General features: G+C 40.5%; 5 protein-coding genes and 1 long non-coding RNA gene across 7 annotated transcripts; 5 read left to right on the top strand and 1 right to left on the bottom strand.

Annotated features, from left to right (window-relative positions):
- The first annotated feature begins 12773 nt into the window (after positions 1-12773).
- Positions 12774-56879, top strand: cntn3a.2 (contactin 3a, tandem duplicate 2). Of its 2 annotated transcripts, none has more exons than XM_082517748.1 (23): positions 12774-13156; positions 15940-16079; positions 16843-16978; positions 22965-23140; positions 24928-25023; positions 25185-25388; positions 26237-26339; positions 27016-27200; positions 28069-28205; positions 29221-29350; positions 29820-29970; positions 30256-30383; positions 31657-31826; positions 33164-33281; positions 37587-37745; positions 42662-42811; positions 42915-42985; positions 43624-43858; positions 44339-44448; positions 45883-46069; positions 48983-49095; positions 50622-50790; positions 51647-56879. In XM_082517748.1, exons 2-23 carry the CDS (start codon positions 16025-16027, stop codon positions 51742-51744), a joined length of 3081 nt encoding a protein of 1026 aa, XP_082373874.1. In that variant the 5' UTR covers positions 12774-13156; positions 15940-16024; the 3' UTR covers positions 51745-56879. The 2 variants fall into 2 exon arrangements, with proteins under 2 accessions (XP_082373874.1, XP_082373873.1); XM_082517747.1 differs by having other exon boundaries at positions 12774-13363.
- A 1959-nt stretch (positions 56880-58838) lies between these two features.
- exosc10 (exosome component 10) lies at positions 58839-70996 on the top strand. Its single transcript, XM_082518235.1, has 25 exons — positions 58839-59061; positions 59616-59752; positions 62133-62256; positions 62344-62448; positions 62637-62796; positions 63106-63214; positions 63308-63383; positions 63473-63583; positions 63710-63853; positions 65126-65316; positions 65427-65583; positions 65765-65913; positions 66080-66130; positions 66276-66387; positions 66536-66583; positions 66661-66736; positions 66836-66936; positions 67024-67116; positions 67209-67277; positions 67504-67609; positions 67696-67769; positions 70160-70340; positions 70463-70527; positions 70615-70691; positions 70784-70996. The coding sequence occupies exons 1-25, from the start codon at positions 58936-58938 to the stop codon at positions 70812-70814; spliced, it is 2673 nt and encodes an 890-aa protein (XP_082374361.1). The 5' UTR covers positions 58839-58935; the 3' UTR covers positions 70815-70996.
- A 9626-nt stretch (positions 70997-80622) lies between these two features.
- Positions 80623-83645, top strand: srm (spermidine synthase). The gene is made up of 8 exons (XM_082518243.1): positions 80623-80844; positions 81160-81280; positions 81357-81449; positions 81537-81690; positions 81811-81894; positions 82114-82259; positions 82422-82544; positions 82649-83645. Exons 1-8 carry the CDS (start codon positions 80714-80716, stop codon positions 82664-82666), a joined length of 870 nt encoding a protein of 289 aa, XP_082374369.1. The 5' UTR covers positions 80623-80713; the 3' UTR covers positions 82667-83645.
- Positions 83646-85591: 1946 nt separating this feature from the next.
- sst6.1 (somatostatin family member 6.1) lies at positions 85592-87283 on the top strand. The gene is made up of 2 exons (XM_082517533.1): positions 85592-86316; positions 86693-87283. Exons 1-2 carry the CDS (start codon positions 86212-86214, stop codon positions 86918-86920), a joined length of 333 nt encoding a protein of 110 aa, XP_082373659.1. The 5' UTR covers positions 85592-86211; the 3' UTR covers positions 86921-87283.
- Positions 87284-88762: 1479 nt separating this feature from the next.
- On the bottom strand, positions 88763-99365 carry LOC309698003. The gene is made up of 3 exons (XR_014273983.1): positions 99213-99365; positions 98590-98642; positions 88763-88836 (listed from the first exon to the last, which is right to left on the bottom strand). It is a non-coding gene; the product is annotated as an uncharacterized lncRNA (long non-coding RNA).
- A 9223-nt stretch (positions 99366-108588) lies between these two features.
- On the top strand, positions 108589-112084 carry masp2 (MBL associated serine protease 2; the record flags this gene model as incomplete). Its single annotated transcript, XM_082519815.1, has 6 exons — positions 108589-108615; positions 108686-108908; positions 109001-109178; positions 110164-110295; positions 111478-111674; positions 111905-112084. The coding sequence occupies exons 1-6, from the start codon at positions 108608-108610 to the stop codon at positions 112082-112084; spliced, it is 918 nt and encodes a 305-aa protein (XP_082375941.1). The 5' UTR covers positions 108589-108607.
- Positions 112085-113867: the final 1783 nt, after the last annotated feature.

Genomic DNA, 113867 nt, shown 5'->3' with positions numbered 1-113867 from the left:
TGGCTGCTTCCAGCAGGATGTCACAAAGTGCAGATCGTATCAAACCTGTTTCTTGAACATGACTGAGTTCACTGTACTCAAACGGTCTCCACAGATTTGAGTCCAACAGAACACCGTGGGGATGTGGTGAAACAGGAGATTCACATCACTGATGTGCAAGCCCACAAATCTGCTTCAACTGTGTGATGCCATGGACCCAAATCTCTGAGGAATGTTTCCAGCAGCTTGCTGAATCTATGACACAAAGAATTACGGCAGTTCTTAAGGCAAAACCAGGTCCCTGTTGGTACTAGCAAGGTGCACATGGTGAGTGTATGTTGCATTATACAACACATGGCATAGTATATGCTTATGTCAAGGCTGGGCTGGTGTGAAGGTATCAAAAGCTGACTGTCACATCACACAGTTCATGTCATCTTTTTTTTTTAGTTTTGAGGAAGCAAAGACTTTCTTGGATATTTGTATAAAAGATGAGCACCCAGTGCCAGATTTAATAATCTGATTGATTTGTTGATTGCCAAGCATGTTGCGTGACTGTGCACACAGAAGGTTTTGAAGACACCTGGAACATTTAACCAAACCTAAACAGACAATAAATCAGTTTGTTCATTGTGCTCATTTTGCCATGCACATGCTAAAAAAACCCCACTATACAATAAAAGTGTTACTATATGCAATCTGCATAGTGTTGATGCATCATTATTGCCTCTCTCACATCTGTTAACTCTTACTCAGAATCAGGTTTAAGAAGTTTTATATTTGCAGGTACCTCACTGTGTCCTTGTGACAAAACCAAAGTTTACACTTCTAATGGAAACACGAATAAGCATGTTATAATTTTAAAACATTGATCTCAATCTAGTGCCCTTCATGAAGTAAAAATAGAGAATAAAAAAGACAAAACAGCACCCCGATCAATAAGAAGAGAAAAAAATGGAGCTCTTCACTTTCAAGTTTGTGCCACTCTCTGTTCCCATAAGGACTAAGCTCAATCGTAGAGCTATAGAGAAGTAGCTTACATTCCAATTACCACTCAAACCAGCAGTGAACACTGAGTCCTGAACCTTGACATCAGCCCCAATTGAGAGAGGCACCAGAACACTGCCAGGACATCACACATTTTCACCCATTATGGGGCCATTGTGCTGCACTGACCTGCAATCTTGACCTCGAGTTGTGTTTCTCTCCATCTCAAAACACTTCACTGCAAATAAACGAGGGCTGTTGATACCTCTCCACATCTGAGTCCGTATAGACCCAAGTACTAATAATAACATTATTTCCAATGTATATTAAAAAAAAAAACAAAAAACAACGCTTCACCCAAGTTGAATGCTGCTTATTCAAAGTGATAAATCTGATCATTTTGCATTCTTTTAAAGGATGTTCACAATGGTAGTTCACACTGTACTCTGTCTTAAGGTTTTGACTTACAGTGGAAACACACGGAATATATTCGACAGATAAAGGAGTGTAGAAAATGTAGTTGCCATGGAAATCTACTTATATTTGATTGGCGGCCTTTCCTGCGGTGTAACAATGCCCCCTAGTGATACCTTAGATGGCTCTGCACACCAGGGAAGCAGAGGCACAATCCGAAGTCGTCTTATCCAGTAAGTTCGGAAAGCTTTGAAATCGTTTAACCAGACCTCTTTGTGCATGCGTGTTTCTGTGTGTCTGTGTGCGGGATACAAGCATTACTCCTTGATGCCATCTGCGGCGACGGGCAGGGAGACGCAAACTGGTTAATTAAGCTGAAATCTGAATGATATCTAAATGAGATTTAACGCTCTTTCACAGGCTCGCTGCACCTCACTGGGTGGACTTTATGTTAGTAGAAAACCATGTTTTCCAGAAGCTGCAAAAGCCCTTCCGTTCCCGCTGTTTTAGCCTTTGATAGCTGGGAAATTCTGGGTTTCGTTCTGTTTCCACTGGTCTGCTATGGAAATATTTTATGTATTAACACCAGAGGGAGCTCCTGAGTTCTTTTTTCTTTGCCACACTGCTCTGTGTGTAGTCACAGCACAGACATCCAGGTGTTAAAGCAGCTCTCCAAACTACTCTTCTTATCATTAATTACTAATAAGGAAGATATTTTGCTGCTCATCCATCTATTTAAAGAGGTGAACTCAAAGATAAGGAATTTAGAGATATATAAAATATATACAATGTTATCAAAAAGCAAAAAATAAACAAATAATAAAATAAAAAAAAGATGTTGGTGCAGTAAAATCACAGACACTACAGCTGCAAACACACTGGCTAGTCCTTTGGGCAGGCTGTCATACAGACTGGGAATAATAACAGTGTTTCAGTGGTTATTCAAACCAAAGCGGTATTGTTGCATACATTATAAACTCTTCAGGTTATTAATTTCTTTGTGTTGCAGATCACGCTGACCTGCAGATGTCAGGGATTTTTCTGATATACTATAATGCAGAAGCCGAGGGGTTCCAACGTGTCAGGTGACTGAGAAAAGAGAGCCACAGTGGAAGACAAAGGTGTCGGAAAAAAGAGAGATGTGTCTCATACCTACAAAGAATGCCTGCGCTGTGTGGGTATTTTAATGACTGCTCCTTTTGTATACTACACTGTGAGCATCATGCACAGAAAAAAAGAAAGAAATTGAGATAACAACCATGCAGTGGGAGCTACATGGAGACGGACCGGGAATAAATGTTGACTGATAAGTGCAGTCAGAGGCAGCTGCCTTCATTTATTGACTCAATACCCAGGAGTGTGAATGTGTGCGAGAGTGCTGTAATATCAGTGTTGCTGTGCAATACGAGAACTTACATCATCACCACTTAACAATATTACAGGCAGTTCATAAGATTATTGGTCCCCAGGGGAAAAATTAAATTTGATACGTTTATCAATATGAACTAATACAACAGAACGGCATTTATACGTTGTTTTCATATATATTTATAACTAGCGTGTTGTCAGTGCACCAGAGTTTAATCCTAATACTCGTTCAGCACAGACCTTACACTTATTATCCAGCATGTTAGCATCATCGTACCCTTTATGTTAATTAAGACGCTTGAATAATTCATGGGTTTGACACCAAGATGTCAAGCTAGACAAAAGCATCAGGAAACAGATGTGTTCACCCTTAACCGGCTAATGGCTGTCCATAAAAATTGGAGAGCCAAGCAGAAATGCCATTCACAGTGGCTGTAATGATCAAACTTTGCAAGTTTTTTTTAACCTATTTCTGGCTCATTTGTCTCCAATGTGCAACTTAACACTTGAGAATTGCATCGTAGTCACTTGTTACCAGCTGTTTGAGGTTAATTGTAACTCCTCATTTTCTCGAGCATGCTGAAGAGACTGTTTCGAGCGCCACATGTTGTGTGTCGATGTTGGTGTTTAATTGCGACCAAAGTACATCTCTGAAAAATTTGGTTTTATGCTCAAGCTGTTAATGCTCCCAGCTTCTTAAATGTGCTAAATGCAGGGGATCATCGTGTCGCTGGGAAGTACCGAGTGAAAACACGCGCTGAGAAGAGACTATTGAAATCCATGAAGCTGCCTGCTGCATGGATCTTTACATATCTGAATCTCAGTCACCCGGGGTAGATCTTTTCATTGAACACTTGAGAGCAATGTGTGAAGGCAAACAGCGGGAGCGTATGGGTGTGTGTTAGGTGAACACTCGTGATGTGTGTTTCTGTGTCGGAGATCTCTCCAAAGAGGAAATGGATGGTATAGATACCTCGCTTCCCACTGTTTGCTCCATTATATAGCGGGGTTCACATACATATAAGCCCGTAATGCTCTCAAAATGAAAGCAAACACAACTCCAAACTGCCTTGTTTTCTCATGAAGGAGGCAAACATTTCATTTAAGGAGGCACGCTACGGGACCAAGGCAGCACATGCTCGGTTAAGCAAGTTGGATGAAGCTGGAGACAAAAATCTTGTAACATTACATTGCCTGCAAATAGGTCTTGCTTCATTTTCATAGCACTGAGCCTTCTTCTCTGTGGATCCAAAAATAAACAATTTGCTTGTAAGTTTTATGTAAGTACAAAACAATAAATATTAATGCATCAATTTGCTCTTTTCATTGACCTCGTTGCATGAGCGAAGTAAATATTGACTCTCTACATAAATGTAAACATGCACACAACCAAAGAACGTGTAATTGTGCGCAATTTTTTTTCTTTGTGAGAGGAAACCTGACAGCATCATGTGAGGAAGCCTTACTTTACTGATTGCAGATATCAGGCAGCACAAAGTGAACACTGAAAACATCATCTTCATAGGTATTAACACATACACGCATGCGAACACACCCATATAAGATGAGTCAATGGAAAGCTGGTGAAATGAGAGCTAAAATATTTATAGGTCATGAATATTCAGCTGAGACTGCTTGCGTATAATGCCTTCACAACAGAATACATTTTAAAATATTTATGGCTGCCTAAATAAATGGGACTGCCGTACAACCTAAGCGCTGAGGATGTATACATGAGTATATACATGCGGTTTATGAGACTTGTCAATCGCTATGGATACAAAGAGTTTCATTGTCTTAAAAAAATTTGTTAGATCTGTATATCCCATTCTTAATGTCACATAAAGTCGGAAAGTAGAACAGACTGCCTCTCTGAAAATTCCTAACACGTGGCGAGTTGTCCCATTTAACAATTTTCTCTTCTCACCCGTTACCACACTTAACACCTCCCTTCTCGTCCCCTCCCCTCTCTCAACTGAAACGAAAGCATTAAGGCAATTTTGACACGGCTATCACTTCATGTGTTGCCATTGGCAGAGTTTATATCTAAATCAGCTGCACTGGAAATGCCTGTTCAGACTAGCATGAGGACGTGGGCAGTGATGTCTCCTGCCACCTGCTCTTTTCCCAGTGTTGCTGCACAGCAGTGAGAGGCTACAGGCGTTAAGTCTAACTCCGTCTGCACCACGAGTTTAGGATTTAGGGACCTCTTACCAGGATCGTAAAGATACCAAGAGATGACGATAATGATGTCAGCGCAGTTTAATCTTGTCAAAACTTCAAGGTTGGCATAGAGATAGAGATACTGACTATCAATAAACTACTGTAAGATACTGTGCTGGCTTCATCTCTGGCACTGGGAAAGGAGTGTAGGCTATTAACTGTGCAAGCTATCAACTGCAAGGTGTCAGTTGTTACAGACCACAAACACTGCGAAAGGGCCCTTGAGTAAGGCACTAAACCCCAAATTACTGCAGGGGTAATGTACTGCTTAAGAGACTTTTCGGCGTCTTTGTGCCTCTTTAAGCTGCCTTATGCTGATTGAAAACTTACTATAAAAACTGAGATTATCAGAACACTGTTACACTACACCAGGCAACACTCTTGCTTGGTTGGTATTCAGCTTAAAAATGACTCACTTGTGTGAAGCTGGCTTTTTTTTTTGTTTTGTTTTGTTTTAGCAGTTGTCACTGCTAAAATTTCTGGGGCATCATTCGAGCCGTGAAATTATATAATACACCAAATGGAACGTCACAATAAACATATTGAACGCTATAGTAAGGTGCACCAGCAGTCACAAGTACACCCTCAGCAACAACCGACTGAAAACACTTAACAGGACAGTTGCTTAATGACACTACAAACCGTATCCTCTGAATGACCATTGAGCTGAAACAACACCTCCCATGGTCTCTGGCACATCTAATCATTATGAATTTTCCCAAATTTGTCTTTACTCTGCCTTTGGTGTGTAAAAGGAAAATAAATGTCATCTAGAGCTGCAACTAAACAGCAGTGGTATCGATATTGAATATAGTTATACTTCATACACTTACCTTGACATCTTTAACGAGGCAGTGTTATGTACAATAGTAGCAATTTATGGTACAAAACAGTATCTCTTCTAAGTGGTGCAAAATGTCTGTCTATGTGATTATCCCTTTTCTATAAGCCGTATTTCTTCTTGCTGTTTACCATAAGATATTAAATTTATTTCTGCTGCCTTGTAATAAATGAATTGCCTTCATATGCATTTCCATAGATAAACAGATGCATTGCCTTTTTTTCTCGGTACACCCCGTGTCAGACCTCACAAGCTGGTTTCTAATTGCAGGTGTCTTCTGTAGGCAAGTGAATTTCTTATTGAATAAAAGGCGGATTTATCTCAAAGTGGATCTTTCCCTTCTTGATCCTCCACAGCCGTGGAACTGCTGTATGCAATAAAAGGTATGCTGGCCAATTAGTCTTCTATGTAAGGCTCTTGAAAGGAGCCTAGCTAGCTAATGAACTAAAGCTACCAGAAATGCTAAAAAAAAGAAAGAAAAAAAATCTTGTGTTAGTTGATAGCAGAGAGAGAAAGAGCGAGCCCTCCCTCCCACAAAGTGGCTGTGTGATATACGTTTAAGTGATGTGAAGAAAACACCCAAGTTGCTTTAGATTGACTGCTGTAAAGGCGAGAGATGTTTTTTGTGTCTGGATGTATTACCACACAGAACAAATGGATGAAAAAAAAAGAAAACAGGAGAGGATTTATGTTTTTTGTGAAAAATGATTACATAAAAAAGGTGAAGATGATATAGGTTTACATATTTGCAGCAATAGCTGTTAAATTTTTCATGAAATAATAAAGTATGCTATAGTGTTGCCTCCACTCCCGACAAATGACAAATTGTCAAATTAAATTGCCTTCCTTTCTACCTCTATGTGTGTGTGTGTGTGTGTGTGTCCCATTCATGCAAGAGCCTTTACTTCCCAATCTTTGAATGCATGCATTTTCCCCCTCACTGCCTTAAGAGATTCTGTCAGGTGTGCAGTCAGGATTTGAGCAATGTTCTATGATCAAGAAACATCATAATTAACATCTTAAATCCCATTTCAAGTGTGTGCGTGCATGCGCCGGTGTGTGTGTGTGCATTTGAGATTTCCTGCTCTACTTTGTGGGAAATTGCTGTGTTTCGCTGTCTGTTAACCAACCTGCAGAGTGAGCAAATTAAGCAGTGATGTTTTTCCTCCGCAAAAACTGGGTTAAACATGGGGGTCGCTGCATTGTGCGATAAGCGCACATCTTGCAACCGTTTGCTCTTTTCTTTATGCTCTCGCGCAAAATTAGACAAGACAGGAGTTATAAGAGAGAATTTACTGAGTCTCCTGAATGGTTGAGAAATAAGACCTAATGACTTTTTGCAGCTTAACATACGCATTCAAGGCACAATCCTCATTGCCATCATACGCACACACACACACGCACGCATACAGACAGAGAAGAAAGTAATACCTTTAGGGGTTTGCTATTAAGATGGTTAATCCACGAGCCTCCAGAGGAGCAGGATAAAATATTCCTCAAGGAAGCTTTTCACAACAAGCTCCTAGGATCAAGTGCATGAATAAATTACAGGCCTAATTAAAGGAAATGTCAAATGGCTGCTGTATGGAACATTATTAACGATGTTCTGGACATGTTAAAGAAACCTGGGCCTGGAATGAGGATGATCAATGTAAGTTTAATGGGGTTCCTATTAGACTGAGGGTTCTACGAGACTTAAATAATATAGTTAGACTTCACTGAAGTTCAGCGAAGATATTGACCCATGTGTTTGTGTTTTGGAGGAAGATTGGTAACGTCCAAAAGGGTAACCTGATTACAGTAGTATAAGGAAGAGGGCGTTCAGTGTTTTTGTCTGAGAGAAAGACACAGACAGATAGAAAAGAAGAGACTGACAGAGGCAGGGAAGTTGTTTATCTGTAAGAGCGGGAGAATGTGACTAGAAAGAGAAGCCGAGAGAGCTGGAACTGGAAGAGAAAGCAGTTTTCCTGCAGTCTTTGTCATGGGAAATGCATCCTTTCACAATGAACCAAAGCTGTCAGCGGATGCTTATCAAGAACACTCAAACATCAGCCTTCTGCAACTCAGTACCTACAACAGGCCTTTTCAGTCGGTGAAACAAACTTGAATCATAGTCTAATAAGTTTTCTTTCTGCAGCTCGAAATTTCTTTCAGACGACTTTAGAATCAGTGCAGTTTAAACTTTCATTTTATCCATAGATTTGGATAAAGCAAAGAGAAAAAATAATGAGTGGAAAAAGTAAAACCTACTAAGGAGCAGTGAGCAATAAATCCTGTTTTAGAGGTTGGCCAGTTTTAAAACTAGTAGCAAAGGCTGCTGGGAGTTAACCAGTGCCTGAGTGCAATTATATGTTAAAACCTACAGACTGTTTAAATCAGCAGAGCTGCAATTGAATTTTGTATTCTCTACCACGAACTATGAATTATCTCTGTTTTTCTGTGTTCTGTTATATTAAATTTATATATGCAGGTCAGAGTTTAACTCTCTGTGGGTCGGTACTTGTGAGAGTTGGGCAGTGAGAGCACAGGTTTTTCCTGGTGCTAGAATTCAGTGAGAAAGACAATAAACCGCTAAGTCACAATGACAGTATTAAGTAAATTAAGTAAAATAAACATGAGTAAATTTTTTTTGTCCCATGTGACCATAATGTCTTTTATTCGTGGGTGAAAGGATCGGTTGAGTTTTTCCTCCTGTGTGTCTGAGGAATAGACTATATTTAAAGGATAGACATAGCCTTGGGCGCTGTTGAAAGATAAATAAATAAGTCAATGCAGTCCATGAACAAGTGCCAGCAGGGGATGACTCCTATGATTGCAAAATCAAGTGTGATCGTATAGAGGTCTATGAGGCCATTTATTCTACTTTTTAGTTGATTTTAATGCCTCATTTAACATCTTACTAAGAAGCTTATAGTCTGAGTTGATACGTTCAAGTACTCTTCAATACAGCATGATGTTCATCCTGGAAATTATGTTCATATTTACAGTATGAACAGGGTTGGTTTTCTTTGGTAGGGTGACCATATTTTGATTTCCAGAAAAGAGGACACTTGCCCCAGTCATGAAGAACTTTAATAATACTGTTTGCTTAAAGAAAATTTTAACATATTTAAACGCTGCCTTCTCTGTGCGGTTAACGAATGGTGAAATACAAAATGTCATAAAGGCTTTTACAAGTTAACATGTGCAAAAAATAACTTATAACCCTCTGGAATTAAATAATGATACAGAAATAATGCCTCATCTGTATTAAAAAAAATTACCAGTACTGGGATGGTACGAGGGAAATTTCTTTTGTAGTTCATCTGAAAAGATGTACTTGCGCTTTGGCATCTTTTAAACATCATCAGGCGCGTTGCTTCATGCTGTCTGTCCCATCTGTGAGCACAGAACCACTCACAAAGCAGCAACTACGGGATAACGCCTTCGACGCTTATTCCCTTCCGATGCTGACGGTGGATCAAGGAGACCAGCGCACAGGCTGCAGGCCCGGATGTATTGTCTAAATCGGCTGTCTCTCACCCTTTACCCACCCCTGTTGCTTGTCATGTGTTTCTTTGGTGTATTAAGAGTTTTTTCATGTGCTATGTGCAGAGGTGTTTTTTTTCTCCTTATCTTTCCTCATGTGGTGCATTTTCCATTGTTATACCTCTCTGACCTGTCTTCCCCATGTGATGTTTTGTGTAATGTATGTATGGTCGGAGGGTAAGATGGCGCCGCCATTGCGTGCAATAGATCGGCAGCCTTATGAAATTTCCCCTTGTGGGACTAATAAAGGTATATCAAATCAAATCAAATAACGTCACACATATAGGTCCTCTTTAGGCCTATAGGAAAACCCAGACATTTCCATCAATCTTGAAAATCCCCCTGGACACACGGACAGAATGTTTTTAGACATACTTTGAAACACATTTAGTTGTCGACCTTCTCCTCCGGAGAAAAGAGGACGGTTAGTCACCCTATCTTTGCGTCATACTCAGCATGTCTCTTCCTCCAAACACAGTGGTTCAAGTTGATGCCAAAGAGCATTTTTTTGTTTCATCTGACACTGAGCACTGTCTCTGAGGCCTTCTCTGAATCATTTAGATGTTCACTGGGAAACCTAAAAGAGATCTGTACGTGTGCCATCTTGAGCAGGGGGACTTTGTGGATGTTGTACGATTACTGCCCACTACAGCATAGTGTGCTACCAGTGCTGTTGTTAGTGACTTTGGTAGTTTTGAACAAATCCACAACCTTTCTCATGATCATCATCATTACCCCATTGGGCAAGATGCTGTATAGAGCTCCAGACCGAAGGTCAAGGTCAATTTATGTTTCTTCCACCAACAGTTAGCAGGTTCTCACCAAGCTTCTTGCTGCTAATCTTTTAGCCCATTCCACCATTGTGCAAGTCTACAGTCTTGTCCCTGACGTCCTTTGACAGCTCTTAGGTGGTGAATATTAAAATGGAAATTGATTACATGGAGAGGTGTGTAGTTTAGTCAATATCTATAATTGATTGATTGATTGATTGGAATCTCTGTGCCACATGGGCACACAGCCAATCTGCCAGAGCCAGAATTCTGGCTGGGTTGCAGTGAACCAAAAGCTTATTTCATTCAATGAGATGCAAATCAATTTATAACTTTTGTCGTGTGTTTTTTCTCTATTTTTGGTTGATATTATGTCTCCCTGCATTAAAATAAAACTACCATAAATAGAGAGTTCATTTCTTGAGCAAACTTTAAAAAGTCAGCAGGGGATCAAATAATTACTTTGGCCAACTTTGCAGCTTTTAGTTTATGGAGTCTGTCTTCCATCCAGACCTTCAGAGTGTAGTGGAAGTTGCATGTCTGAGGGTGTGGAAGATTCGCTGTCTCTATATTTTATCTATGCTGTCCATACTGTATCTCCACAAAAGCTCAGGTGAACTATCATATTGTTTTTAATAGCTTTTAACCACGGGTTAGGGCTCCATTACATTTCCATGACAACCAGGTGCTTTTTCTGTACCGTGATTGGTACTGTGGGAAAAAGAGAGGTTCAGTTGTACCCACACCACTCCAATCTCATCCCATCAGAAACTAGTTTGAGGGATGTCACTCGGCCTCCATGCATGCCCCAACTGCACACAAAGGAGAAGCCACATCGACATATTTTGGAGTAATTTGAACACCCCACTCTGCCATGTTTTCAGCCACTTACAGCTCATTACATTGGTTTTCTGGTACATGTATACTTGAGTCCTAATGGCTCTCACCAACCCCACATATTATGACAGGTAGCCACTCCTATCTCAAAAGCTTGCACAAGTCCACCCACCTTTATGCCGCCTGTTTAGCGTAAAATGGAGGCTTGTTGAAATAAACAAGTAAATGATAAAGAAAGTTAAAAACAAGGCAGAGCAGAACTAATTTTCTTTTTCTTCTTTAACACTTTGTGACCCCTGGTGGTAGAAAATCTGTTCTTCCTTAAAGAAAATAAATATCAAGAACAAAGAAAAACAAATAAGTCATAAATAGAAGTAATAAATAGCATAAGTTTGGTCCTATTAGGGTCTTTGAACATTTGAAGTTTGCTGAAAATAGGACAAGTAAAGTCAATTATTAGGCAGGCTAATAGCACAAATTTTCTTGAAAGACATTTAATTCACTGTCTTCTCCCTGCAGACCTTGATTTGGAAGTGAAATCGCTCCTCCTCAGAGAAAGAAAGGAAACAGACCCGAGGAAAGGCAACTGACGAGTAATTCCTATTAGACAAACACGCAATGTTACAGAGCAAAAGAGCAAAATTGCAGATTATCCCCTGATGTTTGACAAAGTAATTATTCTCTTTAACAGAGGGTCTCTGGGGTATTATATACTGTTTCTATATTTAGATGCATTAAGCTTTTCTTTTTATATTAACCTATAAAAATCAAATGACAGAGAGAGCACAGGTGGAACTAATAACATTACCAAGTGCTATTGCAATAAATCACTCCAACATGATGCAAAGTAACTACACAAATAAAATCAACCATTTTTTTTATAACTGCACCTGTGCGCTACCTATTACAACATGTCAAAATATCTGTTCTGAGACAAAGGTGGACATATATTTTCACTACTGGTGTGAGAACAAAAATTCTGTTTTGGACATTGTTAAGCGAATAGTTCGGCACGGTTTTCAAAAACTCTTTCAGAAAAGATGTGAATACTGGATGAATGAGTAGAGAGAGCCAGCAGCTTTTAAGCTCGTTTAACACAAAAACAGAAGTGACATGTTTAAAGCTCAGTAATTAACACTTTGTCGTCTCCTTTGTTTAATCTGCACAAAAACGGCAGTGTAAAAAAACACAAGTTGCTGCTCCTGCCTCGTTTCAATCTCATTGTGGTTTAGGAGGTTTGGTGCACTGTGTTACCCCGAACCAGAGGCTCTCTGCCTCCTCACTGTAGCTTCATTGTTAATGGATAGATATGTTTCAGAACCTTCTTATCTATCTATCTATCTATCTATCTATCTATCTATCTATCTATCTATCTATCTATCTATCTATCTATCTATCATTTTTGGCTTTTTGTATTTGTACACTTTTACACATTTTTTCCTTATTTATTTGTCTAATATGTCTCTAATTCACTCTTTCTTGCAGACCCCTGTGCTTCTGTAACATGTGAATTTCTCCCATTGGAATTAATAACGTCTGTTTTGTGTCTTTATCTATCATTCTCAAATTAAGGTTTTCCTATGCAGCGGTATAAATTAAAGAAGTCTGGCCCAAAATAAAATAAACTTCCTGATACTTGTACAAAGCTACTTGTCATTTTAACTGTTTATCCAAGTTTTGTGTTTGTTTTCTGATTAATGTTTTCTGTCATTTCTAAACACTACACAAACAGGCACTGTGGGAGAATTAGCTTAATTTAAACTAATGTCTGTAGGCCGCACGTGTGCCAGGAGGACTGTACCAAATGAAGACGCAGGGGGGCGCAGTTCCCCGCCAGGTGCGCCTTCTTCCCTGCCTCCCTCCCCGCACCACCTTCCCATCCCATCGCTGCACGTTCTGGCTGCTTTATCGACCTTCTCCCCGCCGTGCAGCCCACTCCTCCTTCCTTCGCGGGGAGAGCGGGACTCTGACGCGCACAATAAATCATCCTCGCGAGGTTCCTTTTTCAAGCCCCATTTCATACTTACTCGCACTGGAGCGCAGACACGGGCGAGAGTCAAGCCTCGTAACTGTGGATGTAGCAAATGTGATTCAGCACAGCAAACAACGTGGGTGTTGTGCGTGCGAGCGCGCGCGCGCGCGTGTGTGCTTTTTCTTTTTTTCTTTTCTTTTCTTTTTTTGGTGGGGAGTGGAGGAAACGGAGGAGGAGGTGGGTGAGAGGGGCGATATGAAACGCGTGTGTTTATGTCTCCTTCGTTACCCGTTATCTGTGACTGACCACCGGCTCAGTTTCACCTGTACGAACGACCTTGCAATTGCGACCGAAATTCTTCTAACGAGGTTTCCATGGAGGAGCAGTTTATCCGTGAGGGCTGAATTTGGTTCCTATTGGTGTCAAGATATTTCGGGATAACAGGTAAGACTGTGTAATTTATATAAATAGCGACGGGCATGCTGTTGCCACCACGTCGGCCTGTTTTTATGCTGTTCCCGACAGCACCGTCCGCTCCTAATGCCTTTTATTTGAGAATAATTGTTTGTTTTAGACTCGAGCAACGTGACGTGACCTCCCAACTGCGGCCAATTCCTGCACACTGAGCAGGCTGATTTTTTTTTTTTTTTTTTTTAAAGAGGCAATCTAGAAAGAGGAGACTTCTTTTTCTTTTTTTTTTATTAAGGAGTTGGCTCCAACATGCCTGCCTTTCTTTGTCAAAGTGATGTAAGGGGTGCAGTTAGTCACAGCCTGGCATTTCAGCCCCCTAACTGCTCCTGTGGTACTTACCTGGTGTGGTGCCACACTGCAGCTCACCCCGTGAAATAGAGCTAACCTACAGGCCAAAGACCAGTACATTTTTTAAGGGCTGAATGGGGCTTGGGTGGACTTGCATGCACTAAAACATAGAAGAAAGAAAAGTAAGAAACGTGTAATTACGGTTCTTTTGGCTGTATTTTAAGTAAAAAAAAAACAAACAGAAAAACTTCAGAAGTAGCAGTAATTATGGGCTTTATCCTTTATGCGATCCACTGAGTGCAAAGGTGTACACACACACACACACACACACACACACACACACACACACACACACACACACACACACACACAGTTTCTACCTTGCAGCGTTCACAAGGTAATTGCATACTTTAATGCCACAATGTCAGCTGAACAATCTGTGATGAATGCAGCTCAGGCCTTCAAACTAAGTACACTCCTACTCTTTCCAGCTGGGCTGTTTGTTCAGTCAGCATGTTACTTGGATGCAGGCAGAGTGTGATGTAGGTGGTAGATATGTGTTTATACATTTATTCTTTTTTTAAGTGTCAGTTAAGCCAGTGGTGTATTGGTTCCAGAAAGTACCCTTCTTGATTGAGACCGATCCCCCCCAAAGCTTTCTCACCACCTTCTGTCACCATCCTGTTAGCACCATTATTGCAAGCAGTGTGAATGTGTGCTTATGTGTGTGTGTGTGTGTGTGTGTGTGTCTGTGTGAGTGGGTGGGTCAGCTTGCATCTGTGTGTGGACAGCTCTATACAGCATGTGTTACGCTGGTGTAATTCTCTAATCCTCCAATTTGCATTTTTAAACGATTTATTGGATGTGTAGGGGGAAAAAAGGAACACATGTAACTCAGAGCCATCCCTGTAAAACCCCGCTGCAAATGCAAACCATGCAACATGCGAAGTTGACTGTACTGTAATACCCTCCATACCTTTTACACACACCAATTTTCAGTCTTGAGATGCCAGCACTTTACACTGTGGGCCTATTACTGAGGTAAGGCATGCAGGAGTCTTCTAGAGAGGAGGCATACCAATCCAATTTAGCAGACTTTGGGAAGGGGGGGGGGGGGGAGAAAACATGAAAGGTAGGAAATAAAATCTTGGCTGAGACCCCAACGTGTCTGATTTGACATGCAGGCAGCTAACAAACAATTAGACCCTCCATAAGTAGCACTCTGAACCAGACTCGCCTTGGGATTAGACCACAAATGAGCAGCACGTCACAGCTTATGTCTTCTAAATGGAAAGTGAGGGTATGTGTGTGTGTGTGTGTGTGTGTGTGTGTGTGTGTGTGTGTGTGTGTGTGTGTGTAAGCTGGCTGGCTGTTACATGTGTTTCGTACATGGTGAGAAAGCAACTTTAGTGTGTAGGTGTGTGTGGGCTGTGTGACATTTAGCAGATTGATGTTATTATCTGCCCCTGCCCTTAATACGGCCGCAACACCTCTTGAAGAAACTTGTATTTTCAGACCCGACTTATTCATATACGCTTCCCTTTTATGCGTGCGCAGAGTAATGTACACAAATCTTCCCATACGCTGCGCACTCGTAATATGTGTATGTGTGTGTGTATGAGACCGTTCCCTTATTTGCTGTGTTATTGCCTGCTCTTCATTGTGTGCATATTTGACATTTTGTAATTGCATCATTACGCGCTCAGTCCCCTCCTGCAAGAAGCGCGCGCATCGCAATTTGCAACACATGCTACAAGCAGTCAGACTCTTGCCCTTGATTACGGACCTGGGTGGAATGGCTTCCTCATCAGGCTGTCTTGATTCACCCCAGCATGTGGGAAGACACATGCTGCTGTGGGTGAATCTAATTGATTGGATGGCACCCAATTCCCAGGTCCAAGTCTCCTCAGGCAGCCAGAGAGTGAATCTGTCCAAGTGAAGGATGAGCCTAGGCGTTGGTTGCTCCCCTAATAGATTGGCATGGACTTCCTCCCATATGCCTCTGGTATCACCCTCAGACATCTCCGGGTTCAAGTTGGCCACACTACAGGGCGCAAAGTGACATTGCCTGGATCATTGCTGATTAGAGATGTGAGGGCTATCCGGCACCAAACTGTTCCTCCAGTTTTACAGTGATTATGTTTCCGCTGACAGAAAAATTCTGACACTTCCCCTGTCTTAGCTTGATAGGTGATTAAAAGATGTTACGCTGTCAGTGGTGGAGTTTTTGGTATTTTACAAGGAGATTCTCGTTTCAACAGGTCAAGCTCCTCTCTCTCTCGGAGAACACAAGTGCCATTTCAAAGCTTATTGGATGAAAGTCTCATTTACCCCTGGCTGCCAAATATGACGTTGCCATGGAAACAGCTTCTACTGTTATCAATCATCGACTGTTTGACAGGTAAACTACCTTTTTTTTTTTTTTTACGAGTGATGGATTTTTGGGGGGGTTTCTGGTGCGTGCGCACGTGTGTGTGTGTGTGTGTGTGTGTGTGTGTGTGTGTGTGTGTGTGTGCGTGTGTGTCTTCACGTTTGGACATTTACAGCTGTGGAATGAGACAAAAATAGTGTCAGAGAGGATGATGGCTCAGGTTTATAGGAGCACTCTGCAGTATTGGCTTCCACTCACAATCCAGACACAATACTCTCAATCTTCGTCATCACTTTCACCTGATGATGAGGCGTTTTACTTTTCTTTTCCTTTTTCACTTAGACAAAAACACTTAAGTAACATAAAAAGAGAGTAAAGATTTCCCCTTCTGCTGGGAATGATTTTCTTTGAATAATAATCATGTAATGTTTGTATTTACCAAGCATAGACAAAAAGTTTGCTAGTAAATGATTAAAAAAGTTTTCTTGTGAATTTGTTAAACTAGAGGTGTGTATTTTATTTTTTTTAATGCTGGAGCAGTGACACTTTTAAAATGACAGAAATGGCTTCCTGCTACCGGGGAACGCTGTGAGAAGTTCATTTTTTAAAAATCTATTTGTTTGCAAGAACACTTTGCAACACCCGCAAAGATATGAGACTCGCTTCCCTGTTTTAAAAGCCTCTTTATGACACTTTTCCATCTAAGAAAAATCAGGTAATAATGGAGTCCCGACTCCATTACAGTGATTTCTATTCTGTCTTCATGCTCACGCTGGAACTGTGTCTCTGTCAGATTGCCTGGACAGTGGATCATTCCATGGTCCGAGATGGAGAATGGAGCCGGGTGATTTGTTCATTCCCATTGACTCCATAGAAGAGGAAGCTACTCTGACTTGTGACGCAAAGGGAACACCATCTCCTCAGTACAGGTAGGAGCACATTCACGTTTAGGTTTTTATTCTTCAGGTTTTCAAAAATGTTAGTTTGGGGTTATTAAAATGGGTGAAAGACTGATTTAGAAATCATTATTTGCAAGATTTCGTTGGGTTTAACGTAGCAGTCATTTATAAGAAGTCGAGCTCAGCAGAATCCCAGCAGCTCAGCTGATCTCAACGTTCGCCAACATCAGCTGACAGCCTTGCCGATGCTCTTCCATACATTTAACTGGCAAATCTCACTTAGGACACACTATTAAAGCTGCTTTAGCCAGCCCACGTTTGCCTCATTCCCCAATGTTTGCACCTGCAAGGCGCTTTGCAACCCACCTGCACCCCATCACTTCGTCTTGTGCTGTACCTGACTTATTAAATGTCCCATCTATAGTCACTGATGCATGACTCTGTGTTGGGTCCCGCTTGTGCTCACTTCCAGATTAGTACATTCATTCACTCATGGGAGTGAGATGCCAGAACACAGCTTTCAAATATAAACTGATGGAAATAAAGATCCAGCGTCCTAACTGAACTGCAGTTCAGTTAGCACATTATCAACGCCGTATTGCTCTTTTGTTTAAAATAACACAGGCGGACTCGTTCTCCACCTCATAAGCAGTTACTTGCACTTTCTCCACTCTTTCGCGTTCATCACCGACGGTATTTTCTCAACTGTCAACGTCAAAAGAGGAGCTTGTTTAAAGTAAATGATTAGTTGAGCAAACATAAAAGCTGCATTGAGACATGATCGCAATCTAAATGGAAAAAGAAGATGAGGGAAAGGAAGAAGTGATGTACTCATCTGGATATTCTCAGTGACTTTTTACCCCAGAAAAGAAAAGTAATACAGATGCAGACACCTTTTTATACTCCTGGCTGCTCCCAGCTTGCCATTCTTGCAAAGCCAATTTAGATTATAGTTTTCATGTGGAAAAGCAAGCCGCTTTCCTTTCTATTAATTTTCTTCAAATTAGACTGAAATGCACATAGACACTCTGTGCAGCAGTGTCATTATGGCTTTACTAATTCATATTGACTAACACACCACCAATCTGCCTCTTGTCTTACCAGATAGTATCTTAGTGACACATGTGTAGCATCTTAATGATCGTCTCCTCTTATAAAACACAATGAGGCCGATGCAGGTTGCTAGACACCGGTTGGCACCAACAGACATTGATTACAAGTGTCTTTGGCGTTCGACGTTGGAATTACTGCAGCACAGCCGGCGCAGATGAAATGAATGACAGTGGTGTGGAGTATGTACATTCATTATTTCAGGCTCTTCACATTCCCCATCTAAGACCAGGTATTTCCATGTACTGATTAAAGGTGAGATGAGCATGTTTAACGGGGTGTCTTGTCACGCTGGCTGTGCTAGGCTCTGTATGCCCTCAGCACCTCTCTGGCTCCTCTCTTGAAGTGTAAATGGGCTCACACTGCTCTCTCCCATCCCCCTTCTTCTCTTTTCCCCCTTTTCCCTTTCCTCTGCCACTCCTGTCACTCACAGAGATATGAGACTTTCATACTATGCGCACAGCACTGATTTAAAAACTCGTGGGAGAAAATCAGATCTTCTATAGAAAAGCATCGTTGCTGCTGCAGGCTATAAAAGTTACACTGTGTGAGTGTCTTAAACGTAAACAGAAGGTGACTTGTCTACCCTTTACTTGACCTGAGGTTTGAAGTCTGTGGCTCTAGACCGGTAGATCATCCAGAATACTCGGATTTCTCTGTGGTCAGACAACATGTGTTCACAAAATGAGTTTCAAGCGGAGTAATTCAGTTTTCCAGTTGCCATTCAATCACCTGCCCTATGTTCGTGGCACCACTGAACAGCAGAGGCACTTCAGAGCAGGTCAAAAAGAGGTGAAAACGGTGGCTAAGGGATTAAGAGCTGAATGCAAGAGTGGACATGGACACCTACACAAACATGCAGGCATGTACTAGTCATTCCAGCCCTTTAGGTGTTCATCGTAAGCCACAAGAGTAATAGGGTTAACCTCATTGCATACAGTGACCAAGCTGCATGTGTATTGATCGGCCACAACATTAAAACCACCTGCCTGATCTTGTGTAGGTCTGCCTCGTGGCGTCAAAGCAACACGGTCCCCTCAGAGCATGGACGTGGGATTTCTGGGGAAGTCCTGGCATCAGGACATTTGTAGTCGAGTCTTTCTTCGCCTTTCCGTCTCCAGCGACTTCATCATCTTGTTTATGTCTGTCTTTTCGCACAAATGTTTCTGTTATGCTTCCCTTTCTTGGCAAAGGAGATATTTTGCTTTATTTTTCAAAGTTATTTGAGTTATTTCTGAAACCAGTGGGCAGTTTTGCCTGCCACTTCAAGTTTCTGCCCTTTTTATTGCTTTGTTTCTGCAGCACAGACGGTTCATGAAGAGTCATATTTCATTAATTTAAAAAACAAAGGTGTTATCGAGCGCTTGCTTTTTTTTTGCTCAAGTTGGTGGGAAAGCTGTCAATCAGGCTGTGGTGTCAAATAAACAACCACTCTCTCCTTTCCAGGATGTCCACATACACATATACCATAGATGTGAGAGCAAATTGATCTGCCAGTCTGCATTCTGTGTAAGCAATCTATGTGCAGCGCTGTGGAAAGATTTCAGGCAGAGAGGCATTGGTTAAGTCACAAACTCCTTGTGCAGCATGATAAACGTGCACTGATCAGCCATTAAAACCTCCTCTATTGTTTAGATGCATCAAAACAGCACTGACCTTTTTGGGCATGGATTCAGGACCTCTGAGTCTAGCTCATTGGTAGCAGATCCTCGAGGTCCGCTGGGTTAAGAGCTCTTATTGGATTGGGCATCCCACAGATGCTTGAACAGATTGGGATATGAGCCCTCAACTTTTCGAAATATTACCTGACGGAGGTGCATGTGAGAATGCAAATGTCCCACGCAGTGGGTTCTGGTTTGCACAGATTGTGAGAACAGCACAGATAATACCCTGGTGAATGCACAGCTAGCGAGCCCTATGTGCTGCTTTGTGGACGCTCTGCACAGGAAGATCTCTACTGTAAACCAAACTGAATATTTCCAGCATCGAGAACATGGCTGGCACGAGCGATCTCCATGTGTACTGCATGTGAGAGAAGACGGCATCTTCCCAAGTACTGCCAACTTTTTCCAGAGTTAATGTGTGAAAACGATTTTTGTAATACTCCCAAAATGTTCCCACCACCTTTTTTTTTAAATGCAGTGGAGCGCATTGCTCTACTGAGGCTGGAGGAAGCCACTGCAATTGTCATGAGTCTGCAACCATGTAAAGCATTAAAGTAAAATCCACATGAATTCAGTGGTGCATTTTAATGACCAGTGTTATTCCAATGTTGATATTGTTGCACCTGATCGCTAATTATTCTTTAAGAATGTTTTCTTTTTCTTCTCTCTTTTACTGGGAAGCGAAACATATATGCTTTTGAAAAGTCATCCATTGTGTTTCCCACATGTCTGTTGCCACTTGTTGCCACTTAAGTAAAGCAAGAAAGGAAGTGTTTTGCTAAGTGAAAGAAAGGGTTATGTTTTTTTCTTAAACACAAACAATGGAACATTCTTGAAAAGTGCTCTGTCCTTGAACCCATCAATGCTCAGCTTTTGAATAGCATTTAAAAGGAGATAGAGTTTTTGCGGTGGCGGGGAATGAAAATGAATAATGAGACTTGCTTGAATCAATGAATTAACCTTAAGTTTTTAAGAGTTCTTTTAGGTGCTTCATTTATTTGATAGCACCGTCGTAACCTGCTTCACAGAGCTTCTTCTTTTTTTAATTCTTCCTCCTGCTAAGTGTTGGAAAGATATAATAAAGGGTGAAAAGGAGTTTAAAAGGCCTCCTTTGATACATTGAGCCATTGTTACCTCTTGCCAGGTGGTAATGTTTAGTCCTGATGGGGAGTCAAAGGTGGAATAATATCACATTATGTAAATCTAATGTGACAGAGACGAGGTGATTATGGTTAGACTGATGATCATTGTCCAGAATGGCTTCTAAAACCTTTGTCCTCCGCTCCCCTTAAATAGCGAAGGACAGCTTTGTGTATGATACCCCTAGATTAAACTTTAATGATCCCTGTGGGGAAAATGGGATAACTGCAGCAGCAAGTAGTAGCAGAGCTAAATAAAGAAAAATGGAAAAAATACAACACCGTAAAGAAATTTGCACTTCAAGGTTTATACAGACACAAAGGACATCTGTTAGGTGAGTAAATTAATGATATATAGACATGGCAGCATGATTACGGTACTGTTAGACTGCAGGTACAAAAAAATATGATTCGCTCAAGCAGCATACAGTCTCGAAAAACAAAGTACACTCTCTTTTAATCCTAAGGTGGTAAATTTCAGCAGATAATAAACTCATTGGGTCCTTATCAGCTTCGAAAGTTACTTAAATACAACCTCAGATGTAGAACAATATATGATATATTGTTTATTTATTTTAACAAAAATAAGCTAAAATGCAGAAACATTTTGGTTTCTGCAAAATGTTTCTGCATTTTGGTAATAACTATAACCACAATAACATGAATGAATAGTTTTTTGCGTGACTTTATCAGTCTCTCACATTGTTGTGGAGGAATTTTGATTCACTCTTCTTTACAGCATTGATTCAGTTCATCAAAGTTTGTAGACTGTTGTTTATGCACAGCTCTCTTAAGGTCCCACCACAGGGTTTCAGTCAGCTTGAAGTCTGGAAGAGTTCATTGTCGACTCACTGACAGCTGGTTTGAGGTGTTTGTGCTGATATTCGGCGTTTGGTTTTCTCCAAATGTGGCACAGTGCAATGTGGCCAAACAACGGTCTTGCCTGTCCACAGGACATTGTTTCAGAAGTCTTCTGGTTTCTGCAGATGCAGCTTTGCAAACTTTAGCTGAGCAGCCGTGTTATTTTTAGAGAGAAGAGGGTTTTCTCCTGGCAGCTCTTCCAACCAAGCCATACTTGCCTTTTTCTAATTGAGTTGTCATGAACTTTAAATTTTAATGCTAACTCAGATGTTGCTTTGAGGTTTTTGCAGGTCACCTGTCTGACCTTGGGTGAATTTGCTGGCATTCCCACTCCTGGGAAGACTAGCAGCTGTCTTGAGTTTTTTCCACTTGTGAATAATCATTCTTACTGTAGAATGATGGACTTAAAATTGTGGGGGAATGTCCTTTAGACCCTTCCTAGTTTAATGGTCAGCAGCTTCTCCCAGATCACTGCTGATGTCTTTCCTCCTTGGCATTTTGCTAACACACACCTGAACTTTACAGACCAACAGACTGCCAAAAATCTTTCTTTTATAGAGGTGCTTACACTTGCTGATCATCACTTAATCAAGTGGACTGGATTAGCAGCACTTGGCTGTTTCTCATCCTCTTAATTCCTGGGGAATCAGTAAGGGTGTACTTAGTTTTTTCATGCTTCTGCATTTTGCTGGGGTGGGGATTTGTTTGTTTTTTTCAATATATAATGGCATGGCATAATATGTCGTCATCTGTTTGTCTGAGCCTGTAGTAACCTTGTATCAACTTTGAATCAATTAATTTTCATTGTGTCCTGATGCACGAGCCTTAGAATTTAAAGAGGGTGTACTTTCTTTTCAAATGACTGCAAGCATAGTTTATCAAGTTGATGCACAGAACTGTCCATAATTTGCTGGCAGTCACACATGTATCAACTCCATTGTCCTTAACCCTGAACACAACACAGTTGTGTTTGCAGATTTGTTTGTTTTTAAGGAAGTTTAATCACAGCCGAAAAGAATCGTTGGCCAAAGTCCTAACCACAAGAGTTCATTTCAACTAGCAACCTTTTAAAATCCTCGGCACCATCGCAAATCACACCACATAAAGTGTATTATTCTTATTCCAAGTGAGTTACCACAGTGAATTGTGTTTTCCACTCACCTCCTGTCAGACCACCTTGGTTGGAAGGAAGAAGGGGACTGCGTGTTTTGCCAGGGACTGATGGTGTCTTTGCCCTCACAGATGGTCACTGAATGGGACTCTCATAAATCTGGGTCTGGATCGTCGGCGGCGTCTGTCTGGGGGCAACCTCATTATAAGCAGCCTGGACCGATACCAGGATGTAGGGATGTACCAGTGTATGGCCTACAACACAGTAGGAGCTATCCTCAGCAGAAGAGCAAGTCTTCAGTTTGCCTGTAAGTTACAGTCAGAGTTTTAACTACAAAAAACCACGGGTGTGTAAATGCTCTTAACTACAAATAATGCAGACGTACACTAAAATGGAAGCGCTTTATTTGCAGTATTTATCAGCACGCAGCAAGTTCAGTGGGGAGCCGCATTAAATGTTAACGTAACATGGGAAGAATCTGAGTGCGATGACGCTTCCTTACTTATGGTCATGCAGACTAAGAGTTGCTATTTCACTTTGTGTTGTTTGCTTCAATCAGAAGTCATTCCAGTTTCGTTGGATGCACTCTGGGGTAAAGTAGTCTACCAAATTGCACAAGTAGTGTTTGAAGAATAACTTAATAAGGACTGGAAAAAAAAAAAAAAGAACAGAACACAGCATACCTGCACTTTTATGAAAAAGGAAGAACAAAGCAAATGAATATAAGCTGCAGTGCAAACTATACTACAATGCATTGCTACAAAAATAATAATTTAGGCAGTAAAAAAAATGTACTTTCACATCACGTTCCTGCTGGTGAAGCAGGTAAACAACTCAAATGAATAACCAAATGAATACTTATTACTTCTATACTATTCATTAAGGCTTCCTTTCATGCAGATCGCAACAAAGCGCCTTTTCACACCTTCACTCGGTGGTGGTATCTTGCCGTGCAGATGTTTTGGGTCTTTTTTGACAAGCTTTTAAGATATGGGATGGTCAGAAAAAATGGAATAATGACATTTTAATAACTTAACAACAATGACTTGAGAATAATGACCGGATAATGGATAATCTAATCATTTTATTAACCTTCAAAGGAGTCTCCAATGAAAAACTATAGTTCTTTTTCTTTTTCAGATTCTCTTAGCAATATTTGGATGCAACATGAAAGAATAATAACAAGAAAAAAATATTACTAGGTACATATACCTTAAGGTGTAGCTCAATAAAAAAAGTTTTCAGTCGTTTCAACTTTTTTCTTATAGTGTTATGAGCTCTTGCAGCATATCTCGTCATGGTATATTAATGTCTTGGTCCCCCTCAGGCAGTTTTGGGCAGCTATTTTGAAACCACTATAAAATGAATAGAGCGAGATCCAAAAGTTTATTCTTACAATGGACAAACTCTACCTTGTAAAGCACTGATTTAAGAAAAAACTGTAAAGGTTGAAGTATGAAGTTTATAAAGCCTCAAATTGTAATTCTGCTTGGCACATGCAAAGTTGCACAGCCTTACAGACTTCATCACGACTCAATTCAGAATGGAGATGTAGCGAATGGCTCTCGCTCCTCCCACCAGAGCCTTGAACATATGCCAGGCTAATTTACACGATTCATACAGAGGCTATGAACCGTCATGAACCTCTTCTGTGCACGAGCCGCAGTTCAGCAACACGATTGGCTCGTGTGTTTACCTGTTCGGCCATCTCTGCTGCTGCGGGATAGATTTCTATTTGAGATTCTGTGCTAAGTCAAGTCTTGTGATTTCAGCGCTTACACAAACATGTACATAAATTAAGTTAGTGGCGGGTTTTCACATCCAAGTTCCTTTTTTTCACAAAATGGCATATCGCTCATATCTCATTCAGGCCCTGGGTTCAGCAGTCTGTCTAAACTCTTCTGTTTCAGAGCCTCACTTGTCTCAGTTGCTTTTGTTCTCCCTCAGGCCTTGCAGAAGTGCAATTTTCATTACAGCTTTCTTATGGGTTTGTGTCAGTGTCTTGCAGAAAGCTTTTACTCAGCCTCTTTTCCACTCCCCTGATATGTGACATCCTACAGTAAGCTTCCTTTTCATTTTTCCCCTCCCTGTCAGACTTAGATCATTTCAAAGTTCACACCAGAAGCGCAGTGTCCGTCCGAGAGGGACAAGGAGTGGTGTTGCTTTGTGGATCGCCCACTTCCTCAGGAGGTAAACTCTGCTGTTGTTTTGAGTCCTGCTGAAGTGTGATTAAAACATAATCTTGCTGCCACTGATTAGCCCCTTTTCTAATCACAGTTAATTCTCTTAATCACATTTAATATCAGAGAGCATCCAGGATCGTCTCATGCGCTTCCTTGTTTGCCTTCCAGACCTTACTTATGCATGGATCTTCAATGAGTACCCGTACTTCGTTCAGCAAGACAATCGGCGCTTCGTCTCCCAGCAGACGGGAAACCTTTACATTGCCAAGGTGGAGCCCTCTGATGTGGGCAACTACACGTGTGTAGTGATGAACAGCATCACAAAGGGCAAGGTTCAGAGCTCCCCCACGTCTCTGATCCTCAGGACAGATGGTAAGACACAGCTTGTGCCTTTGACGTGACAAGTATTGCCTTTCAGCCTCGCATTATGGGCCTTTCATTTTAAGGTGGCTTTAATCATTACCCCAGCGAGAGTGCTCTTTATCTCGTTGTACCTCACTGAAGTTGAGTCACAGAGGGCTAATGCCTGTAAGTAAATAGTTGCTCCTCAATGTAGGCCAGCAAACAAAGCACCCAAATCTCTTCTTTGCTGACTTAGCTTCTCTTATAATTCGCAGTCCCTTTAAAAGCTTTCTCTTTGCTTTCACATGAATTCTCGGGCCTGTTCTCAGCGGCGTGTTGTTCTGTTCTCTGTTATGCTTTCATAGAACGAGTGAATAAAGATTGCCTTGGGAATGAATTAAACATAAGTCATACGTCAGTGGACCATTACATTGAGTGTTCTGGTGGTTCAGCCAGTTTCTACTCAGTGTACTGTACATGTAACTGCATAAATTTAAATCCCCTTGCATCACTTTCTGGTCGCGATCTTGAGTGCCTTTCCTGAATGCTGATATTAACAATGAAACACAACAGAGGTTAGGAACTGCCTACTCAAGCTTTGAAATAGCAGATTAAAAAAAAATCTCTAGATGAAAAATAATGCTCGGTGTATTTAAATTATTCCTCGCTGGGTTTTGGCTACACTCTGGTGACTGTACTCTTAAGCGATGCACGATTTTGAGTTTAGTTTACCCATGAGAGAGCGTTTGCTCATGTGCATTTCATTTTTTCCTCTGTTAGCTTTCCAGTGCTATTGTTTGGTCCATAATGCCAGCCGTAATGCTTGTAACTCATGCATAATGGAATACTGAGCAAGTTCTTGTGCTTGGTCCTCATAGGAGTGATGGGTGAATACGAGCCGAAAATAGAAGTTAATTTCCCAGACAATGTACCCGCCGCGAAAGGATCAACAGTTACGCTGGAATGTTTCGCCCTTGGGAAGTAAGCTGGATTTCCTCAAGCATGTTTTTAATCTTTCACTGTCTTTTCTTTCCATACAAGGAACATCTGGATTTCTAAGCAATTATGGTTCTTAGAGCGTGGCATCAAGCCACGATTGGTCTGAAAGCAACTTGTCGTTGGAATGGGTTAAGTCCAGACCAGGGATGTCAAACTCATTTTATATCCTGGGGGCACATACAGCCCACAGGAAATCTGTCAACATGACTCTTTGGGCTTAAATTGTAAGAAATAGTTGTGTAAAATTATCATAAATTATAAAACAAAGGTTTTGTCAAGAGAATGTCTTTTTTTTCTACTCACCCATTGTAAATAAAGACATTTCTGTAGTAGATAAGATCATTTAATTGTTTATCTGTTACTTCATTACTTGTTTTAGTATGAATGACAGTGGGGGAGGTCTTCATCAGTGGGAAAAGCTGTAAAATGTATAAAAATAAAGTTAAAGGTCCCCAAAAGTTATTTTCCAAAACCACTCAGTGAGCCAGATTGGAGTCTTTGCTGAGCCAATCTGTTTTGACACCCGTGGTCTTGACCATTTATCAGCAAAACGAAAAAAATAAGTACTGCAGTCCATCTGACGCTTTATTGCTACAGATTGTTACAGACACCTGCACCTGATTCCCCGCTGAGCTCTTCCTTCGCATGTGTCTCACAGCCCCGTCCCAGAAATCACCTGGAGGAGGGCCAACGGCGTTCCCTTCCCCAGCAAAGTCAAAATGAAGTACTCGAACGCCGTGCTGGAGATTCCCAGCTTTCAGCAGGACGACACGGGCGGTTACGAGTGCGTGGCCGAGAACAAGATGGGGAAGAACACAGTCACCGGTCGGCTGGCTTTTTATGGTACTGCGACTTTTGTTTGAGTTTTGAGACGACGCCACAGACAATTGAGTTAGACAAAATGGGTAAACAATCAATATCTCTGCTTCTTTCAGCAACGTCGACAATTGTCACGTCGTTAGACTTTGTAAATGGCAACAATTGTAATGTGATCGTTTAAAAGCTATAAGTAATTTTATAATAGCAAGAGCTCATTGTTATACACGCTACTTTAATGCACACACAAATCTCTGCCTTCTTCCTGCATTTTAAGCGTTTCACTGCAGCTATTACATTTTGGGTTCTTGGCTTGCTTCAGCCGCTGTGTTTTCCTGTGAATCTGTGAAAGAGGGAAAAATGACACTTGTGAAATTGGAAGTGACAGTATGTACAGTGCCACCGAAGTGAGCTGTGCTTATTATGAGCATTGCACTCATGAAACCCATGAAATTTCCTGAAAGCTGTAAATATATGAGAGACTTAGGGGGGGTTGTGTGCTGGATGGGAAACAAGCAGGACCTGACATTTATTATACGCAGAATTAAGGTGACAGTTTGGGGGGGTGAGTGCTGGTATCGGGTGCTGTTCGCCGGTCATGAGAGCTTCTTCCTTTGTGGTTCGGGGTTTTAATGTTAATCTTTGGGTTGCCTCGGGCTGCTGACACATTTAAGAGATGTAACTGATAGACTGAATTCAATTTTCTCTCCTCTAGCCTCTTAAAGGAAAACCCATTGACGACCCCCCCCCCCCTTAATTTGGGCTGCCAATCTGCACACGCTTTCCTTTGAACTTATTTAGATGCAGCTTATTTAATACGATAATGCTCCTTCCTCGAAATCTGCCCTCTGGTTCTTGTCAGATAATTCACTTGAGGATAATTCTGTGTCCTCAGCAAAGCCTCAGTGGGTCCAGACAATGAAAGACACGGCTCTAGCCATTGAGGAGAGACTTTACTGGGAGTGTCGAGCCAACGGCAGGCCCAAACCCTCCTACACGTGGCTGAAGAACGGCCAACAGCTCCTCTCAGAGGTAAATTACCGGCTGTCGTCTGCCACCTACAAGTGTTTCATTTTAAAGACTTAATCTTCAGCTTCAGCTCTTCCTTTCATTTCCGAGAGCCTGGCATAAAACACACTGCTGTTTTCCCGAGTGTAATTCAGAGTGCGATGAGAGGAGAGGGTAAACATCTTACTAAGGTGTGCCAGTGATGAGACATGGATGTAACTGTCTCGTATTCTGCTTTACCTTGGCAGATTACAGAGTCTTAGAAAGTGGATGTGCACGGCTCCCGAGAGATTGCTCTATTTTATCTGAATGGAGTCAGTGCTTGTTTTTCATTATTCATGGTGCATGTTTAAGCTCCTTCATATTGAGGGACAATGGGTTTAATCTTCTGTGAAATATACTGTATATAGCACTACACCTAACTCTAGACCACCAGAGAAATACATGTGGTCTTGCATATTTTGAGATTTTTAAATTTGGCTGACCTCGATATGCCTCTGACACTTAATTTCTTACCTCTTACATGCATTATACTGTAGCAATAACCATCCTGATATTGTTCAAAACTAATGTTTAAATATCCTTATTTTATTTGAGGTTTATTGTTTTTACTGTTGTACGATTCAGAATATGATTTTCACCATGAAAGTTGCATTTTTATCTAATTTGTTTCATATTTATAGTACAGAATATAGCTAATGATTAAAAAAAACACTAGTAGGTGCTGTACTGTATATGGTTAATACTGAGAAAATAAATTAAAAAGTGCAGATATAATACAAAAAGCTCAAATATTGCATAGACTGGACCAAAAGTGCACAGGATAGGGAAAAAAAAATGAATGTTCCATACTTAGAAAACAAAATTGTGCTTTGTGCTCATAGCGATAAATTATTTTGCAACAGCATCCTGATTTGATCCGCGTCCATTGACAGCACCTCTAAACAAATCCAGCACTTGCCAGAGCGCGCCGCAGAAAGCAGAAGCTACCTGTAAGTGTAAGGAGAATAATTGCTTTCTTTCAACCTTTTCTTCACAGGACAGGATCCATGTGGAGGACGGAGTCCTGTCAGTGTCTGCGCTGACCCTGTCTGACGCTGGCATGTACCAGTGTGTGGCCGAGAATAAACACGGTGTCATATATCTTGCTGCTGAACTAATGGTTTTAGGTAGGATGGCATTTATCTCTCTTCTAAATCCTCAAATCTTTGTTGCCAAAAGGATCTTAAAGGTCATCTTTCTGTCATTCTTAAAGGTTGTCTGGATTAGCAGATAATGGGGTCAATGTGGATGTTTTTGTGGGGTCAGACACATTTAGATATATATTTTTTTCCCCTTTACTTTGATGTGGGGATGAAGATGGTGTAATAGATGCCAAACTCATAGCTGAATAGTAAACATGAACTTTTACTGCAAAACCAATTAAAAGTTATAACAATATTTTCTGCTTCTTCTTTTATTAATACATAAAACTGGCTAAAAAACACCGTTACAGCGTCGATTTTTATGCCGGTTTGATTCGTCAGTTTTAAAAAACGATGTGTTTCAATTACTGTAAGATTTGAAAACTGGTGCTTGAAATGCTCAGTGAGATTTGCTGCAGTCTTGCACTAACGCCAGTTTGCTGTTTCCCACCAGCTTCTCCTCCAGACTTCACAGGGAACCTCCTCAGAGCTTTGCTCAAAGCCAAGACAGGAACTACAGTGACTTTAGAATGTAAACCCCAGGCCTATCCCATCGCTAGCATTTTATGGAAGAAAGGCAACCTGCCAATCCACACAAATGACAGGTAGTAACAGGGTTAACGTTATTCTGAAAAAGTCAATGTACACAGTTTTATAGGCTTGTTTTTTTCCGTATATAAGCCAGTTATCTATCCCAGCTACACTCCTCTTTAGCCATCTTTGGTCTAATCAATATTCACCACACACACACACATGCTGCCTAACTGGAAGATGTCCATTATGTAGAATGCTGAAAAATCCAGAAGTCGGTGTTTATCTGATGGTAAAATGAGTCTTTGTTCTTGGCAGTCGGATTGTAAACTGCTCTCACTGTTTGTGTACTCCTATAGGATCACACTGTCCCCAGATGGAACGCTGAGGCTTGCCAACGTGAGCAAGTCTGATGCAGGCAGCTATACGTGCTTTGCTAGGAATAGATTTGGCATGTCAAGTACAACTGGAAGGCTCCTTGTTACCGGTAAGCTCTCCTGTTAAATAGCAGATTGTTTGTGCGCTCCACTTAGTAAGCAGAATTTTATGCACACTATGGCTTAACACACGAGAGCTAGCGTACTGCAAGGACCCGAGTCAATAACTTGTAGTTAAATTTAAAAAAAGTAATAAATAAACTTTGAGGTTTTGTGCTGAGGTGTGTGTCTATACTTTGTAAGGTCTCTAGTCTTGCGATTAAGTAGACTAAATATTTCAGATAATCATTTGATTGTTTTGTTTTTATTTGAAGGGATGTAATAAAAACAAAAAAACTTTACGCGTGCATTATTGAGTCGTTTTGTCCGGACGCATTTTGCAGCGGCTGCAGTAATGCGCTTGGAAGGCGTTTGACGAAACACTCGATCATTGTTTTCCTCAAAGCAGTTGAGGCAACCAATTTAGTGCAATAAATGAAAGTGCCCTGAGTGGAAGCGGTGAGCACATTAGTGAGGTGGTGTTACAGATGCTGTTATTGTTGAGCGTGTTGTTGTTTTTTTCATTGGAGTTGAATGTTCTGTGAGTTTGTTATTGGTTTTTATTAATGTGCTGAATGATATTGTCTGCCGCTGTAACTGCCAAGGCCAGTTATTTTTTTTGAAATTACCAGAGTATTTTTTCACAGCCGTAAAGCATTCGGAGGCACAGAGCCATGACCCACACATTGATTATTAGTAGCTTGAGAACTGAGGGGACGCTTTTTTTATCCCTTGACAGCTTCTCCAAGGTAAGATATGAGAGTACAAATCCACTTGCTTTGTGTTGTATCTTCTTGATTTGATTCCTGCCGTTCATTATCTTGACTATTTGAAGCACAGGAGGCCAAATGATTGCTATAGCAGACTTTAAAGCAGCGCTCTTCATTTTTTATTTTTTTTCGTTGTTGTACTGGTTGTGCAGAGCAGCTCATTACATGAAGTTTTATCTGATCCATGGTGTATTGTAATTGCTATCAGGATTTCTGAAGATTATGTGAGCCATTTTAGTGGTGGCAAGGCTGCATGTTATCACACATTATTTGACTGAGTTTTTCATGAGACCTTCCTTTATATACACAGACTGCTCTGCCTGTGACTCACTGTATTGCGGAGCATGATTTTTGTGTCTCGGGAAGTGTTGTGTCACTACTCTGCTCCTATTTCCTGAAAATCAACAAAAGGGCTGCTCATCTGCTGGAAGTGAAAAGTCTCATGTCTCACATAAGATTGCCACCCTCCCCTTTAGAAATGGCTGGCTCTCACGTTTTTATTTTTCCTGGGTAGATCCAACCAGAATCATCCAGGGGCCAGTGGACACAGAGATCATTGTGGGCGAGAGCATTGTGTTACCCTGCCAGGTCACCAGCGATCCCGTCCTTGATGTTTCTTTCTCCTGGGCCTTCAATGGACAGCTCATCGCCAAGGGAGACGGTCACTTTGAATTTGTGGGTGGGGTGAGTGACCCACAGCCGTAGTTTTTTTGTTTTTGTTTTTTCTTATGTGCGAATGGGCACTTGGCACCTCTCCCCATCTTGCTTCACTTCATCCCTGCCATTAGTTTAAAGGGACAGCTTGTGGTTTGACACCCTGGTATTTCTTGGAGAGATAGAGCATGGCAAGTTTTGCTGCACTTGCTGTTATACCATCCTTTTTCTTTTGCTATTTTAAATTTCTCTCTGGTGGCAAAGAAGGCTGGGGAAAAGTCTTTGGCATGAAGCGTTATTAGATCATTTAAGACCTCTTAGCTTCTAATTGTATTCTTGTGAATGGAAACATGGCAGCCGTCGTGTCAAAATACACTTCCTACATAGCGCTAGTTGCTCAGCCATTGTGACAGGTTGTCTTCTATTTGAGCACACTTCTCTTACTCTTGCTCAGTCTTCTGAAGTCATCTATTTTTTAATACGTTGGCTGGTCTCTTCAAATTCTGCTTTGACATGGCCTGCTGCACAGCCTCTTCATAACGGGAAGGAATACGTATTATTAGAGGTGCCTTGTAAAGGAATCAAAGCATGGCAGAGACCCAAACGACAAAACACTTTGAGAACATCCTCGCACCCTTTGAGATTAACCATTCTTCTTGGGTGTGTGTGTGTATGCGTTTGACTGACAATGTTCTTATCTGAAAAGAGACTCCTTCCCCAGAAATGCTCATATGTCCCCAGTCCAAAGAGATTATCAACTTAACTTTGCTGCTTCAGGGAATTTAATTTCCATAATTAAACCACATTGGCTGTGCTGCCACGTTTTCCTGCCAAAGCCAAGAGAACGATTTCACCACTAATTTACCATTTTCTGCTTACGGGTGTCCTCTTAGATGAGAGCCTTTTCTTTTCTTTTTTTTGTTTTCTTCTCCAAATGAGCAAAAGCTGCCTGCTGTACTCAGTAGTAAAAGCTTATTTATGTAGTTGCTTGCAACAGGTCTTGAAGGTCACAGCACTGACCTCTGCAAAAGGCGGGTAAAGCAGTCGAGACCTTGTCAGACACAAAAACTCAATTTACTCTCTGTTGTTTTTGTGAATTTTGGCCTTTTTCTTTTCCATTCGAGCTCATGTTGAACAGCTGTTTGTGACCTGATACTGTATATACACAGAATTTCTCCCAGAAACACTGTGCAGCCACTTTTCCTCAGCAATTTCCAAGCTAAGTACTGTAACTAAAGGATATGCAAACGGTTTTTAGAGCTGCTATTTACTGTGTCTTTATATATGCTTTGCTACCTTTTTTAATAAGCTGTCACGAGGTCCATTATCTTTCATGCTACATAAAGCTCTCTTTCCTCCTTCGATAGAGAACAGCAGGAGATCTTATGATCAGGAACATTCAGCTTTACCATGCTGGCAAATACATCTGTGTGGTGGACACGGACGTGGAGAGTCTATCAGCCGTGGCTGTATTGATTGTGAAAGGTAAGAAAAGCTCGTCTCTGCTCTGCAGTTACCAATTAAAATAGGGCTTACAGCCAGGGATGTTTAATGGGTAAAAAAAAAAGGGAGAGAGAGAAATTAAAAAAAGTAGACTCAACGTAAAGTGGATGATGGATGCAGCCTCAGTAAAAAGAAGTCAGTAGTCTTTAAGTGTTACTGAGCAGAGCAGTGTTAAAGAGATTTCAGAGAGATTACATCGCTATGCTTTGCTGAGAATTAAAATAAAAAATCTTTTGAGGCGTGCAGTTTTCGATAGGGTTTTTAAACTCAAATAGGTTTGTTTTAGATTGAGATTGCAGTGCAACCAAAGTGTCCATATTCTCATCAGAATCACCCTGGATATCATCAGAGTGTTTATTTCTACTACAAGGCGCTTCATTACATCAAACAGAGGAAGGCGCTTTCCTTTTCTCTGGCGCTCAGAGATGTTTTTGGAAGAAAACTTCACAAAACTGTGAAATTCTAAGAGTACGAGCCATACATTTTTTAGGATGTGTTCCTTTTTCTCCCTCTCCCTGTCTTTTAATGACCAGTTTTCAATATTGTTGCAGTGTACTTGACAGCAGAATGCTTACATGCCTGTCTGCGCTCACTCATGCAGTATGTATAGCTCCTGAGAGACATTATTGTCGAGAGCTACATTTGGCAGAACAAAATAACTTTTGTTATTTATTTCAGGGAGGGGTGTGTTTGTGTTGCTCGTGGAATTGGAGGAGGGATGTTTCGGGGTGGAATCAATACACCAAATAGCCCAGCAAATTGACACCACCCAAATATGCTAAATGTCAGATGAGGTGAGGGATGATTTTAGTGTCAGGATTTGAAAAGGTTGAATCCATAGCTTTATCTTGCAAGGATAACAAGTTGCTATTTGTTAATACACCTCCTGTGTATTTAAGTCCTCTGTTTTCAGTGTGTGATTGTCAGGTCGTCTGTTGTCCACGCCATGTTTCCAATGCCATGCCATGCTTCCAAGTTTCTTGTCTAGGTTTTTCTTATTGTTTGTTTAGATTCCCCAGTTTAGGTTTGTGTTAATTTTGCTTCAGTTTGCCTTGCCCTTTGTTTGTACCTTTTCTACCAGCCATATTAAACGGCTCGCCTTTTGTTAACATTTCAAGTTCTGTTCCCTGTTCCTTGGAGTCTGCGTTTTGGGTCCTTTTCTCAATTCATACAGTCTGCCCTCGCCAGATTGTGACACTGTTTGCAGAAAGGTTACCTCCTATCAGGCAACCTGTGCAATCACTTTGCAATCAAAATGTGTAGTGAGTGTGCAACATTGCTCTGTGCAACCATTTAGTCACCGGAAGCTGAAATCAGTCCCAGAATGTGAAGAAAATTCAAAACAAACAGCTGGCGGCTGCTTTTGTTAATTTTTAGATGTAAGCATGACTAACTCAAGATTTTAGTGCATGAAATTAGCCCTTTTGTATATAGTATTCACAGAATATTCAGATTTATGTAATAAAATATTGATATTTAGTGTCCCTGTATCGATAGAGTATCATAATACATGTCTATGCTAGTACTTGAGATTTTTTCTAGTCTTTGTTTTTTGGGGGGAAATATAGGATAACATGCCTTTCTGGATGTCCTGCAGTTTAGGTGTTTGTCTTCAAACTGTTGTAGCTTGTAGCTACGTGTTATTAAATGAAAAGAGGTCATTTGGAAGGAAAGGAAATGTAGCTCACAGGTGTAAGTATTTACAGTTTGATCAAATCTAATAAGAACTTTAGAGCGGAGGCTCAGATGAAAGTAGAAGATAGTGACAGGACTAAACCCTGATGATGGTGGAGCAGAGTAATCAGATGAGTTCAGTTAAGATACCCTGGACAACTTGTGGAAATGGAAGAAGCATTTGTGATAGACAGGCTGCTGACAGGCAGAGTGAGAACAGTGTCTCCGGGCTAATTGGGCAAAAGTAGTGAGTTGAAATTGAGAAAGAGCTGAGTTTGACAGCGTGGGAAAATGAAAGTGACAAAAAAAATAGTAGTAATAGTCCAAATCAGTAAGGAGGAGCAGAGGCTCCCTTATTGATCTTATAAAAAAGATTATTTCGCATTACATTTGAAATGTAGCACAGTTCTTTTTTTTTTTTTAATCATTCAAAGAGGCAATTAAAGAATAAGAACCTCATTATTTAAATAAAATTCACAACTAAATGCACTGTCTGCCACCTCTCATCTTCCCAGAGAAATTGTCCTTGTCTGTCCCTGATTTTAATTGAACTAATTTGTCTAAAGACACTGTCCCATGTTGTGAGCAATATTTAAAGCAAAGACTGAATCTGCTGTTTGGTTTCGTTTTTATGTTTTTTTAAAGAGTTTTTTCTTCCAATTTAAATTCACTCCCCTTTCTTTTGCGAAGGGTGCCGAAATGTTAGAGATAAATAGCTCAAAACCTTGACAAATAAGATCAAACCATTCTGCGTGGCTGTATAATTTAAGAGGAAGGTGAGGAAACATGAAAGCACAGCCAGCTTCCCCCAGTGGCTGCATTTGCATGTTCTTAAAAAAAAAAAGAAAAATCTATTTTAATGTTAAGACAAACAACAGCAAGACGTCTCCTTTCACCGGGATTCTGCAGCAGCACGTTTACGATCGTGGTAACAGTGATCGTTGGCGTTACTGGCATCAAACATATTGTTACAATCATGTATATTAGTCAGCTCGATAATTTTGCAGGGTGTTATTTACAATGGGGTTTCGCTCCTTTCCTCTCACAGCGCTGAAGGTCAATGATAATCGCTCCTGACACAAAGACTCTTGAGTGATCATCTGGGTTCTTGTTTTTCACAATGGGTGTGGAAAAAAAACCCGTTTTAGATGCCTCACAAACACTCCACTGGGTGGTGATGGTGGCTCTGGAGAAGGTCACAATATAAGGATAATATCACAGTCATTAGCATTCGAACCACTTGGGGAACACTTGTGCTTGTTTGACAGCTGCACCACCACCATCATCATCATTATCCCGAGAGATAGTTTTTAGGGAAATACAACTCATGACAGTCAATGTAACACTTCAGAACGATGTGTTTTCACACTGGTATTTCGACCCGCTTATGATATGCTCTTGTTTAGTTCTGGCACGTGTTGCAGCACATTTTGAGAATTTGGGAAATATTTGGTTGAGATCGGAATAATATCGCCAGTGTCAGTAAATACAGCCGGTTATTAATTTTCCCTCAGACAAGTTCACAATGAAAGCTCAGATAGTCTGTCCATATTAATAACAGATTATTTGAACACCCTCGAGACACTGACAGGAGCCTCTTGCCTCAGCCAATGAAATGTAATTAAGAGGATAAGGAATTGATCTTTGATTGTGTGTCCTATTAATATGTATTAATGAGGCCAGTGTATTAAAGTTGCTTTTTTTTCATCAATAGCCACTAATGAGTTTTACAGAGATCAATATCTCTAAAGCCACGGTTTTAAGGCCAAATGTATGAGGGCAGTAACGTCCAAGGCTTCAGTAAACAAAAGGATGTCGCTCAGCAGTTACTTGCTCAGCTTAATCCAATATATCCTTGCATGCATACATAGACATATACATACATGCTGCAGGAGATATGAAAACAAAAGGATTTGTGCTTCCAGACAATTGATTGTTTACTAAAATAATCATGCTACACTTTAATAATTAGTATATTTTGCTTCAGATTAGAAACCACTTCAGAGCTGGTGGGGAGTGCGAGAAGAGCAAGGGGCGTTATTATTCTGCGGTCTATCTCACAGCTCTCTAGTGGTCTATTATTTCTGATGAGCTGACACCTTCATTAGAATAGGAACCCGCAGATGAAACTAAAGTAAAACATCACACCGCTTAATTGGTGGGATAATAAAAATAAATGATAAAACTCTGTTTCCTTGGGGCTGTGAGGCCCCTTTTTCATCTTTTACCTTTTAATTTGACTCCCTGCATCCACTTAGGTCTGCTGTTTCATCGATCAATTACCGGGAGGATTACGGGGAAAGGGAAGGATTACAAGTTGGGTGAATATTGGAGAATAAATCTTGAATTAACTTTTAATACTTTGTGAAGGGCATTACATCTTCTCAGCTGAAAGCTTTTTTCAGAATGTTCTCTCGCTGATGTTGATTGAAAGATATGAAGGCTATATAGCGATATCATTTTGGCCGACGCATGTGTGTGTGTGCTTTTCCTTTATATGCCACTAAATGTCATGTTTTCCTTGCAAAACGTGCAAGTATACTATTCTGTAGCGTCGTCTGTGCCTCTGCATGTGCGAATACCTCACAATATCTGTTCTTGTGATTGAGCCAGGCCCTCCCAGCCCTCCAGACTCAGTGACGGTGGAGGAGGTGACAGACAGTACAGCCCAGCTGGCGTGGAGCCCCGGCAGAGACAACGGCAGCCCCATCACCAATTACCTCATTCAAACCCGAACTCCCTTCACTGTGGGCTGGCAGAGGGTTAACACAGGTGACGCAGTACTTGACGATAAATTTTCATCTTATAGCACATGAGATATTATTCAGATAATTCACAGATGTCCACAGGGAAATGCTGTTATTTCTCTTCCCCAGTTGGCAGGTGGGTCAGTGTATGGGGTCAGCTAGAAAAAAGGGTAGAGATTCATGTTCTTACTCAAGACAGTGAAAGGTCCTTCTTGCTGCTGTACTGTGCAAAAGTGTTGAGCGATCACTGATTCTTTCATATGTTGTTGAGAAAATTGGAAACATAAAATATAAGTGTCATATTTCGGCTGTGTGCAGGCAGGAGAAGGACCCAAACGCAAAACTCACCACACAGGAATTAAACCCAAAAAGCTGCTTTATTGCAGAATGGCACAAAAACTATAACAAAACTAAACAGGGCCATGGATGACAAAAATACAGCCATGAGGAAGACTACAACACTGACAAAGACACAGGGCTTAAATATACTGAGGGATAACGAGGGAATGAGACACAGAAGGAGAGCACAGCTGGGAGTAATCAGGCTGGACGAGACAAGGGAAGCAAAACTAGAAACACTGACATGAGACACGGACCTTCAAAGTAAAACAGGAAACACACTGACTGAACTCTAGACATGTAAACTTGACAGCAACTGGGGAGACAGAACATAGGAACCTGAAACATGGTACAGAAAGGCACAGTAGACACAACATGGAACACAGGGAAGCCATATTACAAAACCTAAGAAATAAACTATGATAACCATAACTGAAACCTGGGGAAATAACAAACACAGTACAACAAAGGACTCAAAACATAAACCATAATATAAAAACACAAGAACTCAAAAAGCTGGGTCAGAACAACCCAGAACCGTGACAATAAAACAGTTTGTACAACTCTAATGAGCTTAAAAGTTGATATCTGGTATGATCGCCTCTCATAGGCAAACCTTCTTGTCATTTCTTTAAGTAGTCTCCAGGAATAGCTCTTCCGGCTTCTTGAAGGACATTCAAAGCTCTTCTTTGCATGTTAGATACCTTTAGACGATCCCACACTTGCTTCACTGTTGGGGTTCTGAGGAGACCAGTCCATAAATGATATTGTTTCATTGTGTGTTTTTCAATCCAGGTATGATTTTTCCTGCAATGGCAACTGCAAAAAGCCAATCAGCTTTCCAAGTGGTATTACATGGTGACTCAAAATTTTACTTTTCTCTGTTCATAATTCAATTAATTTTTGACAAGATCGCCAACCCCACTGGCTAAAATAAAGCCCCAAACCGTGACAGAGCCTCTGCTGTGTTTTGCAGATGGCTATACACTTATACACTCACTGTTGACCTCCTTCTTACCCATCGATGACAATTTGAACCTAAAATGTCAAATTTGGACCTGCAGAGTCTCAATAATACCTGTAGGGACGCCTCCAGATTTTTTTCATAGGAGTGGCCATATGGGAGCCATTAAAAATATTGGGGTGGCACACCAAAAACAAAATTTCCAGTTTTATTATGCTGTTGTCAAATATAGAGAAAGGAAGAATTATATACCTGGTTAGTTTCCTGCTGTTAAAGTTGATATCACTGAAAATAGGTACATAAGAAACCCATATATGATTTTGAAGTCCATAATAATCTGTTTTAACTGATTGATTGATTTACTGACTAGAAGTCCCAACCACTGCTTTAATGATTCTCAACAGAGCTGAGCAGATGCAGATTAAGATTCACACTCCAAGAATGGAGTTAAGTTTAGGAGCAAACTTGTTCAGGAAAGACAAATAAGTATTAGATCACGTAAGAGTGTGAACTGTTGTTGATGTACCAGTGATCTGTGCAGGGATTGGCACCAGCTTTGCTGCAACCTGATATCATCATCATCATCATAGTTTATTTATATAGCACTTTAAAAACACACAAGGCTGACCAAAGTGCTGAACAGTAGAAATATAAGAGATACAATAAGAATAATATCTCAATGAATCAAATACCTGCAAATATTATTTTAAACAATTACTATTATACTATTACTATCACACAGTCACTTAGGTCACTAGTTCTTTCTCTAGAAATAAGACTTTCAAACACCACACAGAGACCTTCATGTGTTTGAAAACCAACTATTTACTGGTACAAAACAAAATCATCTGGACTAATCAGATGGATCAGCTGAGGGCAGGATGCATCTCTCAGGTCTATCAGCTGGTGGATTTTTTTTCCTATTTCTTAAGGGCATGATTTTCAGATACTGTTCGTCTGCTGTAGATAGTTTCTTAGGCCTGTCACTTCTTCTGTCTTCCACCTGTCCTTTTAAGGACACTGCACACCACGTTGAGATATGTCAAGTTTTCAGCTAATAGCACTTTGGGAATCACCTTGTTGCTGCAAAAAATATGATTTGATGCCTGTCAAACTGTTATCTTTGGCATTTTTTGGAGATTCAACTAAAGAAATGAGAACAACTTATGTGTTCTTATGACAGTTTGTTGGTAACAAACTATCTAACGAAAAAAAATTTCCAATTTGTCTGTAGAACACTGGTTCATCCCCTGATTTAGGTGGCTTTTTATGCTAGTGATAAGTGTCTTAACAAACAAAAAAACATATATATGGTCAGGTGCAAGGTCTGAACTAAAAAAGAGTGAAAAATCTGTCAGTGTCCAGTGGAGAACTTTGAAATCCTGGGGAACTGTTGTTCAAGGCCACTTTAAAAATGACAAGAAAATCTGGCTACTTAGGAAATATATAAAGAGATGAGGCTTGTTTTGGTGGCTCCATATTTTTTTTCATTATTACTTTTTCATTTTAGCCACTTTGATGACCTTCTGTGTACTCATGTCAACACCAGCGTCCTTTTCATCTTTTCAAGTCAAGTCTGTTTTTGTCACAGCTTGGTCCTGAAGCATCTACACAAGCCTAATTTCTACTCCCATCCACAGCCATGAATGGATGAAAACATCATTTGCATATAAAATTGCCATTTCCACCAGAAGTTATTGGACATAGCAAAGAAACAAAACAGCAAACAAGCAATTTCACTGAATGTGAAACTGAGACACTCATCTGAGAAGTGGAGAAAAGGGAATGTGTTTTATTTGGTACCCTCAGCTTTGGAAATACAAACAGAATCAAACCCACTGAATGGGAAAAAAGAACTGAAGCTATCAACTCTGCTAGGGTAAAAGGACCCTAGCAGAAAATAAACAAAGAAAGAAAAGGACCAGAGGCAAGAGGAGTTTGGAGAAAGACAGACAGTCATTACGCACAGCTGCAGCTTTTTCCTAAGGTTTTCAAAATGTAACACTCAAAAAATGTTCTTCACCCTCAGTAGACATGAAGCAATAATTTTGATTAAAATGCAACTGAGATGCACAAAACGAAAGGTTTATTCATTCAAGTAATTAATCATTAAGGTATAAACTCAATGCATTGCAATCAAGTAAATTTCATTAATCCATTAAATGAAACATTTTACATTGTACTTATGTGGGAAAACTTAAACATAGGTGCACATGCTGTCATTTTTTATTCGTCTCTTATAAATGTGAGTTTATATGAAAAAGGCAAATACCAGGCTTTTTCTGCATTCTTAATGATCTGGGTCCAGGTGTCTAGAAAAGGTTGAATGCATATACTGCAGTTGTTTTTATTAGTTTACTTAAAAAGGGTAAGGCTTATAATAATAAACAGTATAAATAATAACAGTTATAATAACAATAAATCAGCTGGGGTGAGCATAAAGGCAGATTTTTACCAGTCATGGCAGATGGCCGGCCCTTCCTGCGCCTGGGTCGGCTGGAGGTTTCTTCCTGTTAAAAGGCAGTTCTTCCTTCCCACTGTCAACTAGTGCTTGCTCATAGGGGATCGTCGCATGTGTGAGGCTTTTTTTGAGACAATTGAGTTTAACTTAAAAGTATATTGTACAGATTTTATATAGAAAAGTTTGACCTAAATGAGAAAGTAGGAGTTGCTTCACGGTAAAATTCCTGTAATCAAATTTTTACCAATCCTGCAACTGTTTGTAACAAAAAAGGGGCATGATGAATTGACAAAGTCAAATGCTGATCACAGAACTTTCTGAGCACTACAGAGCTTGTTCTGGTTTTCTGGACTGCACCTGTTTTGCTTCCCTGTTATTGGTTTTATCCAATCTCATTATGGCTAAAACAGTCCTGTAATTTAAGTAAAAACGGTGTAAAGGCTGCATTTCACAAAAAAACAACTGCTTGGTTAATTCGGTGGGGGAAAAAAATCACATCTAAAAAGCTTAGATGTTTCCCTCCGGAATTAGCTGAGAGCAAAGCAAAGCTGAAAGGAGAGAAAACACTGGAGATCAACACAACTGAGAAATCACTTATGATATCTAACATTGGCCTGTATGTGCTGGAGGTGTACATTGGCAGCTGTTTGCTGAGAAGCTGCGTCAGGCTGGCGACCTGTCCAGAATGTACCCCGCCTCTCGCCCTAGCGTAGCTCAGATAGGCTCCAGACCCCTGACAAGGATAAGACGAAGAGAATGAATGGATAGATGGACATTTGAGAACACCACAACGAGTCAGCTTTTTCACTGTAGCTGTTTGTGCTGTACCGAAGTAGCGAACAAATGTCATTGCACGTTTCAAGCCAATGGCTGTAGGTTTTTTATTGGCATTTCATTGGATCCCTCAGTGTTACTATCAAGGAAGACGCCGCTGTGCACAGCAGGGCTGACAGTTAAACCATTTACTGTCCTTTGTCCGAAATCCGCTATCCTCCAGCCACCTTCTACAGTCATGACTCAAAACCAGCTTGCATTCAACACTTTATTGACCAGGCTACGCTGCTTAAACAGTGTATGTGTGCATAATTGTTCTCTTGCTTTAGTTGTAGCTGTTCACTTGTATACATGTAGGCTCTTGCAAAGACCTTCCGTCTGCAATGTTTTCTTTTATTCTTAGTCCCGGAGATAATCGATGGGAACACACTGACAGCCACCGTGGTGGACCTCAATGCCTGGGTTGAATATGACTTTCGGGTACTGGCAAAAAACAGCGTTGGTGTCGGAGAACCCAGCCCAGTGTCCGTGAAGACCAGGACAGAGGATGCAGGTACTGCGTATTGATTTCCCTTTTTGTGCTATAACTTGCCTTTATGCGGCTTTATATATATGTGTTTTTATACTGAAATGTGATCATGGTCTGTGTTTTGTAGTTCCAGATGCAGTGCCAGGTGATGTGGGTGGAGGTGGTGGAAGCAGATATGAACTGGTTATCACGTGGGAGGTAAATCATCAGTCTTATGCTCTAGTCTGTTATTCAAAGTGCCCGGAGTCAGTGTCGTTTTCATCTTAAACGAGGTTCTAAATATTCCTCGCTAAACCAAAGCACCTGCTCTGTTTTGCTTGTGGGTGTCATAAATTTGGGGTCAATGGGAGTCTGTCGTTGCTGTAATTTCTCAAATTGCTTGCATGTAAGGCAGCAGCAGCGTATACAACAGAGAAGTAAATCTGACAGATATTCTCATTTGTGAGTCTCGGATCTGTGATGAATTACTGTTCAGACTAATCTACAATGCTCAAATATAGCAGTAAGGAGTCGAATGGAAGAATAACAGTGCTGGCATTGTACAAGTCATTACTTTCTGTGTTATCTCATCATTGGAGATTTCCCATTTCATTATATACAGAATAACTTTTCATTTTAAAAGCTGCACGGATGCTCGGTAATGAGCGCAGGTTTTTAAAATGGCATTTTTACTGCTCCTTTTATTTCATCAGGTGGGTTGCAAAAGCAATTTGTGGGTCATGCACTTTTTTTGACATTATGAGAGACGGTGGTGACTGCGTGAGCCCGGCGGTGGTGTGAACGTGAGTGGTTTGTATATGTTTTAATATCACTATAGTTTTGTGTTTCACTCTCAGCCTGTTCCCGAAGAACTACAGAATGGTGAGAGCTTTGGTTACATCATCGCTTTCCGCGCCTTCGGAGAAGCTAGCTGGACTCACGTGGCCACCTCCGCCCCTGGCGCGTCGCGCTACGTGTACCGCAACGACAGCATCGCGCCCTTCTCTCCGTTTCACGTTAAGGTTGGCACTTACAACAGCAAAGGACAGGGTCCCTTCAGCCCCGTGGTCACCATCTACTCTGCGGAGACAGGTAAAAGGGTGGATGTGAGTGGAATCTGAGCAAAGCCCCCAAAGTAGATTTTTTTGTTTTTTTATCGGATTGGATTAAAACTGCTCGGTAGATAAAAACACACGCAGAAAAATAAATCTGCAGAAATATCTTTATATGGACGAGGTACAAAATCATGGGAACACATTTATGTACGAACCAGCAGATTGCCTTCAAATATCACCGCTGTATTAAAATGCTGCGCCACAGTAAAAACTGGTTGGCATTTAGATCTGTGCTACCTCTCAGTATGCTGAAGGGTGTGGGGTGGGGGGGGGTGTCTCTGTGTGTAGTGTAGTGTTAGTCAATTTACCAGCAGCACCTGTGTGTGATGATTCATCTGAGTAGAGATCAAAAGAATGCGCACAGTTATAAATGTAAAAATTGAAGAGATTTGTTCTGCTCGTTTCTGTGCTTTTGGAAGACGGCGGCACAGCTCAGTCTCCCGTTGTCTGTTTTCAGAGCCAAGTGAGAAGCCAGCGGGAGTTAGGGCCAGAAGTGTCTCAGCCTCTGAGATTGAGGTGAATTGGCAGGCTCTCTCCTTCATCCCTGAAAGGGTTCTGGGCTATGAGGTACATTTTACTCTTTTAAATGGAAATAGAAATCACACACCCATTCTCACAAGCAACACGATTCAAATGCTCACCATCAACCCCTGTTGTACCTCAAAACCATCACTTCCAAACTCTGCGTCGCCATGGAAATGGCTGTTTCACTTGGCCGACTGTTATTGCCAAAATTATACAGCTCTTTGTGGCAACACAACAGGAAAACATGTCAGAGCGTTTTCAAGAGAACAAAAGAAAATTGCCTGGCCACATGCCTTTTCATGTTGCTGTCATTCATGGGATATCATGATAGCAATATTGGGCCTTGTGTCACGGCACTGGGAAATGCTACACTGGAAATGCATGGAGCACAGCACAGCAGCAACACGGGTCTAGATGTGATGTGTTTTTACTTTCCTCTGAGTAAAACATTAAACTGTTACACTTCAAACCAGGAACTGCTGATTTCATCCCTTCTTACCTTTAAAAACTAGGACACCCTGATTGCCTCGTCCACATACCTCTGATGGAATAATCAGGATGATCAAAGGGCTTTAATGAAAGATGTTGTTATTCTTTTGCTCAATAAAGTCAAAGTTGTTTCCATAACTCCATCTGCGAAAGTAGATTTCTTTTTTTACTCTTTTTTTTTTTTTTTTTGTTGCTGTTTATATCTGAGCTGCTTCTATGATATTAGACACTGAATAATGATGACGGAAAAGTGAATGACTGCTTAAAAAGGATTTCATTTGGGATCATTTATTTCCAGGCTAATGGTTTGGATAATAACAAAAATCTCTTACGTTTATTTTAAATACATTTTGCTGGCACTCGATCTGTAGCATAACTGTTTAAAAGCCATTTTTAATCAGGCAGCTTTCCATTAAAGAAAAAAATATTGCCACATTACAAAGCCATGAGGTATTGTTGAAACAATTAGATAGTCAAGCAACAATCAAAAGAATTGATTGGCAATTTAATATCAATGAATAGTTTCAGTCATTAAGTACAGAGGCTTTATAGTTCCCTGCTCCACACTTGGGAGTATTTGCTGCTTTTCTCTTTCTAGTGTTTGTTGGAAAAACACTTTTACACTGAATATTTTTATTATTTTTTGGCAATTAATATATGTTAATTAATCAGCGAGGAGACTAATCATTCATCTATGTTCGAATGTATGTACATTTTAAACCATTTCTAGGAGCTGTAAGGATTTGTAATGTGAGATATCAAATATCCAGCTGGAAAGGTAAAAGAAAACCGTGATCTTTCTTCAGAGAATACAATCAAAGCCTTTTATTTAAAATTCCACAGTTCTTTCAAGACATCAAATGTAGCGTATTTGCAAGCATCCTTTTATGCCACATGGGCTAGAAAGCACATAAAGAATAGATGTACACATTTTGCTCCAATCCAAAGCCTTCTATCCCGAATGACGTGCTCTCTTTCTGAAAATAGGTGGCTTACTGGGAAGATGACACTAAACCAGAGACCATGGGGAAAGTTAGAGTGCCTTGGAACCAAACCTCGGCCACAGTGAGTGGCTTGGCAGGAAATACACAGTATTTCCTAACAGTCAGCGCCTTCAATACAGCAGGCACTAGCCCATTCCTCCCTGCAATCAATGTCACCACAAAAAAGCCACGTAAGTTGCAGCACACAATACTGCTGCTCAAGGGTTTGATTTTTGTGACTACACTGCTTAGAATTCAGAGGTGGAAACAGTTAGTGGTTTAATTGAAGTCTATTCTTAGCTTTTCCAATAATGCTGGGGAAATCTAGCATGTGTTGAAACGTGTCTGCATCCAAGTCCAGTAATGCAGTGCAGCGTTACAAAAACAGAATGCATGTAAAGGATAACTATGCAAATATAATAGGCTAAATCTGAGAGATTGTATTGTTGTGAAAAAATATGGTCTTTTTCACAGGAACACATGCCAAAAAAGTTAGATCAAAAAAATATAAAAGGAAAGTCCCAGAGAGGATGTAAAGATAGGGAGGGTTTTATCACTCTGTGTAAAATTGTAAAGCCTTTGGGGATTTTATCATCGACAGGACAAAATATTAAAAGATTAAGAGAACCCAGAGAAATCTTTGTGTGCAGGGGAAGAGGGCTGAAAACCAGTTTGGATAGCACCATGCTCTGCAGGCCCTCGGGTATCACTGCATTCAAAATAGACATGGTTCTTCACTGCATGCAAAAAATGCATGTCCACGTACATAGCGTGAGTAGCTTGTACTTCTCTATGAGCACTTAAATTCATCATGTAAATATTCCAGATTTAGCCACATAGACTAATTTTAATATGTGGTGCCTCCCAGGTTGATGGCATATTTTATCACATAGCAAATAATCGAGGCGCAGAGCTGTCGAGCAGTTGATTTCTATTTAATGCAAAAAATATAAAAAATATATCTTTCTTAGGACTGCCGCTTCCCTTTATTCCCAAATGCTTGCAAAGTCTTCTTAAAAGGAGATGAAGTAGCAAACGTTTCCCTGTTGCGAACCTTTAAAAACACATTAAGTTCATAATGATCGCATATTATTCAAAAACATTAAGTCATCTCATTTACCACATTTGACATAGTAGTTTCAATTTAAAGCGGAGTATGAAGATTTGTTGAGCAGTGGTTAGAGACGTGCTGGAACACAGACTAGCAACAGTTCATGTAACAAACACAGAGTCTTCATCTCAATGCCGACAATTTCAAGTCAGCAGCAGGAGGCAGATTAGCGTGCTTAACCCGAATAAAGCTGTTTTATACACCATTAGTTTGCTTTGTACAAGAGCTGAAGCAGGTCTGATTTAATGCCCTGTGAGCAAAAGTTGCCTCCAAAAACCCCCCGAAGGAATAGCCAACATGGTTTTGTTAGCCTTTAGCTTAGTCATCAGCCTGACCCGCTTATATCTTTTCTGCTTCCAAGCACACTGCTTCCACTTGACTCTGTGCAACCGGACCTTGATCTGTCAGTCCCCTGACGAGGGCCTTGTGTCCTCAGTAGTCACAATCTGCAGGGCTTTGCCTTTATTATCCTTGGCAACTTGCATTTCCCAGGAGGTGTTACCCTCTCACTGAATTTACTAACTGCCAAAATGGGCAATGTAGTCGGGGAGTGGGGATTAAACAGATGCCACCTGCCATTTAACAGATCAGTGTAGCATCAAAATGATTTTGAAGCTGCAAAGCAAATCACCTTAAAGTGAACGGGTTCCATTCTGCTTTTATCCACACTTTATTTGTACTTCCAAACTGGGCAAAGATTAGTGTCATATAATAATAGTATTTAATTCAATCTTTTTAAAGTTGTGTTATCCTTTAAGTGAAATAAAATCTTTCTTGTTCAATCTCACCAAGTTGGGGTGCTGTGTAAAATGCAAATAAAAGCAGAATGCAATGGTTAGCTAATTCCAATAAACTCATATTTAGTACAAAGCAGAACATAGAAGTCATTTCAAAAGTTTAAACTGAAAAAATATTAGCTCATTTTGAAGCAGAAATAAGTCTCAAAAAAGTTGTAACAGGGCCATGTTTACTACTGTGTAGCATCCAGTCTTCTTTTAACAGCAGTCCATAAATTTTTTGGGAGCTGAGGAGAGAAGCTGCTGGACTGATGTTGTCCTATTCTTGTCTGATATAAGATTCGTGGTGCTCAACACTTCTGGGTCTTGTTTGTCGCATATTTCATTTCCGGTTGTACTAGATGGGCACTAAACACAGCTCCATACCATCACTGATCATGCTTCTCCTTTTTAATCTGGGGACGTAGTGTCCGTGTTTTGCAGAAAGATTTTTGGGTTTCAATTTGTCTCACCACAGAACAGTTTTCCAGGGAAGATGCTTCTGGATCGTGTTCACATACAGCTTCTTTGCACGATAAAGCTTTAACCTGCACAGCAAACTGTGCTCACAGACAATTTCTGGAAGTGTTCCTGAGCCCATGCTGTGATTTCCATGACTAAATCATGCCTGATTTTAGTGCAGCGTTGCCTGAGGGCACGAAGATCACGTGCATGCAGCGTTGATTTTTGTCCTTATCCTTTGCGCACAGAGATTTCTTCAGATTCCCCGAATCTTTCATGACATCATGTACTGCAGATGATGAGATTTTCAAAGTCCTAACAATTTGACAAACATCATTCTGAAATTGTTCCACAATTTGCAGACACACTTTTTTCCCAGATCAATGAACCTCTGTCCATCTTTACTTTAGAGGAGCTCTGCCTCTTTAAAATGCTCCTTTTATACCCGGTCATGTCACTGACCTGTTGCTCATAAACCTGTTTAGTAGTTTCTTTTTAATATCACTTACTTTCCCAACTTTGATGTGATGTGTTGTTGCCATCAAATTCAAAATGAGCTATTATATTTTATGAAATATTAAAATGTCTCAGTTTAATTATCTGTTATGTTTGCCTTGTTTTATTGTGAATACACTATTGGTTTTTATTTATATTTTACACAGTGTCCCAAATTTTTGAAATTGGGATTATACACCAATGTGACACTAATGTTTCTGCAGTGATATAAAATTGTTAATAATTTTTATATCACGCAGCACCTTCCCAGCCGCCAATGAATGTGGGATGGAACCTAATGGGCTCTCAGCTGTCTGTTTACTGGGAACCTGTGGTGGCAATGGAATCAGAATCAGAAGTTTTGGGCTATCAAGTGAGTTTTACTTTCTCAGTTGCTTTCACGGGAACTTGGTACTAGGGCTGGGCCATATTATACCGTTCACGGTAATACCGGTATAATGTTAGGCAACGATAGGAAAATGAAATATCGGGATAGAATATGAGTAAAACGCGCATGCGCAGTGCCTTTGTTTTCATACGCACATGGCCGATTGTTGAGTGAAACAGATGAACCAGAATTGGTTTGTAAAAATGGTGCAACTTCAGTGATGTGGAACTGGTTTGGTGTTTGTCCGTCAGATACACAACAAAGCACATTTTTTTGCAGAACATGCAAGCGGCCGTCGTTATTGTTGTATTTGTTGGACTAAGATGCTCTTAAATCTGGGAGTAATCTGGGTCCTAAACTCAGTACACTTCAGGTCAAACAAACACTGCAGCATCACTGAGAGTTAACTGTCTAAATTCTTTCATCTTTAATAAAACGATCAGCATTGCTGCTTTACCAGGTGTAACAATTCAGTTTAACTTCCAGGCATCCATGAAAACAAAATTTATTACATTTAACGGAGTTAGAAGTTAGCAGGAAGCTAGCGGAAGTTAGCTCGCTAGTTTCGCTAGTTACCTAAGCATGATATAGCATGTTCTGACTGAGAGATTTCTGAAAAAATTCAAACGTACAGCTCTGCTATCACTTCCAACATAAATGAAGGCAGGAAACTAAACAGCAGTGATGTTTGTAGGGTTACTGAAGTTGGGCTAGCTGGTATATAATGATGTGCTACGTGATCGCTAGCGACACAGCTATGTTAGCATAACATAAACAGTGAAGCTGGAGGATGAACACTAAGGTTCCTCATGGTTAGAGACAAATGCAATCGCATGGCAGGATGCTGTAAACGGACCAAACGTCAGTCAGGAGAACAACTGAGATAATCCATCCACAATACAAGGCTAGTCATTAATATACTGCAACAACATGGGAATAGAGCAGCTGCCAGAGAATTCAACATCAATGAATCAATGGTACAGAAGTGGAGGAAGCAAGAAGAATGAGTTTAATAAAGTTTGATTTATCTAACTGCTTTGTTTAGCTCAATGTGCCTTATGGTCCAAAAAATACGTACTGCACACTACAGTTTAATGTTGCAAAGCACCTCTTTTTAACTTCAGTGGATATTATATATGGTTATGCTCAGGATATGTCAGCCCATTTCTACTGGAAATGCCTTTTGGTTAAACTTTCAGCAAGGAATTTGCATTTGCACTGTTACATTTTTATAAAGCTTTAATGTACATAAAAACCAGCTTCTTGTTTAAGTGAAAATTAATGGAAGGTTGTCTTTTTGCGCTAGTAATGTTGTGGAGTATTTTGTCTCGCATCAATTATATCGTCAGTTATATCGTTATCGCAAATTTTCAAATGTATATCGTGATAAATATTTTTGGCCATATCGCCCTGCTCTACTTGGTACACTAGGTAACCACGAAGCTTATGCATTTGAAGTTGTTATGGTGTTAGAAAACATATTTGCAACCTTGTTTGTGTTCCCCTTTCAGCTGTCATACCATAGGCAGCGACACAAAGAGGTAATCACACTCACAACGGTCAATGCAACAGCAGAGCTGACCCTCCCTGAGGACGATGAGGAGTACATCATCTTTGTGCAGACACTGAGTGAAGGAGGATTAGGGCCGGCATCAGATCCCATACGAATCCACCAGCTAAGTAAGCTCGGTGTTCATGTTTTGTGAAGTTGCAGTGGTTAAATGGTCAAAAACGGAAGGCTGGAAGAATAATTTGAGTTTTCCCCGTGCCCTTCCCTTTAAAATATGCTGCTCTCATACTCCAGAGGAACATAGACAAATGCCAAAATTTGACATATGAATTCACTGGGACCTTTTTCTTTCTTTTTTGCCCATTTTTGTAAATAAAGTCACTTAACACTGTAAATCTGACAGGGACATTTTGTCCTCCCCTGACCCACCCTTAGTCAAGGCCCCATCCCACCTCCCCTGCGCTCTTCTGCGCTTATAGTTTGCTGAAATATGCAACACAATCCATCTCTGTCACAGACTCGCTTTGGCTAGATGCTATTGGTGTCCTGTGGGACTCCAGCGGGGGCTATTCCCCTGCCCTAAATGCTACTTTGCATTGTTGAACTTTTGTGTCGTATCCCTGAAAACAGAAAGAGGTAGAATTCAACATGGGTTTTTTTGTTAAATGGGCTCATCATTCCCGGAGGAGCAGGAAACGCGCTGTCTGGCAGAGTCATTTTTATCAAGTATATTATGTAGTGAGAAAGCAGCGATTGAAGCAAACTGCATCAGTGTTCTGGGTCCTTTACACTCACTTCCTCTAATACATTTTTTACCCATGCACTTAAAAGCCAGCACACAAATGAGTTTGCACCACATTTTAAGTAACCCCATGAAACGTCAGCATGCATATTTTATGTTTTGACAACCTAAGCGTGTTATTCTCAGCAGCTGACAGAGCAGAGAATTGAAACTTTGGGTTAGAAATGTGTGTTTCAGACGGATGTCAGCCACGGTGCTTTTACCTTGTTTTTCTTGTTTCCCAGGTATGAGCGCCCATGGCTCCAGAGCCTGGAGTGTGGAGATCTCCCCCCTCTCCCTGTTCCTCACCATCGCAATATCCTCATTCAGGTCATCGTTGTGACACAAACAGACTCTGCTCTGTTTTTCAGCATTCACTATTGGCTCTTGTTTTGTTTTGTTTTCTTTAATTTGTGAAAGTGGTCAAGGTTTTTTCTTTTCTTGCATTTTTTTAAGGTACCGCATATTTTTCTCCCAGTGTTATTTTGCAAGTATGCAGCAGCACAAGAGAAGAGTGTGCTGTCAGACACTTAATTAACAGTAAACGCTTGCTTTTTTTTTCTTACATAAGTCTGTTTTGACATTTTTGCGGGTTGGGAACAATGCTCCATTTCTACTCTTTTTTGACTCTAGAATGATACAGATGCCTTACTTCCATTCATGTGCCAAAGTAGTTGCAGCCTTCTCGTTGTTATTGCTAAGATAGCTACATGCTTTCCTCAACATTTTATTCCTCACTTTTCTTATCACGAAGGTCTCAGTGAACCTTGCAGAAAGCCCTGCAGAGAAGTTTATGATTGTTTGTTTGTTTCCTTGTATTTCTGAGTTTTCAGTTCTCCTCTCCAAAATCAGAAAGTAGAGACATGTTCATTCACCTGTGCCCGTGCCTTGGAGATTCTTGTATCGGCGTCACTTATAGACACTGGTTAGTGGTACTTAGCGTTTCAGAACATACTGCAGCCATCTCCATCTTTACGTGATCCTTTAAAAGTCGGTTGTGTCCCAGATGAAACTCATAAAACACCTCATAGTGCCGTTGTCCTCCATTTACCTTTTATCTTTTGATTGTGCGGAGCTGAATGTACCATGAAAGCTCCTAAAAATTTTAATGCCTCACGCTAGTTATAGTTATAGCCTGCCGAATGATGGATTTGACTTTGCTCTGCGTTCACAAATTTTACATTTGCTTGTATACAGTAGTACCGGCAGAGGTGTGTAACTGCCAATGTAATTCCGTTTTTTTGCAGCACCAGTGCTTCAGCGAACTTAAACAGCAGTCATTGAAGTCATTTATCAAAGGAAAATGACAAATGTTCACCGGCTTCAGCTTCTCAGATGTGAGACTTTGTTGTTTAAGATGTAAAACACAGCAAGGTGTACCTTTTATTATATTTCCCTCCACAGTATTCAACTTTGAATGGGATTGCAATGATCTGCCAACAAACCACTATATGAAATCAAAATTAGAGGGTGATCTAGTTACTTTTGTATCGATTTTCTAATCTCACTTTCCTGTTTTCACATTAATTTTTGAAATATGCAGTATTTCCTTTATCTCGCTAGGCTAAAGGTTTTGCCTGGACCCTGTACTACAAAGTGAGTTCAGCATACTCCGGGTATTTCTCCAGTATCAGAATTCAGCTACCCTTACGCTTGGTAAGCTGGTCATCAACTTGATAAGTCAACCCAGGGTTTGACCGGCACGTTCTCGCAAAATGTTCTGCACATTTGACCAATCACAGAGAAAAGAAGATAAAACTATGCAATGGGATAAAATGAAGAGGTTAAAAATGAAACAGTCTGAAACCAACACAGCTGCTGCAGCGTGAGGAAAAGCGCTGTACAGTCGTTTAGTATTAAACGCGCTGTATGAAAGCGTGAGCGTTTAGCCTGTTTGAAGCCAGGAGTGAAAAAATGCCCACTGTGTAACTTTACTGAATTATCGATATCACAGCTCTATCGTTAAAACACAGGAGAATCTGATGGATTATAATCGAATATTCCCTTTAATTAATGTTTAAAAGACAGTTTTAGGTTTTATTCTTTCTGCTGCAGGGCTGGTGGTGTTTAACGGTCTGAGAGTTAAGAATAAATATAAAAAATAGTCAAGTAGCTCCTCTGTTTTAGGATTTTAGGATTACATATTAATGCTTTCAGAACAATAAAATTGTTGTTCAATTTATTCCTGATGCTGATCAGGGAAATTCAAAGATTTCCCTTTAGACCCTCCTGCTATCCACAGATGTGAGGGATGTTTCAGGAATCATGATGCTGTTTTTGGAGAATTGATCAATCAGTAGGAGGTGACTTCATACCTGTTGGTTGCTAAAATGGAACAAAAGCTTCTTTAGCTTCACAGCATGAGTTACTGTGACGATAAAAAGCGAACCACCTTCATAGTAAAGAAAACTCAGGGTTAACCTGAAGTTACCTGGATAGAAATCCCCTGCTTTGTAGTACAGGCCGCTGGTTACTGACCTTTGATAGCACGGAGCAAAGCAAAATGTCATTGAGTCTAATGTCACATTCAAATTGATATTTCCACGGTTGGTTAAAAGAGAAGACTGATACCACTCTCATGTTAGCACATTGACAATGGGACCAGTGCGTAAGCATAGCTTAGCAAACCGTCAGCTTGACTTTGTCCAGTATTCACAGCCAGCACCTCTAAAGCTTACTTATTTGTTTACTTCATCAGATGGGGCACGTCAGATAGTCGAAACAAACAAATTTCTCTATCTGACTAAACTGACAATATCAACAATCTCTTCACACCCACTTCACACTGATTTGCCAGCCGTGTGGAGGTGAGAAAGTAAGCTGGGTTTGAACTTCTCTGTCGCATTTTTTATTTGTTAAACACCTGGTTTTTACTCTGAAATATTACCAGTACTTTCAGTTAAAGACTCAAAGTCTCTCTTGGACAATTATTGCATTTTACACCTCACTGCGGTGTCAAAGACAAATTCTTATGCTTCCGACATGGTTGAATTTGCTCTTTCCTAACAGAGCCTGGCACTGGTTCTGTTGTGAATGCACGCACAAGGGTGGTATAGCATCTCTATGATAGAGTTATATAGGTAAGGCAATACAGTTTAAAGAAATGACACAAATAATCTGAACTAAGGAGTCTCTTTGCTTGTTTGGAAGATTTCAGCTGTATTTCTCTCCTCATGTCGACTGAAAGCTCCATAGGTGAAGCTTATTTTGTCAAACCAGTTTAATGCTGATGAGCTAATTTAAAATAAAGCAGCTGCCTGGTTACCAGACACGAAGACACACCTAGTGGCCAATCACAATCCAGAACTCTCATGTCTTTAATGTATGGCATGAAAAAGAAAATCCAATATGTTTGAGCTTTGAAACAAACAAAATGAGCAATCTTTGGATGTTGCCTCTAGCTCTGAGTAAGAGGGATATACATTGTTCACAGTTTTCTGAGTGATTAATGGGAAATACAACTGACTGATTAATCAATAGCGAAAATAATCATCAGTTGCAGCCCCAGTCTACATCCATCTGGGACCACACAGCCAGTGCCAGTCAGCGTATATTCACAGCCATTGCCGTCGGGACGAGAGGTTTAAAGCGCTGCCAATTGTGCCAGTCTGATAATTGAAATCTAGCCACCAGCTTAGACATTATTTGGCTAAATGTGTGGTCAGCTGTGTTTTTAATACTCTGTGAATTTGTTCTTTGTTGTCAGTCGTATTGGTTGTTTGTTTTTTTTTATGTGGTCCGTGTTGTCATTGTTTATTTATGTATTTCAGCGAAACCCCGCAGCTCAGGTATTCAGACCTGCTTCACTTCATCTTTCAATAGCTCTGAGATGGCAGAAGCGGATAGATCTGAAATGTGTCAGCGCAGGACACAGGGGTCTATTTAACAGTCTGACTTGATGAACGGAAAGCCTGATGTGTGCCAAGATTTAGCAGACATTAAAACATCTTAATAAATTAGAGCAGCCCTGCGGGGTTTCTGTGGGGAAAGGGCATAGGAGTAATGGTACTAATGACACTCACAGAAGGCGAATATATCAGGATTTAGGGAAGACTAAATCAGGACAATCTCATCAAGATGACACGATGAAAGGTGCGTGCGTAAATGTGTACGAGCATGATTGTGCACGGTTATTACCTTAGTCTGCCACATCATGGACAAGTGCTTTCAGACAACCATTTATCTATTTGGAGGGAGGAGGGGGGTTAAACTCATTTCTTGTGCTATGGTTCAAAGCTTTGTGCGACTGAAGCATTGCGGACATTGAACGAGAGCAAAACAAGGTCAATGTGGGAGGTAGAGATTTTTAAAAAGTGAGTTTGACTCAGGGAGGAGTTGAAATGTCTGTCCACTTAACGCAGATTCCTGGAGCGAAGGACTAAGTAAGATTTAAAAACCAGAAAGGGACCCAAATCCAAGGTCACATCAGGTGCATGTGGCAGGTAAAGCTCACATTAAATGTAAAGGTTTACTTCCCCGATGAGTGTTGAAGCTGTCTTTGAATCGTGTTTCGTTGTTTTTGTGGCTCTACGTGTGGTTAATCTGTATACATTCTTTCATCGCAGAATGACATTGTTAGACTAACAGATGTTTACACAGGAAATGCATTATTCTGGCTAATTTATTGATTATATGAACTGGAAAAAAAAGAACTTGTGTCTTTGGGTACATAGAAGCATTGCCAACCTCTGTTTTGTAACGTATCAGTACTGTGGAGATGTTTTGAGTTTGACTTTGATCTTCTTCTTCTTTTTTTTAATGTTTGATATGGTTACTGATTGGGTTTTTTCCCCCTAAAGATTCTGCACAAAGGTCAAGTGTTGTTTTTAAGAGAACAATTGAGAGCCAGAGATTTCTAAATCAAAAGTTGGTGCGCTGAGATCTCCCTTGCCTTCATAAATGATGCTGTACATAGTGTATGTATTTCGTTTGGCTTTTTTAGCAACGTCCCCGCCCTCCCCCAACCGGGAAACCAAACAGTGCTGCTTCCAATTGTAATTCTCAGTCAAGCCCTGAATCTGAAAAATACATGAGCAGAGAGTAACATTTCCTAGCAGCTGCTATCACACACAGCCTTTTGGTGCAGTGACACAAACACCTACCTGTTACAAGGTAGCCGGCCAGTGCACAGTGGATAATACGAGTGGTATTATTCACGAGTACTTTTTGTCTTTTTATACCAATACAGCTTTACGGTTTTCAGAAAAGGCTAATTTGATCCTAAAATAAGTGCGAGTAGTTTCATTGGATTTCTAAGTGCGGACAGACTTTACGATTACAGCTCTGGGTTACAACGCTTGGCCTTTCTGTCGTGACTCCTCAAAATGTTCATGTCGAGGTGATCTCCGTGAGATCGTGGCAGCAGCGTTTTCACATTGAAAAGTCATCAGCTGATCTTGATATGCTGAAGCTGTGCATGTATGATATCGTTTGGTGCATTTGTGTTTTCTAAATGAGGGAGTTAATAAAAACAATTCATTGAGGGTTCCTGTCTTGGATTTTTTTTTCTGAATTATATGTGTGCTGCTGTCATTTACAGCATCAGCAGTTTTAGTGTGTTTTACTGCAGGAAGACTTTGAGTGGTGCCTTGGGGCACCGTCAAAGCTATAAAATGCATAATATTATGAAAAAGCGTATAAATGGAAGTAAATGTCAGCGGTAATGTCCTTTTCGGTGGCTAAAGAACACATCTAAAGGGTTTTTTTGTTGGTTTTTTTGCTGCATATACTAATTGTATTCTTACACTGTGTAATAACGACTGCCCTCACAGATATGAAATGCTTTGAATACTAACGTCACGCTGTATCAAAAAAATACACAGTCTACAGCACACATCAAGCAGATGGCTTTTTTACTGTAGCCTTCACAAAGAGTACTGCCGAATTTCTTCTGGATTATTAGAGCATATATTTGCTGAACTTCAGATACCTTCCACTAAAACAACAGAATGACAGGGAAAGCTGCTGTGAAATATTGATTGAGCCCAGTGTTGCAGAGATGCTTTTAAGATAATAAGAGGGAGAGGACCCTGTGAAGAGATCAATATGAAGGGGACGTGAAGAAAAGATAGGTTTCTCCCTACATACCACAGATCATCCGTAATGAGCTAGTGTGTCAATACTTTGGCCGGGGCTCCTCGCATACCACTGGCCACTAAAGAGCATCAGGCCACTGTAACTTGTCTGCAATTAGTGGAATTTTACACCAGACTAAGGGGAATGTATTTATGTCCGATTAGTATACTCATGGTGGTCACCTTAGCTCGAAAACTGCAAAGTGCTTCGCATTCAAATATCCCTTAGAGAGATATTGGCTGAGACATGATTGGTGTATATTGCCTCCCAATGCAGCAGATGCTGTGGCACGGTTGCTACGGATTGCAAGTGTCAATACTGCCCCCTAATGGTCCCACCATCCCAGTGCATCTGTCCAGTGTGAGGCAGTAAACTGGACATGAGGCAGTGCCTGCAGTATGACTGCACCGAACAGGTACACTGAGAACCAGAGACGGAACAGGCAGTCATATTCTGATTCATACCCAATGTTGAGTCGGTTCACAGTTTTAGAGGTAGAGGTTAACCTAGAAAATCAGTAGAATAATCCTTTAATTGTCCCACAAGGGGAAATTTGGGTGTAACAGCACCAAGAAAGACATATATACAAACAAACAGTACACAAGACACAGAACAGAAACACACAATTTTTACATATTTTACATATATGTACATAATTTTTACATATTTAAAGTATTATTGAAATAGAATTGAAGAATTAAAGTGAAGGTTATATCACAACACCAGTGTCTTCAAGGGGCTTCATATTGTAAGGTAAAGAGTCTACAATAACAGACGACCCCCTATGTTAAAGCACTTGGTGATGGTGGGAAGGAAAAACTCCCTTTCAACAGAAAGAAGCCAGCAGCAAAACCAGGCTCAGGGAGAGGCAATCATGGGGGTGATGGGAGGAAGACAGTTCAGTTTAATTTAATTCATACAGTGCCAAATCACAATAACAGTCTCTTTAAGGCTCTTTATATTGTAAGATGATGACCCTACAATAATAGAGCGAAAATCCCCAAAACAGACAATCCTTTGTGAGCAAGCACTTGGCAACGGTGGGGAGGAAAAACCACCTTATAACAAGACGAAACCTCTGGCAGAATCAGGCTCGGGTAGGGGCAGGCATCTGCCACGATTTGTTTGGGGTGATGGGAGGAAGTCAGGAGAAAAGACACACTGTGGAGGAGAGCCAGACATTATTAATAGCTGTGGTGTATAAACACAGAGTGTGAAAATAGATGAATGAAAAAGAAACGCTTCCCAGTGCATCGTGGGAAGCCCTCAGCAGTCTAAGCCTAGTGCAGCATAATTAAAGTAAAAATATGTGTCTGTGATACGATCCGCCTGGTAGTGGCCCTTCCACCCCACACCGTTAGGTGGTGCTGTTTGTCCCTCGGCATTCCCAGTGGCCCAGAAGAATCATCGAAGAAACGAGTTGTTTCCTGCGTTACACATGTACATAGCACCAAATTAAATGATGGCTTCTTCAAAGAAGAAAGGTTTAAAGAGCAGTGGCCCTAAGGACAGTAATTTGGACACCAACGACGAGGACAAAACCGAATTGTGCCCCGGTTTCAGAGACGTGGACGCTTTTGTTAAAGTAAGTAAACAAATCCGGAGTTCATGCTAGCAGGCAAGAAAGCAACGTGGATGCCTGATAGCTGGTTGAAAACATCCACAGCAAGCTGTTGAGACGAGGTGACTTTTATACAGGTGATTGTAAAGGTAAAGGTCGACGTTACGAGTCTGGAGTGTCTTTGCTAAATCGTTAGAAATGTGGAAGTCTGTAGTTAACAGTTATTATCATGCAGTGTTGCAAGTAACGGACGAAAAGTGATAGAAATCCAGTCCTAAAGTATCTCCTGGGACCAACCACATACTCTATTAAAGTCTTTGGTTAAATAGCCTCTGTTTATATAAAGTCAGCAGAGCCAGCAATGACAAAGTAAGAGCATTTTAAATTATTCAATAAGCACTATATCCATGCTGCTTTTCCCTGTGGATAAACCTTATTGTTCCCTCAATATGATGTAATAACAGTAACTAATAGGGAACAGCAGTGTTTCCGTGCCCTTTATTTTTAATTATAATCAATTTCAATATATTGAAAATGGCTTTAAACAGTAACTAACAGCTCAATCTTTTTCTCTACAGCATGGGTTTGGTGCTGTATTATCAGCCACCAAAGCATCTGCCGGCCTGCCTCAAGCTGGGGATGAATATGATTTCTATCGGAGCTTCCCAGGATTCCAGGAGTTCTGTGAAAGTCAAGGAGATAAGCTCCTGCACTGGTGAGAATATAGTGTGTTGTTGCATTATTTTATTTTTTAAATTCACAGATTCAACAATGCATTCAGTGAGTTGATCAGAATCACAATACTTTATGGATCCCTGGGGGAAATTATGTTGATTACAGTGCTCCAGTACAAACAGTAACAAAAACAGACAATACAAGAAGTAAGACATAGCACAATATATTCATATGTATATATTGTGTAGTCCTGACAAACTATGTTGTTGAGGTTTGAGGCAACACTACAGTTTTGCAGCAGCACACTCCACTTATAATGAAAACTGAGCTTAATGATAATCAGACCACATGAATCTCTTAAACCATATCTGTATACCAAACATATATTAACTCATTTTAAAAAGTAATTTCCATCTATACTCACTTGCCTGTAAATGTATATTACATTTCCATCATTATTTTTAAAGTGTATTTTGCAAAAGTCTCAAGCCACCCGTCATTTCATGTCAGTGCAGAAATTTACTGAAATATGCAAATGTAGATACAAATACAGTATAGAAGACAGAGACAGTTGGTACATTTCTAATGAGTTTGAAAGTCAACATTTGGTATGATCGTTTTTATCCTTCAACACAGCCTGAAATCTGTTAGGTAAGCTCTGTTATCATTTCTTTAAGTAGTCTTCGGAAATGGTTCTCCAGGCTTCTTGGAAAACATTCAGGGCTCGTCTTTGGCTGCCCTCTGTTTCATGACAGAGGATCCACCATGTTTTTCAGGTGGCTGTAGACACTCAAGGTGTAAGACCTGTTGCCACTGATTTTCAATCCAGTTCTTGTGTAATTTGTCATATCTCACCCTTACCTCCCTGTTTTCCTTAACAATGGCTTCCTGACAACCACCCTTCCACTGAGACAGTTTCTGATTACTTTAATACTCTTTACCTGTTGTACATAGTTTTTAATGCCTACCACTATTTCCTTGGGCCTCCATTTTTCCACTTTCATTTTTTTTTTAAACAACATACTCCACACCATGCCAGGGTATGCCAAATTTTCAGCTAATAGCTCAGTGGGAATCACATTGTTGGCGCAAAAATGCTATTTTTATGTCAGACATTTCGTTTCACGGGCATAAACTAGCGTTTTTCATAGATTCATCTAAAGAAATGAGACCAAAAGGATGTGTTTTAAGCAGGCTTCTAGTAGCAAAATGCCTAAAGATACAGTTGGCTGTTTGCCAAGCTATGTGTAGGCACAGCACTGGTTCATCGTTTCAGTTGGGTTTCAGCTTGCATGATTCATAGGTCAGTGTTAAGTGGCTTAAAAAATATTTCTCTGAACATGATCAGATACAAGTACTGGATTAAAAATCAGTAAAAAAAGCAACCAGTGTCCAAAAGCCTTTGAAATACTTCGAGAAAGCCTGGAGAGCTGTTGCTCAAGAGAAAAGCACTTTAAAAAAAATAGCAAGAAGATCTGGCATCTTGGAAACGGAATACAAAAAAATGAACTCAAGACTTTTGCTCATACTCTACATGTACGTGTGATGCTTCTAGCAAACAAGATCGGTGATCGTTTGCTTCGGCTGATGGTGGGTTATAAACATAACTGAAAGTAACACACCAGTATTAAGTTGTTATGTGTTGGGTTTGATATGTGTTTGGGATTAGTAGGATCTGTAGTATTTTACTGACTGATAGTTGTTGCTTAGTCGCTCGCACTAATTAGAAATCTGCTGACATCTCAGTGTAAAAGAATGCACGAGGGCAGCTGTAGACACGATAACTGGCGCCTGATATCGGTCACGGCCACCTCAGTTCCTGCAAAACAAGCAGCTCTCCCCACCTGTTTTAACCAATCAGACAGATGCACATTCTCAGATAAGACTTTGTGTAATGCCTAGATATCTCCTCTTTTTTTGGGAAATTGGCTGCTGCTAACTGCTTGCAGACTGTTTTCTGAACAGAACAGATCCATAATCATCCAGTGCTTTAATAAATACACCAAAAGATGAAGTGTATCGACTGGTGATTCCTAAAAGTGGATAAACAATTGTGCGACATATGGCACTGGGACTTCTTACACAAGTAGAGCGAAAACACAGTGATAATTATAAATAATGTGGCATAACAAAAGATCTATCAGCCTTAGTAAGCGATCAGACCCATCCAGGATGCATACGTGGCTGGCTGCCTTGTTATTAGAAACTCGTAATTGCTGGACTTCTAGATTAAAACACAAGGTAGCAGTTTTCAAACTAAACAGGGGTCAGCAAAGGTTTCCAGACGTCTCCCACGAGGCTTTAGTGCAGACGTACCCTTTGACACGCATGCAGATGAGTTGTTTTATTGAATAACTAACCTGTCACTAGCTGTGCATCAGTAATCAAAATGTAATCTTTTCACTGTGCCTCTGTGTTAGTATGAGTCAGATAATGCAGCACCATGGATGCAGATCTCACATGAGAGACCGGAACAAGCTGACAGGGCTGGAGGAGAGGTTCGACTTGGTCGTGGACTCAAATGACGTTATCCTCGAAAGAGTGGTATGACCCGCAGCTTTGGTGTCGAATGAGTTTCTACACGAAAAAGTCTTTGCAAAGTAACCCTGAGCTCTCATGTCTGATTTCCAGGGGATTCTTCTTGATGAAGCTGATGGGGTGAACAGGAGCCAGCAGCCTGTCATGCCTGCAGGGTTCCAGCCTCCAAAAGTTGTCGTTTCCAGCTGGAATCGCAAGGTTGGCTAATTAACCTCTCCGCTATTACACTGCAGATGCCAGTGTCTGCTCTGGGCCGAATTCAAGAAGAAACAATATGTGCCAGACCTGGCAGCCGTTTCTTAAATCTCACGCACACACAAAAAAAAGTTTTTTGAAAGTAGTACGTTTGTTCTACACTTTTTCTAAACAATGCTTTTATGGATCAGGGTTCCAGTCCTAGCAGTCGTTCCGAGACATTTCGACTGCTCCATGCCAAGAACATCACACGACCTCAGCTGAAATTCAAGGAAAAAGTTGACAACAGCAACACGCCTTTTATACCCAAGATCTTCATCAAGCCAAATGCAGTAAAGCCACTTCCATCTTGTAAGACATGCTTTTTACTCTCATATTCTTCCTCATCCTATTGTTTTCTCGTGTTAGCTTTTGATTGCAATATAAACGCGTTGACGCAGGGATGTCAAACTCATTTTATACCACTGAAGCTCTAATTTCTGTCAGTGAAAAGAAGTCTAACTATAAATGTAATGTCTTGATGCATGCTCCTAAAGGAAAAAAAAGTCTAATTTTCCAAAGCTGTCCTGTGGGTGAGCTGATTCTCACCCCCAGGCCTTATGTTTGACACTCCTGCTTTAGCGTGTCAAACTTATTACCTTTCCTGTTCTCCATCCATAGATTTTACCAACAAACAAATGCGTAAAGAGAGGCCTGAGGACCTTGATGTCCCAGCTGCCCTGGCTGACTTCATCCACCAGCAAAGAACTCAGGAACATGTTGATGACATGTAAGCATTCTACCTTGTTTAATATACACATCATATCTTGTTCCATTTTTTATTTTTATTGTGCAACTATACTTGGGATTTTGATCCATGCAGGTTTGCACACCCATACCAATATGAACTGGACCATCTTACAATACCAGAAAATCTTCTGTCTAAGCCAGAACCTCAGGTAATACACTCATGTGTAATGTGTGATTCCTGTAATATGATGCTGTCACTGTTGGTTAGGCCTCTGTCTAATCTGTGGTTTCTTTTCAGATGCACAAACCAGTAGCTGAGACAAAGTTGTCATTTGTTGATACACTGGAGGATTTGGTAGCTCTAAATGAAAAGCTGTGCAAATTGTCTGAATTTGCAGTGGACCTGGAGGTACAGAGCTCATATTCATAGTGTTGTAATGTAATGTAATGTAAAAATTTTGCATCACAAATTCATTTATTTGGACATTTTCAGACAAATTTCACTGCTCACTTTCTTCTTTGTGCTTCATCGCAGCATCATTCCTACAGAAGTTTCCTCGGCCTCACCTGTCTGATGCAGATCTCCACCAGAGAGGAGGACTTCATCATCGACACCTTGGAGCTCCGCAGCGAGATGTACATCCTGAATGAGGCATTCACTGACCCCTCCATTGTCAAGGTAATGGAGACACTCCCCAATCATTTTCCCTCTGTATCCTGCTCTGCTCTATCAACAGCAGATGAGATTACATGTCTGGTTAGATTTGGTTTGAGGTGGGCAGGTGCACAGTCGGCAGCTGTTTTTAAAATTTTAATCTCAGTTCTGAATTCGTTACAGTGCAGTGGACAGGCATGACCTGTTGTTCTGGTACATGATCAGTGCAGCAGATAACTGGGGGAAAAATCTGTCTAAAGTGTGAAAATGTACTTTTTTTTTGTGCCAATTTATTCCTGTGCAACTCAGTGAATTTCATGCATTCTGTTCATGAAGACTCTCTTACCCTTTGCTCAGCTCTTGTTATCAGTTTCTTTGTCTTTAAGTGTTTTTTCTTTTTAAACAGGCCCACACAAAGAGGCAGAAAAATAATGTACTGTCACACCAGCAGGCACCTTATGATCACCAGTTTGTTTGTAAAGCACCTTGAGGTGACTGCTGTAGGGACTCGGCGCTATATAAATAAAATTGAATTGACCTGATATGACTTTTGATTGGTTAAAAGTGCATGATTTGACACTAAGGTCATTCAAAAAGCCAAGTCCAGTTTACTGTATCTTGGGAAGAAATCATTTACCCTGTTGGGATTTATAAATAGCTTATGAGCTCTATCAATAAAGTAATCATAAATGGGTTTACATACCAGTTTTTGGTGTTTGTACCTACATGTGAATGATTTCCCTGTAATGTGAAATACATATTTAAAGAGAAGCAGTCTGGTGGTCTAACTACTTGTCTTTCTGTTTTTTAAAGCCATTACTTTCCCACATCTCAGAACTGAAAATGCACTTAAAATAGCCCCAAGGGAGTATATCTTCCTTGGGGCTATATCTCATCATCTCCTTTTTGATATTACATGGAGGCCTTTTGGGAAAAAAAGAATCTTCACCAGTGTAATGATTATAAGTTTGTAAAGTTAAAACCCCCCTGAGCCGGAATTTGTTTGAGGTGTCCTTATTATTTTCAAACACATCCGATAAAGTTGGCAAGCGTCCCGCGGTGTGTGTGGGAGCAGACATGACTCACTCACTGTAGGACACCTGTGAAAAAAGTGTGGTGCGTAGGCTTTAAACCACTGAAAGATTTGCGAAAATGATCCAAATGTTACATAGCATGTCTCCACTTTTTTTCAAAAGAAAATATATAGATATAAAATGAGTCTTAATTGTTTTTCTTTATTAAATAAGCTGGTTCTGCACCGGTGAGGTTTCAACACTTCATGTTTTTTGTTCGTAGGTTTTTCACGGTGCAGATTCTGACATTGAATGGCTCCAGAGGGACTTTGGCTTGTATGTTGTCAACCTTTTTGACACACATCAGGCAAGCCGGGCTCTCAACCTGGCCAGGCATTCCCTCGACCACTTGCTAAAACACTTCTGCAACGTGGACTCTGACAAACGTTACCAGCTGGCTGACTGGAGGGTTCGGTATGGTGACTCCTGGTTATTGAATGCATAGTTTTATACTTTTCACTTAGCTTCAAGCGTTGTATGGTTGTTTTGGGGGAATTAAATATAGTCCACATTTGTCCACATAGCCCCTTGCCAGATGAGATGGTGCAGTATGCCCGGACAGACACCCACTACCTTCTTTATATCTACGACTGCGTGAGGGTACAGCTTCTCGACTTCAACCACGGACAGCCTGGTTTGCTGCAGAGTGTCTGGAACAAGAGCAGCAGCATTTCCCTCAAGGTGTGCACTTCATACACCATGAAGATTAAAGTGACACTTCCTTAATAGTCTTGTTCAATTCTAATAGTTCCATTGGAGTCTTTAATGCTTCCATAATTTTTACATTTCCACACCATGACCTCTCAAGATTTTCTGACATTTGTCACGATTTGCCATGTGCCCCCCCTCTCTTCCCAAACAGAAATATGTGAAGCCTATCTACACAGAAGAGTCATATTTGGAGCTGCAGAGGAAGCAGAAAAAGTCTTTTAACACCCAGCAGCTCACTGCCTTCAGACTGCTGTTTGCCTGGAGGGACAAACTGGCCAGGCAGGAAGATGAAAGCACCGGGTAGGCTGCCTGGAAATGGATGGACTTCTTGTTCTGGAAATTTGCTGGAGCTTTTTTTTCCCCTCTCTCTAGCTTATCCTTCCTGTCCAGCTACATATTACAGTCCAAATGATTTAGGGTTTGGAAGTCGTAACATGTTTTAATCCAGTGTTACCTGTGTGTTTAGATACGTCCTGCCCACTCACATGATGATCAAAATATCTGAGGAGTTGCCAAGGTAAGTTGACTATATTTCTCTTCTCTTTCCTCTTTTTTTTCTCCTTTTTCTTTTTTCCGGTTCTTGTTGTTTTCACTGTGGAGTAGATCAATTTAATGTTTTTATTCATAACCTCCAGCTCAGTATTTTGTCTTTACCTACTCAGGGAGCCTCAGGGCATCATTGCCTGCTGTAACCCCGTGCCCCCACTGGTGAGGCAGTACAACAATGAGCTCCATTTGTTAGTGCAGCAGGCCAGGGAAATGCCCCTCCTTAAGGTGAGGAAAGATGAGTGGCAGCAGGGGGGGATGTTTTGGGGTTTTTTTCTCCCCTCTTGGTATTATAAGTTCAATGTTTGAGATGTCACTGATGATTTGAGGGACCAGGATCAGTCAAATATTGCAATATCTTTTGCATTTCACACAGGCTGAGATTGCTGCGCAGAAGAAGAAAGGACTCACGCCCATTAAAAAGGTTTGCTTAAATTCCAGTTGATTTTGGAGGTTGAATGACTGCAGGGGAAATGAATGTGGTTTTATATCATTTTCCAGCCTGAGGTCCCGTTGTTTGGTCCCCATGATACATCCAGGGTTTCCGAGAGCGACCCCCCTCAAATTTCTGCTGATGGTAAGCTTCATGCTCGTGTGTGCTTTGCATCGCTCAAACGATAGCAGATTTCAGCCCATTAGGCTTTGTATTGATGCATCCATTAATTTATTTTTTCAGATCTGCCAGTTAAGCAGGGGATGCTGTTCTCAGAGGATGAGGACGTAGATGTACAGAAAGAAAGCGGTCTTGTGGCATCAGCTAAAATCACACTGTTTGAGGTGGAGATTAACATTTAGTTTATTCAGAGTGAGATGATTTGTGTGTAACTGTGGTGCGAAATGTGAGATCTCTGCTCTTTGTTAAAGGAGGTGGAAATAAAGGATGACCAGGAGTCAAGCTCAGCAGCTCAGATGAAAGCCAGACGTATTATTGAGTCCTTTGAAAACCCCTTTAGAATGGTAAGAGGCAGGCAGTGATTTACCCTCAGTGCTGGTTGTGTGCCACCGAACTTGAGGTTCAGTATTCATTTGTCTTCCTTTTGGGATTTCAGTATTTACCCTCCACTGATGTGCACGTCAACAAAAATGCCAAGTTTGACCCGTCTTCAAAAATATTCGAGGTAATCAAAGAGCTCTATTCACCGATCCATATCCTGTTTTTTTTTTTTTTTTTTAGTTTTTTTTTTTTAGTTTTTTTAGTTTTTTAGTTTTTCTTTTTTTCTTCTTCGTCTTTTTTTTCTGTTTAGTTTCTTTTTTTTCTTCTTCATCTTTTTTTTTATTTTTTATTTTTTTTTAAACCTCGTCCCTGTTTGAACATTCACAGCTACAAACTTCTCACCTTGACAGATCAGTAAAAGGTGGAAACTACAGAGTGTTGAACAGCAACAGACTGAATTAGAGGCCAAGAAGAAAGCCAAGCAGGAAGCCAAAGAAATGGCAAAAAAGCAGACGGGTAACAGGGTTAATTTACTCTAAATTGATCATTTTCTTTCACCCATAATTCATGTTCCTCATTGTTTTTAATGTTGACTTCCATAGAGGAAAGGACAAAGGCTAAACAGAGTTATCAGGAGTCTCTCAAGAACGTCGCCACAGTTCGCCAGCAAGTAGCAGTGAGTCACTCACTTTCTGTTCCTGCCATTTTCTCTTTTCAACTTTAGATGGGCTTCGGTGTCCCTGTGGCGTGAGAGTTATACTCACTCAAGAACATGTTAAAGCCTCTACATTAATGGCCAGTTTAACCCTCTGCTCTGCCCCCCATTTTCTGATGATGCCTTTGGTTTTTCTGCACATAAATACAGTGACTCATAAGCGAGTAAAGCACTTTTACCAGTCTGCAGCACTGGCATTGAAGTGGCCTTTTAATATTTATGTCTGTCACATGATGTGTCTGGGGAAACAGAATCCGCAGCGGGGGACTAGAGCATTAAGAGACTCATCCTTTACTTATCACGTGATTTTTTTTTTTTTTTTTTTTCTCCCCTGGAGAGCGACAATAGCTCCTTTCTGCCCAAAAGCCCATCTACTGGGATTACTGCTTTACACCCACCTGGTTACTCATGCACAGTCTTTCCACCATAGTGCTTCCTTCTTCTTTTTTAAATACTCTGTCCCCTCTACCTTTCACCATCTGAGGCTTTGCCATCATTTGTTTGAGTGAACACTAATGGCGTGCACCAGACTAATCCTCTGTGTGATGACTGTTTCAGTGAAAACTTGGTTTTAAGGCACTCCCTGCTGAATTGGCACCCTCATATAAGCACGTTGGCACCATCTGGTGGCGTGCATCGTAGTCGGAGATGTTGGCAGCAACGCTTGAAAGTAACAGTCGTCAACTTGCCAACTTCAGCAGAACATTGGCAGTTTCGGCTAACTGTCAGTTTCAGCTGGCACTTGGGCAATGAAGTTTTCTTGTCTAATTACTAATTATTTGAAAGAAAGCTCAGTGATTTTTGGAAGCTCCTGCTGCTCTGATATAAATAGTATTACAAAAGGGTTGTGCAGTGATTTGGTTGTTCACCAACAGTGGCATGAGAAAAATACAACTTGCTAGTGAGCAAAATGAAATGAGCTGAATAGACTAATTTGCTTGGGAAATAAAATATGCAAATTAACAGTTTAGCTTAAGGAAGCACTGCTGTGGCATTTTCAATGTAAACAGAAATGTGTGTTTTAGGTTATAAGGTAATTATTCACAATAATGTTTTCACTTTGTAAGCTTTAAATCCAGGTGTCCTGCTTCTTTGGAGTGAAAACAACGTATAATCTTCGTTGTAACATTATGTAATTCTCCAATCTTGATACAGCTGACTCGTAACAAGCAAACTGTCAGAAGACAGATTCTATGTAGGCTTGTATACACCATAAATATATACATTCACCAGGTACTACATTATGTACACCTTCCTAGCCCCCTTTTGCCTTCAGAACTGCCTCAACTCTTTTGTTATCCACCTTTTATTCAACAAGGTGCTGGAAATATTCCTCTTAGATTTTGGTGGCACAGCATAAATGCAGCTCAGCAGAGCGTTTAGAGCATGTTGCACTGTGAAGCTCGTGTTCCACCACATCCCAAAAGGATGTCATGTTGAACATCTGAGCTTTGTGACGTGCTGTGTTGTCCTGCTGTAAGCAGAAGAGAGTACAGTACGGTGATAAAGAGGTGGAGATAGTCAGCAGCAGTACTCAGGCTGTGGCATTTCAACCATGCTCAGCTGGTACTCCTCGTTTTCTTTCAGCTCCTCCCTTTAGTGGTTGTCACAGAGGATCTTCTGCACAGCCTTATCCCTAGCACCGTATCACCTTATCCCTAGCATCTTCCTCTTTCACACAAAGAAGTGTACTCCATAGTGCCAATCCATGGTGGCAAATGGGGAGGGTTGTGTCAGGAAGCATCCAGAATAAAATCTTGGCCAAATTAAATATGCGGATCATCAAGACAAGTGTGCCAAGAAAATGTTCCTCACACCATTCCTCCATCAGAAGCCTGAAATGTTCATACAAAGGATGTGTGCTTTCATGTTGCTTACACCAAATTCTGACCCTACCATCTTAATGTCGAGGCAGAAATGAAGACCAGGCAGTCTTATTCTAATCTCCTGTTGTCCAGTTTTGGTGAGCCTCAGTGAATTGTAGCCAGTTTGCTGGTCTTCTGCTACTGAAGACCATCTGCCTAAAGATTCAACATACTGTGCTTTCAGAGATGCTCTTCTTTTGGTTGTAGCAAGTGGGGTTTTTTTTTTTTTGTTTCTTTGGACTTTCTGTCAGCTCAAAGCAGTCTGGTCATTGGATATTTTTGCATAATTTGACCGTTCTCTGTGAAATGTTTAAACAGCAAAACATTGAACTAAAAATCATCAGATATAGAATAAGGGGTCACATGCATTCAAGACTGGGGATAAACTCTAACTAGTTTGACAGTGTCTACATTTACAGAGGTGCTCATTAAAGTGATCATTCTTTGTATTTTACTGAATGCAGTGTTACTGACCTATTTAATTAGGAATCATCAAACGCCGGCGGAAAGAAAAGAGAGCGAGTCGACAGTGAGGTTGGAGACTTGACTCCCAAACCAAGCAAGAAGTTAATGAAATCTGCAGAGAAACCCCAGAAGACAGAAGTAACTCCTCAAGACAGCTTCAAGCCCTTTGACTACAGTCAGTCAGACCTCAAAGTCTTTGCTGGTACGCATATCATTTTTTTATTACACTGGGTGAAACCACGGCTTATTTTTCATTCATTTGCAGTTGTTTTAAAATCTAAAAAAAACCCATTTAAATTCTGTGCACTCTCTTTTCTTCTACAGGTAACACATCAAAGGATAACACACAGTTTGATCCAAACCGGCAAGCCCACGATTTTAAGAGAAAAGTATGGCTCTGTTAAAATAATTTATTAACCGAACCACATGCAAATATATTCATGTTTAATAATGAATTGCTACATTTTGTGTAACAGAAAACTCCTAAGGGACAGAAAAACAACACTGGTGCTGGCAACCGAAGTATGTCGTACCTGCCTGGAAAATCGGATCGGTAAATATATTCAGCGTACAGAGGTTTTTCTGGCCTTGCTAATTCAAACTCACAGAATATTAACCACTCTGTCCTTTTCTTCCCCCTTACAGAGGATTCCGGCATAACTGGCCCAAAAGATAGGCTGTCTTTGATGCCATTTTCTGTCTCCATTTTAAAACCTTTTCACCCTGCAGAAACAGTGTTTGTCTTTTTTTGTCCTTGTTGTGCAGCCAAGTAAAATCCAGGATTTCAGAATTTTGAATCAAAAAGTGTCTTTTTCTATCTGCGCACACTTCCTAAATAAAGATTGTTTTAGAAGTAAACCCTGCCTTATTTTTTTATTTGTGCAACAGTATTATGTAGAATTATCACTACCAACTCAGATATTAAAATAATAGTTAATAAATAGTTAATAAAATTGGTCATTATCCTTCTTAGCTTGTGTGAACTATGCTGCATGTGTTCTTTGAAGCACTAGTGTCAGCATCAATCTAGAGCTTTACTTCAAAAGTTCCCGAGCTTAGCTTCTTTATTAGATTTGATTTTACAAGTGTACAGTCTGCTGCAGTGATGCGGACGCTGCACCAGTCCATCATGGTGAAGAGGGAGCTGAGTGTAAAAGCAAAGCTCTCAATTTACCGGTCGATCTACGTCCCTACCCTCACCTATGGCCACGAGCTGTGGGTAGTGACCGAAAGAACGAGATCGCGGATACAAGCGGCAGAAATGAGCTTCCTCCGAAGGGTGGCTGGCCTCTCCCTTAGAGATAGGGTGAGAAGTTCGGCCATCCGGGAGGGGCTCAGAGTAGAGCCGCTGCTGCTCCACATCAAAAGGAGCCAGCTGAGGTGGTTCGGGCATCTGACAAGGATGCGCCTCCTGGGTGAGGTGTTCCGGGCATGTCCCACCGGGAGGAGGCCCTGGGGCAGTCCCAGGACACGCTGGAGAGATTATATCTCTCGGCTGGCCTGGGAACACCTTGGTGTTCCCCCGGATAAGCTGGAGGAGGTGGCTGGGGAGAGGGAGGTCTGGGCCTCTCTGCTTAGGCTGCTGCCCCCGCGACCCGGCCTCGGATAAAGCGGAAGAAGATGGATGAATGGATGGATGGATGGAAGTGTGCAGTCATTTGTTAAGAATGAACTAAAAATGGTGGACACTAGTGTGCGAAAGTCTAGAGTCACACTTCATTTCTTCCTATTTTGCTTCCAAGTAGCCAAACTTTCTTGGTTTGTTTGTTTGTTTGTTTTTAAGTTTTTATGTTCAATAGTTCCCCAAGGTCTCTGAAGAGGGCAGCACAGTGATTAGTACTGTTGCACCACAGCAAGAAAGCCTTGAGTTCAGCTAATTTCACTCAGCTGAAGCCTTTCTGTGTGGAGTTTGCATGTTCACCCTGTGTTTTGGGGGTTCTCTCCAGGTATTCTGGCTTCCTCTGGCAGTCCAAAGACATGCAGGTTGTGGAGTCCACATGGTTGTTTGGCTCTCTCTGTTAGCCCTGCTGCATCAGGCTGGCGACCTGTCCAGGGTATACCCTCCTCTTGCCCTATCGTAGCCCCGCTGCGACGCTGATAAGGTTAAGTGAATGGATCGTTCAATCTCTGAATGACTTTCTACGTTTTTCATTGGCTGTCATTGTCCATTTACAGTTCAGTCTTTGTACCTGACGGTTAAAGGAATATGTTTTATTTCTGGCTGTAAATCCACTTAACACTGGCCTATGACACATTCAAGCTTTAAAAAGTCACCCGTATATACATAACAGACAACTGACAAGAAACCTGACAAGTGAAACATGAAAGAAATTTCAGGCCTAAAAAAAAGAACTGTCTACAGCAGATGATGAGTATCTGAATGGCAGGTCCTTAAGAAATAGGAAAACAATCCAGTAAAGACCTGAAACGGGACCTGAGATGCATCTGGACCTTCAGCTGATCCCTCTTCTCTTCACTGAACCCTCATCGAGAATGGTCTCAGTAGAAAGGTGACTGTCAAGAAGACGTCCTTAAGGGAAACCGTGAAAAAAGGCTGAGTTATGTCAAATTATGCAAGAACTGGCCTGAAATGATCAGTTGACAGGTTTTATGGAGTGATGAATAAATATTTGAGCTTTTTGGTCCATATTGTCATCAGTATGTACAGAGGAGGTCAGGAGTGGGGTACAACAATGAATGTCTGCAGCCATCTGTTTAACAGATGGGCGATCATGGTTTCAAGCAGCATTTTGAGCCTGTGGTTTTGGGATCTTTTTAAAATGGATAAATGTGCAAAAATAGCATCAGATTTTGATCCACCAAGCAATACTACCTGGAAAGAATGTGATTGGCTTGGTTTTTCAGCATAATAGTGATCACAAACACTCAATGCAGCAGAACCATACATGGATAGACAGTAGAGCTGCCACAAATGATTATTTTGATAGTCGACTAGTCGCTGATTATTTTTGCGATTAGTCGACTAATCAGATCATGCATCCATTGGATGTAAAACATACAGCTTATTGCACCAGCAGCATCTGCTCTTATATAACTATCATTAGCTTACAGCTTTAAGTGTTTAAGGTATGTGCTAACTAAAAATAAAGACAAGATGAGAGTTTATTAAATTTTAATGACACTTGCAGATTGTTTCGATGGAGTTTAATCTGCTTGACGTTTATTCAGCTGTGTAAAAACTCTAACTTTAATCTTAGCCAAACCGATTTAATCAGGAACCAATAAAATACTAAAAAAAAAGCCAAACAATAACATTTTTAAGTTATCTAAGTGACTTATATATAATGTTTAACCTGAGTAGCGAAAGACGGCGGTGGGTTTGAAAATGACTTGCTGGGAGTCCGGTGTTCTCACCGGCTCTAGTGAGCCTTGCCCCCGGCTAGCTATCAAGCTAGCTGGTGGGTAACAGACGTCTCCGAAAACGTCGGAGCGCTTTTGAATATATGTGATGTCTTGATAAACTGAGCCGATATTTGAGGTTTACACAGCTACATTCTCGCCTGAAAATATGTTAATCGTTTATTTTGTGACCCAGAAAGAATAATAAGAGTAATATTAAAACTAACTAGCTGCCGCCATTGTTGATAACTGAGCTGGGCCGCGCTATGAATTCTGGGACACAGCTTCTTCTTCTTCGGGGTTTAACGGCAGCTGGCATCCTTGTACATGCAGTGCTGCCATCTTCTGTTTCAGTCCGTTATTACACTCTTAAATCCTACTACTTATTCCTGCGTCTTTTGGGATCTTACAAAGCCTCAAACGACGCGTCGACTATTAAATTAGTCGTCGACGATTTTAATAGTCAAAGTAATCGTGACTAGTCGACTAATCGTGGCAGCCCTAATAGACAGTGAAACACTATTAGTCATGGATTGGCCTCCACGGAGCCCAGGCCCTAACGTCATTGAAGCAGTGTGGATCATCTTGACAAAGAATGCAACAAAAGCAGCCAACATCCAAAGAAGAGCTTTGAATGTCCTTCAAGAAGCCTGGAGAACAATTCCTGAAGACTACTTAAACAAATTACAAGACAGCTGCCTAAGATCAGGCTGTAAAAAAGGCTGTATATTGTTTGTTTGACATGTCTTCATGTGAAGCACTTTGTAACAGCGTTTTGGTCTTAAAAAGTGCTATATAAATAAATTTTACTTACTTACTTACTTACTAAAAGAATAAAGGTGGTCATAACAAATATTGACTTTCAAGATTGTTAGAATTGCCCAGACTCTGTTTATGCCTTGTATTCTGTATTTCCATGGAGGTTTGCATTTATTTCAATAAACTGTTCCACGACTCCTCAACATATAAATTTGACTTCATTAAAGTTGTTTTACAAGTTTTACAAAATGTAAATATTGCAGTAAACAGTCCCATTACTGTTGCGTGGCACGGAAAATTTGGGTTTATAACATGAATTAAGGTCAGCACACTTAACTTGTTTGCTGACTTAGTGCTTATTTTAACCTCTGGAAATAACAAACATTAGGGCCAACACTATGTAGAGAAACACTGGGAAAAGAATATAATATCTACATCCATCTAATATATCTAATCAACCAATAACATGCCATGTAGACAAAGTCAAAAGAACCTGCTGAAGCTCAGACTGAGCATCAGGAAGAAAGATGATATGTAACTCTGAACATGGCGTGGTTGTTGGAGTCAGATGGGTTGTTCTGAGTTTCAAAAATTGGTGAGTGGTGAGTTAGAGGTGGTGTAATGGTGTGAAGGATATTTTATTGGCAGACTTTGGGCCCTTAGTAGAAGCTGTCCAGCCCACAGTATAGCCATCTTCTCATGTCTTCTTCCAGCAGGATAACACACTATGTTCCAAAGCTCGAACTACTTTCTTGAACATGACACTTAGTTCATTGTACTCAAATCACAGGATCTCAGTCCAAGAAAGGACCTGTGGGATGATGTGGAATGGAAGATTAATCTCAGAGTAATATTTCCAAGCATGGTTGAATCTGCGCTGCAAAGAAAGCAGCTCTGAAAGCAAAAGAGGATCCAGCTTCATAGTACCAAGGTGTGCCTAATGAAATGGCCAGTGAGCCTTTACAGATTCTGTGCTTGTCACAAAAAACTTAGTTACAAATGATTGCGAGAAGATGTCAAATTTGACGCAAGGGGGCCTTTCATTAATGTCTGACTGACGGTCCCAAGCTTTACATTGAGAGTCAAGTAAAAATTCACCACATGGCCCAAACGGAAAAAATAAATAATCTTATGTTTCACTAACAGCAGGCTTTGATACGACATCTAGTACTATGTCTTGTCCTATTAGCTGTGTTTTAGTTGGCCTGCACCATTAAAAATGCTTTATTGGTAACAGACTGCAAGCAATATGTTTGCGCTGCACCTTTGGATCACATGGACTTAAGGTTACAAACTTTAATATGATTGTGATCTTAGCTTTCATTTTTCGTTGCTTGCCCCTTCAAGTTTGAATTGTTTGCTCCCCTTTAGCATATTTTACTTTCTGTTGACAATGACAGGTTCTTGTTTAAACAGATACAAACATACTTTCACAGGAAACTAAATAAAGCGCCTCTGCCTGTGTGAATTTCAGGTTTGTGTTTGAGGATTAGAGTATGAGGATTAGATTTCCATTTTTCTGCCAGCAGCCATTGAGGTGCCTTTTTTTTATTTAGCTTTGAACTTTTTTGTAAATTTTCTTGGCTTACCTAGACAAGTTTGAATTGTGTGCTCAGCTAACTTTTGCCTTTGGGTATAACACTCTGTCGTGAAGATACTGAGCCTAATGTAAACAGACTAAGAGTGCACTGTTGCCTTGTGCAGTATAACAGCTGAGATCTGTCCTCACAGTCCATTTAGAGTGGCCGTTCTGATGTCAAACTGGAATATTGACATCAGATATTGACATTTCAGTCTGAGACAATCGTTTTACTGTTTTAAACTCAAATGCTTTTGAAATTAATCCAAGTAAGTAACTACCATCATTTCGGGTTAGATTGGGGTTAGGATTAGGGTTTGGGTTGGTCTGAGACTTACTAAGAAAAATACCTCCAAACTGACCAGTTTTTGTTCAGTCACAGCAAATTAAATAAATAAATAAATAAAAATACAAATTCTGCGTCAGACACAAGTTTCCATAGTCAGCCGGTCATATGCAGGTATGTTGATATATAAATAAACATGATGTAAATTTACTGTTTAAGCTTTGGTGCTCTTGTGCAGTATGTCTTCTGTACTAAAGTCTAAGTTTGAAAGAAAAAAAACAATAAAAGGAAATAAATATTTCTTGTATGTCTTTGCATGACAGTGAACCATACTCTAAAAGGTGGGCGTTGCTACAACGAGGCTACAAATTCTAAAACATAGATTTTAACACAGGCATCTTCAACCCAGCAGGACAGAAGATCTAAACTTAACACAAAAAGTAACTAAATTCATGTTTGGTCAATTATTACTCTATTGTAAAGATGCTTCTTTACAATAAATCTTATACCATTGGAAACCAGGTTTTTATTTTTCCTTAAACGGTGCCACCTTTGTAAGGAAAATTTCATTTGTGGGTTGCGCCTATGAAAAAATTCCATATTTTCTCTGTGAATGTCAAACACCTTGTTTCGTCTGTGCCGAATTGGATGATTACAGTCGAAACAGTTGAAACAAGACACACTGACAATTTAACAATTTATTGATTGAACAAACAGGGGCCTCTGTTGCATGTGGAAGAACCATAAACAGCTGCAATGGCTTGCCACCTCCTCCTCATGCTGGTTACCAACTTGGTCAGCACCCCTTTCCTTCAACCACTATTTGTCACAAGACAGCCAATGTGGTTGTGTTGGCTGTTAAGCCTTCAATGTCTTGTTTATATAACTAAGTTCATGTAACTGCCAAAGTTTAGAGGCAGTTTCCCAAGAGAGTGAACAGTGTTTAGAGTTGTTTGTTATTGTTGTTTTATTCTTATTTTATGCAGTCATTTGTGTGAAGTTAGCTCTGTCACAATTAGAATATGAGTGAATTGAATCTTGGCTAAGACAAGTTTTTTCTCTGTAATGTTTGACTGACACAATCTGAAAGTTAGATGGAAAAAAGCTTCAGAGCACAGTTATTACTTTACAGTGTTTCGTTTTACAGGCAGAAATGAACCAAACGCAGACCTTTGACCACTTTTGCATTTGCGCAAAAGGTTTTGGGTGGAGTACTACTTTTTTTTCACGCACACTCATTCAAAGGAGTTTTAGAATGTATCTTCACTGTTAAATGTTCTTATTAATCTTATTTTAATAAACAACACTGTCATACACAAAACTAGGGTGGCACTAGGGGTGTAAGCATAGCTGGACTGGCCATCGGGCATACCGGGCATTTGCCCGGTGGGCCGCTGGCGATTTTTTGTTTTTATGGGCCGATGGATTTTTTTAAATTTTTTTTTAGGAAGGGTATATATAATGAAAGGTGTTGGATTGGCCAATTGGTCATGATCGACTCTGGGCTGGACCAATTACAGCCGAGGAGGCCGGATGCGCCCTCCCCCCTGTTTAGCAATCACGTGATTTTCGCGCATTGCATGCCGGGAACTCGTGGCAAAACAATCCAAGTACCGCATCAAATACAAGCGTTTGCAGCACCGTAAAACGTTCATTCTCCGGTTCCAATACCTTCTTGTTTTTTTCTTTGCCGCACAAAAAAGGAATGTACAGAACAAAAGGAGAACAATGCCGGTCCGTACAAAGACAGACTCGACGAAAAGACAAAGAAAAGATACGAGGAAAAATCAAAGGAGTGAAAGGGTCAGACCCTTACGAGCACACAGAGGGACAAAAGACGTTAGCGTGCTGCCCAACTTTCACCACGCTCATATTTATAATTATACGGTTCTTGGAGTGAGTGCATACACTCATGAAGTTTAGTAACTTCAGGTCACTGCAACAAGCCCAGGTACAGTTTACCGACGGATGGGTACAGGACCTTGAAATGCACCGTGTAGAACGAAAGACCATAGAGCTGGGCGATATGAGATTTTTTCATATCACGATATGTTTTTTTCATTTCAGGCGATAACGATATCTATCACGATATAAGCCAAATAACTATATTTGTAAGATTTAAATGTGCCGTTGCTCACAAGTAAAATGTGAAATAATCAGCAGCTTGTTTTTATTTAAATATTTATTTCCCATAATAAGTTCAACAGGGTAGATGTACTTAAGGAACATGAGACTTTTTCAGATGAATAAAGGCAAATATTGCAAACTACACAAAAGGCAGCCGCTAAAGCGTTTAAGTTTCAAAATAGAACAAACGAAACAGACTAAATTGTCAATTCCACTTAGAAACAAAATATTAATTCTAAAAATAAATCTTAGTTTGTTTTACAGAAGAACAGACAAAACTGACTAACTTTTGTCAATATCAAATAAACTGAGAACTAAAAGGAAATTCTCAATCTCTCCTTGTTGTATAGCTTAGCTTTTCAAACAGTTTTAACAGTTACTTTAGTCTGACAAAAGCCGAATGACGAATTAGCGCTTCCAGTCAGAGACTGAGGCTACGTCCACACGTACACGGGTATTTTTGAAAACGGCGATTTTCCGTTTTCGTTTTAAAAAATAATCCCGTCCACACATAAAGGGAGAAATGAAGGAAAACGCTGCTATGAACATGCCAAAGCAGCAGGTGGAGCTACATTCCTAACCGTGCAGAAATGTTGGCCAATCAGAAGTCTAGAAGCCTCGGTGGGAAAAAGTAAACAAAGCTGGGGCATAGAAGCAGAACCGAGTCGTATGTGTGGAGGGACAGTAACTGTGTGTATATGTAAGCATTTAAACACTGCAGAGAGTAGAATTAACAGTAACAGTATTGTAGAAATTCATTTCACCGAAACAATAACGTGGCGCACAGTGTGACGCATGCACCAGTTTATTGTATTTCCAGACTTGCTTTCGGCACAATTTACAGTGCACGCTACTCTGTTTTTTGTCAGACTTGAAATAGCCGAAATACCTTCACACTACGGAACTTCTATGGCTCTTCCGTTCGACAATCTCTCCGGCATTGGAACCATCATCTGTTTTCTCTTCGGTCACGCTCGGTTGATTTTTCTAGTCGGCACACTCATTTCCTCCATTACCCGCTGGCTGCTTCCCAAACAAACACACGTGCGGCTTGGCACTTGTGCTGTACGTAACAAGTCACGCGACGTGACGCTGCGGCTGTGATTTGTTCGGCTCTGCGCTACTTAATTTGGATTGGCTGACCTTTTTTTTTTTTTTTTTTTTGAGGACAAGAGCGGCGAGGTCTATCGCGATAGCTTAATTTCTCTATCGAGTAAAAGTTATATCGCGATACATATCGTTATCGTTCTATCGCCCAGCTCTAAAAGACCATCGTACGAACAAAGGTAAGTTTACCAGTCTCACAAATCGTCGTCATAAATACACATTCGTTAACCGTTTATTAATAGGACCTTTGAGCTCAACGGTAATTAATTAGTAGTGGAAATAATTTCTGGTAGCATTACAGAAATGTAGCAGTGACAATAATATTGTATGCTGTAATCGCACTGGACAATTAGTGATACAAAACAACAGTTTTATCCTGTGAATAAAAGTATATGTTTTTGTCAATGTACCATAATAACAGAAGCGAAACGCAATATTGTGTCAGGACAATTTACTATTTATGCACAATAAATAAAGGAGCATAGCGCGACCATTTCTGTTCAGCGCCAGACTTGTAACCTATATCACCAATTATGTTAAGAAAAAGGACGTATTAACTACTACAAAACTGATCTTTGTGGGAATGCTTGGAGCAGACTAACATGTGAGCTGGAGTGTTCTGGGACGTTATATTTGGTATATCCAGACCATCCGTCGGCTCTTACTTCGGAAACATGGCTTAAAAAATTTCTCTTCAACTACGTAATCCGATAAAAAAAAAAACGATCTCTTTACCCGTCGGCTTTCCATGGCTGTCATGCGACCAGCTATTGCAGTTAATAATACAACAGCTTCTTGGCATTTTTGTGTTTCTTTTTATCGCTAGTACCTCTTGCCACAAGTTCCCAGAATCCTTTGCGGTTTTACCCCTGAATGACGTCACATTTTCAATCTTTATCCTGGTGGGCCGGGCTCTAGTCAAAATGCCCGGGCCGATTTTTTGTCCCAGTCCAGCCCTGGGTGTAAGAGATCATTTTAGGGTGGCACATGCCACCCCATGCCACCCTTCAAGATCCGCCCCTGGAAGAACATAACAACTGACTGTTAAATTTCCTTGAAACTATCAAACAGGCATACACTTGTCTCCCGCACCCTGGTGTCCAAACTCACGGGTGTGTTCACACGCCAACTTGGTTGCGCTTCACGTGGGCTGCTCAGCTCGTGGGCCGTGCGGCCGCTGTGAAGTCAAACAAACTATACGAGAGAACCTGCCACGCAATTGGTTAGCGTCGTGAAGACCCAGCTACGTCAGCGCCCTCCCATTCGCTTTAAGAAGAGGGCGTCAAGTCTCGCGGTTAGGCAATGTGTTTGTCGTCACTCTTCACTGCCACGCTTCCAAACACGGTAGGCAGCTGTCATGGACCACATTAAAGATGGATGGTTTACAGAGTCTTGTACGCTATGGCCAGGGCAAGCAATGAGTCTCCAAGTAGAGGAGGTCCTCTACCACAAGAAATCCAAATTTCAAGATGTTATGGTTTTCAAGAGGTGAGAACAGTGAGGCTAACTTCACTTAGCTAACGCTGCTAGCTGTTAGCTGTGCTCGCACTGAATGAGCAACCTAGAGCATGATTTTTTTCCCCAGATGGTTGAAAGATACGACGTTTTTTAAGCTTGGCTCGTGATTTGCATGTCATTGAAACTTTAGTGTAAACTTTAAGGGTAACGCTAGATTCATTTAAGTCGCGGTACATGTATTTGTTTAATGGTACTAAGCATGTGGTTACACATCTGAATCCTACGGAAGCTCTTATGTAAAAGTGATCCTGTTGCCTCATGCTGTGCTGTAATGCTACTTTCCAGCAAAACCTACGGAAATGTGCTGGTGCTGGATGGAGTGATCCAGTGCACAGAGAGGGATGAGTTTGCCTATCAGGAAATGATTGCAAACCTTCCCCTGTGTAGCCATCCTTGTCCTAAGAAGGTATTTCTCGTAAATGTGAAACAACAGTACATTCGGGATATTTCCAGCTGTGACGGTTATATTTGCATTTTCACAGGTGCTCATCATTGGTGGCGGAGACGGGGGTGTGCTAAGGGAAGTGGTGAAGCATCCGCTGGTGGAATCAGCGGTTCTTTGTGAGATAGACGAGGTAGGAGCAACAACTCTGTTAATTTATGATGTAGGGATTGTCCTCTCTGCTGCCTTTGATGACATTTTTATGTTGTCTTCTCTTTAGGATGTGATTAATGTGTCAAAGAAGTTCCTGCCAGGGATGGCCAAAGGGTTTTTCAGTCCCAAGCTCACCCTCCACATTGGTGATGGCTTTGAATTCATGAAGCAGAATCAGGACGCCTTTGACATAATAATAACAGATTCATCAGACCCAGTGGGTAGGTGCTGCTTAAAGTCCCACAATCCTTGTGTGTCCAAAGAACTAATCAAACAACACAAATACGGGACACGCTTTAACGAGGCAGTCTCAATTAGAATCTCTTTAATTGTTATTTCAGGACCTGCTGAGAGCTTGTTCAAGGAGTCTTACTACCAGCTGATGAAGGCAGCATTGAGAAGTGGCGGAATTATTTGTTCCCAGGGTAAGTTTATATTTCACTGGACTTGTGCATTAAAAGCTGGCTAATAAGTAACATTTTGAGTCTGCTGAAGATGTTACTGTTATTCAGTTAGTGAATGGATTATTTTCTGTTGAGTTGTTCCCTTCAGATTGAGTAATGCCAAAAGATGGGAAAGTAACACTTTTTTTTTTTTTTTTTTTCTCCTCCCCTCTCCCCGCCTCTTGCTTTTGTAACTGACAGGCGAGTGTCAGTGGCTCCATTTGGAGCTGATAAAGGAGATGCAGACCTTCTGCAAAACCCTATTCCCTGTGGTGGACTACGCCTACAGCACCATTCCAACTTATCCCAGTGGCCAAATTGGATTCATGCTCTGCAGTAAAAATCCTGTAGGTGTTAAACTGTCATTCTCAGTTTGTCATCCACCACACTTCCCCAAGTGTTCTTGGATTGCCTAAAAAAAAAAAAAAAAAAAAGAAAATGCAGAAATGTTCCATAGCATAACAGTTTCTCCCTGATCATCCTTGTGCCTTGTTTGTTTTTTTTTTTAGGAAACACATTTCAGGGAACCAGTGAAAGCACTGTCAAAAGAAGAGAAGGAAAGTATGAGCCTTAAATATTACAACCCTGAAATTCACAAAGCGTCGTTCGTTCTCCCAGAGTTTGCAAGAAAGGTAAGTTGGTTTCAAATTTTAATAGTCTGTCCCACACTTGGGGGTGCAATCCACACAATGCCGAGGGGTATTTTCTGCATTTCACCTGGTGTCTTGTCTGACAGGTGCTCAGAGAAGCATGACCAGCAGCAAAGGGCCATGTGCATCCTTCAGCCAACCCTTAGAACATGGATAAACAACCTTTTTCGATGGCTTCTTGAACTCTACGTAGTTAAACGTCATCCCAAGATTTTCAGTTCAGAGAAAATATTGATTTTTGAGCCGGTCTTGCACACTCTTGTGTTGTCTTTCAGTTCTTCATGTAATTGTCTTATCTGCATTTTGTGAAGCAAACCTAACCTCATTCTGAAATGTTGTTTTTGTTTTTAATTCTGTTTTCTGTAAAACAATAAATTACACATAGCACAACATGTGTAATTGTTACATGGAGTATAGGAACCGCTCTACCATTTACAGGTCAAGTGAATAATACTTTGGCAGGTGGCTTCAATTTTATTGTGTCTGATTGGTGTATGTAATCCTCTACTGCACATTTATTTTGTGACCTTTTATTATTTTGATATCTTGTCACAATCATGGTTCAGAATACTGTCCACTACACAGAAACCCTATAGTGCCTGAAACTGGTTGCGCATAACCTACCAGTCTTATGGTCTCCTACTCAGAAGCTAAATGGAAAAAGATCCCTTTAAACAAAACAAAAAAGCACCTAATTGGTTTAGTTAAGGCTCAGCTTTGAGCGTCAGTTATCGAATACTGTAAAGAGATCACATTACATGCAAACTTAGAAATGTTACCAGAGCTGTCCAGTCCACGAATAGTCTTAACATATGAATTCATTATGCAGTTATAGCATGCAGTATTGGGTCTTGATTACTGGGTGTACTGTTTGTACTGTGTAAGAGTCTGACTGCAGGATGTGAGATCGTTTCTTTAAATGGAAATGTAATAGTTCAGTGATTTGAGCTAATGTAAGACATGATTTACTGTTAGCTATGGCTACCTTGACTCTTTACTGGGACATGGTGTTATACCTGAATGAATGAATTTGTCTTTTTTATAAGAATCATGAACTGTAATAAACTGGTAACGCAAAATTAATGGATCAATGGCTGGGTTATGTTTTGTTTTTCGAGGTCTGCATTTTCCAACCACGCTTTCAAGCTGCTGTTTGCTGCAAATGGTGAGCAGGTTCTGTGGGAGCAGTGTAGTGTTGAGACACGTGCAGCTTTGGTATTCAGGCACCAGGTGGCATCCTTGAATCTTTTATGTTTTAGGCCAGTCTCCGCGTTGGAATTATACTGCTGAAATTCTTTGAATTAGAGTAAAAGGCAGTCGGACCCTCTGAGCTGTTTAGTGTTTCATGATGGGAAGTGTCACTGTGGAACTTACCATTCAGTTGCGTCAACTCAAACTACTGTGCAAAAGCTCAGTCTTCACCAATATTTTTTTCATTTTTTATTATAATGGGACCAACCTGCAGTTCAGTGCTATGTTGTCACGCTGCTTTTACACAGGAGCTGTGCCCATAGCTGGATGATAAAGATCATTTGTGCTTGTGAGTGTTAATACTGTAATATAGGAAATGAAGCACATCTCTATGGGCTTGTGTTCGCACCAATGAAGCGACAGCCATGAATTTTTAATTTGACTGGGTTTTAATCTCCATACCACAGGAACAAAACTTGGGAATACAATAGACTGACATTAAAATTTATTTCTTCTACAGCTAAATTGGTGGCTTGTTTCCACGTGTACAGATTCACCTGTTTGTTTGATAACAAAAGCATAAAACCCTTATATGATCTGTGAGTCACTTAATTCTCAGCCATCTATTTCAGTTACTTGTTGAGGTGGTGACTCAACAACACGTAATAATGAAAATGGAGATTTTAATGCACATTAATGCAATCTTGGAGCACCTATAGTAGTCGCTGGGGGTTCCTTAAGTGTTTAAAGTCTCTTGCAGTGTCATCTGCAGATCCCTTTAAGCTGATGTTGCTGTATATTCCTCAAACACACTGAACTGCCAATACAACAATTTTTAACAGTCAGCTAATCTTTGGATTTGCTTTGGGCCAGCTTCAGATCTGCAGAAATCAACCCAGAGACTGTTGTGGAAGCATGAGAAATCCATTTGAACATATCAAACGAGGCATACGGGAATACGAGCGCCGCATGTTCCCTGCCAGCAGCAAAACAGTGAATCCTGTAAACTCAACTTAACTGTGCTTTTTCATGAAACGTCTCACAGGTTGACAGCAGATTAGCACACACTTTGAAACAAGGTCATCTCAGACAAGAAAGTATAATTAACTTCAGTGAGACATTTACCTCTTACACATTTTAAATATATATAGTATTAAATGGTTGGGGTTTTTTTGTTAAGCCATAAAATACAGTTTATGGTGTTCTTTGGTAAATAAGTTTATGTTATGTCACTATATTAGACCTATAAAATATTACTTTTTATGTAAGCAAACTTGATTAGTAGTTAAACCTGTGTAAAGAGTTGAGGAATAAATTTTTACTTATAATGTATGTTAATGGTATTGTGTAGAAAACCTCAGTGGCAGTTTTAGAATCCATTTGTCGTGCAGTGCGTCTGGTATCCATTGTGAAGCAAAGGACATTAATTCGTTTTCGATTCAGAGACGCCACATGCATCAAATCACGGGGCCCATGTTAATGCAAAGATAACCACAAGATCCTTATGGATCAGCACTAAACTACTGAACACTGCTGCTTCCTTTTTAACAGCTATGCTAACTCCACGAGATTGGTGATGTGCATTTCCTGAAGAGATTTCGGCGAGTCAGTGCGAGCGTCAGACCGTTCAATTGCAATCTGCAGGTGTCAAAGAGGCATATAGAAGCAATATGACAGGAATAGGATTTTGCCCGGGGTAGGGTGCCAAACAGCGGCCTGTGTTGGGAGTGGAAGATAAGCTGGCTCATGGTCAATTTGTATCTCTTTTAGATCTACTTTGACTCCTGCTACAGGGAAATGTGGCCGCTTTATTTAAGTGCTAAAAATGGTTCAGGCATATCCGTTGGTATCACACTTTAGATGAGCTGTGGAATTGTCCGTCCACCTGTCTGACAGGTATTCTCTGAGATTGTCTATCATAACTGCGAACGCATTAGTTGATGTCAAAACCTGGTAACGGGCAATTGACGTCGTCGTGCGCTGCAGATGTTTCCTCCCGATGAATCACATGTACGCAAGCCATCTCACAATTTGTCAAAAAGGTTAACTTTTAAACGGTTCCATTTGTTGTGTCCTGACCTCTTCATCTCTCCTCCTCTTTCATGCTCTCCTACACACCCCCAACGACATCCACACACGCGCACACACCCTCCACCCTCCGTCATACACCCACCACCCTCTACGTCAGTGGCAAACACGAAGGGGGTAGAGGCGTATAAAAGAGTGAGGGGCTTTAGAGGTAGAGCTGAAGAAACATCAAATCTTCTGAGCAGCTGCCACCAACTGCACTCCACTTTTTTCTCTCCCATCGTTCTTCTCTGGATCTCCGGCTAGTCTGAGCTGCTCAGACTCTCCTGCTCAGACACACACACACAGACACACACAGCCACACTGTCTTTGTGAGCCTCCTGCTCCTGTGACTGTAGCTCTGGTCGGTCACCTGCACTCCTGTCACAGCATGCAGCTCCTGGTGGTGTTAGCAGCTCTCATGGGGGTTGTGTTCAGCGTTAGAGCAGCTGCCGTGCTTCCTGTGGAGGATAGGAGCCCCATCCATGTGAACAGGGTGAGGAGATTGTTCGTATTGCTCATATTAGTTTGATGTTTTGTTTTTTTTTACTTTGAGGTGTAATTATTAATAAATGTATCCAGTTACTACATGGGAAATAGTTTGAATGATTCGAATTTTGAAAACAAAAATGTAACTTACAATAAAACAAAATCTGTGGTTATGTAAATAAATAGTAAGATATTTAAAAATGGCTTTTTTAAATTGAATTAAAACTGCTTTTAACTGACATGATTAATATTGTCAGTATATATAATTTAAAATGGGAAAAGTATTAATGATCTGTGAGCATCACAGACAAGTGTTTTAAAGTCACACTTCCATGATTTTTCCTCCGTGATAATATTATCTCTACTTTCTGATTCCTGGTTAGGAGCTGAGCAAAGAACGCAAGGAGCTGATCCTAAAGCTGGTGTCTGGCTTGTTGGATGGAGCTCTGGACACGAACATGCTGCCGGGAGAAGCGACACCTGTGGAGCTTGAGGAGCCGCTGGAGTCTCGTCTGGAGGAGAGAGCTGTGTATAACAGGCTATCGCTTCCCCAGCGTGACCGCAAAGCTCCCTGTAAAAACTTCTTCTGGAAAACTTTCACCTCCTGCTAACAGTGCCCAAAAAAACCCCCACTCGGCTCCGCCTGCCTCCGGTACTCCTTCTGTTCCAGCTCTACATAAACTGTGGTAGACCTCAGCTATACATATCATCTACACCTGTCACACATGCAACATCGATGGACTTCACTGAGACAGTGTGTCTGTTTGAATATTAATTATTTATGTATCTATTTATGTATACAATGTATGTAACAGTTTCTTTCAGGGTCAACAATAAAGCATGGATATAATATTTAAAATGGTGATAACAGTTAATTACTTTTTGTTTTTTGAAGGTCAAATTTTCCTTCTCCTGCTTCTGTAAAACAAATGCAAAGGCAGATTTCTTAAAAGTGTTGTAGCTGTATTTTTCTTTGCGACTAAAATAATCGAAATATTTCACGGCTTTCCTGTGTGCGAATATTTTTCTTTCTAAGAAACATTAAGGCGCAGCTGTGCCCTGTGGATACGGAACTTCTTTTTCAAAAGCACATCAAACATTATTTTCTTTTAAGTCTTTCTACTTTACCGGCATACACACAATAATAACCAGGGGCAGCAATACTGCTACAAAGACCGGATTTTCTATAACTATGAAGCATTAAAAAAGGAATAAACTGCCCCCTTTTATTTTTAAATTAATAGCCTTTTACTCATCTATAAATAAAACTATACCGTAAGTGAATTAAGTCAAAGTAGCTTGAGTATTAGTCCTTATTAATTCCTCACCACAGGTTGAGGGAGACGCTTCAGTGACTTATCACAGATCGTTAAACATGTCAGCATAATAGGAAAGTATATAAATCAGAAGCTCCTCCCGTGTTCACACAATCATGATACTCTGTTTCAGAATATTATGAGCAAAGTGGGGGAAAAGGAGAACGGCTGTCAAAGCACATCAACAAAAAACAATAAATGAAGGAAATAAATGAAAAGAGCGTAAAGTCAATATAAGCAAGAAAAATCATGTTGCACTGATGACAGTCTGACCTCAGCGTTTAATAGAAAAAGCCCAGAAAAGGCTTTGGTTGCATGTTAAGATAATGAAGCGAGACCTCCATCAACCTGCTAATACTCTCTCTGATTCTGACTCCCAGTCAGCTGCACGCCTGCCCAGTTCTCAATCAGTCCTGCTACAACTGCTCCACACCCTCCAGCCCTTCAGGCACGCTCAACCACCGTAAAATGAGTTTTTCTTAACCACTTATTTAGGGAAAAAGTGAAGTTGGTGCTGGCCGCAATCAAATATCGACTTCCAACTCGGGCCCACGGCCCCTATTAGCGAACTGATGGATTTCCTGTGATAAATGACATGCAGGTGAAATGTCCTGCTGTTCGCGCCTGTTCAAGCGAACCGTTTATTTTCACACGTGAATAAATGAACAATCATAAAAACGGAGCAACAAAAACAAACAGTTTAAGAGAGCACTGCTGAATAATGCAACAATCACAGAAGAACCTTTTGATGATTATTACGTTCCGTTCAAGGGTTTTAAAATTAACTGCCCTGGCTTTTCCTTTAAGTTTTGCCAACTTGTTAAACTCTGATGCTGATCACATCGAGCTGTCTGTTACATAAATGATAAACTGTAAGCATGAGGAATACTTTAGTTGCTGTGGTTCTGTATTCAAATTTGAGACTTGGCTGGTAGAAAATGGCACATTAGCAGCACAAAGTACATATGAAGGATCAAAACAACATTTACCCAACTAACCCACGGAGAATGGGCCGTTTGAACTTCTCTGCCAGCAGTAATTATTGCTCAATGCTTAGCAGAGTTTTACACTCACTAACATAAATGAGAGACTTAAATGAAAAACGGCAATTCCTAAATTTCATTACTCCACCGTCCACAGAAATCCTGAACACTCAGAGGAAAGGCAAAGCTCCGGTGCTGTCTCAACTGGGTTAGTGTCTCCTCGTCATCCTGCACAGAAAGAATAGCACCAAATGACTCATAATCATGCTTGTTTTACTGCTGCGAAGTTAACATTCACACTTCTGATGAAACATTAAAGGCCATTGTGAGGATATTTTTTCCTCCATTTATTGCATGCGTTTAAGACTACGCGAGAGGAAAGACTCGTCGGTCTATCCTAGGTTTTAACTGAACAAGACAATATAAAATCCGCTGAAAAGGACCACGTGACGGTGAGTTATCGCTCCGTGAATTTCAAAGCTGTATAATTACACGGTTCTTACAACCGCTGGGAACTCTGCTCCGTCGCTCCTTTTAACGATGCTGAATAGGCAAAGGCTCCTGGGAGCTGTCTTGATTACAGGTCATCACCTGGCATCTTGCATTCTTGTATTTGAAAAAGGAAAGGGGAAAAAAATATATGCAGGTTTACAGTCTGTAAGAAAACTAGACTCTGTTTTTCAATAGAATAGAATCGGTTTGAAGAATGAAGGAAAAATGTCAAACATAAAAACATTTCTGCTCCTTCAAATATATCAGATGCCAATCATTATCTAGGGTTGGGTTTATGGACACAGTACAATTTGATGTCAGTAAAGGCGCTGTCCGCTCCTGACTTTATGCCCGTGGGCTCAAATGAGCATGCAGAGGAGCAACTTCAAAGCTGATGCCTGCAAGTAACACATTTTATTGGCTTTCCTTTTGATCTGAAGAGGGAGTGAAAGGAGTGCTCGGGCCAAACTGTGTAATTCAAATTTAAATGTGACTCCATGCGCCACTCTTTAAAAATAACAAAGCTTTAGGTATTGTTGGTACACCTCACAGGAGCATCAAAGTGAACCCACTATCGACACATACAGAGTCCTTGTTGACCTTATGTGATATTATAATATATATAGAGAGAGATAAATATACACAGCTCCAAATACATATTAACAATAAGCTATGAAAACAACTGGGGCATTTAGTGAAGAAACACATTTTCCACTTCATTGCTTCATTAGAGACAAAATCCTAATTTGAATGTTTGTGTTGAGCTTCATTGTGAAAGGTTGTAGAATCACCCCCATCAAAATAATCATTCGGCTTTTGGCAGATTTCAGCACCTTGTTTGGGATTTATGGTCTACACATTTACTACATGGTTTCACCATCGCTCTTTCCTGCAGCTGCGGGAGACAGCTCCTGTGCTTTCAGCCCATTAATCTGTGTTGTTTTTGGACTAAAGATTTGCTAATTCAAATCACTTCAGCTGAAATTCATGTAGTCACTGATAATCCAATGGTTATTCAGGTTTTCTGAAGTTTTTCTTTGGGTATTGGCTGCGTTTTTCAGGAGAATAAGCTGAAGTGTGCCAAATTACCCACAAACTGGACTGAAAATCTACGGCAACAGGTCTTATTGGGTGATCAATCCAAATTTAACATTTCTGTATTAAGTTGCTATATTTGTTTGGATGTGGTATATGTTGATATATTTACATCTCTTGAATGATTATTCACATTTTGAAGCACTTTGTAACTGTGTTCTTTAAAAAGGGCTAAACATACACAGTTTTTCCAAAGGGTGAAGTGCTCCACTGTTCTGCTGCAAAGCGGACTGGTGGTTGAAACAACTCCCATCAGTTTTGTGGGAATTTTGTTTTTCTCCTGAAGCAGTTCTTAAACTGAACACATTAAAGGCTATGAGGTCATCCATAAGGCTGACCAAAGCTGTTAAATGCCAGGGTTTTCTGAGAGTGTGCTAGAAACTGTGCTGCTACAACTTCCATACACATCCCACACATTCACAGGGAAGAAGACACATCTGAATCCATGGATATAGTTTTCTCAAGATTATAAACTCTGTGAAATGATTCTATTTATTGTCACCACTGAATCAACTGTGGTCCAAAAACATTCAGAAACCCTCGAGAAATATGATTATTTTTATTTTAATCTGTTCCTGTATGTGATGTGTGTGGACTATTATTACAGGAGTGCTGATCCAACTTTTAAATAAATGTCTGGAACTAACATGAACTAACATGTCCCTTTTAAATATTCCCAGGAAGTCACCCTGAGATGTAACCTTATTATAACCATTTGCAGCACAAATACGAGGCAGGAAACTGAAACTGTTATTTTTTCCTGGTTAAATAAAGGTAAATAAATAAATATGTTCCAGTAATGTTGGAGTCCAGGCTCTGGGGAGGCCAATCCATAATGTATTCCATTGCTTGTTTATATGATCACGGACATGATCATATGCACGCAGCACTGACATGCTGAAGTTGTTGCTAATCAGAAGCTTTCCAGATGGTACTGCATGGCGGCTCAAAACACGATGGTGTTCGTAATTCCATCACTTCTAACAAGATCCCCAACACCACTGACAATGCAGCTAATAGCTCGTTGGGAATCACCTTGTTGATGTGAAATTGCGATCTTATGTAAAATTGTGTTATTTTTGGTGTTTTTATGGATTCAACTAAAAGAATTGGAACAAATGGTGTGTTTTTGTTACAGGTTGCAACTAACATAGTGCCCGAAGATACCATTTAAATTAGGTTATTTGCTAAATTGTCTTAGACGTAACACTGGTTCCTGTTTGGTTAGGTGCTTTTTTATGCTTTGATGATTCGTAGGTCAAAGTGTTCATTTGTTAAGTGGCAACTGAGAAAACATTCCCCTGAAAGTGATCAGCTGGAAGAAAAAAATGAATGAAAATGCATCCAGTGTCCAAAAAACAACTGTGAAACACCTCCAGAAAGCCTGAAAAACTATGATAAAAAAATTGCAGTATTCTATAAATGTACTAATTTATCTATTTTATTTCACAAACAGATTAGCTTACCTTTATCTACCAGCTGACCTTGTAAACTTTGTTGGCCAAGCTGAAGCTATGTGATCACCCTGTTTGTTTCTGTTTTTCACAGATGTGTCAGAACCGATTTGAATCCTGCTCTTGTGGAAATTTAGAAACGGTTAACGTCAAAGACCTACCTAACAGGGCCTCCCATCAGTCAGAAGACAGGCCAAATTAACACCCAGCACTTGGCTGAATGCTTCTGAGAAAAGGTGCGAACAGGCGAGCTTGTGTGGCAGTTTCCCTGCTGAAAGGAAGTCTGGGTCCTCTCCTGTGCACAACAAATGCTGACCACAATACCTCGTGATCTTAAGAAAGCTGAAGGAAAATCATTTGAAAAGATTTTGGAATGAGCAGGCCAAATTAAATAGAGAATAAAACAATATAACTACTATTTTCATTGGTACATGTTTTGCTTTAAATACGAGGATGGAAGCTCTTTGCAGTCCATAGACGAGCACTTGTACTTTATCAACCCAGCAGCTCTGGACTCAATGCCTGTAGCAGGCTTATTCATCCCTGTCAGCCAGACTCAATTTGTTTAGTTGTGACAGTTTAGATTTAGGTTGTGAACAGTGAAGCAGTGAACAAAGGCAGTATGGTTGAGTAGCTGAGGCTTTCTGAAGTCAAATAAATATATAAAGAAATTGTTGTTCCAGGGACATGACATGCCCAGGAATAATGGACCTGTCTCTCTGTGTATGCAGCAGGTTTGCTTCTGTTGAGAGATCATTAGTGCTTTTTGTTTTTTTCTTTTTTTTTCAAGGGGGCTGTTCTCATTTCAAAGGAAAGTTCTGTGATTTCCTGTCTTCATCTTAGTGACCAGTCGCTGCTTCCTTTTTTTAAAAAAGTGCAGATTTCTAAGAGGTAAAAAATCAACTGACGACCAGATCTTTCAAATGAACTGCACTTTTTAAATGCGTCATTAAAACTTCCATCATCAGGAATATGGAGTCTTTGACTGCTGAATGACACCCAAAAAGCATTTTGCCACACACAATCAAGCATCTCTAGTGTATTTCTACCAAAGAGTTCCCCTGTTTAGGAGCACCAATGGGAATGAAGAGATTGTTTTCCCCAGCAGGGCTTAATGATGCCTGATGGCGTATTCAGCTGCCCGGTGCCAGCACTAAAAGCTGATCATTATAGGGCCCTCTGCTCTTTCAGTGCTAAAGCCATGGCTCAGAAAATGAGCTGTCACTAGCTTAAAGAAGGGATGCGGCACGCTGGTGGTCACTATAGTGACCCTGTTTATTCTGGATGCCACTACACTGGGCAGCTGGGCAGGTCTGTGGCATGAAAGTAAAACACACTCTCAAAGCTTTTAGTTGACACTGATATTTAGATGCAGTAAATTCAAACCCTTTTACAAGGTAGAATGAAAAGTGTGGAGTGGTGTTATTACAGGATTTGATACGTGATTCGCAACATTAACTAGGCTGGTTTAGTGTGTTGCAGTGCTAGTTTAAAACTAACCACTCCAGCCATGGGTCCATTCACCCGAACAGGTTACAGAAAACTCAAAACAGAGTTTAATATGTTGCCAATCCTGTGTGATGTCAAATATTATTATTCTTTATTTTGGTATCTGTTTATTTAACGAATATACGGGCACCACATCTGGAAACTGAGCATTTTCCCCTCTGAAAATCTTGTGCAGCATTTTCAAACACCAGCCACGCACACTAGCTCATGGTAGACATAATGCTGCATATGTGTGTGCCATATCATATGCACTTTAGGACATCCTTCAATTTTATGGACTTCTAATTTTAGCTAAGAGGGCTATAACCACTGTGATGGCAAATTAGCCTAAAATTGCTCAGCAGGTCTTTTTGCTGATTTTGCAGGTGATGGTAATTTTACACTTGCTAGACCTGCAAATCTAATACGGTTACTTTCTATCTGTATTGGATCAGAACACTAAGCTGTTTGTGTGATGTTAGACTTGAACTATTTTACAGGGTAGGTGGTCTTACAGTTGCTTCGGATAGTTTTTAGACTAATTTGCTTTATTTTATTATACATGTCATTTTAATGAAAATAACTTCCCGTCACTTTGTTGTTGTTTTTTTTCAAACCCCAAAATGAATCATTTACAAAAGTGTTTAGACTCTTTTACTGTAGCACTGCAAATGGAGGAGATGTATCCTGTCTGCGTCAATACTCCTTAGGAGACGAGTCTAGATGTGGCTCTTATTGCAGCCCACCTTTAGCAAGCAGGTATAATTGGAAAGAGTTTCAAATGGCCCACTGTGTAAATGAGATTTCACAGTTTACACCCATGTAAAGCTATAAACTAAGTCGTGATGTCCAGAGAATTCACTATGTCCTCATAGATGGGAGAACCTGCTTAAAGGGCAACCATCTCAGGAGCACAGTTTCTGTACCAAACAGCTCGACAGAAGACGCCAAATTACATTTTCGAAAAAGGCATTTAAAGACCCAGGGAAAACACGAGGGAGAAGCTGGAGAAGACTTTGTGATCTGATGATTCAGAAGCTTAATTGTTTGGGCTGAACTTCAACCACTATAGCTAAAAGCACCACCCGTTACTTATCACGTGGCTAATACATGCAAACGACGTAGCAACATCATACTACGGTAGTTCTCAGGTGCTTTTTAGAATAAATCTTCCCTGAGAACTTCCTTCAGTGGCTTAATGTTTGCATTTATGCCACCACAGGTGAGAAGAAACAAAGTAAAACTACTTCATTATTGTACTTAGCAGAATTTTCAGGTATCTGTACTTTACTTGAGTATTTATTTTTCTGACAACTCTTTACTTTTACTCCCTACATTTTTAAACAACTACCTGTACTTTCGACTTCTTACATTTTAAAAACTGGCTCTGACTTTTGGTTTAACAGATTTCACTCACAGATGGAGAAAGATCAGAAAGACAGGACGGGAGAAGAAGAAGAGGGGTTGTATTTAAAGGTGATAACTTTTTAGTGGTGTTTAATAAACTGGAAATTTAAAGCTTACATGTAAGTCCTCATGCGTTTAACCTCCCACGACCCTTCTCTTCTGCCTGCTCCTGCGACTCCGTCAGTTCCTGGGGCTCGGACCTAGCTGTCCCCTGTACCCATTCCAATTCCCTGGGTAAGGGTGGGTAGGGCCCAGCCAGTCCCTGCTCCTGTTCCTGCTCCCAGAGCGGATCAGACTAAGCTTCTCCCTGCACCTGTACCAGTTCCTCAGGTGGAGATAACTGTTGTCCACCCCTGGCCTGCCAGAGGTCTCTGCCCTGCCTAGCCCTGCTCCGTCTGGTCTAGCATATGAGGGTCCTGCTCCACCAGAATTCGAGCCAGAGAAACCAGCACCCATAGACTCAAGGACCAGTTGATGGCTTGTCAACACTGACGTCAGCCTCAGAGAGGCCTCCTTCTCTCAGTGTGACAGTGTCCCCTTGTCCCTATGCTTTGGTTCCCCTCTTGTGTCTTTCCCAGTTTAGGTTTTCATTAGTTCCCGTTTATGCTTTGGACTTTTGTCTTTGTTTTGTACCTGTTCCATCAGCTCAATGAAAGTTTTTCTTCCTCTTAAAACCTCTGTCTGCCTCCGTGTCTGCATTTGGGTCCTCATCACAAATACTATGACTGTAAACCTCAGAGCAGCAGGAGCCCAGATTAGCTGATCACGACCTGTCCTCAAAGACAATCTCCTGGAGCTCTCAATAAAAGTTATTGTGCTGTTGTGATTCTTTTCCCCACACTGAGCTGCTACAACCGATTTTAGGGTTCCATCACCACCTGGCTGTACTAATTTTCTGTTTAAAGACAAAGTCACGCTTTCCAGTGTATTTAAGAGAAAATGGAGCTTTTTTAAATGTTCCTTTCATTTTGTCTGCTCATGTTCTACATAACTGATTCGAGCGTTGAGTACATTTCAGAGCCTGTAATTTTTTTTATTTTCACTTGAGCTAAGAAGTTGAATCAGTACTTCAACTTTTACTGGACTATTTTAACACTAGTATTTGTACTTCTGCTAAATGTTCTTTTTCCACCTCTGGACATCCAACTAAATGTCTTAATAAGATGTAATAACCGGGAACAAGATGGAGTATATGGTGATCATAGCTGTATATTTTGTTGTGAGGATAACAGAAAAGTCATTAAGTCCACTGACTGCGGCTAGATCAAAGGGGGAGGAGAGGCTTGTAATTCAATATGTAGTGCTCTCCACCTGCTGCTGTATTACTGACCCAGCCCATATGTTCGCCTCCGTCGGCACATATCTTCACACCAGCAGCAGATGTGGTCTTCCTTTCCTCTAATCTCATTTTAGTTTCTTAATTTTCACTCTGCATTGCAGAGCTAACTTTTGCTTACTCAGCAAAACATAACATGGATTCATTTTTAGCATGTATGAGCAGATCAAACAATGTGTCTGAGACTACCTGCACTGCATCTGACAAGGATGCCTCCTGGGCACCTCCTGGGTAAGGCATGTCACCCTGTGAGGAGACCCAGGATTATATCTCACGGCTGGCCTGGGAACGCCTTGGTGTTCCCCCGGACAAGCTGGAGGAGGTGGCTGGGAAGAGGGAGGTCTGGGCTTCTGTGCTTAGGCTGCTGCCTCCGCGACCCGGCCCCAGATAAGCAGAAGAAGATGGATGGATTGATGGCATTCATCAAAAAGAGATAAATGGGCCAAATATTCAGGAGCCAGCTACACATTATGTGATTCGGGTGTTCACTTTTAGCAAACTTTTTGCCCCAATTTTAAACTGTTGAATTTTTCTTAAGTTAAGCAGCACAGCAGTGGTTAAGTCTGAGCTGTGAAGCGGATGAATTGCGATGTGGAGGTGGAGTCGTAATTGAGTGACATTGCAAACTTGTAAGGATTAATTGTTTTGTGCTTCATTGACCAACTGAATGATTCTTTACACTCACAACTAATCTAATCATTTTATACGCTCGTCATTTTATGTTCTTTTTCCTACATCTAATATATATTGCTGTCTATGTGCAACAAGGTCGCAAATAACAAAATTTCCAATCCTTCAGGTTCAAGACCATTTTCCACTCAGGTTGTGGTGGATAGTAAAAAATTGCATGATGAAGAATGTAAAACAAAGATGCTTCCAGAAAGAAAAACATACTCTTGAGTAATATACCCAGTAATATACACAATGGATTAGTCTCTCGCTATACCTTATAACAGCTGAGTGCCATTGTATCACCATTAGAATGGGCATGATCTGTCATATTGAAATAGTGGGAGTTTCCATCACAGTTCATTAGTTTGCCTTTTATCCTGAGTGTCATGACCAGGAGCCAATCACGCTGATAGTGTCATTAAGACTAGGACTTCAGGGAGGGAAGAAAGATGATGAGATGATATCAGCTGCCCTGTTTAAGCACAGCATTGTGTACAATATAGGTCTCTAATCACAATAACAACATAGCCGTGATTAGCTACTAGAAGCATCCTTGTTTGGCTCAGTGTTTGCACCTGTAATAGATGCGTTGCCACAGCAGCAGATGAGGTTCTCAAGTAATACTGATATTTTCTCCCAGGGTGTAGTGCCGCTTTTGACTATTTTCAGGACAATTGGGCCCTTGTGGGATGGCAATACACCTGATTGCAGTGGCTCTAACAACATGAAATTCCCCTATGTGTCAAACAGACTGGTTATGATGCAAAGAAAGAAAAGAAAAAAAGGGGGCGACGCAAGAGCCTAAATGTCACCACAGCATTAAGGGAGACAGTGATAGCTTTTGGTTATTGATGGCTGGTGAAGTTGTCGCTGCTGCTGCAAAAGAGTCATGCCATTACTCTTATTGGAAATCTATGTTTGATGCTTCGGTTGATAATAATTTTTCCCAAGCTTAACAGACCTGAAAATGTTTAATCAATTACACAAGAAATAACCCCCAAATCATGTATCTGTTAAAGTAATGTGAGTCGTAGCTTGTCAGCACTATTATATCACGCAGTATATATTTTGAATATGCTTATGATGACTCTATTTATTTTACTGCGCATCGCTTAGAGGCTTAATAAAAACAAAAGTGTTATGAGTTTCCTGATTTCTTAAAGTTATATTTGGAAGGCAATTATTTTTTTTCTTTTAAGTTAAAATTCAGTAGTTTAATTCAGTCGATCTATAAGGTGAAAAAAAAGTCTTTTTGTAACATAACGAAGGGCAAACCGGTGGCAGTGAGGAACCATAATTAAGGAAAGGATTCAGTGGCACCTGCATGCCATTTCTCATCATTGCTTTCGCGCACCAATGTCACTGACTGCTCTCCTGCCTTGTGGCAGTCCACTGAATTGCTAAAGCTGGAGCCTGTTTGAATTAGCAAGGAAATGACCATATTTGTTATCTGTGGGAAAGAGCCACACCGGGCTAAATTGAAAGAGTAATGGGCCTGACGTCAGGAATGAAATCCTGCACAAAAGGCTCAGCATCAATTCATCAGGAGACATTCTTGGTGATTAGCATCTGGGGATGCAAGAAACCAAGATGAACAATAAATTACACACTGAAGACGTGGGCTTAGCGTTTGAGACACTTAGCAGTAAATCCAGCGAGGCACACACATCTCTTATTTACATTTTAAGGATCTTCGAAAATATGTGCTTTCTGTGTTTATATTTATATTCTGAGATGGTGCACATATTGTCCAGACACAACTTTTTTATACTTTTTAAATGAAAAACCTTTAAAATATGCACTGTTAACTAATATATGAACCATATCAATAATGAGTAAAATCTTAGAGCCATAATCATCAACAGTGTCATGCAAGTTTGTTCCCTAAATCTTCCTAGATGTGTTCATCAACCAGGATGAAACTTACTGTATAAAGTTCTTAGGGTAGCAGGATTATCAACATCTAGATAGCTTTTGGGAATTATTTGTAAAACATAACTTGGATAATTAAATCATTCTAAACAGTTTAAAACATACCATTTGTGGTGCCTGTCTGCACTCTATATGGACAACTTCACCTTTCTGCACTCCTGGCTGAAAAATTGTAAGTTATTATTAATATTGTACAATTATTAATACAAGAGTTATATAACTATCTATTATATTACCAAAGGTTATTTATTATCAACTGAAATTGACTAGTGGCGGAGGATTTTTTTTTTTTAAACATTCCTTTAGGAAAAGAAACAATGAACCACTATAAAAAAAAAAAAAAACACCTCAGTAAACATAAAACTGTAAATATAAAAATAGAAATAATTATTCTGCAGAAAAATGTTCCCAATCCATGTTAGATGAATTAACATTACTGCTGCATATGTTTAAGATTAAGCTCATTCACTTGAATGTAAATTTACTTTAAAGTATTTACAGAATACATTATATTCTATTTAATGTCCAGCATCATATTCTATAAATCATACCGTATGTTTATAGTGGGTGTCCCGTAAAAACTACTTATCTATCAAAAAATCTGTTGTCCATCTGCTCAGAAACACAGGCCTACATCTTGATTTTTTTAAATTTATATTAAAATACATTATATAATTACATTAAGGAGAAATATGAATCAGTGCTGGCTGAACCTGCACCTGCTTAACTTGCCTGTTTTATTGGACCAGACATGGTCAGAGCTGCCCATCATCCTCAGAGCTTTCCTTGCCAATTTACTTAAGCAATCATTAATAACTTTTTCAAAGTCCAACTTCCCTACATCACACATGTTGGCTTCGCTTGTTAGCAAGAGGAAAGTCATGTGTTACGATGCTAAATCACTGACGCTGTTTTACTTGCTAATGCTAGCTGCTACTAGCTAGTAACTGATCTCAGAGCAGCAAAAACAGACCAATTTACAGTGACAGACCAGAGTTTTATCCAGAAAATGTGCAAACCACCAGTAAAGGCTGCTGGCCTCACAGACATGACTACACTTTTCTAAGAAATTGAAATAAGCACCGCTTTCGGTGACAATAGTCAACTGCAGCGACAAGATGGCAATAGTGTAAGGGATGGGTGCACATCGCAATTGACAGCGATGTCCTTACAGAAAACTATGGGCTCAAATTGTGGTCATAAATATTTTGTACTTGTAAATCAAATGTGTATTTGTGTACTGAGGTTTGTAACCTTGTAAACCAAAATATCTGAAAGTTTTATCTACAGATGAGAATTTGTGTAAATTTGTGATTGACATGACATTGACCAATCAGCTGAAAGGAAGATAAATCAGGTCAAAATTTGGACTTGAAAGTTGAAATCCACAAGCAGCCAGGGAGCATGAGCGCAGACATTTACACGTAGTTTTTTGATTTGTATCTGTAACCAGATCTTAACAAAAAAATTTTTTAACTCGGGTAAATATTTTTTACAAACACAAATCTTTTTTAAACACACACAAATTTTCATCTGTAGATACACAAACATAAAACTTTCAGATATTTTGGTTTACAAGGTTACAAAACTCAGTAGACAAATGCACATTTGATTCACAAGTAGAAAATGTTTATGACCACAATTTGGGCCCATAGAAAAACACTGATATATATGTGAGTGTGTTATGACTGATTATATATATATATATATATATATATATATATATATATATATATATAATATATATTTATATTTATTTATTTATTTATTTATTTAGGACAGTGCATGTTAATGAACATAAATGTAAAAAAAAAAATTACATGAATGTAAACGTACCAGATTATAGCCAAGGGCTAATTTCCATCTGTTGTCCTTAAGCATAAAAATAGACATAATAATTCATAAAAATTCATCATTCATTCATAATAAAAACTCCATCACCAAACTTACACATACACACCATTCTGTTCCCAAATAAAACATTAAAACTATACAACTTATACATGATCACACATATATATATATATATATATATATATATATATATATATATATATATATACATATATATATATATATATATATGTTACATGTATCTTGATCTAATGCAGCATACCATCCATCCATCCATCTTCATCCGCTTTATCCGGGGCCGGGTCGCGGGGGCAGCAGCCTAAGCAAAGAGGCCCAGACCTCCCTCTCCCCAGCCACCTCCTCCAGCTTATCCGGGGGAATACCAAGGCGTTCCCAGGCCAGCCGAGAGATATAATCTCTCCAGCGTGTCCTGGGTCTGCCCCGGGGCCTCCTCCCGGTGGGACATGCCTGGAACACCTCACCCAGGAGGCGCCCAGGGGGCATCCTTGTCAGATGCCCGAACCACCTCAGCTGGCTCCTTTCGATGTGGAGCAGCAGCTGCTCTACTCTGAGCCCCTCCCAGATGGCCGAACTTCTCACCCTATCTCTAAGGGAGAGGCCAGCCACCCTTCGGAGGAAGCTCATTTCTGCCGCTTGTATCCGCAATCTCGTTCTTTCGGTCACTACCCACAGCTCGTGGCCATAGGTGAGGGTAGGGACGTAGATCGACCGGTAAATTGAGAGCTTCGCTTTTACACTCAGCTCCCTCTTCACCACGACGGACCGGTGCAGCGTCCGCATTACTGCAGCTGCAGCCCCAATCCGTCTGTCGATCTCCGGCTCCCTTCTCCCATCACTCGCGAACAAGACCCCGAGATACTTGAACTCCTCCACTTGGGGCAGGAACTCATCCCCGACCCGGAGTGGGCACTCCACCCTTTTCCGGCTGAGAACCATGGCCTCAGATTTGGAGGTGCTGATCCTCATTCCCGCTGCTTCACACTCGGCTGCGAACCGTTCCAGTGCGAGCTGGAGGCCCTCACCCGATGAAGCCAACAGAACCACATCATCTGCAAAAATCAGAGATGAGATTCTGAGGCCACCAAAGCGAAAGCCCTCCGCCACTTGGCTGCGCCTAGAAATCCTGTCCATAAAAATTATGAACAGAACCGGAGACAAAGGGCAGCCCTGGCGGAGCCCATCACCCACCGGGAACGAGTCCAACTTATTGCCGTCAATGCGAACCAAGCTCTTGCAACGGTTGTATAGGGATCGAATGGCCCGTAGCAATGGGCCAGACACCCCATACTCCCGCAACACCTCCCACAAGACACCCCGAGGGACACGGTCAAATGCCTTCTCCAAGTCCACAAAACACATGTAGACTGGTTGGGCAAACTCCCATGCACCCTCAAGTATCCTGGAGAGGATAAAGAGCTGGTCCAGTGTTCCGCGACCAGGACGAAAACCGCATTGTTCCTCCTGTATCCGAGGTTCGACTAACGGACGAACTCTCCTTTCCAGCACCCTGGCATAGACTTTCCCAGGGAGGCTGAGGAGTGTGATCCCCCTGTAGTTGGAACACACCCTCCGGTCCCCCTTCTTAAAGATGGGGACCACCACCCCGGTCTGCCAGTCCACAGGTACTGCCCCTGATCTCCACGCAACATTGCAGAGGCGTGTCAACCAGGACAGCCCTACAACGTCCAGAGCCTTCAGGAACTCGGGGCGGACCTCATCAACACCAGGGGCTCTGCCACCAAGGAGCTGTTTAACTGCCTCAGTGACCTCGCCCCCGGAAATTGGCGGGTCATTCCCCTCATCCCCAGACTCTGCTTCCTCCTCGGAAGACGTGTCAGTGGGATTAAGGAGGTCCTCGAAGTATTCCTTCCACCGCCTGACAATTTTCTCAGTCGACGTCAGCAGCGCTCCGCCAGCACTATACACAGTGCAGGTAGAGCACCGCTTTCCCCTCCTGAGACGTCTGACGGTTTGCCAGAATCTCTTCGAGGCAGTCCGAAAGTCTTTTTCCATGGCCTCTCCGAACTCCTCCCACACCCGAGTTTTTGCTTCAGCCACTGCCCGAGCCGCATTCCGCTTGGCCTGTCGATACCTGTCGGCTGCCTCCGGAGTCCCACAGGCTAACCAAGCCCGATAGGACTCCTTCTTCAGCCTGGTGGCTCCCTTCACCTCTGGTGTCCACCATTTGGTTCGGGGATTACCACCACAGCAGGCACCAACCACCTTGCGGCCACAGCTCAATGCAGCAGCTTCGGCAATGGAGACGCCACATAATGCAGCATACATGCAGCATACATTATGTGAAATTCTTTTGTAAATACATTTTGCTAAACAATGTTTAGTGCAGTGGCACTTTGGGGTTGTTATGTATATCTGTAAAAGTATAAGTGTATAAGTCTATAAGTATCTGTACACTGTGTAAGTGTTCACCAAACAGTGACACTGTAATCGATTACTTTGACTTAAACAATTACAATGTAGCTTGCAGTGAAGAAGAACAATAAATGTGTTTTTGTTATTCATTTGTTTAGTGTTCATGAACAGCCGTTTTTGCCACCTTACCATGTACAGTGAAGGTCAAAAGAATAATATGATAACTTCGAATTAATGTCTGTGTTTTCATACATGAGCGAAGCTAACAAGTGCAGCAGTCCTGACAAAAACCACCCACAGGACAAGATTTTGCTAGCATGACTAATGACTTTCATTGACCTAATTTTATTCACCCTATAAAAGAGTCAGACTTGTATCTTGTGATACAAAGAAACTCTAAGCCAAATTTTATATTTTTAAAACATTTACATTTTTGTGACAGCATTAAAATTGTATTGCTTTACCATCATTTAGTTTGACTCATCAGTCTCATCTTTCAGCTTATTTGTTGCTGAACATTGGTGAAGTATTTGCTCCCTGCAGTTATTTGTGTGTTCACACTTTTGTATTTGTTCCATTTCCTCTTAAGCCACCCCACGGAGAAAACTGAAGTGAGTCCTTAACAAGAAATCACCGTAAGACATTTCCAGGTGTTTTTTCTTTTTCCTTTTTTTTAAAATCCCATTTACTGTTCGCCCACACACAATGAAACATGAACAACAGCAACGTTAATGGAAACATTAAACTGAACCTGCTGCTCTTCTGCTCCCCTCAGAACAAAGACAAATGTTAATGTGCTCTATGCTGACGACAAGTCCATCAATTCTATTTCTTTAGCTCCTGAATATCTGGCCTCGAGGATTCAAGAGGAGTGTGACAACAGAGTGAAATTCTGGAAATGTGAGGTGGGGAATGATATCTGAAACCTTCCTCTCTGTTCTACAAATTGAAGTGCCTGCAACATTTTACATCGCTGCGCTGTAAGACGGACAAATGAGTGAATGAGTATCTGACACCGATAGACGTCATGGCCTATCCTTTTTTTTTTTGTCTTTAAATCATCTGTTATTTGCTACAGTTGTGGAAGCTTAAACTTTCTATGTAACTACAGCGGACGAGCAAATTACAGTGGATTAACTCTACATTGTTCCTTCGTGCTCAAATCAACTGACACATCCCCACTTATTCAAGTCCTTAATTACAGTTTACAGCCGGTGGGTGGTTGGGACTGCTCTGATTGCAGCCGGTGGAAAGGAAAAAGAGGATCAGAGTGTGTATGAAGATGGCACAAGGGTGTCGTAGTGAGGGTAAATACACTCACCAAGTATGCTAGCATGTCTAGTAGTATAATTTGTTCACACAAGATGTTCGTAGAGCTACTATAGCTTGGGAAAACTGTGTTAGCAGCATGTTGAGATCACTGAAGTGCCAGCAGAGAGGGGTGTAAATATTTGGTGTAAAGTATTTTCTCCTTTTCCTCTTTCCACCATCTGGTATTAGCACTGAGCTCTCTCTAAAGCTCCATAACTGCCACATGTTGACTCTCCAGTCACTGTCTCTTGGTCATTTCAACTGACTTTCTATAAGGATGCACTTCATTACTGCATGGCACAGCAAGCAGGTGGAACAGTGCTGTGAGGACGGTGTCTGTCTTGCGCGCATGGCCAGTCAAGATTTGATCATGCTGAAATCAAAACAGCCTCAGCTTTGTGTCGCTGCACGTTTTGAGTGCATGCTCAGCTTTGTGTGTGAGTAAATTATCTACGGTACATGCACAAACGCAACACTGACCTGAGTCTCGCCGATGTGCGTTTTTCATGACGCACGTGTACAGTACTTGCCCCAGTAATAATATGTATCCTGAAGCCTTTATAATATTTGTATAATGAGTGCATTAAGGATGGGAATCAGAGTTGCACAATTAAAGCTACATGTAAGCTCTTTGGGCAAACCATAAATCCTTGTTTTAAAACAATAAATAATAAATAGAACCGCAAATAAACAAACTGCACTATTGGCTGATAATATTTTTATTTAGTCATTATTATTATTTTATTTGTAAATAAAATGCAGATGTATTGGCAGTAGCATTTATAACAGCAAAGAAAGCAAAGAAGAGAAGGGAGAAATATCCCTCAACCACAAAATGAGTATTGATGTGTAGTTTGCTGACCACAGGGGTCAACAACAACAACCAGCATGAGCCAAGCAAACAAATAGAAATGTTATGAAAATTACACTTTAACCTTTAATGTGATGATCCTTTTTTAATCTATGTATAATTACTGCCTCCAGTCCACTGCCAATCAGAACAAAAGGAAACTTTTTTCACACCTAAAGGCCGGACCCTTAGGATGTTAATAGTATGGTGAGGTTAATTTTTCATATTTCAGAAAAGGCAGCAGATAACCGCCCAAGACTCCCGAAAAAAATCTGTGTTAGTCCCGTCAATAAAACAAACAAGCAGTACATTATGAGGGATTAGCTGTCTTGCAACTTTTAATTATTGCTATGGCATTTCAGTGCCCGTTGTTGCAGTGTCAATTAAAATGTGGACTCACTCTCAGCAAAGGCGTAACTTAAAAAAATCCTTTCCACATTAAGTGACTGACTTAGCGATTTACATTGTCTTTTTGTTTTCTTTATTTTTGTAACACATTGTTGTATATTTTTGGACAATGTCAGCTTTTGGTTTGGGACATGTTCAACAGGTATGCCAGTAATCAATGTGTTTAGTGAAACTGAACTCAGGTTTCCAAAAAATGTGGTTAAACAGTTTTCATTTCATTCACAATTTAACAAAAGGGGCAATTACTTTTCATAGGACCAGGTAGGTTTGGATAACTTTTCTCCCTTAATCTATGACATCTTCATTTAAAACTGCATCTACTCTGGTTATCTTTGTCTAATATAAAAATCTGTTTGATGATCTGAAACATGTAAGTGTGACAAATATGCAAAACATTAGGAAATCAGGAAGTGGGCAAACACTTATTCACACCACTATACATGTAACCCCGTTACTGAAATCTATTTAGCCAGGAAAAGGGAAAGACAAAACTGTGATTGACCTGACAGAGACAAAGAGACATTTAGTCCTGTGCTAACACTAATGGTAGCCCATTGGTCAGTCCTATTTGGACTTTGTATTTCCCCAAGCTTTTCTGACCAGACTGTGTGTGCAACCATTTCAACTCTGTTACATATTTTACCAGTAGAAGACAGATTAATTTCAAAGTTTACCTGATTTATTTATCCTGGAATTTCACAGCCATCAGAATCCACATGTACCATCTTTTTCAGAGAAAACACTTATGCTAGCACTGATTTGCACCCCTGTTAAATATATATAAAACAAACACAGAGTGGAGGTCAAAGCTATTAGCTAGCGAGCGCCAATATAGAGCTGCATCCATAAACTATATGGGTGCAATGCAAAGGCTTGGAGACTGCTAAATAATGCCAAGTAGTAAAATACCAGAACTTCATTCACTAAAATTGAGGCACTAGCATTCTGGTGTTATTTGCCAGTGGAAGGCCACTAAGGCCCAGTATCAGATAAATAATGATATTTGAAACTGTATATCAGGCTAAACTACTCCATTAAACCAGTGGAAGTAAGGTGAGCACAATAAGTTAAACGTATAAATACAGAAAGGGTTTTGAACTCAAATTATTCAGTTTATGTGGCACATTTAAGTTTTTGGTGTTTTTGGCTTCATGCTGTTAGCACCCATCATATGTAAATAAATGCTAATAGAGCATGCTCATATGAAAAGAGCAGGTGAAACATATAAAATGTAAAGGGCAGGTTTGGTTTAAAAGGGCAGTGACCTCTTAAAGTAAAATACTCTATAATCTAACAAAACTAAAAGCTGATCAAAACTTAAAAACACTTGGCATTGCCTTCAACAGCATATATCTATTTATGTATGCTGTATCTATTTAAGAAGCCATACCAAAGATTAAAACTAGGTAGAACACTTTTAAGCCAACAGTGAAACATTCACAGGGGCTGACGAAATAAGAACACTATCAGGTTGTTTATAGTGTTATGATAGATGATGCGGCTCCTTGGAGAGTAACCCGAGTGAAAATAGTCCAGGATTTTTCTCTATTTTCACCTCCAATATCCTAGTGGGTTCACTGGAAATAAAAGCTCAGAAGCTTGAAATTAATAATTAAATTAAATTGTACTCTCAGAGACAAAAAAAGAACAAGACCCCAGGTCAGGATGAATCAGCGAGCATAGCTACTAATTGTTTATTTTCATAATGAAGTTAGTCAGAGGGTGTCATTGCTGTTGATGCATCACACTGGATTCTAAAAGCCTGAGTGGCAGCAGGATGATTTCCAGCAGGAGAACATCTGGCATGAGCACACACTCCACTGTTGCCCAGCATTATGGCTTGCAATTAGGAAAACAACAAGGTAATGGTTGAAAAAGAGTACTATCAAAAAGGTGCGAAGGGAACTTAACTTTGATGTTTCATGTGGATAATTATTGTAATTCACTTTGAGTACTAGCCATTAGAGCTTTAATGTTAGGGAAAATGTGGGTTTGGTTATTATAAGCAGTTTATTGTACAACTGTTGCTGGGTGAAAGGCCTCAGTCCCTTCTGAATAACATCAATATACATATTCCTTCAAAACAGCATGAATACGCTGCTATTCCCTCATTATAATAGCTTTTACAATGATGTCTGACCCAAAGCATTTGGCGAAGTGCTGAAAAAAACTGATGCAATCTGGTTTCATCCGCCGGGAAACTGCTGTTGATGTACCACTGAATGTTTTCATCCCTGATGAAGTAATTAGGTGCAAACAAAAGGGCCAGCCTGGTAAATGTTGTGGGTATAGTGTATTTATTTTTCTGTGGCTTTTATTTAACAACCTCGCAGCTTAGCCATTATAAGAGCAGCGTCTAAAATAATTAGTTGTCTAAGTCTGGTCAGCATCACTGTCTAAACATTTGTGTGTAGTACAAGGGATATTTGATTGAGAGTGATACAACACTTCGGCACAGTATATATTCAGTTAATTCAATTTTATGTATATAGTTTCAAATTAAAACGACAGTTGCTTCACTTAATATCGAGCAAGCACTTGGCAACAGTGGAAATGAAAAACTCCCCTTTAAAAGGAAGAAACCTCTGGCAGAACCAGGCTCAAGGAGGGAGCCATCTGTCACAAGTAGTTGGGGGTGAATGAAAAAGAAAAGAGAAGAGGGAATCAGGAGAGAGAAGTAAAGAAGAATCACTCATTGCAATAAGGGAAGCCCCCAGTAGCCTTGCCTAGAACAGCCTGATAATAATGTCAAGCCTAGAAGTAATAAATGCATTAACTATTTTAAGTTAGAGGTCATTATGTCTTTAAGACATCCATGCAATTTAACTAATTGGTGTGTATCATGTGGCTTCATTTAGAAATAAAGCTTGGTATCAAATGTATGCTGTGCCTTCTAATAACCTAGCCTAAGGGAAGCATGTATAATGTAAATAGAACTGGTCCCAGTACAGAACCCTGTGGAACTCCGTAATTATTCTTAATGTGTAAAGACAAGCTGGAGTCTATTAGAGAGATATTATTCACTGCAGTGCAGTACTTTTAATACATAGGACATGTTCTAATCTTTGTAGTAAAATATTGTGGCCAATGGTATAGAATGTCTCATAGAAATGAATCTGCTGTCATACATCCGTTTGATTTATTCCAAACTGAAGAAGGTGGAGAATGAAAACAAAGTGATCATGTGTCTCGCTCACTTTGTTTACCTAAATGTCAACCAGGCAGGACAGCTGAGTTCATTTACCCCCAGATTAGTGAAAGCAAACCATTTCTACACAGGCACTGTCCGGGGAATGAGAACCCAACATGACCGGGTGAGTGCTAGTTTTTCATTTTTACAAAGCAATCCTTGTAACTGTTGCCATCACACCTAATTTTTCCCAGTGGCCTCTATGTTGTTGTTCTTTTTTCTCTACTCCATGTCTCGCTGAGTGTGGAAATGACAGGGTTATACGGCAGCTTCACCTCTCCCAACTTCCCCCAGCCTTACCCTGACAACCAGCACGTAGTGTGGAACATCACTGTCCCAGATGGCCACAGGGTCAAACTCTACTTTACCCACTTCAGCATGGAACTCTCAGACCAGTGTGAATATGACTACATCCAGGTACATGTAGGAGGAAGTCAGCATCCCATTATGTGCACTGACTTGGCATCAGTAGCTTGCTCACTAAAAGGCCTCTGACCTTGTCAAACCAGGTTTTGGCAGAGGGGAATGAAACCTTGCGGTTCTGCGGAGAGGAAGGGAAGAACCATGAAAGCACCCCGAGGAATACAATCATCCTGTCAGCCCGAAACCTCATGTCAGTGGTCTTTAGGAGTGACTACTCTAACGAGGGACGATTCACCGGCTTCCAAGCATTTTACACCTCAGAAGGTGATGCAAAATAGTGACATTTGTTGCCAGAAGGGAGACACATTTTTCTCAGCTGTAATTACACAGAACAAAGAGTAGTGAGGTTTCTACTGAAATGCAGTCTTCACAGGTATATGCAGCAATTTTTTAATTAATTCACATTAATAAAGTCAGACAGCAAACTACAAATACAATGTAATATTTAGAAAACAGCAGGAATAATGCCCCACATGAAGAAATTATTTTAGAAGGCTCTTAATTTTATATATAATGTAACTGTTATTTATTTATGGTGCTTTCATTACAGGCCCTCCTCTTTATCTTCTCTTGGGATTTAAATGACTCTGAAGTTAACAAAAAAATGTGTTTTCCCACAGTTAAACTGTTATTTTAATTGGTTGCAGTGGCACACCCGAGAGACTTTTGCAGAGCCTATGAAAAAACTGTTTTTGTGATCATTGTTTAGTTTCAGCTAATTGGGAGTCAGATTTAGCATGAACCAGATTCATTTAGTTTCTGTGTAAGTTTAAACAGTAAATCAATGGTTTTCAAACTTTTACCCTTGTGCCCCAGTCCGGAAGCCAAAAAGACCCCTCACTGATCACATCCCCACTTCTTCTTCTTCTTCTTCTTTTTAAAAAAAAATCAGACATCCACAATCAGAACCATCAGAAGAGCATCAGAGTGTGTTAACTTAGCTTCAGTCCAGTTTTCTCTTGGCTTCCACACTCCACTCCACATGTTTTGGCTCTATACTCCACCAATGGGACTCCACAGTTGGAGAACCACTGCAGTAAATGCACCTGAGTTAGAAAAGTGTCTTTTATTTCTATCTCTAACAAGTTTTGAAGGCCATGATGGCATATGCACTTCAGCGCGATGTAAATCAAGGAAATAATCATCAGATTGCTTGGTAGGCTAAAGGTTTTAGCAGATTTATACGCAATCTCAGGTGTGTTCATGGATGGGGGAGGGGATGCATATTTATTGATTTACTCTGTCACAGACATCAATGAGTGCCTGTCCAAGGTAGAAGGGGAGAGAGTGTGTGATCATTTTTGCCACAATTACATCGGTGGCTATTACTGCACGTGCAGACAAGGATACCTTCTCCATGACAACAGAAGATCCTGCACAGGTAAGAACGATACAGAGCGAGGCTCAAGAGGCATGTTTATCTGAGCTCAATCACTGTGGGTCAAAAGCTATTTAGCAGGGTGCAACGTTAAGAACTTGGTATACATTGTCTGACTATATTGATTTGTAATTAGGGCATTTCTGGAGCTAAACACGCTACTGCTCAGATCTTCTCAAATCTGAAACAGCAAACACTATTTACAGTGAAGAAAAGCAGGCGTCTGACCTCTTTGAGACATTAGCAACAACGCATTCAATTTGCCTGCATTCACTGACGATGTAAACACATGAAATGGCCTAATCTTTCAGTTGGCACAGCAGCACACCCCAGAGTGTCTTTGGGTTTTTTTAAGGCCATTAAAATACGAATAGTTCCTTATCAGACTTTTGAAGACGAGCATAGAAATGGGATCAGACTGCTGTGTTGTAAACTTGTATTTAAGTCTAATTGTTCTCATTTGTCATTCAAAATGCTCTCATTATTCCCTACTACGGCAGGAAAAAAAACATGTCCCCCCCCCCCAAAAAAAAAACAATTTGGTGATATTTCACACAGGGCACACACTTGCCGGTGCTCCGTACTGGATTTCATTTTGTCATAGCTGGCCTGTGCTCACTTATTTCAGACTGAAAAAGCATACTGATGCACAAAGTAGTTGATCTCTGCCAGCTGGTGTAAGGCGAGGTTAATTACTGTCGATTCCTGAGGGAAAAGCGACTTCAAAATGGCATTAAAAATTGATACCTGTGTGCAGCACTAATAATGTACTGACACAAGGTAATTAATCACAATTACGAGCTGATGTGCCTTAAATTATTATTCTTTGCCAGAGGAAAAAGGGTGACAAAACAAATCATGCGATGAATAGGCAAAAATGATTATCTGCCTACAGATTGTACTAATTATATGAATTACAGCAACTCTGCCTCTTTGCAATCCTCATTTGTTTTTGTCTGAGGCAACATCTGCACATTTGCTGGGACAAAAAGGCAAAACCTAAATGAATCTCATCATTTATGATGGCAGGAAATGTTTCAATTGATGTGAAACAATTATTTTGTTCTAATCAAAAACTCTTTAAAGCCAGCACTTCAGAACCCAGCAGCTGTCGGTACAGCTTTACAAAATGGTTAAATCAGTGCCTCAAAATGATCACTTTTAGTGCACGAGTCTCCTTCGCAGTGCCGTGCCAGAGCCAGGTGCTGACGTCTCCTTCGGGGGTTCTGAGTAGTCCGGGTTATCCGAACCCCTACCCACCTATGAGCCGGTGCAACCACACCATCCGTCTGCCAGAGGGCTCCAGAATAATCCTGAACTTCCTGGAACCCTTTGACATAGAAGGACATCCAGAAGCCCCCTGTCCGTATGATATGTTGAAGGTCAGTTGTGCGACTCCAAAGTCTGAACACACACAAGCTAATGAATGAGCAATGTATTCCTCCTCATGCTCGTGGAGGTGGTTTTGCCACTGACTTGTCCTGCTTGGGTGATATACTGTATAGCTATTGCGGTTTCATGCATATTTAGCCAGACATCAGTTAGGACTCAATCATGCTTGCTTATTTATTTGTTTTTTTTTTTTATTCTATCTAATGTCCCGACATGAAAGATTTCAACAGCTGGAAAAGAGTATGGGCCCTTCTGTGGCCCAACGCCACCAGATCGGATTCACACGGGAAGTTATGACGTGCACGTTGAGTTCAGGTCCGACTCTAGTGGAAAAAACAAGGGATGGAAGATCAAGTACACCAGTACCGAGGCAGAGACCCTTTCTTTGACTTCAGACTGATGGCGCTACAGTTCACGGACTCTGTTTCTAATTGTCCTTATTTTGTGTAAGATCTTGCTATTCTTTGTTACATAGACAATAAAAAGAGATTAAAATAAAACTGTTGTATTATTTAGATCCTCTTTGCTCATTACAATAAATACTGTGTCCAACTTTTAACCTAACAGTGTGCAGTCAGACGAGCATTTTCATTAACTTGGGTTTCCTCAAATTGCACTGCGGTAAAGTGAGCCGTCATTTGTGAGCCGCGGTCAAGCCAGCCGCCTCCTATCCGCCGCATAAATTTCCTTACGCTTTTACACCAGTCTTTACGGTAGCGCCTTTTCGCTTTATGTGCCGATTGAAAGCCTATACCCGCGCACACGTGCACGTGCGCGAACAGTCGCGCGCGCATGCGCGCGCACAAATTACGATGTAACGGCCCGATACAGTCAATACAATTATGGAAATGTCAGAAATTCATTAAAAATCATCCTGAGTAGTTGATGTACAACTTTCAACACATCCCCCCTCTGGGACACCTACTGTACCTGTGTGCCAGGTTTCAGCCAGATTTACTGTAGAATTCCTCAGAAATTAAAGGGTACTTGTATCCAATGCAGTCGGCCAATACAGTAGAATTATGTCAATTTTCAAAAATTCATTAAAAATCATCCTGGGTAGTTGATGTCCAACTTTCAACACATCTCCCCTCTGGGACACCTACTGTACCTGTGTGCCAAGTTTCATCCAGATTTACTGTAGAATTCCTCAGAAATTAAAGGAAACTTATATTCAATCTAATACAGCCAATGCACTACAATTGTGTCAATTTTCAAAAATTCATTAAAAATCATCCTGAGTAGTTGATGCCCAACTTTCAACACATCCCCCCTCTGGGACACCTACTGTACCTGTGTGCCAAGTTTCATCCAGATTTACTGTAGAATTCCTCAGAAATTAAAGGGTACTTTATTCAATTCAATACAGTCAATACAATAGAATTATGTCAATTTTCAAAAATTCATTAAAAATCATCCTGAGTAGTTGATGTACAACTTTCAACACATCCCCCCTCTGGGACACCTACTGTACCTGTGTGCCAATTTTCATCCAGATTTACTGTAGAATTCCTCAGAAATTAAAGGGTACTTGTATCCAATGCAGTCGGCCAATACAGTAGAATTATGTCAATTTTCAAAAATTCATTAAAAATCATCCTGAGTAGTTGATGTACAACTTTCAACACATCCCCCCTCTGGGACACCTACTGTACCTGTGTGCCAAGTTTCATCCAGATTTACTGTAGAATTCCTCAGAAATTAAAGGGTACTTGTATCCAATGCAGTCGGCCAATACAGTAGAATTATGTCAATTTTCAAAAATTCATTAAAAATCATCCTGGGTAGTTGATGTCCAACTTTCAACACATCTCCCCTCTGGGACACCTACTGTACCTGTGTGCCAAGTTTCATCCAAATTTACTGTAGAATTCCTCAGAAATTAAAGTAAACTTATATTCAATTCAATACAGTCAATACAATAGAATTATGTCAATTTTCAGAAATTCATTAAAAATCATCCTGGGTAGTTGATGTCCAACTTTCAACACATCTCCCCTCTGGGACACCTACTGTACCTGTGTGCCAAGTTTCATCCAAATTTACTGTAGAATTCCTCAGAAATTAATGGAAACATTTATTCAATCTAATACAGCCAATACACTACAATTGTGTCAATTTTCAAAAATTCATTAAAAATCATCCTGAGTAGTTGATGCCCAACTTTCAACACATCCCCCCTC

This window comes from Aulonocara stuartgranti (genome assembly GCF_965226115.1).
Source record: "Aulonocara stuartgranti genome assembly, chromosome: 20".
In the NCBI taxonomy this organism is placed as follows: Eukaryota; Metazoa; Chordata; class Actinopteri; order Cichliformes; family Cichlidae; genus Aulonocara; species Aulonocara stuartgranti.
This window is presented reverse-complemented; position numbering and strand designations above follow the sequence as displayed.

Coding starts and splice junctions, on each gene's coding strand:
- cntn3a.2 (XM_082517748.1), top strand. CDS start 16,025: ATGACGTTGCCATGGAAACAGCTTCTACTGTTATCAATCATCGACTGT. Junction 23,141..24,927: donor AGCAAGTCTTCAGTTTGCCT/GTAAGTTACAGT, acceptor CCTCCCTGTCAG/ACTTAGATCATTTCAAAGTT. Junction 26,340..27,015: donor GAATGTTTCGCCCTTGGGAA/GTAAGCTGGATT, acceptor TGTGTCTCACAG/CCCCGTCCCAGAAATCACCT.
- exosc10 (XM_082518235.1), top strand. CDS start 58,936: ATGATGGCTTCTTCAAAGAAGAAAGGTTTAAAGAGCAGTGGCCCTAAG. Junction 66,584..66,660: donor GACTCACGCCCATTAAAAAG/GTTTGCTTAAAT, acceptor ATCATTTTCCAG/CCTGAGGTCCCGTTGTTTGG. Junction 66,737..66,835: donor CCCTCAAATTTCTGCTGATG/GTAAGCTTCATG, acceptor TTATTTTTTCAG/ATCTGCCAGTTAAGCAGGGG.
- srm (XM_082518243.1), top strand. CDS start 80,714: ATGGACCACATTAAAGATGGATGGTTTACAGAGTCTTGTACGCTATGG. Junction 81,450..81,536: donor TTCTTTGTGAGATAGACGAG/GTAGGAGCAACA, acceptor TCTTCTCTTTAG/GATGTGATTAATGTGTCAAA. Junction 82,260..82,421: donor TGCTCTGCAGTAAAAATCCT/GTAGGTGTTAAA, acceptor TTTTTTTTTTAG/GAAACACATTTCAGGGAACC.
- sst6.1 (XM_082517533.1), top strand. CDS start 86,212: ATGCAGCTCCTGGTGGTGTTAGCAGCTCTCATGGGGGTTGTGTTCAGC. Junction 86,317..86,692: donor GCCCCATCCATGTGAACAGG/GTGAGGAGATTG, acceptor ATTCCTGGTTAG/GAGCTGAGCAAAGAACGCAA.